General features: G+C 44.2%; 8 protein-coding genes across 11 annotated transcripts; 1 reads left to right on the top strand and 7 right to left on the bottom strand.

Annotated features, from left to right (window-relative positions):
• Nucleotides 1–812: 812 nt before the first annotated feature.
• Nucleotides 813–30,203, bottom strand: flt1 (fms related receptor tyrosine kinase 1). Its single transcript, XM_080514713.1, has 30 exons — nt 30,007–30,203; nt 27,450–27,546; nt 26,581–26,786; nt 24,824–24,948; nt 20,717–20,876; nt 20,454–20,590; nt 19,953–20,124; nt 19,665–19,782; nt 19,346–19,515; nt 19,079–19,226; nt 12,621–12,744; nt 12,118–12,226; nt 10,422–10,730; nt 8,771–8,917; nt 8,552–8,683; nt 7,424–7,530; nt 6,747–6,882; nt 6,058–6,162; nt 5,602–5,715; nt 5,293–5,381; nt 4,755–4,833; nt 4,549–4,646; nt 4,327–4,449; nt 4,038–4,149; nt 3,829–3,928; nt 2,987–3,092; nt 2,678–2,775; nt 2,433–2,502; nt 2,223–2,314; nt 813–2,111 (listed from the first exon to the last, which is right to left on the bottom strand). The coding sequence occupies exons 1-30, from the start codon at nt 30,059–30,061 to the stop codon at nt 1,943–1,945; spliced, it is 3,807 nt and encodes a 1,268-aa protein (XP_080370839.1). The 5' UTR covers nt 30,062–30,203; the 3' UTR covers nt 813–1,942.
• Nucleotides 30,204–32,503: 2,300 nt separating this feature from the next.
• Nucleotides 32,504–39,640, bottom strand: LOC308143805 (suppressor of tumorigenicity 14 protein homolog; the record flags this gene model as incomplete). The annotated part of the gene is made up of 19 exons (XM_080514727.1): nt 32,504–32,671; nt 32,798–32,934; nt 33,485–33,756; nt 33,829–34,012; nt 34,117–34,236; nt 34,344–34,457; nt 34,538–34,648; nt 34,924–35,028; nt 35,107–35,240; nt 35,405–35,514; nt 35,669–35,766; nt 35,890–36,032; nt 36,143–36,362; nt 36,909–37,004; nt 37,187–37,380; nt 37,494–37,561; nt 38,633–38,757; nt 38,856–39,042; nt 39,560–39,640. 19 exons carry the CDS (start codon nt 39,638–39,640, stop codon nt 32,504–32,506), a joined length of 2,667 nt encoding a protein of 888 aa, XP_080370853.1.
• A 640-nt stretch (nt 39,641–40,280) lies between these two features.
• Nucleotides 40,281–47,887, bottom strand: tmprss7 (transmembrane serine protease 7; the record flags this gene model as incomplete). The annotated part of the gene is made up of 18 exons (XM_080515423.1): nt 40,281–40,442; nt 40,555–40,691; nt 41,561–41,829; nt 42,794–42,986; nt 43,721–43,837; nt 43,918–44,025; nt 44,256–44,363; nt 44,553–44,689; nt 44,823–44,929; nt 45,037–45,149; nt 45,352–45,476; nt 45,588–45,816; nt 45,913–45,948; nt 46,035–46,228; nt 46,332–46,399; nt 46,486–46,616; nt 46,933–47,140; nt 47,816–47,887. 18 exons carry the CDS (start codon nt 47,885–47,887, stop codon nt 40,281–40,283), a joined length of 2,514 nt encoding a protein of 837 aa, XP_080371549.1.
• Nucleotides 47,888–48,486: 599 nt separating this feature from the next.
• On the bottom strand, nt 48,487–62,741 carry spata13 (spermatogenesis associated 13; the record flags this gene model as incomplete). Its single annotated transcript, XM_080515273.1, has 17 exons — nt 48,487–49,058; nt 49,163–49,237; nt 49,361–49,736; nt 49,863–49,992; nt 50,155–50,387; nt 50,496–50,675; nt 50,927–51,106; nt 51,750–51,929; nt 52,307–52,434; nt 52,675–52,819; nt 53,263–53,560; nt 53,701–53,802; nt 54,176–54,217; nt 54,444–54,497; nt 55,488–57,001; nt 61,718–61,829; nt 62,680–62,741. The coding sequence occupies 17 exons, from the start codon at nt 62,739–62,741 to the stop codon at nt 48,877–48,879; spliced, it is 3,993 nt and encodes a 1,330-aa protein (XP_080371399.1). The 3' UTR covers nt 48,487–48,876.
• Nucleotides 62,742–64,646: 1,905 nt separating this feature from the next.
• c1qtnf9 (C1q and TNF related 9) lies at nt 64,647–65,934 on the bottom strand (the record flags this gene model as incomplete). The annotated part of the gene is made up of 3 exons (XM_080515442.1): nt 64,647–65,416; nt 65,580–65,642; nt 65,748–65,934. 3 exons carry the CDS (start codon nt 65,932–65,934, stop codon nt 64,647–64,649), a joined length of 1,020 nt encoding a protein of 339 aa, XP_080371568.1.
• A 2,068-nt stretch (nt 65,935–68,002) lies between these two features.
• On the bottom strand, nt 68,003–69,739 carry tagln3b (transgelin 3b; the record flags this gene model as incomplete). The annotated part of the gene is made up of 4 exons (XM_080515443.1): nt 68,003–68,144; nt 68,231–68,333; nt 68,464–68,638; nt 69,560–69,739. 4 exons carry the CDS (start codon nt 69,737–69,739, stop codon nt 68,003–68,005), a joined length of 600 nt encoding a protein of 199 aa, XP_080371569.1.
• Nucleotides 69,740–72,394: 2,655 nt separating this feature from the next.
• Nucleotides 72,395–75,726, bottom strand: abhd10b (abhydrolase domain containing 10, depalmitoylase b). Of its 2 annotated transcripts, none has more exons than XM_080514651.1 (5): nt 75,630–75,726; nt 75,092–75,281; nt 74,063–74,174; nt 73,428–73,565; nt 72,395–73,315 (listed from the first exon to the last, which is right to left on the bottom strand). In XM_080514651.1, exons 1-5 carry the CDS (start codon nt 75,721–75,723, stop codon nt 72,974–72,976), a joined length of 876 nt encoding a protein of 291 aa, XP_080370777.1. In that variant the 5' UTR covers nt 75,724–75,726; the 3' UTR covers nt 72,395–72,973. The 2 variants fall into 2 exon arrangements, with proteins under 2 accessions (XP_080370777.1, XP_080370778.1); XM_080514652.1 differs by having other exon boundaries at nt 75,092–75,278.
• A 1,161-nt stretch (nt 75,727–76,887) lies between these two features.
• Nucleotides 76,888–85,842, top strand: ythdf3 (YTH N6-methyladenosine RNA binding protein F3). 3 transcript variants are annotated; one of them, XM_080514902.1, is made up of 5 exons: nt 76,888–76,999; nt 77,817–77,841; nt 78,058–78,137; nt 79,583–81,241; nt 84,826–85,842. In XM_080514902.1, exons 1-5 carry the CDS (start codon nt 76,997–76,999, stop codon nt 84,847–84,849), a joined length of 1,791 nt encoding a protein of 596 aa, XP_080371028.1. In that variant the 5' UTR covers nt 76,888–76,996; the 3' UTR covers nt 84,850–85,842. The 3 variants fall into 3 exon arrangements, with proteins under 3 accessions (XP_080371028.1, XP_080371027.1, XP_080371029.1); XM_080514901.1 differs by having other exon boundaries at nt 76,966–77,387; XM_080514903.1 differs by lacking the exons at nt 76,888–76,999; nt 77,817–77,841 and adding an exon at nt 77,902–77,942.
• Nucleotides 85,843–121,896: the final 36,054 nt, after the last annotated feature.

The following is a 121,896-nucleotide window of genomic DNA, read 5'->3' as shown; positions in this document are numbered from 1 at the left end:
GTGAAAGACATGCTTGTTGCAACGTGACAATATTGACATGGCAGTAAACAAAAAACAATAAGCTGGCTGTTCAATTAGTGGGCTGGCAGCATGAATATTTTAAATGAATTCACTATTTGTAGTTTGTAAATTCAAATACAACAGTTACAAATTTGATTAGAATTTCTTAATCCTGCATTTTACCTCATCTTAGAATATTCAAGCAGCAACCAGTCATTTGGGTTCTAATGTCATTTAATTATGTTTTTTAGATGTAAAAGTGGCAAAAATAAGAATTTGTGAAAAAAATAAATAGATTAATGATTTAAAAACAGACTGAATAACCCATGATTACATGTAGTTAAAAGCTCAGTTAACGTTCAGGAAAAAATTGGATTAAATTGAATGTTAAATCGAAGTGATATAAAGCTCCAGGTTTCAGGTTCAAGTAGATTAGTGTCCTGGATTCAGATGTGTGTATCTGTGCTCAAACAACTGAGATGGAGGTTAAAAATATGAATAAACAACAATCAATTAACTGAAAATTCTAATGAAGTGATGCAAAGTTCAATGCTGAACCTATTAAGACTCCATAAGGTAGATTTGTGAAATATCGTCGCACAATTACAATAAATTAGTTCTTAAACGTGTTATGGTTGTATTGAAGAATGTATCATTCTGTGTATGTGCCTGAGGCTTTGTTACCGATGATGAACCTACATTAAAATAATATATGAAATAGAATACTTCAAACCGCTTCTCTCCACACATTAGGCGTTTATATAAGCAGTGATGGCAGATATGGTTTTATTCAGTTCATTTTTCATCCCATATTTGACAAACTGGAGACTTAATACATCATAATCATTTTAACTTGCAGATACTCACACAATTATTCTTTGATAATCAATCATTTGAATTGTTACTTAAGAATAACTGTAAATCTTTAGGATGGTTGAAACTGGATCCATATATGTGGATTTTTTTTTCTTCTAATGTGATTGGATTATGAATGAAAGTAAAACAAAACAATAAACATTCATGCAATAGTTTTTTTTAAAACATCTCATTGTTTTAAAATAACATTTTAACTGTTATAACATAAAATCAAACCAAGGGAAGTAGATCATTGCAACAAATTGAAAATGGCACAAAACGTCTAGAAATTCACAAATTTGGGAATACTTAATACAGATTAGATACAACTACAGTACTTACGTTTTGAATCCAGTGAAACTCATGGTATCAACCTTCACAGTGTTTCATAGAGGTACTGATTCAATTTTGGGTTTAATATTAATGACTCCAATTGAAGGTTCATTTACTACTCGCTACTACCTAAATTTCATTCACAATGTTGAATTTAAGCCTTTTCATGACGTAACTACAGAATTATGATGAACACATTCAGTCTGATTGTAATATAATACAGTCGATATAATATAACATCTATTTTTTTCCAGCATATAGTGGCCGTGTAAGAGGAACAGTAATGTAGTACAGCGGCGCTCCTCTTCACAAAGCTCTGAGTATGAGGTACCAATACAAGAAGCTCTAATAGTTAAAGGCTGGTGAGTATAAAGTATCTGCACAGCTGCAGGGGTGAAGTACTGTCAGGTAAAACGTTTAGCTGCTCTCAGAAGGCGCCACGTGGAGAAAAGCTGATATGACTCTTCATAGCTGTGAGGAAGCTTTGTTGTGCAACAGCATGTGATTTTGCAAAATAAGTGTAAATTGTGTACAATCAAAGTAACTTGTTTGTAAAACAGAAAGAAAAAAACAAAACTACTTGGAAGGTCGGGACCCCTGCGCGAACAGAAGGCGATATTGTGATGAGGTAGAGTATGCAAACAGCAAAGGTGCACAAGCGAAGTACGTTTCGAATGCCGATGAGCGGGAAAATCTAGAATAATAAACACCCTGGTATAGAGCTGTCAGAGAGTCGTTGGACAATAGAGAAACGCTAAAGGGATGGATAGAGGAAGGCGGAGTTGTAGTCTGGCGGGGGGGATCCGCCCTCGTCAGACTCCCAGTCGCACGGCGTGATGGCGGGCTGGTCGTCATGGAGACCCGCGATGTCTCTGCACTGGAAGGACATCTGGCTCTCTCCACACTTGGTAAAGGGAAAAAACCTGCACAAAAGACACGACTTGGTTTTTAAACGCGAGTCCGCGCTGATGATTCCCGAGCGAGTTCCACGATCTCGACAGAACAGGGCTTGATTTTTCACACGAAGTCACCACCTGCTGAGTTTTCTGCTCTTGGGGCTGCTGGTCCTCGTTATGCGCTTGAGCTCCTCCGACAGCAAGATCATCCCACTGTCACTCTGCTCATCCTAAAACACAGAATTCAATCATGCATCCTGGGTTTCTCCAATAATAGTTGTGTCTTTTAAAAAAAAATGTATTTGCTTTGTGGGTGTCTGCAAAGTAGCAGGAAAGGTGCTTTCTCACGTCAGGGCTGTCTGGATCCTCACTGGGCAACTCTTCAAAAGTCTGAAGTGTGGCCATACCCCTCATGTAACTGGAAAGATCCGTTTCACAATCAAACCACCTCTTTAAAACTTCTCAGTTTGCTCAACCTGTTTCCTGATATTTGTTGGTTTCAGTTGCACCAGACAGCTGTCTCCCATCTCTCTCCTTTCACTTTTCATATTTCTCTGCAAATTTCACAATTTACTCCTCTTTTATTTCCTCACCTTAAATTCGTGACCGCCAGCGGGTTTTCTTTGTAGGCCTCGCCGCGACCGCAGTCTCCGCTCGGCGAAGTTCCCAGAGGAATGTAATCTTTTCCGTCCTGCCGATTGAGAAACGACAAACCCTGAGCCACATCATCGATCGAGCCCGGATGCTCCTATTGCAACAGAATGAACAACCAGACGCATGCAGAAATAAAACCCATGAGTAAAGAGTGATTTGGCCTCGTTCATCTCCCCATCAAACGTTCCCCCAAGACACGTGCGTTTCGTTTGGCCTTGTGAAGAACCCCGAACGGCGAAGCCTCTGACCTGCTGCACCCTCGCCTGGAGCAGGTCTCCAAGTGTCTCCACCAAGTTGGCGAAGGTGGGCCGATCCGCGGGAACCGCCTCCCAACACGCCAGCATCGTGCTGTAGCTGAATGCAAAATGCAAAATACACGGCTGTGAGCCACCGTCAAGAAAACACAAACTTTGTGTGACAAATAATCTATGAAATTGAAACACATAATTGAATTACCCTGCAAAATTTTGAAATAAAAGGTGTGTATTATATAGACGTGTACTCTTTGGAGTCGTGGAATCGGAACTGTAATTTGTAATCACGAAATGTCAGTGATGATCTCTATCCATGCGTCTTATGTATAAAACCTCGTCCAACTTCACCCCAGCTCACTGTGGAGGCAGGCTACACCCTGGAGAGGTGTAGCACAGCGAGAGAGAGAGTGGCATGTACCGCAGGTGTTGACCCGCATTCGGAGCTTGAGAAAACTCAATGCAGAAAGATCCCACAGTCCGATATTCTTGCTGTGATCTCGGAGCGTCAAACCACTGACAGAAAGGAAGTGACCACTGCCACTGAACTCTGGAGGCGCCACCTTATCTGTTCACCCACAACGCTCCACTTCGGGGCCGTCGTCACGCTCTGAGACCTTCAAACCAAGTCCTCCGTGCCTTCATAGACACAAAGACCCATCCCTGTCTGGATCCCAGCAATCTGGTTTACTCTCTTTATAAATACGTTCTCTGAGATATCTATTTCAACGACATGTGTATTGTACTCTCGGCACCGTCCCAGAGTCTGCTGAATTCTTTCCAGCTCCTCAAACAGAATTTCCTGAACGTCCAACACTCGCGAGAGGCTATGGACCCACATCTCCGGCGTGCAGTATTCTGGCGCTCCCATCCTCGTTCCCTCCTTCAGTCGGTGGCAGAACTCCTCGTCAATGTGGAGACCCGGGTATGGAGACGCTCCTGGCAGGAAAACCGTTAACCGTTGTTAATATGTGCTTAAGCTTTCCCGGCGGTGCGTCTCGTTTACGTCGAGGAGATCTACGTGGGGGTAAAAAAAAAACCCTCGTACCCAAAGAGAAGATCTCCCACAGCAGGATGCCGTACGACCACACGTCGCTCTGGGCGGTGAACAGCTTGTCGAAGATGGACTCAGGAGACATCCACTTGAGAGGGAGACGGGCCTGGCAGCCAATCAGAGCACAGCATGACATTGTGGTTATAAAACATTTTCATCAATGAGTGGACAGCGGACTAGTTTTTAATTGTTTCCACAAACAGTCCATTTGTTTTGGTTTGACTGCATTACTCCAGAGCTGTCATCTCGACGTTGAAGTATTAACTTCTTATGAATTACTCACATCTCCTTTGCGGACGTAGTCGGGGTCTTTGTAGATGTCTCTGGCCAGGCCAAAGTCGCAGATCTTCACCACGTTATTGTCTGACAGCAGGACGTTTCTTGCGGCCAGATCTCTGTGAATACACTAACGCCGACACAAACAAACAGACAAATTGTCACACAATGTTTAACAAACCTTTGCATGCACCCACAAAGAGTCGCACAGAAGAAGTATTGGAGAAACCTTGCGGGAGGCGAGGAACTCCATCCCCCGCGCCACCTGAAAGCTGAAAGAAATGAGATCCTCGGGGAAAAGTGGGGAGTTGGAGGAGGACTGGGGTTCTGGAGGGAAAGAGAGAGGGGATGTGGGGATTTGAAAGAGCAGATGAGTTATCCACGGTCGTAGAAAAAAACATGCGCCAAAGTCTCAAGTCTTGCTGAGGATGTCACCTTTCTTGTCTTGAGCGTCAAACTCAGCCCCGATGTTGGGAACACGTCCTGGCACTCTGTGTCGTCCTTCACCTGGCTGCTATGGGGAGAAATTATGTAACTGTGGTCAAATATTGTATAAGTGACATTTGAAACACTCAAACATCTGGAGGGCCGGGGAGAATGGGCGAACGCGCCCCGTTAAAACGCAGGATTTTGGTGATCAAGTTACTTGATTTATGAGTCACGGTGAGTAATAAACATAGTGCCGAGAAGAGAAAACAACAACGCAATTTTCAGTAATGCGCAAACTTCTGGAGAAAATTAGGAAGTATAACATCCTGCTCATGAACAGATAACACCTCCGAGCTCAAACAGATTGCAGAAGTGAGTTTTGAGAGTAGGATTTTGTAAGCGTGTGTGCGGCACAAACAGGTTGAGAGTGTTGTACCAGCAATGACATGTGTGAAGTGCCTTTGCACGCCAAGGGGCCACTTCTTGCGGGGGGGGGGGGGGACTATCACAGCACCATCTCTGACGGTTTGCGAGATGAACTCACCCGATTGTGTACAAACACTTCTCGCTTGTTCTTCAAGAACGTGGAGAGGTTTCCATGGTGACAGTACTCCACAATGACCATCAGCGGCCCTGTGCACACGGAGGACAGGCAACCAAAAAGAATAAATACTTCTTATACACGCAACATGTCCAAGTGGACGATTCAAAGGTGCAAATACTATTGACACACGCACGCACGCACGCACGCACGCACACACACACGCACGCACGCACGCACGCACACACACACACACACACACACACACACACACACACACACACACACACACACACACACACACACACACACCTCCAGGCTGGGTGCAGGCCCCCAGGAGGTTCACTACATTCAGGTGGTTTCCAATGTGGTTGAGGATCTTCAGTTCAGTCATAAGAGCCTTGTGTTCACTGCTTGTAGCGTCCTCTAGTGGATACGAGTGAGACAGCGGGTCAAACGACAATATCACTGGAGATTCAAATCAGCTACTTCTGCACACACACGATTGTTGAGATATTGGTATTATTCATTATTTTGTATTGATTTTCATGATCTAAGGTCAGCTCTAACCCTATCTGATGAGAAGACTGATATATTCAAGAGTTTTGACATAAATCTCTGATATATATTGACTTTGCATGTGAAAAAAATGAACTTTGCATTGTTTTCCAATGTCTTGATTGTGACATGCACCGGAATAAAAATGTGGTTTTTAGTAAAATACCAGATATAATAAAGGACCAAAGATGTTTTTTTTTTTTTTTTTACCTTTCAGCATCTTTACAGCGACAGTCCTGCAGCCACTGGTGTTGTTGATCCCAAAAGCACAGGCCTGGACCACTTTACCAAAAGCCCCACGGCCCAGAGGTTTCCCTGTGTGTGTGTGTGTGTGTGTGTGTGTGTGTGTGTGTGTGTGTGTGTGTGTGTGTGTGTGTGTGTGTGTGTGTGTGTGTGTGTGTGTGTGTGTGTGTGTGTGTGAGAGTGAGAGAGTGAGAGAGAGAGAGAGAGAGATACAGATTTAATGACACGGAAACAGGAGGTGTGTTTTTGTGTCTAATTGAAACAATTCTCTTAATTATTTATTCTCATCCATCCCAGATGTGAGACGCTGATAACAGACGACCCCACCAACTCGAATGGAGACCCACCCTGATGATAGTGAGAGCTGATTAGTTCCAGTAAACACCACTTACACAGACCAACGCTGGACTTGATTAGCTCTGCACAGACAACGCAGACACAAAGTCTGATTAATGGAATGAGAGTCACTCCCAATAATAACCTGATAAGGCCTATGAGAAAAATCCTTGTATCGGTTACATGATCTTAAAAAAACCTCCCTTCTCGCCCACAGCCTTCCCAAAATCTCCCTCGTCTGGTTCTCAGATGAATATCATACATAACTCTGTGATTTTTTATTTTCTTTTTAATCTCGTTGATTGATTAAAGGAGGATACCTAATTTAAGGTGCTCACGAGGAAACTCCCATTGACTGGGGTCATATTGTAGTCTGTCGCACTGCTCCTGCACCAGCCCCTCTCCTCGGTCCATGATGATTGGAAGGTACTCTGGTTTGGTGTTGGAGCGGTTGGACTGTGGGGAAAAACACAGGATGTTGCCGGATGAATGAGTGAAATTTGATTAGTCAGCTGCAACCACAACAAACGACATGTAAATAGTTCAAAATAAAAAGGCGACAGGAAACATAAAATGCTCAAAGTTAGATGCACTAATTAGGTTAAAAAAAATTTAAATAAAGCAGTAACCATATTATTACCAATGATACGTGGAGAAATCAATACGGAACACATATTTTAGAGGCACATTGCATTGAATGTTATATAATAACATTCCCAAAGTCGAATCTCAATTAATCTCAAGTGTCAAAGGAGTTTTGAGTTGTTTTTAATTGCATGCAGACTCAATATCAGACTTTTGTTTTTCTCCAAAAACAAAACAAATTCTGTTTGCCCTAAAGCCATTCATGTGGTTTGTGTATACACTCAAACACAATAAAGTATTGACAACTTGCGTTTAAAGCAAACGTCAGGATGATGATGATAACTGAGGTGACAAAGTATGAACGAGTGTAAGGAGACGAGACATTTGTTTCTCTTTCCTCTTTCCCCCTCACCTGCTTCAGTTTTCGTATAAACAGCGTGAGCAGGAGCCAGAAGAGCGTGGCCACCACACAGGTACAGGTGAGAGTCGGGATTTCCAGAAATGAGGAGTCTGAGGCACCTGGAAACACAAACACACTCACAATAAGGAGTGATGACGTCTAATTGTAGAACTTTAATAGAATAAAATTCTAAATCCAAAGTATTTGACCTCCGTGGGAACCTTGGGAAGAGAAACCAGAGATGATTAGTGAGGATAATTGCTTGATGTTTTGATCTTCTCTCCAAACGGGGGCACTGTGTTTTCACCACAAACACCACCATCCACCCTCCACCCTCCACCCTCCACCCTCCACATTTAAATCCTCCGTTTATTTGTTCTTGTCCTTCTTAATGGGACAGTGAAGGAGTGCACAGCTCACAACAGCGCAGAGCGTCTCTGAGATGCAGGCTGGACCCTTCCGGAGGAAATAAAAACGGGAGACGGCTTCCTTCCTCACACGCACTCACTCACACACACACACACACACACACACACACACACACACACACACACACACACACACACACACACACACACACACACACACACACACACACACACACACACACACACACACACACACACACACACACACACACACAGCTGCTGTCAGACCTGGTCTGATTAGGAAGTGAATCCGACATTATTGCATGTGTGTATGTGCATGTATAGGTGCGTGCGTGCGTGCGTGTGTGTGTGTGTGTGTGTGTGCGTGTGTGTGTGTGTGTGTGTGTGTGTGTGTGTGTGTGTGTGTGTGTGTGTGTGTGTGTGTGTGTGTGTGTGTGTAAATAGGGGAAACTGAACAAAAGGCCGTGTGCATTTAAAAGTACTTTGATCAATGTTTATTTCACTATTGATAAACAGAAGTTCATCATCGTCCATTAATAGAAGTGACACAGCCCCACCTTTGTGAATGAGCCCTCCACGCCGCATGAAGAACAACGTGACACATTGTGCTATACGTCTGTACACCCAGACTATTTACGGAACCGAGAACAATGAACATTTTGGACATGGTCATATATGGAGGTGCCCTGACTTCTGGTCCGAGGGAACAGCCAGTCAAAGAATGGGAGGTTTGAACAAAACAGGTACTCACTGTTGACCCATATATGTGCTGAGCTTTCAGCAGACCCTCTCTCATTGGTGGCCTGGCAGGTGTACAGACCCTGGTCCTCCACTGTGATCCTGTCAATATGAAGCGTCCCATCAACTGCAGACATGACGATACCTAAAGAAGGTGGGGAATCATTTGTTAGATAGGTTACAACCAGTGTCCATGTATTCAGCGTGGTTTTTTGTTTGGCTGTCTTTTTACCTGAGCCCTGCAGCAGAGCACGTTCATCTTTGTACCATGTGACGGTCGGGGTCGGAACGCCCTGAGACGGACAGCTGAGGGTCACGGAGCTGCTCACATTGACGGTGCAGTCGGTCAGGTTATGAATGAGCACCGGAGGCTCGAGGACTGAGGGGACAAACATAAACACACAGTGGGAGCATTAGTATGTTGGTAACTTTTGAATTACGCACTGTTCAAATCATCCACGAAATAGTTCCAATTGTTTTTCTTATCGTTGAACAAATAGCGGATTCGCCAGGTTTTCAACTTCAAACGGTTGCATGTTGTGACTAAAATACTGACAATAAGTGACGGCGAGTCAAAGTTTCAAATGAACAGACAGGAGAATCAATAGTTATTTATACAACGCATAATAATATTAATGGTTTCCGAGCTAAAACAATAAATGGATCTCACATCTTTCATTCACCAAATTACCGTAAAAAAAAACTACCAGTTGACTCATTCACTGCACCACAGTCTGAGTTACTTAAAGTCAAAAATAGATTTGTGATGAAGTGAAACAGTAGCTATTTTTTCCCACACTTTGTTGGACCCGTGCCACTGCTGGACAATAACTGTGCACTGGTGGTGACACAAGTGTAGCAGAGTGGCCTTGGTTTCAACCTGTGAGTCAGCTGACGTTTCGGGTCCTCCTGGGCCTCATACTCACACTCAGCAGGCCGGTGACACAAAGCCATTTCCAAGAAGCTTTAACAATGTCTTATTGCATCATGTGTCATTGCCCTATGAGGGAACTGCACGACTTGGAAAACAATTTCTCATGGACCAAAATGACTCCACACTGCGGATTGATGACCCTGGGCAGATGATTTTTCTGCCTCTGCATTGAGGTTTCCTTGGTTTCTCTTTGTGGTCACCCTGTCTCTCTAGTAATTCCCTTGTGGAGGTCCTGTGGGAGGAAGTTTGACGCGTTGAGCCCTGATTGTATAGAGCCCAGCAGTTAAAGACGCGGAGAAAAGTCACTTAACCGCAGCGGCTGATTGTTGTTTCCCCTATCTTCCTCCTGGACAACAATTGATGATTGTCCACGAGGGCCGGGGTCTGACAGTGTCTGATTGGCTGATTGTTCCTGCAGCCCTGCACAGGGGCCTGTAAATGTGGCATTGTGGGAAATGCCATTGTGTGCTCTTCCTCCAGACGAGAGCTCATTCCCACGTGAAAGAGGTGCATAGCTGCAGAGCAGGAGCAAAGATAGGGTGGGGCCCCAGGAAACTGAGGGGACCCAATTCCCAAGCAGCAAAACCTCTGTGAGAGAAGGCCGGGGGGGTGTTTGTTTGTATGCACAATACAAGTACACAAAAAACATGAAGAGACTGCAGATTTAGACAAGAAACATGGTCGACTGATAGAAAATAATACTACTCAGCTGAAAAAATACATTTTAGTTGTGTCAGGCTTTTCAGGGGTTTTCATTCACAACAACCTGTTATAACTAACCTGGTTTGAGAATTGCAGATATATTGATATGTCTACATTTGTCACTAAACCTTCTTCATACAACTACAACGTGGGTAAATTCACGTGCTTCGAAAAACGTTAGGGTGGAATTGAGTAGGTGGTCTTAAAATGGTAAAATAAATGTAATAAATGCATGAATGTTACTCACTTGTAACCACCACCTGCGTGTCCAGGTGTGTCTCCTGCCCTGTGACGAGGTGGTGGGCGGAGCATCTGTACGTTCCCGAGTCTCCGGCTGTCAGGTTGCCGAGTACCAGGACCAGAGAGTTGGAAAACTCCCCAAACACGAGCTGCTGAATATTCAGCACAGGGCGGAGGGATCGGACGCCCCCCGCGCCGCCCGCCCGTTGCCACGACAACGCTTTGTACAGGTACTTGTTTGCCGAACAGGTGAGGCGCAGGTCTCCGCCCTCTCTGGCCTCCTCCCACTGGGCCACGCCGAAGCCCCCTGGGACGTCTGCGGGAACACCGGGGGAGGTGACGAGACGGATTAACAGGGAGGGAGACGCATGGAGGCAAAGGAAATGTGAACAAAATACAACCCTTCACGGGTCTCCTGCCTGAGATGAATGAGCCGTCTAAGTTTCTCGACGTGCGAGTCTGGATCCTGAGTGGTGTCTGAAACGCGGAGAAGTGATCCCCACAATCCTCCATTTCTGTATAACCTTTGATGACAATGCTGAATGGCTATTGTGGGTTAAAGCAGCTAGTGGAATACAGTGAAAAGCGTTTTTTTTTATTTACTTTAGCCATTTGAAACTTCCCGTGGAAACGGCTTGAGAGTTTCCTGATGGCAGATAGTGTTTATCTTTCCCAAACACCCCAAGGCCTCCCGAAATAAAGCGGACCTGCCAGTCCAAGGAAGTGCACTGCACAGAGAAGTGGAACGATAAGGGTCCAGGTTCCTGTTTCGCTGTTGCTCATACGCCAACGCCACCGCACACATACATACACATGGAACACGTTGAGGGGAAGAAAAGAAAAAAGTCCAACCTGGATCACCGGTGGCAAAATCTAACTTTACATCACAACACACCACACTGTCGTGCACGTACACTGCTTTGTCCTGCCAGACGCCTTGACCAGTGTCTGTTACTCTGTTACTCTGTTACTCCACTAACAATACCACGTTTTCACTGTTTGGATGTGTCGTGCAGCACGTTGTTTGAAATCTACGTGCAGATATTTCTCTTTCCTTCTCTTTTGCTTTCACGACACATTTTACAATAAAAACATCCAGTTACAACCTGTCTTTAAAAACTCATCTATCTATCTATCTATCTATCTATCTATCTATCTATCTATCTATCTATCTATCTATCTATCTATCTATCTATCTATCTATCTATTTCCCCTCTCGGGATTAATACAGTGCTATCAATTTTACATACGCCGTAAGAAAAAGACTTTGAGTGTGACTTTCCCCAAAAACAGAATGGCAAATATGTTTGGAATAAACATACTTAAAAAACACCTGTCTTTCTATTTCATGCACCGTTCACCACGCCACTACTTCAAGATCATATTTCTGAACGGGTTAATACTATCTGTGAAAACCTCACGGGGTGCAGAAGGTTCAAACTCCCACCTTGTAAAATACCCATGATTTGACTCAGGTCTCCGGCACCTTTCTGTGTGGAGGTTATATTTTTTTCATTTCTGTGCGTGCATTGATTTCCTACACATATATTCCACTTTATTCCAACTGTCCCCAAAAGCATGCATGCAGGCTAAATGGAGACTGCTTCTCTGTCGAGGATTGGTACCAGCGACCTGAGTCAGATAGGAGTGTTTTCAAGATGGATGGATGAGTGACGCCTTTGAGTCAAGTCGTTGTGGATCACCTGTGATGTAGAAGGGAATGTCGAGCTGGTCGGTGCCCACACAGTTGGAGGCGATGCAGCGATACACTCCAGACACAAAGGCCTCTGCCACAGTCAGGACTCCCACTGTCTATGGAAAGCACACACATCCGCATGAACAAACCCACGCTCAGGTTATTATGAAAAAAAAAAAAAGAAGAAGAAAAAAAACAAAACCCCACACACTTATTAGGCTCGTGCTCGCTATCTTTGTCGACGATCGCAGATTTTTCCATGGGCTCACTGAGAGGGACAATAGAGGTTTCTGAGCCAGATTTCTAACCCGCTATATGGTCAGGTCATTCAAATGGCACATAACAATTAGGTCTGTCTTTAAAAAAAAAAAAATAGCTATGCAAACTCATTTCCATTGGTAATCAGTGTGCTGATTTTTTTTTTCTTCCCCCACCAACATGTTTAAAAAAAAAAAAAAAAAAAACCCCTACAAATCCATTTATTTTTAACTCATCATTAAATTCTGATACCTTTTTCTTCCCCTGGAGCACTTCCTCTCTGTGAGTAACACTCAGGATGTGGTTGTATGTAGGCGTGGGAGGAAGAGTCTCTGTCATGGGGCTCCACAGTGAGGAGGACGCTGGACACACACACCTTGGAGGAGGAGGAGGAGGAGGAGGAGGAGGAGGAGGAGGAGAGGGAGGACAGAGACAGGGACTCAGCTGTGTTGACACAAGTCATTTTATGTTGCATCCAGGTGTGTGAGTGGTTTTCTCAGCTGTGCTCAGCAGGAGGGCGGCCGAGGGAAGACCAGGGAAACGCCTTCATCTTCGCCGCGTGATGCATCATCGGAATTCACATAATCATCATCATCACCATACCATTTTAATCAGTCACATAATGTCCTCTTTCCCGGACCTGGAAGCTGACAATAGTGGATCTTTGGAGCGCTACGTAATGCGGGATTGTTCACTTGCGAAGGATGCAGAGGTGGTATAGTCATCCTGCGGATTAGTTTCCTTCCATTCTTAACAAAGCATCCCACATTTTCAAGACGAGTTCCTGCCCTTTAAAGCACTCTCACAAGCCCAAACCCACAGATAAACTAATGCCGCACAGCTGTGGGAAGCAGGAGCTTGTGCAAGATGCTTCGCGGTTCCGTAATGCACCTCCCCAGATGGCGAGAATTTCGGACACCGCACAATCTGTGGTGTGGTTCTGCAACACTGTTGCGTGGTTTGGTTTTCAACGGGAAAGATCTGAACGGAGAAAAGAACGTTTCCACTATACGATGCGAGTATGCTCACTGCTGCTCCTAAAAGTTAACTAATAGTTAATTATAAAGGTGATGGCAGCGTGTGCAAAACATTTGTTTGTCATCTAATGCAACTTTGGAGCGTGTCTTTTGAGGTTCCGATTTAAATTTGCACTTGAATAATTGTTTTAGAGTATATTCATTATTGAATCCACACAATCATCACCATGCAATTTGTGCAATACCTTTTTCTTGTTAAATCTTTTTTTTTTTCAACTGGCTGGGCATTGTGCTGTATTAGTACTGTATACAGTGTGACCGTCTACTGAGATGCTGTGACATTGTAGTTTCTCTCGCGTGGGACCAATAAAGGTTTGTCTTGTCTTGTCCTACCTTAAAGGTTTTGCTGGTTTAATCTGTGCGACAGACAATTTAGTCACCAACTGCACGTTGCCAGCTGCCAGACAGATGCCACACAAGTACGAGAAGAACATGCAAATACCTTGCAGAAAGGATCTTTTGCTCTCCGTAAAGCTCGGACAGGATATTAATATATATCTATGAAAAGGTGTTGCTGTGTTATATGCTTGTGTATTTGAGCTCAACCATTGAATCGGCCACATTTCCAGAATATATCAATATTTTTTTTACAGTGTAGATAATATAAAATCATAAATATTTGGGGTACGACAAGAAAAAAGTTGATGAAAAATATCAAAAACAGCTAAGTGAGTGTCAACACAAACAAATATATCATTTTATGTCACAAATTGAGAACCATAAGGTTGACACTACTGTGGGCTAACCTGAATGCTTCTGATGACAATTTGTTATATTAAAGAGAATTTGTTACATTAAAGAACCAATGAGCTATTTATTAAAAATGTTTATTGTTGAAACTTTGGATGGCTGCAAAAACAACCCCAAAAAACCCATTCAGCAGTTGACGCTGCTGTCAAAGGTAATGTAAGTAACAGGCTAATGAAACTGGCCATAGGGGCTACTGTATTCACATTGACTGGTTTGTCAGGGTGCAGTCGGTCAGCTGGGATCAGCTCCACCACCCTACAACTTATTAGACAACGCTGTATACAAAATGGAGGGATACATTTAGTTTGATAAGCTATAAATACTCGATAACGTTCAAATATTTTAAATGACGTGCCTCAAAACACTATCAGCTGAGAATGAATCCTATCAGTAAAATAAAGCGTCTTTATTTAGACATCATTCATCGTCCTCAATGTAAACGATCATTTCCACTGTTTATTGATCCCTCTGCCTGTTTATGGATATGTCACTGCCCCTCCGCTCTCTGCGCTCTGTCTCTGTCTGCATCCTCGCCGTCATGAGATCCTCCCTGAGTTTGGTTTCTCTCTGCTCCCTGATTGCTCTTCCTCTTGGCATCGAGATAGTGTGCAAATGACCCACCCTGTGCATGACACCACACACCCTGCCTGACACACACACACACACACACACACACACACACACACACACACACACACACACACACACACACACACACACACACACACACACACACACACACACACACACACACACACACACACACACACACACACACACACACAGCTCCACATAAAGCATCAGACGCACCAGCCAGCGCTCCCACGCTTCCCAGGAAAAGCTTTCTCACTCAAAGTTTCTCTCTCTCTCTCACACACACACACACACACACACACACACACACACACACACACACACACACACACACACACACACACACACACACACACACACACACACACACACACACACACACACACACACACACACACACACACAAATGCAATTAGTAGGATGGAGGCGTAGACATAAATGTTAGTTGCACACATAAATTGAACACATCCATGCATACACAGACACACATCCACATTCACATCAGTGTGTGCCTGCCATCAGGGTGAGCCGCAGATGTCTGGAAATATGTCTGAACTTTTGCGAGTTGCGCATCAGTGGGGGGGTTGGGGGGGGGGTCACCTCCTGCCTTTTCTTCCTGTCTTGTTTTGTAGCCTGGAATACAACGTTTATGGCTGTTCCTGTCTCAACCCCGAAATAACCACAGAGCAAATAAACCAATACACAAATATAAGCAAAGTTTAATGCAAAAACACAAACAACCGATATAACATCTCAATGCATCTTAACAGATTCATACAAAGCTGGCAAATATTGTCATTTGTCATATGTAAGTTAGTTGTATAAAATTATTAAATATTAGATTCATATATTACTCATAGAACATCTGTATACAAGGACTGAATCACATCGGCAGACACCTGTACACACACGCACACGCACGCACGAACACACACACACGCACGCACGCACGCACGCACACACACACACATGCACACACGCACGCACGCACACACACACACAGACGTGGCGCTTACTCAAACACTTATGACACGCTTTCACTTAAAATGGTTTGTAGTATCACACATACAATTAGATATGAACTTGAAATACAAAGACAACAGGCTTGTTATGGAGATATCGTTTGACATACAAAGAAGACATTTTGACATGGGACGACAGTGGACGACGAAGGAGAGTCTCTGGTCTCGCAGACTTCCTACATGGCAGGTGTCTGCAGACCGTCAGTCTTTTAATAGAGAACTGAAGGCATCCCATGGTGAAGAACACAAAAGTCGTCCTCTCTTCTGTTTCATCCGTCCAAGGTAAGCTCGTGTGACCTTCTACCGGTGGCTAAGCTTAACAGAAACTCACAGCTTTATGTGGATGTCAGGATCAGATCAGGGATTGGGACAGCACAGTCCATGCACCCATTATAGTACCACATAGGACACACAAAACAAGCAAAGCAGCTCCAGAAATGTGGCAGGTGGAAGGATGGAATTGCACTTCTTCTGGCTCAAAATGTCCGTGAAACGTTGAAAGCAAGAAACCACAGGATAGCCTGGTGACGGGGCGGACATGAATTGGGAGAATCAAGTAAATAAATAAATAATCAGCAAAGCAAGTGTCCTTAAATCCTCAGTAGTTGCATATTTAACTCCTGGTTTCCTGTATTTCCTGGACGTCACTGCTCAGCAGTGTTGCAAGTTTCTGTCCTCGCTTTCCAGTTTAGCAAGCACAGGATCATCACTTAGGTTCTGTGGCAATGTCACTGAGGCGTCTGGCTGCTGTGGAGAGGCCCTGATGAGTATGGAGTGGTGGTGGGGCTCCAGGGTCAGAGGGATGCGGAGTCGAGGTGGAGGACGCTGGGTCGGGGTGGAGGGCAGAGCTGGTGAGGGAAGGGGTTTTGGAGAGGTATGTGTACGGGGGGCAGCGGAGTTGTGGGGGGGGGGGGGGGGGGGGAGGGGAGGGGGGGGGCGTGGGTAGTGCTCTCAAGAATAGATCAAGCTCTTGAGGAAGCGGACTGTGCCACGTTTGAAGACGAAGGGACAATCACGCCGCTGGGAAGCGTCTCGCGTCGGAGAGGAAGCCAAACAACGAGAGGAAAAGCGCTCTGATTTTCGCACAGGAAGCCCACTGCGCCTCCTGCACGGGCCAGATAAGAGCGCCGCGGTTCCCAGGGCCAGACCCAGGAGTGGACCCAGGACCCAGGCGCAAGGCTCCCCGATCAGCCCGGCCCGGCCTGGTCCACTGCCCCTGGGCCTCCTCCGGCATGGCGTCAGGCTCGAGGTGCAGCCGGGCTGCAAAGAACAAGGGGCCTCATGAGGATCCAACCAAAACTACCAGTCTAAAGATACACATGTGGAACCAGAACAGAGTTTTTCACAAGGGCCATAAATCAGGCAGTTAAGAGGCCAAATGCAATCTGATGGAATGTTTCTGCCCAATTAAACTTTATTTAATTGGCTTGACATTTGTTCTGCAATTAAATACAGGCAATTTGACCATGGAACTCATATTAACCCGACAAGCATCAATGAACTCATTTTGGATTTGATGAAGTGTCTCATTTGCTTTCACAGATTGCATTTAACCTCTTACTGCAAAACAAAGTGAAAACGTTCTCATACGTTTGTTTCATTTCTACATTAGCGCAATACACAACCTTACATTCATTATTTTACTCTCAGTCTTTTGTCTGAAAAGTGAAAATAAGCCCCCTGCTACATGTATGCATTTCTGCATGATGGAAACACCATCACTCAATCCAGACAGTCTTCCAGTGAAGATAACGGTGCTTGTGTACATTACCAAGTTTACTTTGGATATTTGGCAAGGACGAATGGATGAGGGGATGAAAGGCCCCCGTGGCACGGCGCCTGGCGAGAGCACCGGGGTCAAGGTTCAAGTACACTGATGGAGTCTGTGCGTCTCAAAGGAGGGATTGAGCATGGGCGGTGGCCGTAGCGCTCTCAGGTAATACTTAACCTCGCTGACTCCGTCGAGAGGAACACAATAAGTGTCTGGCCTCCACAAAATGACTCAATCAATACGTCTTGCCAAGTGCTTGCACAAAGTCGGGGCGCCCCGTGTGTGTGTGTGTGTGTGTGTGTGTGTGTGTGTGTGTGTGTGTGTGTGTGTGTGTGTCTGTGTGTGTGTGTGTGTGTGTGTGTGTGTGTGTGTGTTTGAGTCGGCTCAATGACGACTGTCCCCGAGCATCACTGGGCTGGGCCATTTCTCATGAGAACTCTTTATATAGAGTGTGTGTCAGATATAAGAAAAAGCATCACAGGATACAGTGTGCAATCACAATAATAAACAGGCCTCTCGCCCCGCGTCCTGAACGGGAAATTCATTAAATCATAGCGTTTGATTTAGAAACCAACAATTTGTGACTGAGAGCACGGAACTGGCCTCTATTGAAGTGTGTTTTCTTTATCTGTCCTTTCAAGTCTGAACTGTGTCTGTGAATGTGTGTGCACACACACACACATGCACACACGCGCACACGCGCACGCACACACACACACACACACACACACACACACACACACACACACACACACACACACACACACACACACACACACACACACACACGACATAAATGTACAAGCTTAAAACAAATGTATGCAAAAGGACATACGGACAGTCAGAGACAAACCAATATACAAACGCAGGCATGAGAACACACACACACACACACACACACACACACACACACACACACACACACACACACACACACACACACACACACACACACACACACACACACACACACACACACACACACACACACACACAAACAAACACACACACATATTCACACATTCCCGCACATGAAAGGCCCCTAAAGGCCTCTGCTCTGGTTACGAGACGGAAGCACTGTCTGAACACATGCTGAAATAGACAAAACATGTCTCGTTTTTCATAATCTCACACACACACACACATACACACACACACGCATGCATGCACACATGCACGCATGCACGCCATCAAATAATAAACATCATTATTTGTACTGTGTGTCTGGATGTAACTCATTATTATGTTTAGCTTCTGCTGTCCAGTTGTATTTATCCAACATTTTTATCATATTTATACATTGTAATTTGAGTTATGACCAATTGACTTTATTCCATTACATAATAACAACAATAATAATTATTATTATTATAAGAATAAGAATTATCTTCAAAGTTCAGTATTTTCCCTGAATTGAGTCGGTAGGACTGATATCTATGAAACTCAGAGATACAAAATACCAATTAAACTGTGGTACGCTCGAAGGGGCGACAAAATCATGCACATATTTTCTGCAGGCTCCCCTGCGCTACTCACAGGCCTTTGGACGGGCAGGGATGCCAGAGCCACTCGATGTGTGGAGGAGGGACCCCGTGAGATGTGCAGTGCAGGGCTCGCCGGCTCCCCCGTGGCACTGAGCCCGGGTCCTGCAACGACACCGCTTTCTCGCCTATCTGAGGGCTCACTGTGAGGAGAGAAGCAGACAATGCACAGCAACTCAGAGTAAATCTTAGTCACTGCCGGAGGGAGAGAGTCAGGGCTCAAATTAACTGTTACGTGAAGAATGTATTCACTGGCTCTCACCATTGACCACGAGTGTGAGAGTGAGATTTTGGTAAAGTCCGTGTTCTTGGATTCGTACAAGTACAGTGTATTTCCCGGCATCCTCCTCTGCAACATCCCGAATGATCAAGGAACTTCCATCAATGTGGTATCTTGAGCATCGCTGTGCTGCAACCATGCCATCCTTCAACCTGTCAATGAAATCAATGTTATGGATATGAGAGGTTTCCTAAACTCTCAGCAACGGGATGAATACCAGTATAAATAAGAGTTTTAAAGAAGGCAGTAATTTGGAATTAGAGGTCAGTTCAGGAGGACAGACAAGTTTATCTTCTCTTACCAGATGACTTCAGGTGCGGGGAACGCTCGTAGTTTGGGTGTGAGTCTGTAGGATTTCTGTCCGGCTTGCACCACCATCAGAGATCCATTCCTGGGCTTCAGGCGAATAAACGGACGGTCTGAAATGAACATAACACAAGTGATGAACATTCATTCATTCACCACCAAGTGATTCAGCGCTGGCGAGGAAGAGGAAGCGTGGTTGAAGAAAACGTCAAAGTGAAACCTCAAACTAAAGGGGGGGAGTGACCATGGCTTAAATTTGCTGGATTCTCACCGGCATACTCACCATAAACTGTAACAGTGACTTTCTGCTGTTTGCTCTGATTACCGCTGGTGACACGACATGTGTAAAGACCTCGATCTGAGCGCTGGAGTTTCGGGATGGTCAGAATATTGTAGAACAACATGTGTGTTTGGTGTCTCAGGAGCCTTTTAGAAGTGAAGGCGGCATTGTTATTCTGAGGGTTGAGAGAAAGTATACAACAACGTTAGCCCTTCCTTGGAGCCACAGAGAGATACAACATAGTTACACATGGTGACTGTATTTCACTTAAGCATGATTTTGATAGAATATTTACTGTAAAAGAGAAAGTCATCCACCAAATGTGATTCGCCTGACCTGAAATATAATGCTAAAGAGGCTTTGAGGTGCTATTTTTGACGATTGCATGTGCATGTCGCTGTTCACTGCCTCGCCTCACGGTGAGAATATCCCCAGTTCTGTTCACCTCTGGAGAAATCAGAGGGCATTTTTCATCGGAAACCCGCGTGTGTCTCTGGCTCTGACCTTTCCAGGGTAGTCCCAGCTGATGTTGACGCGAGTGTTCAGCTCGGCGGTGGCGGTGCAGTTCAGGACCAGTCGCTCTCCCTTCAGGGCCTGCACGGGTCCACTGCTGTTCAGATACACCTCTGTGATGTTACTCACTGCGGCAAGCGAGAGAGGAAATACAGGAAATATGCGTCGCAAGCTGTGAGTGACATTACACAGGAACGCCTGGCTCCATGCTTATGTGTGACTTATACGGGCGCTGCAGAGGAACCGATGCTGACCTGGTCTGTGCACAAAGTAGATACGTGACTTGACGCCTTCGGCGACGGTCTGGCATTGAAAGAGGCCGATGTAATACAAGGTGGGAGTTCGGACGGTGAAGCCTTTCTTGCTGCTCCAGATAATGTTTCTCTGGTCCGGACTGAAGCCGGGGTTGGGGAACTGTGGAAGAAGCAAGAGAAGACAACACCCATGACATATTTCACTGTAACAGAGTCATTTCGAAAGTGAAATGGTGGTGTCCAAACTCTTTCGGTTGGATTGAGTTCATTAGAAGCGTATAAAGTCTGGTGAGGTCTGGCCGGAGTTAAGACACAAGAAATAGCTCTGATAAACAAAACTGCAGAGCGTCGCGGATAGAGTTTATAAAGCTAAATCAAACTTTAGATATGCCCAGCGAACGCGTCACAGTTTCGTTGAAAACAGTTTGAAAATTTTGGATACTTAAATTTAGATATCTGGTATGTTCCAGACAGTTCTGGATTAATGGGATGCTCCTCCTTAAGTGAAAAGAAGATATTTGTAATAGCAAACTTAAAGAAAAAAAAGAAAACACTCCGACTAAAAACCTGAAAAGTGAGTCATAGACGCAGCAACAGATTTCAGGTTGAAATAATAAGCTACTGGAAAAATTCTATCTGTCATTAATTTTATGATATTAATCAGTCACTCGTGTGTTTCTGGCTAAGGTTGAGGCTTGTAACTGTTTATTATTCACAACAGTTACAAGAGTGTACATAATGTTATGTCACACAACATTTAAGTATGGTTTTGCCCAACACGCAATGACTCTGCATGCACGACAGAATGACCAAGCATCTCTGATAAATATAGAACATTAGATAATAATTAAGTGCCAGTGATGGTTATCAGTCAAGAAAATATGAACTTAAAAACACAAGTTTAGTTTTCTCCTTCTTTCATCGGCTGGTGAAGATGAATGAACCCAAAAAACACAAGTCCAAGTCCAATCACTTTATGGGCAAACTTCTACATCAATAATGAAGTTCCAGAATTGAAATGAGGCCCCAAAAATAATCATTTTCTTACTTTACCACCACAAGGTGAATATATGCAAAAATACACACTTGTCGTCATTTTGAGCATTTCCTTCTGTTTGTTATTCAGAAGTCTGTCAGATTTGAGGCTTCATTAAAGTCTCTACAGATTTGAGGGGATCCATCACCCCCCCCCCCCCCCCCCCCCCTATTGGTTTTATAATCCTTGGCTACTTTGTCACGGACACTTGTGTAACTGCTAAACTTTTGTTTTCTTGGAGGCAGCAACAAGGAAATGTTTACTCGAAGGTTTGTGACACAGTGGAAGCCTCCCACCCTCTCTCAGGGGAACAGGTAGACGCCCCCCCCCTACCACCATCACACACATATACCCCCCCCTCTCCTGCACTCCCACCATGAACCGGCTGATACCCTCCCTCCCCTCCCAGAGTGAGGTGACCCTCTAAGACGCCACTGAGGTCTTCCTCCTCCCTCTTCAGTCCTGTAAAGCAGATTCTTCTAACTGCTTCCTCTTCCTGATGTCGCTGCTGCTCCTTGTGAGTAGTTTCCATGCCCTCTGTGCCCCCCCACCCCCCTATCTTCTAACTGTCGAGAAGGTGGCGAGAAAACAGGCGGAGCTGAGGAGTCGGAGGCGTCAGGATGTGAGAAATGTGACTCAAGTCCATCTTCTTGCATCCTGTTACTACAGGATAGAGACATTCTGACTGGAAACGCAGCTCGACTCCGTCACGGCGGGCCGCTGGGACCCCACGCTCACTTTCATGGCAAAGGAGAGAAAGCGGGGCCTCCTGGGTACTGTTCCCGTCCAAGAGGGGTCACACTGGAGACCTCAGCTAAGTACAAAGTCCTTCCAGGAAAAAAACACTCCAGAGGCTGCGGCACAGAGCAGATTCCCGGTTCAGTGCAGGGAGATGAAGGAAGAGCAGGAGAGCCATTTTTAGAATAATTACCTTCATGGTTCCAAGGCACTCGCAAAGACAAAAACATGTGTGTGTGTGTGTGAGGTTGTGACATATTCCACATTCAGTCCAACACACCTCGCCCAAACAAAACTTCCGCAATTGTGCTAAATATTGTCAGCAGTTACGGTAACATCGCAACACATGTAAAGAGTAATTCACTAGTGGCTTTTATTAGACGATGGACACCTTCGCAATCACTGAAGTGTAAGTAAACTTTCTACTCACTAAAGTTTGACGTTTGTGAAAACAGCAGTCGAGATACAGTCTCTCTGTTCTGCTCGCCGAGCCGACTGTGAGCTTCAGCATCAGCGACAACTGTTGTTATTAATTAAATGAGGAACTAATTAATAGAAACTAAGCATCTTATTAATCCTGAACAAACAACATAAATATGAAATAGATCCTGCACTGTATTAACATTATTAAGCAGTAATTTGGTTCCCTATAGAAAAGATATTTGCATACTGGTAGTTTATATCAAGTGTTAAAATTCAGCTTTTTTTTCTTCTCATTTCCAATTCAAGACTGCATTTTCTGTAAGAAGCACCAAAATTCACATTATTGAGCATCTTCATTCCACCATGTGAAGTAACTTCAGTGAAACCGAATGAGTGGATCCATCATTAGTCTGACAGCTTTGCTCATTTGTGTCAGAACAGCTGTGGTCTCACTATTTAGAGAAAGTAAACTGAAGTCGACAAACAGAACTAATGCAAGGGCTTGTTTCTTTAGTAGAAGCAGCGGAGCAGCATCTAATGAATTAACTCTACTGATTTTAATAGAAGTAACTGTAGTCAATTACACACCATCGGTATCATCTGCCTCTCAAAATGTCTTCGACTTTCATATTTCCCGCAGGAGAATTGTATTGATTCCAATGAGCCGACAAGAGTCGGAACGTTTTCTCAAAAAGATATGACATTCCCATTATCTTTCTATTGGATAACCCAGTCATGTAAAATGAAAATTACACCAATAACTCAATTGACAGACTGAATAGGGCAGGACTGTGTTTGGCTCCATTGCCTCACAAGAACAAGGTCTGAGTTTAATTCTGGTGACCTGGGATCTCTGGGTATTTCAGACTAACCAGGCCCGTTAGGTTAATGCCAAAGTCATTATTTATTTCATTTTAGCCTCTGCTGTCTTTATTTGTATGTGTGTATGTGACACTTGACTAAAATTGTTTAGTGTCGCTTAGCCTTTACACGCAAACACAAAATAAATGAGTATAATTTTGAAAAAAAAAAAAGCGCCACAGTTTTAAGCAGCACTCTGTCAGTATTCTTCCGCTGCAATGTCTCAGTGAGAAGCAGCTTTTTATATTGAACTGTGGCCTTCGTGTTGTTGGTTTGACGCACAAGCTGTCACAGGAGTGACGGGCACTCTTAATGAAAGAAAACAGACTTTTCTTTGATCTCGGCCAACGGTAGCTGCCTCTGCTTCCTACACCAGGCTTGGACAGCTGTTTAAAGAATCACCCGCATGAAGTTGGCAGCCGTTACTTCTACTCGGCGAGGTGGAGGGCAAGATGTGGGAAGTCCTGCTGGCCCGGGGCCAACAGGGCACTTCGGCCCCATGTCCTGTCTCCAGGGGTACCAAACAGTGCCAAACAGCGGCCCTCCTTTGAATGGAAAAAGTGAGTAATGAAAGTGGCCCCCGGTGTGTTTTTGCGGCGGACCTTAACGTCAACAGTTTTGTCTAATTCGGCAGCCAAAAACACGCGCGCGGCAGCGAGGCGTCAAGTGAGTGCGGCGAGCCCCGCCGAATGCTCTCTTCTCTGTGCTTGGTAACTCGGTGCACTTTCCCTCCCTCACTCAGCACTCAAGTGCCAACACTCACAAACACATCCGCGCGCACACTTTCACACATATCCGCAGACGGACACAAACAAACGGACACACACGCCACGGAGTAATGGCTGCCAAGATAAGAACTGTTGCAGCAAACGATCTGGACAGAGAGAAACAACTGGACAGTCCATGGCGTGAATAGCCGAGGAAATCAACGCTGGTGTGACAAAAACGGAAAGACGCGGGTGTGTGGATACTGTGACGACCAGCCGCGGCTTTGAAACACACGTCAACTAGTAACACGCTGGATACGTTGGATTGTTTCATGCACTGACCTTGACCAGTGTGGTGGTGATGTTGGGGTGGGTGACCCGGCAGGGGATGACCAGCGGCTCCTTTTCCTTCATGTACAACACACCCGGGCTCATATCTGGAGGCTCCACAAATGGCTGCTGGCTGTCTGAAACCCAAACACTGCGGTCAGGGACATGCATGACAATAAGCGTGTGAAATATATTTATATCAACAAGGACTCTGGCTTTGAAAAAAAAAAAAAATGTATACACTGATATAACCTATAAAAACAAGTGATGCCAGGTGCAAGTAAACATGAGCATGAAATTTTGATTTTCCAAAAAATTGCAAAAGTGGTTTTCAAAATGTGTCTTTACGAAAAACCCTTAGATTTGTTGCGACAACTTTCATTAAGATTAACAACAGATTGCAATCAATACACAGAGTGCAAGGGACCGACGTTGTTTGATTTTAGGAGGTTGTGAGAAAATGTATATAAAGAAAACAATTAGCCTCCTTCTCACACACGCGCAGGCACGCAATCGATCTTAGTGGTCATCTCAACAACAAATGAAAACAGCACGCACACACACACACACACCCATTGAGTGAATACCCATTCAGCAGATGACTGCCTCCGCAGTCAACAATAAACACACAGATTGTTTAGAAGCATTCAAACGAGCTTCTCTGTGTTTTCTCCGCTCAGCTCGTCGACTGTAATGGTCCTATGCCATTCAAAGGTGTGGGTGTTGCTCACTGTATTGTTTGTTACCATAGGGTGTTATTCAAGAAAAGCAAATCTCTGAACATTCGAACAAAAGTACCCTAAGGACTAGTAGACTCAAGGCTTCCTTCTCTTGCTTTGATTTCTTTATCGAGGACTCGGGGAGGGAAGCTGCGTCTGAGCTGAGCTGCAGGCCGAGCGTGATGCTTAATGGACATGGTGACCCGAGCGATTGATGGCCCCCAAGGGTCCTGTTGGCCAAACAGTAGCGAGCCCTGTGACCCTGGCGTCCAGCCCAGCTCTGTGCCCCGGACAGCTCAGACTGAGCAGCGCCACCCTGCAGGACGGGGAGGAGAGGGTGGGGCAGACATCGAGCCTCCTCTGCCCCTGGACACCACTGGGCCATCGGCCTTCATCTTATCCCCCTAGGTTCCCCTCTCTCTCTCTCTCTCACACACACACACACACACACACACACACACACACACACACACACACACACACACACACACACACACACACACACACACACACACCTCCCTGCCGCCACCTTGTAGAGACACAGCGACATCCCCTCCCCTTTGACTCGTCCCCCTCCTCCCCCAAGCACAGGATGCTTCAAGCAAGGCTGAGCAGAGCAGATAAGGCTGATGCCCTGGGAAACGCTGCCCGGGCCTGAGCCTTTCAGCAGCTGGGCTATTCCTGGCCGTGAGGTAGCACGTAAACGAAAGTTTAAAAAAAAAAAAAGAAGGGGGATTTAAATATAGACAGCAAAGAGGTAGGCCTGAGATGAGAAAGGAGAGGCAGGGGAGGAGGAGGAGGGTGGAACTGTGCCAGAGTCATCCAGGAGGATGTGTTGTTGGGACAAACAGTGTTTAGATATAAATGGCTCTCTGGCATTGGTCTGTATTTAGCACCCACTGCATCCTGTTTAAGCTCAGGGTATAAACAATAAGTATCATGGAGTGAAGGAGCAACAAACTACACAGTCGGTTGGCTATAAAAGGGATAATATAAGTACGGGGATAGAAAATATCCAGGTGAGTCTTGGAATTCAGGTTGGCGTTGTACCTGTGACATATACGTAGACGGATGCCTGTTTCTCGGTCCTGTGTCGGTATCGGCATCGGAAGAGGCCGGTGTGCTGGGCCTGGCTGCGGCTGATCGTCACGCGGCTGCAGTACTGCTGGCTTGTTCTTCCACAGCGAGAGTCCTCCACTCGCACCTGATCTTTGGATAAGCCTGCCGGGAACGCCCAGGTCAGCTCCCAGCGACCTCTGGTCAACAGGCAGAGATGTGTATGTGGGGGGGGGGGGGGGGGGGGGTTAGAAAACACTCGCCAGTCTTATTGTGTATTCACATTCAGGTTACATCACAGAAATGGCATGTCTTTTATTAATGGATAAATTGTTCTAATAATACATGAAGGTGGACAACAAGATGAAGTGTTTCAGTCTAAACATGCAAGGTCGACCTTTTATCATCACTCTTTGGGGTATTTTTAATTGTACAGGTGACAGTTTCCTTGTTTGTCTTTAAAGTATGCAACGTTTGGAGGAATGTCGCTGTGGTTGGATATAACCCATTACTTACGATTTGTCACGGTCATTTAAGAAATCATCCTCATGCAATTTTGTCAAATATTTCACATATAACCACAGAGAAGAGTTGCAAACTGTGATTTTGTAGAATATGTGATAAGAACACTTCTTCTTCGTGTTTAAATAGAAAAATCTATAAATAGACGCTCCATTGGTTAGATGTTAAAAACAAACTAATTATTAAATCAGTGATGCTGACTATTTCAACAATGTTGTGGTGTTCAGGGTTACAGTGTGGGTTTTTGTTGTTTGTTTTTTGTTTTTTTGTGTGGAAATGTCCTCTTCCTTGTGCCACCTGAGCTCCACCCTGCGGTTGAGATCGGTCTACCTGAAACTCACCTGCAGCTCAGCAGGAGAGTCTGGTCGGCGTCCAGGATGAGCTGGCGAGCTTTCACGTCCAGGATGGGGACGCTGAACCTCCCCTTCTGACCTTTTTCTGCAGGATTCAGGGAGAGGTTATAACAAAAAAATAGAAAAGAAGAAAGAAGAGCTGCAGCAACTTCCCAACATCTTTTTATGTGACTGAGTGAACCGAAATATGAATATATGAAGTTATTTAACAGTAAATGTGATCTGTGATGGAGCAGAGTGGGATCATGCTTAGATTTCACACAGTTTGATGTATTTCTCTCTTTTTTTTATGCATTTGGAAAGTGTGCATACCTATTGAGACTCTGGTCTGCTCTGTGGCAAAAAGGCTGAGATATTCTATTGTTTGAATGATTATTGGAGAAGTAGCCATTGAATCAGATCAGCACAAGAACACTTATCGAGGAAATCCTGGAAGACCAAACACTTTACAGCCCAGGAATAATTTCTATGCTTCCTGTCAGGTAATCCAAAATAACTCAACTAAAATCTGACTCTTAAGTGACTGCAGAACTGGTCTCCACCTCCCAAGCACGTCCTCCATCCAGGCCAAAGTATCTGTGACCCCCCCCTCTCTCCTCCTCACATCTTCTCGCTCATACCACTCGACAACTCGTGTGGAAATGCGTAAGCAGTGTCCCTCTTGTTTATCAAATAAAGGCAGTTCTCCACTTAATCGCTGAGGTTTATTAATGAGAGATGGAGAAGTTTGTCTGTCCACCCTTCCTTCCTCACAACAACAGCGGAAACATCATTCAGGGAAGTCCGTCCCTTCACTGAGGCTGCCCACAGAACACACAACAAAATCAGCCCCACAGACAACCTGCAGCACTTTGAGGAATGGCATTTAGTGAATTTATCACCTAAATCCATTATTACCTTTCATTGTTAGTATCATTGTTCCCAGTGGATGCCCCATTCAGTCGGTCTGGTATTACTCAGCCTGTAAGCACTTCCGATACTATTTCCTAGGATTTCACAGTGAGTGAGAAGATCACAGACATGCACATGGCAGCTTGGGGAGGCCAAGAAAAGGAAGTGAAGAATCTCTTTTTAACAAGCTGTTTAAACACGGGTTGAGTTAGCACAATTTCCCTACAGTGCAAAGTAGATGAAAAGTTCACTATTTAAAATTACAGCCAATTCAAACAAAGTGAAATAACTTCAGAGTTGTACAGTATGTCCTTAGACATTTCAATTAGAAATGAAAACCCCGGTATTTCACTGACACAGCAAAAAAAAAAACATCAAACAAAATTAAAATGTGCCAGAGATAAAGAATAATATAATCTTTTTTAGCGGCCGCTTTAGGTTTACTATGTTCCCATTTTGAGAAACTCATTTTGGTGCAACTCATCAAAAGTTTTAATAGATGGAGATGATTTCAAAAGATCACATTAGATTATTGCTGCTTTATGTGACCACATACCCGTTTTAAAATGTATCTTTTCTTTGTAAAAATCTAAATATTCGTTTTTGTATATTTTCTGGAAGAAGAAAAAATATCCTGGAGATTTCATTTTCATTTTCACCAGACTACAAATACATGGGTTGCGTTGTAGCCTTCATTTGAGGGTGACATGGTATATTCCTCAGATAAAATAGATTACATGTATGATCATTGTTTTAGAAACAACCAGAAAAAGCTTTTCAGGTCAAAGTTCGAGTGAAAGATGAATAAAAAGAGAATTCCATTATTATTATCATTAATGTACTCCAAAAAAAACTCTATTAATTTTTGACAAATTAAATACATTTGCATGTTAATTTATGACTCCAGCGCTGGATAAATAACGAATGATAGAAACAGTGTTGCCTAAATACAATCTTGCTCTCAGACTTCATCATGCAGCAACAAATGATTTAATTACGTAAAGAAAAATGATGCACAAAGCTTGAAGTTTAGTTGGGATGTTAACAGCTGCTAGTTATTACATTTGCAAAGAAAAATAGCGTGTAAATGTGTCTCTTTTTTATGGCAATTCAACCCGTTGGGGCAGCCCGCATAGAAAAACCTCGGCAGATATTTTCCTTCCTTCGTCTATATCAAAACTTCCATTTGACAAACTCATCAGTCTCAGGAAACAACGCCCTGCGTGTGTCCACTCAACCGGGGCCAAGGCGCACAAGGAGCCGGGCCACAGAGGTCTCCTTTATCCAAACAAGAGTCCCCGCTGGAAGCCGCTTATCTGCCTCAAAAGCACGACGCTCCAAGAGGTTTACAAGCTGATCACAGCCACACTAAATAACCAAGAGGGTGAATAAATGAAGTGGTGGGACATTCATAGTCACACGTGTGCGAGTATTGCTTTCTCCAGTTTTCACTCGAAAAAGTGCCTGACCTACTAATTCAGGGTAAATAAAAAAAAAAGAAAAAAAAAAAAGATATATGTCAAAATACCAGGCTCATGAAATAATTTTTTTAAAACACAGTTGAATTAATTCTACAAGTTGTAAATAATTCAATTATTGAAGTTAATCTCCCGGCAGGTATTTCTGCACCCTGCAGAGAAATGTGCTGGCTCACCTTTTGCAAGAACTCCATAAAATCCACAAAGCAGGCAGATGAGGACAAAATTCATGGTGTCTCGTGTCTCCGTCGCGGCTTTCAAAGTGAAACCATGAAAGAAATGTTACTCCTGGTGCCGTTTCTTTTCTCTCTGGAGAAGACGCGGCGACTTGTTGCGCTCTGGACTGAACAGCCACTGGATGGAGTCGGATGGTTTCCTGAGGTTTGGCTGCGGGAGATCGCGCAAACAGGGCGACACGACTGAACTTCAGTGGAACTTTTTTTTTTTCCCCATCGTTTTGGAGAGTGTCGCGGATTTATAGAGTTCCCACAGTGCAACCACCGGATGGCGGGTTTCCGTTACGTCCTCCGACACACCCAAGGTGCGTAAGAGCGCTCCCTCGCCATTCCATCCGACCAGTAAATGATACCGTTTCTGTTAAAGCAAATACTTTTCAAACCACCATTTACATTGAAATAATGATTTTGTTGACGGTAAAGCAAATTAAAATGTGAGTCTAATTAGCGCCAGAGAGCAATTACGCACGGTGGCATGTGAGACAGGACGCACGAGGTTCCCCTCGGCGCTCAGATAATGTACAGTACATTGTTGTACACGGGTTGATCAGCACGTAGGCTAATCAGGCGGTGTCTTAATGAACACCATGAGAGGTACTCACATTTTGAACCTGGCACAACATGCTCCTGTGCAACAATGTCTCCTCAACAGAAACGGGTAATCCCATCCATATGGCAGGAAACTCCAAACTGTGCAGATGTGTGGTGTTTTAAGTAAATACACAAATATGTACACACCAGTAAGTTTACTCTTAATAACTATTACATACCGCAAAATGCAATAAATGCATACAAGCACCTCAATGAGCTTTGTTGGGGGGGAAAGAAAAATCACACATAAACACAAAGGCTATTGCATTGGTAGTAGTGTCTTTAATATAAAGGCAAATAATATGATGCTATTTAACGCTGATGGAATTATCTCAAATTCTTTGGGCGTAAAGTGCATCGTTCCTTCAGTTTTAGCACATACAATGGTACAGACTGGCCACTGGGTGGTGATGTGGGCTCAATCGGCACAGAGAAATGGCAAAAGGCTCAACAGACCTAATGGTACTCTTCTCCCTCGTGGAAGTCACTTTTGATTCTTACACACCAGCATCAGTTGAATGACGTTATTAATGGGATCCTATTATGCAAAATGCAGTACAAAGGGGGGGAGGGGGGTGGTAAAGATAAATTAAATCACAGTAAGTCTGAACTGGACCTTCTATTGAGGAGATATTTCACTTTTCTATAATTACAGCATATATTCAACATAATAAGACTATGACTCTGATAAACTTGTGATATACAAATACACATACATACATATACAGTACAAAAACAACTCGGAAATCCATTAAATGAGTTGCGAACACATACAGTAGTATACAGTACACAGGAGGGTGTTGTTGAGGCCAAAATTAAATGCGAGTGTATGTGGGCAAGTGTTGGGAGAGAACTCTTTCCATATGGATCTAATGACTGTTACTTGTCAAAAGACAGGATGAAGTATAATAGACAAGGCATGATGGTCTGCGTTTACATCTACAGACTCATTTGACCATTTTGTGAGGCTGAAAGTCTGCAGATTAAAGCAGTTGTGAATGTTACATGATAGACTTCAACAATCTTTACAGTATATGGCAAGAAATGTATATTGTATCAAGCCATATGTAACTGTAGAGTGAACAAAAGTCTGGTAAATTACTAAAATTGTACTTTTAAAATGACCACAAAAAAAAACAGTCCACAAAAAGTGTGAAAGTGTTTGAAATAAGTATCGTCATGTTCATATCAGGTTTTCATCTGGTTGAATGTTCGAGGGGAGTAAATTAATCTATCCTTTTTTTTTTTCAGCTTACGATATTTTATGAAACAGAACATTTTGAGCAGCATTTCCAGCCAGATTATTGAATTAATTCAGAGATTAATGTAAATCTCAGCACAAGTGGAAAAAAAACATTCAGAAACTCGAAATATGTTGGAATAGGAGTTATAAAAAAAATTATGATAAATAAACACTATAATGATATTTTGGTAGAATTTGTACATGCCAATTTTTTCCCACTTAAATACAAAAGCAGAATATTGTGTTATAAGAATGTCACATCATTATGTCGTTGCTGTGTATTACTGGTCCGGTGTTAATGCCTTCATGCACAAACCCAGAAGCAAACTGACGTCATACACCGTGTAAAAGTCTATGATTTGGTATCATACCAACATTTTGTTGTGATGTGCAGATTGTTTGCCAGCGGGCGAGTCGTTGGCCCCGCTGGTCTGTCGCCTCCACAAAACTGACTCAGTGTGCGGTCAAGCCGTCACGAACGCGACCTGAAGACGGAGCTCATGTGTGAAACCTCCATTCCTGTGTGTTCACTGAGTCACTTTGTTCGTGTGTGTGTGTGTGTGTGTGTGTGTGTGTGTGTGTGTGTGTGTGTGTGACACCCGGTCACACCTGTCCTTTGGTCTGCTGACGGATCCAGTCAGTGAATTTCACCACCTGTGTATAAACGCCGGGCCGGTTCTGCCTGGCGCAGCCCTCGCCCCAGCTCACGATTCCCGCCAGGAACCAGCGTTTGCCACGCTCGAGACACACCAGCGGGCCTCCCGAGTCGCCCTGAGGTGAAAAATAAACACTGTGATTCTGGGCACGTGCAGTGCTTCCCTGAAGAACGTATCTGTGCGTCGTGTGACTGAACGCGATGTCCTTTGGCATCAAACTGGCGTACTCCCAGATACTCACCTGGCAGGCGTCAATCCCTCCCTGCAGGTTTCCAGCACACAGCATCCTGGGAGTGACGGCGTCGTCATACAGCTTGTTGCAGGTGTTCCGGTTGATGATCTTCACCGAAGCTTCTTGTAGGCGAGATGCCAGTTCGCCTGTGTGCGACATAAACATCCAGAGAGTTTGTCAGCGTGTAGACGTCTGAGGTCTGTTCAAAATAACATTCAAGTTCAATTGAGTGGACAATATGGCAAAAAAAACCCACAACAAAATTAATTAAGATATTTCTTCCATCAGCATATTTATATTAAACACGAAAACAAAAAAATCCAAAGTGTTCCTACTACCTTCAGACAGAAATTTCTTGTCATTTCCAATTTCCTTTTTTTTCCCATTCTATTATTTCTATAGTGCGTTTTGAGATTTAGACCCATTTGCCACCCATTTGTTTTGCTTTCCTGAACTGGACACTGGTCACACACACTCTCATTCGCGCCTCGGACAATGTTAGACTGACCAATAAACCGCCGATGCATGTTTTCGAGCTGTTTGGAGGAATCAAGGGGCCGTAGAGTGGTGCAGTGGTTCAGTGGTTGTGGTTTGAATCTTGGCTCGGCTTTCCTGCATTGAGTTCTCCCCGGGTACTCTGGTTTCCTCCCACAGACGTGTTATAAACGCCGGTAGAAAGAGCTCAGCAGAGCTTACCATCCTCCATGAGAACGCCCCATCCTGTGACGAAGCAGCTGGTCCCGGAGCTGAACGCGTGCGAGGCGGCGGGGACGCACACGGGCTGCACCACGTCGTTGAAGAAGACGGGCGTGCTGAGCTCCAGGAGGGCGATGTCGTAGTCCGAGGTGAACTGGTCGTACTGCGGGTGGAGAAGGATCCGTCGGATCAGTCTGGTGGACGCCCCGTGGTTCCCGGTGGTCATCACGCGCATTCCCAAGTAGGCCCGCCACGCACGAGCGTCTGAGTATCTGGCGGACACACTGGCGCATAAATACAGACACGCTGATTTAACGCACGGACGCTTTGACCGCGTTTCTCACTTGATGGCGTCCGAGTCCTGGAAGCAGTGGGCCGCCGAGATGAGCCAGCGGCTGGAGACCAGCGTGGCGCCGCACACGTGGCCGTAGCGATCCATCTGGAGGCTGACCTGCCACGGCCACGAGCCCGCCACGGCGTCGGACCCGCCCACGATCTTCGTCCGCTTCCTGGGCCTGGTGCCACATCCTGGAAGCCAAAAGAGAGAAGGCCGGAAAATCTGTTCAGACGGTGAGAGGTGTGTTGTGCGGCGGTTTGGGCAGAATTGTGAGGGCCGGTGGGTGAGTACGCACCACAGCGCAGTTCGTCAGAGCCGTCGAAGCAATCTTTCAATCCATCGCACTCGGGGTTAGTCTTACTTACACACTTTCCGTTGGCACATTTGTACGAGGACACAGAGCAGCCTTTAAAATCTGTTGAGAAAAAAAAAACATAATTAGAAAGATACAATCTCGTGGTGTTCAATGATATACTCATCTATAGTTTATAGGCGTAGAACTGTGAAATTCTAAATGCTCACACGATCTGGTACAGTTGAGCTCATCACTGCGGTCTTTGCAGTCGACAACGCCGTCACACACCGACGACTTTGACAAACAAACCTTGTTGGGACAGACGTGGTAACATTTACCGCCTGAAAGCCGAAGCAGAGCACAAAGAACACACATTAAAAAACAAAGTGACACGCCAATGCGTGTCACCACGGCGACTCACCACAGGTTCCCTCCTCGCTGCTGTCGGCGCAGGCGCTCTGGCCGGGACACTGGCTGCTTTGGGGTTTACACTGGCCGTTTCCACACAACGCCTCCCCCGGCCTGCAGGACGCTGCACCATTCACCACCGACACGCGCAAACAGCAATGTATGAGTCCAGCGTTTTGTCTATTTTGTCATTTTGGGTGGAGTATTTTAAGTGTGGCTGAAGGTGGCACATCTGACATCTGCTCGTGTGTGGATTTCAAATGTTTTATCAGTTCGTCCAGCCTTTCCTCCACAATTTCAAAAGAAAAAAGTAAATTGCTGACGGACTGGTCACCTGTCTGGAGCGTACCTTGTTTCTGACCCAAGGGGTTAAAAGGACCTTAAGCGAACACGACTTACAGCATTTGGCCTCGTCACGTCCGTCCGAGCAATCCTTCATTCCATCGCACACCTTCCTCAGAGGGATACAGCGGCCATCGCCACAACGAAACTGACGAGGGCAAGCTGATGATAAACAGGGATTTAGACACAAGGGATAAACGAGACAAGCTGAGAGGAGTAAAAGCTTCGGATATGACTTACTCCCCTCTGGAGAAAACGCTCGGTACAACAAGTAGAAGCCCTTGCTGGTGAGAGATTCGTCAGAGTGGAAGTGGAGAGAGAGAGGAGAGGAGTAGACTCGCTTCTTGCTGCTGTCTGAGACTGGATTACACAGTCTACATATGAAGAAAGACAAAAAAAAGTCATTAAATGTCTTAATGCACTCTCAGACTTTGAGATAAAACACTTTGGAGGCCGAAGAGAGCGAATGTGAATTTTTACAGTATCGATTAAGAGAAGGCTTCAAACAGTTGCTGATGGGACGGGTTTCTCCACTCACTTCACCCCACCGATGTCCAGCCAGTCTTTCTCACAGCCGTCTGACGACGGGGAATCCTGGATGTCAATCGTCACAATCGTCATGGAGATTAGGTATCCTGGCAACGGCACCTGATAACGTAAACAGGGACAACAAAAGAAGGAGGAAGCGCTGGAATGTGGACCACAAAGGGATGATTCATTCACATTGACTGTCCGCCTACTCCTTCTTCTTTTAGCACACTCGGATTACAAATGTGTGTACAAACACCCTCACATTGCTCACCCTGAGTGTCCAAGTGCAGTCTATATTGGGGGGGTAGTAAGACGGGTAGTACGGCGAGGAAATAGACCCATTCCAGGAGGATATTGACCCTCCACAACCTGCAGAGGGAGATATTTACATACAGGGAACAAAGCGACATCGCCAAAACGTCATGCTGCATGTACATATGCTGATCAACTAAAAGATCACCACTGAGGTGGTTACAGAAACAGTATTTGGACCTGCTTTTGGGATGGCCTGGAAGTAAGCCTTGAAGATTGCTCCATCCCGTTGTCTGCTGAAGGAGAAGGTGACCAACATAACATTTCCAGATGATGTCAGCTTCATGACGGGAGAAGAGCCTGAAACAGGCAGCCCACACCACCTGAAACACGCATCGACAGCCATCTGCATTACGAACGAAATTCGACTTTCGCTACACTCACAATCGTTACGGCTCCCTAAAATTGAGTCGCACCAATGAGAGGTACTCACCTGGCGATGATCTTATTTTGTAAAGGGAGCAGGAAGTCGTAGGCAGAGAGCTTGTGGGCGCTGCAGCTTCCCGGCGTGGCACCGTGCAGGGTGAGTACGACCAATCGAACCACGTGACCTGACGGAACGCGGAGCCGCCACTGGTAGTACGGCTTCTTGGGACTCACGAGGCTCAGGGTGCGGTTGTTCCCATATTTGGCATAGAGGTCAAAGGACATTGCTACGGATGGGAAACCATTTTAAATGACAAAGAGACATCACATTGGACCTGAACGCAAAAAAAACAACCCATATCAGCACTATGGTGAAGGTGGTGATTCCAGTGGTGCTGCCCCACGTGTTGTTGATTATACCCATGGAATGTCATCCTTTCTAACCTTGCACACATTTTACATTCGGCAATATGATTTGTCGGCCATAACCAACACAAATTCACGCCAGTTTCAAGGTTTTATTGGCTCCTCTCTGAAAGAAGGTGGCACCATTGTGCAAAAAGAAGGAGCTCCAAATGAAGTAAGAACCAAAGCTGCTCAGGATTTGTAGAGAATATACCAAGCCTGTGCAATACAATTTGTTTGTGGGTTAATGCATTGACTTGAACTTTGAGAGCTTCACACAACATTTTTAACAGCTGCATCACACTTTTATCTTCAACTTTTTTGTCGCCGTTTGTTTTGGGAGAATTTGCACATCGGTTTCTTCGTAGGTATTCTATTTTTAATTCGTTCCAACGGATGGTGCAAATAGCAGAAGAGAATTTTCTCACCTTGGAAGCCAAGCTGCCATTTTCCACTCTGGATACTATTTGGATTTTTACTTTTGTCAGATTTTTCGTCTGACTCAAAGTCATCGGGGTCCAAACCTGCACCCAGACAGAAACAGGAACACACTTCATCACCGCTGCACATTGGCTAACGAATCACAAAAACCCTATAATACAAAAACACTTTTTGTTTTTACATCTTATTTGAAGTACAAAGGTATGTTAAAACCTTGTAATTAAAACCCTTAGTAATTGCATGCAAATGACAAGGAGAGTCTCACCCAGTAGATGGAGCATGTCGTCGTCCTGCTCCATGTAGTAGCGCTGCTCATTGCGGCTGTCCCGCTGCACTTTGTTGCTGCCCGGTAGCCTGCGCTGCAGCCTCTCCGGGCTGGACGTCTGAATCACCTTGGCAACGTCAAGCGGGGCGGAGAATTTACTCCAGTAGAAGACATTGAGCCCCGCTGCTCCTTCACTGCCACACAAAAGGGTTTCACAAGGTTGCTATTCTGCAGCGGGGACATGATGTACAGTGTACCGCTGAGTGGTTTCTGGTTGTCGGTTGGTGGTTCTGTGGGTGACGCATACCTGAAGGCAGTTATTCCTGAGCGCAGGTAGTAAGAGCTCCACGGAGGGGACTCGTAGAGTTCTGAGAACTGTTATTAAAAGATGAAGATGGGAAAACTGCAGGCAGGACGTCACAGAAGTTTAATTGAGGTCACATTTCCCATTTCCATGACACTAACACACCTGGTTGAACATGTAGCCTGAACTCAACAAAAGCACTGTTCCTGTGTGTGTGCGTGTGTGCGTGAGTATGTTGAACTTGAGCAGCACAGAGCGCCATTGTGTCTACCTGCCGGCTCTATAAAGGTAGGACCCTGGGTGGTATGGGCTCCTGGCCTTAAGTTCACCTGCTCTTTAATGAACAGATGGCCAAAAGATACTATGACCACTTAACAAGGCTCCCAACTCGCCCTCACAACCGCTTACAGGAACATTACACGATGTTACTGCCGAGCGTTGGGAATTCCCACCTATTGCTCACCTTTGTCAGCTGAAGACGCTGCAGTTTAAATACAGTCTATTGATACAAACATCTGAAAACGGCCTCCAGTATCTCTGCCCGCCTCCTGGTCCTTCTGTCGTCCGGCTTGCCCTACTGCCCAGCCTCTCTCTCTTAACCTGGGCATCAAACAGAGGTTCCCCTACTCTCTGTAGTCTGCGGCGCACAGAGTGGCTGATTGTGCGAAAGCTACACAGACAATGTTTTTATTGAAGGACTGCTCTTCCTCTCACTCTTGCTGCCTGGGCTTAGCCGGGCTCACAAATGCCTGGCTTGTCCTCAGTCTTGAAAGGGCCCCGTCCCCGGGGGTCTCGGGAACTCACACACACACTGTGCCCAGCTCCTGTTTCAGCTTTACATTTAACACCACCACCGAGAGATAGAAATGGGGGCAGAAGAGAGGAAAGTTGTGTACAGAAAGGAGGAGGATGAAGTAGATAAGAAGGAAACCTTGATAAATAAGAATGGACAAGAGTCAGGAGAAGGAGGGCAGTGTTGTTTTGAAAGCACGGCATGAAAACACCGGTGACCTGCCGGAGTGAAGCACATCGAAGTTAGAGCTGCAAGATCGGCTTCAGTCTGGTGCAGGAAGGTCAGGGAGCTCTCCGAAGTGTCACCCGGCGGGAGAAGCAGTGACAGACAGGTCCACCTTCCCACTTACATAATGGTTGAGAGCCTGAGCCTGCAGGCGGAACTGTGGGGAGGTGGAGTCAGTCAGCTCTGAGGAGAAGCTCAGGTTCGGGAACTCCACGCTGCCTCCGAGGAGGAACACTGTGCAGGGCGGTGCTGAGGAGGGACAGGCAGACATCGTAGACAAGTGCCTAAAAAAAATTACATTACAGGGGTTTTCTGAATCTGGAAACACCAAGCAGGTGTGTACTCACATGTTAGGTGGTGGAGACTCAGTGCAATGGCAGCAGCTAAGGGAAAGAGAGGCAGGAAACCTAACATCCACCTCCTCCAGGAGCCACAGACTGGAGCGCGCACCTTCTCCACCCTCGGCTCAGCCTGGTCCTGAGGCTTCGTGGGGGGGCTCAGTGACTGGGCGGGCTCCTTTAACTCCCCCTCTCCCTTTCAGAAACAAGCACATCTCTGAAATATCATACTGGCTTTTTTTTAATGTCTTGTATCATTAAATGTATTCCTAGAGGATCAGTAGAGAAAAGTCAATGTCAGACTGGACGGACAGTGATTTGCTGAGAGTAACGGTGACTGCATTGCCGTTGAAAGGATCTCCTGAAACATTTAAGGAGTTGGCAGGATTCCCCCGGGGAAGCAGACACAGTGTGGCTGGAGGGGTCTACTTTCCCACGGCCTGGCTCTGCGGTGTCAGCACTCAATCAAGCGACTTCAGCCCGACACGGACATTCATGAGAAACAGACCGACGCGCCCCTAGAGACGGAGTTTACTGTTAAAATGAAGCCTTGCTATCAGAGTTTGACCTCCCTTTTCTGTGACAAGGACCTCCAGCGAGTAAACATCGAGAACGGCAGTGTCGACTCCTCTAAGAACCGTTCACTGACAGAAAGGACGGCTCGACTCCTTTCGTCTATTACGCGCAGAGAAAGGCGCACGGTGATGGCTTACCTGTGCGGCGCAGGAGCCGGAGCGCCCATGGCCGGAGACGCAGTACACTTCGCAAGTTTTACTTTTGGGGAGAGTCCACATAGCACTGTCCCGTTTAGCTCCGGAGAGGCGATATGCAACAATACCTTAGGCATAGGAACGATGGAGAGAGAGAGGAAACCCCCCCTGGCTGTCACTTCCTTTGGAAAAAGAAAAAAAAAAAAGAAGAAGAAGAAAAGAAAAAGAAAAAAAGCGCAGAAATCCGACCTGAGTGGCTCGGATGCGGCGAGCATTCACCGCCTCCCGTCCACCTGAACTGGACGGCAGGTGTCACACGGAGCCCCAGAATGCAGTGCGTGGGACAATGAGGCCACTATGAAAGGCTACAATCCGCACAATCATCCGTGCGACAGATATTGTGGTGGGCAAACTGTCTCGTTGTGTAGGTAGGAGTTAAACTCGGAGGGACAAAAGAGTGTTTGAGGGCATCGTGTGCGAGGTATTACGAACCTGCTGTGCCCTTGGAAGCTCCACTGTCGTGAGACAACATGTAATTTACCAATTCTACACTCTGATGGGAAAAAAATGCAACGTAGAATTTATGCTACCCAATGACATATTTATATTATATCAGCAAAGCATGAAAGAGACACACAGTACAATGTTTTTAATTGTGCTTTTCTTTTTATTATTTGCTCAGTGCAACTGAATAATCTGCAGGAAGTGGGTGGATTTCATCATGTCAGCTGATATGGTTGTAGATCCAAGAGGTGAACTTGTTGACCTTTGTGTAAACTCCCGGCAGGTTTGGTCTGCCGCAACCAGACCCCCAGCTGACGATCCCAATGAGGAACCAGCGACCCCCACCTGGGGCCTGACAGGACAGAGGCCCCCCTGAATCCCCCTGAGACACGAAGTGCATGCAGAAACCAGTGGCGAAGATGAGTTAGGAATCGGTCGTTGCAGACGACATAATGCATGTGACTGTACGTGCATGCATTCAGACTGGAGCTCACCCTACAGGCATCCTGCTCTCCCGATGGGACGCCAGCACACAGCATACGTGATGAGACGGGGCCGTACCGCTTCTTACACTCAGACTGGCTCATTATGGACACCTCGGCTTTCTGTAGCACCGAGGGCAACACCTTGTCTGCAGAGACACATGGTGCATATACATCATGCTGCTGAAGGACCTTTATGTAAAGACATTGAAAGAAATTTGCAGGGATGGAAAGCATTGTGAGAAATTGTTCTTCATGCAACAGAACTGCAGCACGATGAGAAAAGATGTAGAAAATGGACATTAAGTGGAGAAGACATGAAATCGCTTTTATGATCAGGGATTTAAATGTTTTGTGTTTTTTGTTGTTATTATTACAGTGTAATCTCAAATTCCACAAGAAATCTACAGCAAATATAACCAACAGGAAAAATAAAAAAATATCTGCAGTGAAGTTCTAATTTTGAAGATGTTGAGGCGTTTCTGTTTATTTCTTTTAGAAGCGCATTACATCAGTGAAGCAAAAAACCAAATACCAACCTTTTCAAGAAGTGTGATCAAAAATGGTTGCTGATGCTTCAGTGAGAATATGCTGGGTTTTCGTTCTGGTGTTTTAGGGTCTCCTTGTGCATTAAAAAATGTTTTGTTTTTTAACTTCTAGTCCACCAGCTTGTTCCCACAGTCCAACAACATGTTATTGAACTCAGAACTTTCAAATAGTCTGTTTGTGTGAATGTGACTAAGCTCAAAGGGCCGGAAAAATTGATAAAGCAGGAAGATGCACGCATACATAACTGATGGAGCAGCACAATGTATCCTACGCTACAGTCCCCCGCTAAAATAAGAGTGTGCGGGAAGTGTATTGTGCTGATGTTGATTTACATCAGATTTTAAGTATTGCAATGATGCAGAGTTTGAAGTGCATTGCTTTTGCCAGGAAAGAGGCAATAAAAAGTAAATTCCCCAGAATTCATGGCAATGTCATTTCTCACATTTTTCAATACACTTCTGAAGTTTACCTTCTTCAGACCGGTACCCCCACCCAGTGACCCAGCAGCGGTGGCTGTCAGTGACGGCGTGGGAGGAAGGCGGCAGGCACACGGGATGGACCAGCGGGCCGAGCGACGGAGGCCAGGGCTTCTTCAGCTGCAGCAGGGCGATGTCGTAATCAAACGTGTGAGCGTTGTAATACTCGTGCGCCACAATCCGCTGGATCTCTGCCACGTGTTTGGCACTGCCCTGCGTCAGCATGCCAAGATGAGCTCTCCAAAAACGCGGGTCAGAGAGCCTGCAGAGGCATAAGTCATTTGGACAAAGCACGCATCTTATATAAATGTTCACATCACTGGAAACGTGGAGTATTGTGGGTACTTGTACTTGAATTCAGATTTTGTTTTTTCTTTCAAAATATGCTATTTTACTTAAGTGCGTCATAAGAATGAGAACTATGAGACACCACATTTTGAATTAATATTCAAACTTGTTGATAGTTATTTTCTTTAAGCTAATAAGTTAATTGTTTTAACAGAGTTGAACTTGTAAAGTTGCTCTTTTATCTAGTGATTTGTTCATCATTGTGTCATTTCTCTGTACCCAATTAGTCAGCTGAGAAATGTGCCTTGAGCATAGATACGTCTTTACATGTCAAATAAGTTTCCACCCATTCCTGAGAAAAGGACTTTTACTTTCACTTGTATTCAAGTAACTCAAGAAACCTATTTGTAACTGAGGACAAGGTTGATTTCTCTTTCCACCTCTTTTTGATCCCTGAAACTGACGTGTTAATTTCTCACATGTTGCAGTCTGTTGTGAGGTCTTTGAATTTGAATTGCACTATTTAATTCTGCTCATATATTTTGCTTTTTATTAATTCTACAGAACTTCCAAGATTTGTTAAAAAAAAAAAAAAAAAAAGTATCATTGTTTCTGGGACAATGACAATAAATCCAATAAATTGTATTCAAGCTATCTAAAATCTGTAAAGTGATACACAGGCTTTGAAGTTAATGTAATAAATGATCCATGACCTGATAAGTTATAAAACTATATAATTATTTATCACCTCTCACATGGTTCCTTTATAATAATGCCACCATGTTGACTGTGTTTACGCAAATTTAGAATCTGTTTATTTTTTTGTCACTAATAAACTATGAATACTTCGTAAGCATTACTTTGGGCCAATAAAGAATTTTGCTTTACTAAACTCTCTAACAATGTCCACATTCAAGAATTCAAAAGCCAATCCAAACCTCTCCTTGCTGAAGCAGTGGGCAGCTGAGATGAGCCAATCAGAGGAGAGGACTGATGCCCCACAGTACATGTTCCCAGTAAAATGGAGGCTGACTTGCCAAGGCCACTCCCCCTCCGCAGAGTTAACTCCACCTACAATACGATGGAGGTCCGAAGGGGAACCCAGCCTCAAGGCGGAGGGACGACCACAAGCTGAAGAAAACCGAGGAATTAATTTAAATGTCACCTTTTTTTTGTCTTCATGTTAAAAGAGCAAACACTCTTATGTGTGTCATGTGATTACCAATATAATGTCATAACCAGTTAAAAAAAAAAAAATCTGTTTTATGCACACTGTTCCTTATCATACAATACGAGTTTGTGATATTACACCGACCCTAGCCACATGCTGACACAGTGATTCATCTCCACGGCTTTCTGCTCCGCTGCCAGCTTATTAAAAAAGTTTGAGCTTTGATGTGTGTGTAGCCGCCGGTGTCAGCGAGCGATCAAAGCCGGGCCTGTTCCCATCACCTTCAGACCCCATAATCACAAACTGGCCTGAAAAACAGAGCCGTGGTCGGCGCCAGGCTGCAGGTCCGCAGAATTAGAGCCGAGCGGATCGTGATGACAATTTTCTCAGATGAAGGAGATGTTCGAAAAGTAGCAGTCTTCCTGGCAGCACGCAGAGTCGCCGAGTGTGTGCACTGCATTTGTTTTGGTGAAGTTGCAAAAACGACACGTCTTTACCCGTGCGAATAACACGCAGTCATGACACTTGATGCGTCAGTTCACGCAAGAGGATCAGGCACCTGTGGAAATGCTAAAAATGTGGAACAAACGGCATTCTCACAGAGTCGAAACCCTCTGGGAGGAATATTGGATCCTCTGAACCCGCAAGACATTCTCCTCTAATGACGATTTAACACTCTGCTATGACCGCTCACCGCAGTCCGACTCGTCGCTGCGGTCCTGGCAGTCGTAGACGCCGTCACACCGCGCGTTCTTCTTCCGGATGCAGACGCCGCTGCTGCACCGGTACCTGATCGCAGAGCAGGTCGTTTCTGATGGGAACACACCGCTGCCGTCACAGGTCGCCACGTAAAGCGGACACATTTCACAGTCGGAGGCCGGAAGCGCATACCTCCGGTGCAGTTCAATTCATCCACCCCGTCGGCGCAGTCCTGTTCTCCGTTGCAGACAAACAAAGGGTGCACGGGAGTGTTGCCGCCGCAGTTCATCGTGGGCCTCGCTGTGAAGACATGCGTCATTTCCCCCCCCCCCAACGCGTGGCCGATCCCTCTCGAGGAAGCAATTAAGTACACGCTGACATGCGGGTTTTACTACAGTGTTATGTGTAAACAATCGCTCAACTCTGCCATTTGAAAGAGGCGGGGGAGTCGGGCCTCTGTAATTAAAATGTCACTCGCATACCATTCTCTTGAACAACAAGGTGTGATGTAACTTGTCAAACAAACTCACAGCAGAGGACCTCGTCGCTCTCGTCGTGGCAGTCGTCCAGGCCGTCGCAGCGTCGGCTCTTTTCCACGCACAGTCCTGTGTTGCATAAGAAATGGCTCTCTGGACATGCTGGTGGGAACAAGAAGCAGGAGGGGAGACAGCAAGACATTCTGTGTAAAAGTTCAAAAACAAAACAAACTACATATTTTAAAAGTGTTTTTGAGGTGATTGGCTGAAAGACAACAAACTGAGATTTCACTGGTTTAAAATCCGGTGACAATGGATGACAGTCACGCCAAAACGAAACCACTCTCTTACGTTGGCTGATATCGTAGCTGCTGTAAGATGCTTGGAAAGGCTGAGCTGAGTTACGCGAGCTGCAACGGAACTCCACCTCTGAACTGTGCTCGGCAATCCGAAACACTGTGGGGTGTCCCACATAGCTGCCACAGAAACTGGGGACGGAGAGCAACGATCAAAATCCACACATGACGCTCAAATGAGAAGCGAAAAAAAAAAAAGACTTTGTTCTTGGATAATGCAGGCATGGTTTGACAATCCCTGGTTTTAGAAATCAAATGCACATACATGTTTTCATTGACCTTCCACCAGCCGTGGACGCAGCCCTTCATGTCCTTTGGCTTCAGTACGTAGTTGTGGAAATGCAGTGCAACTCCTAAAGCAGAGGTTGGAGTCTGTTGTAAAATAACAGAACACACCGTCAGAAAAAAAAAAAAAAAAAAGCATAAATGATGTACAAATATTAGTGTGTTTGGTGTCTACAATCCATCTCGACTTGTACCTCAAATCTCCAGTTACAGAAGCACTGTGGGGGCAGAAGGCTGGGGTAGAAGGGGCTGTAGATTTGCCCTGAGATGCCAGGCTCGAACCGGGTCTCAATTTGAGACATACAGACTTAGAGAGGCAGAGATAAACAGAGAAGGGTTCAATGATGGCTCTCCTTTCAGCTAGTGCACTTTGTATGTCACATATAAAGTGCCTCATAATCAAAACTCTCGAGAGTACTCGGTGAAAGGCTGATACGTCTTTCGAGAAGCTGACGAAATACACCGAGACGTCTTGTTGGGTGAGGTCAAAGTGGAACTATGTGTCATACTTTCCTCGGCGACAGCCTCGAAGTGTCCCTTGAAGCTCTTGTTGCCATTAGTCATTCTGAAGAACAGCAGCATGACATTGGATGTGGAGACCATGGAGAAAGAGGTGGACACTGGCTCACACAGCCTGCGGCACACAGAAGTCAAGACTTTATGTCAAAATAGTCACAGCGGCTGAAACCTTCAGTCTTTGCGCAAAGTCATGAAGCTTCAGACGGTGAGTTTGGCTGCGGCTCACCTGTGCAGAATGCGCCCTCTCATGGGCAGCAGAGCGTCGTACACAGTCAGTCCATCGTTCACACAGTCACTGGGCTCAATGACTAATGAAGTGATGGTGAGGCGGATCAGGGAGCCGGGGACCGCCGTGAGCTTCACGTGGCAATTCACGCCACCCCATGACGAGTAGATGTTTAAAGGCACCCTTGCCCCAGGGAGGTTGGCATGCATCTTATCGACACATTGAGATCCTGAAAGGAAAGGAAATAGTTCACATATGAGTTAAATATGCCATAAAGTGTACATTTAACTCATTTAAGTTGTTGTTGTTGTTTTTTTTGGCATACCTGCTGCATTTGATGTGTAATCTGACCGCTGGACGCCTGCAAGAGGGTGGGAAGGTCGGTTTCTCCAAATGCACACAGTGATGACACACACATTGGACATATATTCTAACACCCAAACATACCATTAATGAGGATGGAGTCTATATCCACTGGAAGACCAAACAGGTAGCCGACAGAGGACCTGTTCTTCAGACTGGTGTGGACTGAGTCTCTTAAAATGGCCCCGATACACTCTTCGCACATGACTGGGCTCTTCAGGCGAGGGACCACGAAGATCATCCAGAAATGCACCAACACACCCCCCTTATTGTTGTTACTTGAGGAGGAAAAAAATGTATGTTTGTCACAACTTAACAGTAACATTAAAGGGAGGACATGATGTGAGAAAGGAGGCACTGGAACAAGGCTTACTCAGATACCTGAGGTCTGAAATGACTGCTTGCTTGTAGAGTCGAGCCACCGAGGACACCTTGTACACGCTGCTCACCTACGAGACGCCGACAATTAACGGCACACTGGAGTAAAGGAGCGCAAACCCACATGTGTAAACGGCGTGGATACGCGAGCACATACCACGTGTTGGATTTTGTTTGCCATAGATACGAACTCGTGGGACTCTTCGTGACGGTACTCTGGGATGAACTCCACGTTGGCAACACGGAGCATCCCAGCAAAATATACTCCGGTGTTACTCTCCCTGCGAACTGAGGACATCAAGTCACATATTTCACCGCGGTGCCATTTATCAGACATCGAGACATTCAATCACTGACTTGTTAGACACAATGAGATGTCTTTGACATTTGATGAATACAAATAAGAAAGTAAAAGGTGAGGTCAAATTCACATTTTGTGTTTGTACTAAGTGACCCTTTCTATGCATGTTTTATAACTTGCTAATCAAGTACAATTACACAGGTGATTATATAAATCAAAATTCCCATCCCATGCAATCATGATTGCTCTAGGAAGGTACGATATTTTTTTGTAAGATTAGTACGTAATAACGCTTTCACTTACATATAAAAACCCACAGGAGCGACCACACGATCACCACCACTACAAACACCACGGCCGTGATGATGACGGCCAAGTGTGGGACGTTCAGCAGATGGGCCACCAGCCTCTTGAGTCCTTTGGGCCTCCGCCTGGTCTTCCTGTACAGCCTGCGCAGCTTGGCGTGCAGAGTGTGGTCCACGGTGGCCACCTCCACCGACACGTCCACAACCTACGACCGTGGAGGTGGACCATGCAACGCGTAAAGCAAAGCGTCAAGACGGAAGCAGTCGCTTTGACTTGCCCTTTGAGGCCCACGTCTAATTGGGTTGGTGTTAATGGTGCCGACATAATGTGTCGAGAGCAACCAAGTGTCTCAGGATAATGTAAATGTCAAAGTACATTGGAGCCTCACGATTCAATCTTAGGAGAAAAGGGCACATGAGGATCACAAGGTTAAATTACCAGAGAAATATTGTGAGTATAAACCCAACAATCTCTCTGTCATCACTGCAGCATGACCCACATTGTAATGCAAGTGAATGATAAACACGTTAAATGCAATTCAAGCAATTTCTTAACTACATGGCTCAGCATCAGTGTGGCTTCATATTTTGATGGGGAATATCTAAAAAGCAACAAGTCCATTAAGATGCAACATTGAGCTCTCATTGAGTTACCCGACGTATATGTATTATTCATGCAGTGTCATCCCATACTGTGCAGCTGGCATTCAATCCTTCATGAGTTCGCAGAGTATAGATTCCCACAGGGGAAAAAAAACAAAACAAAACAAAAGCTCAATGTTTCACCTGGGAAATAACAAACCACAGGTATAACTTTATCGTCACGGTTCCCGGGTTTAATCTGGATAAACATTCTCAGGTTGAAAACATATTTTACTTACGCTGGCAATATCTTGTCGAGATGCATCATCACCTCCACTTGTCGGCTTGTCCTCCTCCAGCTGTGTGCTCATGACACAGGCTCCCCCTTCAAGCCGCTATCATCTAATTCCTGTTTTTCCCTTTCCCGGGTCCATTCTCTCCGGTCGCCGGAACAAAAAATGGTCTCCTAACGAGCAGCAGCGGAGCCGCTCGCCACACGGTTTTGGATCCCACAGCCGACAGACGTCTGAAACCAGATCCTTCAGCACAGACGAGTGGAGGAGAAACGAGGGGCTCTCTGATGGTTATGCACCTCCTCCACCTCAGTGGCTAAGGTTTCATTCATATCCACCCATTGTCATATCCACCCATTGCTGCCTTCTTTAAACACACAGGAGCTCGTAACTGAAGCCTATCTTTATGGTGGGGGGAAAGAAAAAAACCAAAACAAAACCCCAAAAGGATAGCTGCATAAGCAAACACAAAATTCTGGTAAGCAACAGCATTGTCGTTTGTACAAGAGTTTTATTTACAGTGTTAACAGTGTTGATGAATATGCAAGTTATTTTATCCTCTGGCTGTTTTGTGCTCAGAGCTGACCCTCGCAGCAAAAAAAAAAAAAAAAAAGGTTCCAGCCTTTGTGACACACACTAAAACCATGTTTTTCAACAAAAAACAACAAAAAGAATACACTCAATTGGTGTCACAATTAAAACTTAAAAATATTTGAGCCAGAATTAAAACAGACAAAAGATGGGCATCCTTTGAGTAAGCAGCATTTAAAAAAAACACCAACGAAACAGACAGTCAGTATTTTAACACTTTTGTTGTGCCAGTTTTGTCTTGTAGGCACTGAATTTCGGCATGCTCAACGACGACAAAAAAAAAACAAACAAAAACAACACATTGTGAGTTGATATAATGAATGATACACGAGGCACATTCACAGACATGAAAACACACACAAACAAAAACAAAAACCTAAAGTGTTCTTTGAGACGTCGGGACGGTTTGGATAAGCTCTGAACATGCAGAGAATGAAAAAAAAAAAAAAAAAAAGGAAGGAAAAGGAAGCAAAGGCTCATTTCCTGAAGAAGGCGTTCCGGGTGATGCTGTACAGCAGGTGGTAAGGCTTTCGCTTTGGAGGCTCGGCCAGCGAAAAGACCTGCTGCTGAGGCACGCTGGTTGGGATGGTGATGTGACGCTGGTGGAGCGGGTGAAGGTTTTGGTGGTGTGGCGGAACGGAGCCGGCGTAACCGACGGCTACAATGTGGAAAGAAAAGAAAAAAAATAATGTGGAAATTAGTACAATTGAAAAAACAAAAACAAATGGCAGGACAACAGCATGAAGACAAATGTTTACTTACTTTTGATCTTCCCCTGTTTGGCCCTTCTGGCATTAGCAATGGCCTGTTTTCTTTGCTCTTCACTGATATCGATTCCTGCCAAGAGACACAAGAATGCACCTTCAGGTCAAAAACCTTTTCAGAGCAACGTCCCTTTATTTGACATCTATCCACAGTAGCCGTTCGTATTCGGAGAGAAAGGAATTTCGTGGGACTCACCCATCTCCTGGTCCTCTTTCACCCTGTGCCTCTCTTTGGCGAAGGCTTGGAGCCACTGCTGCTTGTCCTGGGCCTTCCTGCAGCACAACACGCACATGAACTCCAGCGTGGCGGCGTGGCGCAGACGCAGGGCGTTCCTCAGGGTGATGCCCAGGTCCGCGTCCCGCCCGTCGGGCACGTCCACCACCTCGGTCAGGTCCATATCCAGCCTCCCGCGGCAGTGGAGCAAGTCTCTTCGCAGGACGTCTTTCTTGCAGTAGATCAGCTGGTGGTCGAACAGGAAGAAGCTGCGCTGCTGCATTTTCCCTTGGCGGACGACGCGAGTCAGCTCCCCCGAGTGGATCAGCTCTGAGCTGCGCTCCAGGACATCGGGCCCCTACGATAGAGTGTTTACAAAGACTTCATGTCGTGCATTTGACCACTTCAGCAGCCCTTTACATGTGGATGACATAAGCCTAAAGCCACGATCTAATCTAATAAGCCGACTGGACGTCTCGCTCACCTCCCAGTGCAGGATGGACACCTGCCAGTGAGCGATGGTGTCGATGCTCTCAAGTCGTCTCTTCCTCTCATTTATCAAGCTGGCCACATTCTTCATGGCCTCATGTGCTTGACTCACGCCGCTGTGATCACTGCAATAAATTAAATACAAAATCCACTGAAGAGCATTCTCGATTTACAGGAACACACTGAACTCTGAAAGGTGCGATTGCAGACGTGAGAAGGAATAAAATTAACAACTAGCAGAAGAAGTACATGTGGTAGGGATCAAGGTGGTATCTGTCTTGAAGTACCTGTGGTCTTTGGGGGTGTACTTCAGCAGCTCCCCCAGCTGCAGGGGGTATTTACAGATCTTCTGGACAGGCGTGAGTAAGAAACCAGCGATGGAAATGTCAATCATCTGCTGGAGAAGCCGGCAGGCCTCAAAGAAATGTTTATATTTCCCCATCTTCATGAGGCGCTGCAGCTCTGCGCAGGCTACAGGATGAGTATTACAGTATTCAGAGTAGATGGAGAAACCCTCTCCCTTTGGGAAAACAAAGAAAAACAATGATTTAGTCCTCGTTCAGAGCTACAGAATTAGTCAGACTGAAAATAATGCGATGAAGTGGAATCTTGGGAGGTGATTGATTACCTGCAGGAGAAAACAGGAGCCTATTTCACTGAGGTGTGGTTGGTCTTTGTTGTACTTCTTCTCCAGGTCTTTAAGAAACTGTCGTTGAAATCTGTAGATGTCTTCGATGTTGCTGAAAATGGTCTTCAGCTGCACGTCAGTGAACATGTCGGGGTGTTTCCGGCACTGGCGGATGTAGCCCTGAAACATGCAGACATTTTTTTTTTTATACAACTTTTACACCTGCAGTACAAATGGATACCATTTTAAACACTGGCCAACAGGTGGTGCTGCACAAAGGAGTGAAATATTTTAAAACAACAGGACTTTATGATGCAAATTGGTCCAAAACCAGATTAGAAATGCAACGGATGCTGATCCGAAATGTGGCTTCCGTTATGAAATTAAAAACAATCTTCAAATTAAAAGGTTAAATCAGAAGCAGACAATACCTCACAGATGTCTTTCAGGTGTTTGATATAGACGCGTTCGGTGTCCATTATTTCCTGGATCACGTTGGTTCTCATCTGTTCTCTGTGCCGCGTGCTGTGCGTGTCTCTGGGAGAGGGATCCTCCTGGTCGGCCACGCTCTCCACGCTCTCGGCACTCGAGTCCTCCTGGTTCACGCGGACCTGGAACAAAACCACCGCATGCGAGGAGAACCCGTGAGCGAACGCTACACGGACAATTATTAAAAGAAAAGAGGCTAAAGTTGTGCTTTATATGAATACATTAAAATGTCAAGGAATTCATAGAACGGATCAGAATGTCACACTGTAATAAACAGACAATTAAAAAAAAAACCTGGTATCTGTTATGTCTGGGAAATGCGGTTCCTGATGCATTTTATTGACATACAGTAACTTTTAAAATCTCAACACGAAACAAAATATTTAAACAGGAAAATAGTAAGTGCCTTTATGACAAAGGACTCTTTTGTTTGGGTGAGTCGGACCAACCCCACATTGTTTCAGTAAGCCAAACTAGTTTCTGTTGAACAGATTTGATTCAGCAGAGCAAACACAAAGCGTGGGACCTGCTTGTCAATCAAATCGCCTCGCTATGGTTACGAGAGCCTTTCTAATTAAGATTCAACCGCCAATCAGCTCTTATCGCCACAGAAACCAGCTGAGAGCCTGCAGTTTGAGTCCTCCCCGCCACACAGAGCCGAGGGCTGCTGGGGTTTTGTCTGGAGCGAAGCCAGCTGAAGAGTCTTTTCTGTGCTGCTTGGAGAGCAAACATGTGTCGGACACGCGGGTCAGGAAGTCCACTTACCCTCACAAAGCTGGAGGGGAACCAGGCCTCCCTGTCAGCCCCTTTGCCCCACCACCAGTCCTTATGCGAGGCCTCCAGCACCCGGATTACATCCCCGGCCTTGAAGGCCAGCTCCTGCTCCTCCATGGTCACATGGTCCCAGAGGGCTTCGGCGCACACTGTGTGGCCGCAGCTTATCCACTGCAGAGCACACACACACACACACACACACACACACACACACACACACACACACACACACACACACACACACACACACACACACACACACACACACACACACACACACACACACACACACACACACACACACACACACACACACACACACACACACACACACACACACACACACACAAGATAAAGATACAATTACATGGGGGCTAAGCCTATGCCAAACATGTAAGATTATGTCTAGACTTGTGGACACTGCAGTGGTTGTCTGTTCAGCTGAACTGTAGCGTGTGTGTTTGTGTGTTGCATGATGAGGTTGATGCAGATGTTCGGAGACGTTTGCGAGTGTCACAACGTGACGGCGTTGCCGTCCTCCGCCTCACCTCGTTCAGCAGGGAGAGCTCCACCCCTGGCTGGAGGTAGGTGTCGGTGAGCTCCTCGAAGCTGCCCCCCTCCTCCTCCTCCTCGCTCACGCTGTCATCAAGTGTTGCCGAGCACTCAGAAACTCCATCTGCATCACACACACACACACACACACACACATACCGATTACAAAATGGATTGGAGGGTGAAAAGTGATAAACAATCCAGAAAACGGGGGGGGGTGGGGGGGGGGGGAATGGAAGGACATCAACACCTGGCAGGATCTCAACATTTTCTCTCAACAAATTTATTGACATTCCTCTAACTCCGGTTTTCCCAGAGGACAATTTGAGATCTCCTGTGACACACAAACAATCTCAGTTCTCACCGCTGAGCACTCTGTGGAGCTTGCGCCGCCCTACGCGGTCTAGACCGATGGGGGTGCTTTGGGAAAAAGTGGAGGGGCGAAACCTTGCAGACACGGCTCTGTAGGGGGGCACCTGGTGGGAGGGAATCGGCGGTCGCGACAGAGGCTGCAGACAGGACGAGAAGGAAAAATCCTGGGATTTAGAGCTTACTTTCACCCAGACTCATTGCAGCCACAGTAACAGAGATGTCTGAGTGCAACTTTGTACTGCTCCCCATTTTCCCTGAAAGTTTCTGCAGTTTTGAGTTTTGAAGTATTGTAAAATAGGATCAGAATGAAGTTTTTCCTTCAGGGAAAAAAAAGGGTGGAGACAAACGTCATTTCCTAAAAACAACTCTGCTCACTGCGAAGGTTATGGTTAGGTTCAAGTTCACGTGATAAAACATGGAAGTTCGCAGAGTTCGACTGTGAAAGCTAATGGCCTCCACTATCATTTCAATGACTTATGGCTGGAAAAACAAGTGGGAAAAAAAAAAATCACATTAGCTCACTCGTTCCTGAAGGAAACATTTTAAAAACACAGAAGAAAGTTTGTGAGTAAAAGCTTACGGAGGGAAGGCGATCCTCCTTCAGCTCAGCTTCAGGAGAGAACAGATCCACGGCTCCAATCACTGAAATGGGCCTCTGCCTCCAGCTCTGAGCGTCTCCATTAACGCTGCAGCCTTCGGGGCTGTCTCCGTCTCGGTAAACACCGTCACCACTGCAGTCTTTATGCAGCGGGGCAGTTCCTGTCCTGTCCTCGGCATGAAGCTCTGGCACTTCCTCTGGGATGGAATGCTTCCTGGAGATCAGCTGTCCGTAGTCGGAGATGGGTCGGGGTTTGGGCCGCCCGCTCCTTCGTCTGGGCCTGACAGACGAGGGTTCCGCGGAAGCGGTTGCACTCGGTGACGCTGGAGACTCGGAGAGGCTTGTCGGGGAGACGGGCGGCGTGCCGCCGGTGGCTGGCAAGTCCTGATCTGTCTGTGGTTCTTGTTGGCTGGATGTTACCTGGGAATCAAAGGAAGAAGTTCAAACTGAGCAACAGCAGTGATGCCGACTCTCCTCTGCTCAAGCGGAGATGCAGGACACAACGTCTGCAGGCAGGAACATCTGTTAATGAGAAACGGAGCAAAACGGCACAAGTCATAAAAGATAAACGTGGGAGCAGCTGTCTCGACTGAACCAGTGGACTCTGCAGATCTCTAGAATTTAACTTATGATTCTGATCAAACGCTCAAAAACCGCGTGAGAAAATCCAGCTGACACATTCTGCACAAAATCAACATAATCAAACTTTACGCCCATCAAATTCAAAACAAGGTCTGCAAACACAAATGTTCCAAAAATTAACTGCTAAATGTTCGCCATTCTGTGAGAAAGTCAGCGGAAATTTAAAAAAAAAGTCCAATCATTGGTTGATGGGAAATGTCTGAACTTTTTGGGACAGTAATTATCATAGTCAGTCAGAGAAACCAAGCCTCACCTCGTGCTTTTCCCGATCCGGGTCCGGACCTCGGCAAATGCACTGAAAAGGCACACAGTGGCCTAGCACCATAGTGATCCGAACACAAAGCAACGACGACTGGCCCGTGGTCCCGAGGCCAAGTCCCTCTCTTTCTCCGAGGGCAGTAAAAGCCACTTGCTTTCGGAAGTGAATAAATCCACTTTTCCCATTTATCTTTGACGGAAAAATTCCACCCTGGGAACAGAACGCATTGCCACTAATACTATGTTTTTATGGCGGCGTCTACTTGGAGGTGCTGTAAGCCGTGCTCGGCCCGGCGTTCCTGCTGGACTTTGATCTCCTGCATCCGGAGGGAAGGGGGGGGGGCAGTGAGGGCTGCACTCAGCCGTAGCCTCCCACCCTCCCACTGCAAGGAGGCCATGGAGCCATTTTGCGCAAGGGCGACTAATCATAAACAAAGCCTAATCATTAACTCTCTATGCTCCTTCAGTGCCTGGAAGCAGAGAACAGCTGTCCTGAGCATGTGACGCTGCGACAGGAGAAGATGGAAATAAAACACAGCTGACAGGAATATGAGGGACAATCAATATTGGGCTGGCAGTTCTATTTACAAATCTGAACTCTGGACTTGGGACTACGTGGTGCTCAGTTTTTTTTCGGCGTACGTGCGTCAAACCGACAAGTCACAGAAGCGGTTATCTCGAAAGACCTGAATCATGCCAGATTCAAAGATCACCTCAAACTAAAAAGGTGTCATATTTCATTTCCTAAGGCAAAGGTCAAAGTCATTCAGGTGCGTGCATCCCACAACGAACATGTTGTTCTCTACGATAAGAGAGTCAGTCTGACCTCTGGCAATGCTTTGTTCCTCTCAGAATTTAGATTTTTCTTTTTTTACCCATGTGTATCAATCAGGTCATTAAACTGCTGACCTGCTGTTTTCAAGCCCTAGTAGTCTTTTTGTAGTTTTCTTTAGTTCTTTAGCAGAACAGCATATTATACATCAGTGAGCAGTGAAGACTTTTATTAACAACCACTTGTGGTTCGAAGCAGGAATGGAGACGGTAACAATGACAACAGATCACCAGCCTTGGAAATTACAGGTTATGCAGTAACATGCTACCGCACTGTGATGCCAACACTTTTGGCTTCGGCATGCAGCTGCACCCGATTGCAGCCGATTACTCATCAAAACAAAGTTGCAACCACTGAAGTGTCTGTGAGCTTGTTGCCTCGTTGCACAAAACTGCAGCTGACGACATGGGGTGATATACCACAACGCATTTGATTTCTCTTCGCGTGCGTCTTTAATAATACAACGGCGCGTCACCTCACCTTGTTTGGCACGGAGCCGCCGTCAGTCTCCTCCGGCTGCTGCGAAGACCCTCTTCGGCCGAGGGGGGATGAAGCACATTCTACCATCTGTTTGTAATCACTTGGTCTGGCTCCAGCCGGCGGCTCACAATCAGCAGAGATACCAGGTGAAACCTGCTCCGCCGCCTCTGGGGACTCGGCGTTAAAGGAGCTGATGAAGACCTGGTGGTGAACCGGAGGGGTGTGTTCAACAAGCACGACCTGGGCCGCGGCGGATGACGACGGTCGCCGTTGTCGTTCGTTGGTCTGCAGGCAAGGCAGGCGGCGGGAGTAGTCGTCATGGAGACGGCTGAGGGGCGACATGGGAGACGGGGCGGTGGAGCTCGGGGAGGGACTTCGCTTGCGTCTGACAGTCAGGTCGGTCATGCTATTGACAAGTTTCAGCATCGGCCTCTTGTTCTTATCCGAGCTCTTCCTGTGCGTGCCGGCGTTGCCCAAGAAGTCCACCGAGGAGGCGCTGGCGGTTCTCTGGATGGTTGATGTCCCATTTGATGTGCTGGGCCTCTGGGGGTCTGACGGTGAGGAGGCCGGGGCCGGAGGTGGTGCTTTGCGTCTAAAAGGTGACCTAAACATATGAAGGTTCTCCGAACTCTTGCTCAGTCTGGTCAGCACCGTCACATTTTCATTCATCTGCTCCGTTTGGACATTCACTTTTGATGCACGATCCGAATTCTGCGGATCGTCATTTGGGTTGCATCGCGTTTGTTTCACATTTCTAGTGTCATATAAACTGATGCGCCCAGCTCCGTACGCTCTCCTGATACTCCGGGAGAATCGAGAGCTGCGCGTGAGACCTTCTCCTTCATTTTCCTCGTCCAAGTCTTCAGGATCCGAGCCGTACTGGCTCATCATCGCCAACATGTCACTGGTAAACTTATCATTAGAAACACTATATCCTTCTTCGTTATTTAAATAATTGCCTCCATCGGGGTCAGTATTGTTCACAAATGTGCCATTAGCCATTTCCTGATTGGATTGAGAGACGTGGTCTCCGTCGTGATTCGCTGCCTCGCGACTCTGAATGCCCTGAAGTACAGACGACCGAAGCTTTTTGAAAGAGTCCACAACGCCCAACCCCGGAAGTCCCGGCCAGGACTGCGGGCCGCCGCCGCCGCCATCGTTAGTCAAAACAGGACCGTCGGTGGCGGTGATCGGGCCCTTCCTCGAATTAGAAAAAAGCCTCATTATTTTTGAGGAGTAAGGCTTCGTTTCCGGCTGACTTATAACGGGTTTGGTCCAGGCAGAGGAGTTGATGCCGTTCAGTCTGCTCTCATCGGGGCCGGCGCTTATCGGCTGTACCTGCGCTCCACATCCGGACAGCAGATACGGCACAGAGCCCCTGTCAGCGTGGCCCTGGAAAGGATACATATCACTGAGGGGTCTGCTCCGCATCAGTGGGTCGGCTTTTGAGTTGTGAAGACAAGGGAGGGGGTCTTCACTTGTAGACAAGACCCCGTGCTTCGGCTCCTCCTGAAAAACAAACAAGAGCTTCATTTACTGACCTCTAAAGAATGAACGATAAAACAAAAGGTTTAGGCAAAAAATTATTTTGATATACTTTCAAAATCCAACAATGATTCCATTGGGACTAGAAAGCAACTACCAACAATTGAGTTTTTCCAACGCAGGGTCTGGAAAGTGAGAATTGAAGGAAGAGGGGGAGACGCAGGTTGACACAAAGAACGAGAACCCCTCAGTGTCAAACGAGTTCAGAGGAGCCGTTTCATTGAGAATCCCGCGAGTATTTATCTTGGTGCTGTATTTCAATGTCCAGGGAGAGCGGAGGCCCTGACTGGGGTGACGGTGGTGCTGCTCCGCTCAGCTTTGTGTATGTGTGTGTGTGTGTGTGTGTGTGTGTGTGTGTGTGTGTGTGTGTGTGTGTGTGTGTGTGTGTGTGTGTGTGTGTCAGACCAGTGGCTAATGCAGCTGGGCTTTGAAGTGGGTTTTTGTGAGGGTGACTAAGCAATGAAACTTGCTAATCCTTTGTGATTGATGCAATAAATTGCCTAGTTTTCCTCCAGATTAGGCAGGTGACGGCGAGGGGGGGTAGTGTGGTCTTCAAATCAGTGACATTTTGTCAGTTAAAACACATTAGCATAAAATGACTCAGTAACTGACTAACATATCGTCATATACACACTTTCCTGTGAAGGAATTCACGATTTGTTTTCAAAACCGTTACCCCTTTGTATCAACATGTAGAGTTCGGTGCATATTTTCCAGGGAAAAAAAAAAAAAAAAGACATGTGAGAACTTGACACACACACACGCACACACACACGCACACGCACACGCACACGCACACGCACACGCACACGCACACGCACACGCACACGCGCACGCGCACGCGCCGTGGTGGACAACATTACAGTTTTTATTAAAAGTATACTTATTTATGCATTAAACAAAGTGAAAAAAAAATTTTCCTTCAAGATTAAAAAGATTTTTGCATTTTTTTATAGATTACTGTGTATCAAACAAAACTGCTACACAGGTTTTAAATTAAACCAAATGTTGTATATAATAATATGGATACGACAATGAGGAAGAGACATGGTCATAATGATAACTTGATGGTGTGGGGGAAATTTTTTTCAATTAAAGGGTAAATAAGTGTAATCACAACTTTCACCCTCTCTTAATCACTGTCATTTACAGGCAGCATTCAGTAATTTTGTTACTAAGCAGTACATTCAATAATAATTTAAACCGGCTTAGAACTCAGAGTGCAATAGAAAAAAAAAATCTTTGAATCAGATTATCATTTCTACTGCACGAGGTTGCGCAAACAATATTTCAGCGAATTCTTTATGATGTAAAATGCGATTAAATCGGCAGCTTTCTGTCTGGAGCGTCGTCTCCAGTTTTCACTGTGCACACATGCACGGAGACGCAGGGGATCCTGGAACGCTCCCATGTTCCCAACAGGCGCGCTTTCTCAGTCGACCTCTTTGTGGAATCTGCTGTCACTTCAAGCAGCTTGCTCCATCAGGCCGAAGACTTATGTAAACACAGAGCCACCGCTGCCAAGCACCGCTGCTGACAGACAGTAAACACCCCCTCGTGAACAATGTGCCGCTTTCAAAGCCACGCTGAATTGTCTCCTTGTACTTTCTCCTCCACGGCCAGGGAGGAATCGCTTTCTACAGCAAAAAAAACCTAGATCCATAAATCTGAAAAAGTCGTAAGATATTAAAAGGGATCTGCAGCTCGTTTTGGGCTCGGGCTTCCTTTTGGAATCCTGACGTTTGTCCTGTGAGCCGCTCCGCCACCTGTCTGCTCCTTCAGCACCTTCATGCCGTCACCCTGCAGTTAGGTACCAACTGTCACCGGACAGTTGGCATTGACTAATACTTGGCAGCACCTCCAGTGAGAGCCAAGCCGACACAGGTGGCTACTGTTTCCCCTCCCCGAGTGACAACACTAGATTTAAGACTAAACCGTCGACAAGCAAGACCCTTTTATATTTAGGGATTCGACAGTACGTCAACCTCAATATAAAACTATTTCTTCCCATCAACAGTTTCACGAATAAATACTAAAATTGCAACTTGTGAAACACAAAAAGGCAACAGTCAGACAGAAATGTGTCATTAGTCAGTACTGAAGTAACTGAACTTCACAGCAAAATGATCAAGAGTTTGATTGTTACAATCATTTAGTCTTGAGGACATTCTACTTTTAGTAAATACTTTTAAGATTTAGCGTGACTGATGAGCAATAATGTAACTTTATGGCATGACTTTCAGTCCAGAATCTTTCTTAAATCAATTGGAACATGAAATAAAATGAATGGAGGAAGTCAGCAAATAATCAATGGTCAGACAAAAATAACTTTAATAGAGCTTTACTCTATTAAACACAAAAGGTTTTAATTAGTCCCACTACATAAAAGTCATCTAATCTTCATATTTAAAATTCAGTCCAAGCAGATTAAAGACTGAGTGAATATATCCAGGTCCAGTGTAACATCCAGGCAAAGAGTACTTACGTATGTCTCAATAACAATCTCTACCGTCTGTGAATGCACATCGCTGAACTTTCCCATATCATCTCTGTTCCACCTGCGTACCGGCACCACTGCTGCTCTCCCGCTTCCTCTCGCTAATCTGGGGATGGGAGCGGCGCGCTGGGGCCCAGGCCAGAGTTAATTAAGAGCTCAGGGAGGAACAACCCCCCCACCTCCCCACACACTCAAACACACACACACACACCAGCCAGCTGGAGCCAGCTTGAGATGAGACTCCCAAAGACAAGAATGAACATGCATCCTGAGCCATAAACATGTACACTACTACCAAAACAAAGAAATGCAGCGAGCTAAAATGCACACGTGATTGATTAGCAGGGCATCATCTCACCAAGCATCTCGGCTGTGGCCTTGTTCACTCAGGCGTGTGCGGATGGATCCGGGGAGGAAAGCATCTAAATGAGTCCAGTCGTGAGGTTATGAATGGTGAAAAATACACTGCGATAAGAGACATCCTGCCATTGGTTCACCTCTGCAGAGGTATGCCCTGCCAGAGGCAAGGATGACAGTCTTTAGGTCAAAATTAATTCAAGATTAAACTGAAAGAGCACCAGACGGATTTTTTTTTTTTTTTTTTAAATCACTGGAACTTTACATTTTCAAATGTCCTTGTCTGAGTGTTTAGAGCAATCTTTATGTCGTAATAAAACAATTTTTTTTTTATTCTTGTTCTTGTCTTGCTCTGTTTACCTCCATAAGTCTTGATCTGTAATAATGAGGTTAATAATAATGATCACATCTGATATAACCCCAGAAACATCAATTCATGAGTGCATATCTACATAATGCATTCACACTGGGGAAACGGCCTCAAAACAAACTGATGGGAAATATATGATTTCAAGAAGATCAGTAAGGAATAATAACGTGAAACCAAGTGATCACAATGCCGTGCAGGTCCGCTTATATTGTCCAGTGAATTAAAATCGTATAATCTCATGACGTCAGGCATGAACAAGTCAGGAACTTTCTGCACTTTGGCTGCAGCAGCAGTGATGATTTCAGCCTGCAGATATATGCCCTGCCAGAGGCAAGGATCACAGTCATTAGGTCAAAATGAATTCAAGAATAAACTAAAAGAGCACCAGACTGATTTATTAATTTTTTTTAATCATGGGAACTTTAACATTTAGAATTTTCCTTGTCTGACTTAAGACAGACGCAACCACCCTGGAGCAAGAAATTCAATATTCTTAGAGCTGTCACTTTACCAGTTTTTGTTTTTCATTTGTTTTTCATTCATCTCGAGGTATTTGAAGTCCTGTAACTGGAGCACTGCAGCGGTTCAAAGAACAGCTTGACTGATTAGTCAAATCAGCGTGGCTCGCTGGGATTGTGCGATACCTAAGCTGAACATATGTTGAGCGAAAGAGAAACGTTCACTGCACTCTCGTCTCCAAAGTACACAAGTTCATACTTGTGGTTGCACAATTGCCTCGCAATGTCAAGCGAGACTTCACAAAATAATGGCATTGATGTAGGAGTACAGACCGAAATGTTTTCGTGTTGACCCTTGTTGGCTGACCTGAGAGTCTGCCTGAGATCAGAGGTGTCAAGCTGCATGGAAATCTACCGCGTGAGGAGCCCGTTGTGTCGTGTAGACGCGGGAGTGCGTATAGCCGATTCCTCTTCCATTCCAGTAATAATCTGATTAGTGGGGCTTTACCAGTCTGTGTGCGGGACTGGTTTCATCCACACATGATAGCCTAATCAGGGAGATCGCTCGGCTTTCCAGAGCCAACTGACTGACACCCAAAGCCTGTAAACAGCCCACCAGGGCATAACTGCAGGAGGCAACTTGGCATTTTGTACAATTTTCAGTTGAATAAAGAAAAGAGGAATGAAAGCCAATCATTATTCAGTCACTCATTTCTTTGTGGTCATGTTAAACTCACACAACAACAACAGCCCAGAGGTGTGAACAAAATATAATATAATATTGAAAAACACACCTCATTCAATCAAGAAACGGTGACGGCACAAGGTTAACCTTGGATGAATGTATTAATATAGGTCTGTGACCTAATTTTTGATCTGACGGGAGGAAGGAGAATGGGGAAACACCACGCCCCTCTCTGTATAGTGGAGCATGGGAAGCACAGATGGAGGCCAAACCAGGGAGTGTCGCCACTCTCCACAGACTGCCACATACTCACCTGATCTGCTTGAAGACCGTCATAGAGGCAAGACGAGCAGAAATCGAATACCACACAGTGCACGGGGACAAAAGCGCCACTAAGCCTCCCTGTCAACCGCGAGTGGTGCAACCTGACAGCAAGTGCCACAACAAGCACACATTCAAAACCCAGGAAATCTCAGCAAGAAATGCAAAAACTAACAAAACACAAGTGTTGGATTTTAGACTTTGTGTCTCCTGATACTTTAATTACTATTGTGCCTGAAAGGGAAATCAATGTGGTCTACAATTATACTGCTTAGCCCTGCTGTAAAAATCACTGTTTTGGGAGACTATTGGACTCTGACCTGGGGACGACTATAAGGAAACTATAAAACTTTGATGCCGGCTTTTACTTCCAACAGAAAAGTCGATGTGGGACGTCAAGAAAATGAGTTAATCAAAGTGAGGGTAAACTACAAAGAGAAGAGCAACTCAGAGTACAAGCAAAGGCTGAAGCTACAGCTGAAAACAGAGAGGATCGTGCTCACATTGACTAGTTTCTAAGCTTGTAAAGTACTCCTGGGCCAACCTCCTTATTTATTTCTGCATTAATTAACTTTCTTCGGCCATCCAAGTCTTTGTAGTAGTTCCTCCTCCTTCGCCCCCTCCTCCTCCTCCTCCACCAGCTGCCTGCAGAGCCTGGCATCTCCCACATCACTATAACAACCAGGGGGCTGTAATGCTCGACAATAACCCCCCTCGGTACCGTCGAACCAGCGACACAAGGGGGGGGGGGGGGGGGGGGTTGAATCACTGCTGCTGGAAGTCGACCCCACGGCCAGTGTGAATAATTTAGATGTGGATTGAATCCGTGCACGAACCAACTGACACTCCAGCTCACCTCGTCCATCGTCGCGGATGTTGTTGTTTTTTTTCTCCTCCCCAACCCTCACATCGGCAGATGTTTGTTGTTATAGTTATCCATGGCGTTGGTGGAACCGTTTGCGTGACCCGCTGCGGCTCGCCGCCTCGCCGCCGTCGTCGTCCTCTCGCAGAAACATGTCGCGCACAAGCGGAAGAGTGCGACTGCCAAGTGTTGACTAGTTACCCCGCAACATCCCGAGACAAATGGCCCCCCCTGACTTCTCCTCACACTCGGCTAGCGACTAGCGACTCCAGCTAGCTGCACCGTAAACTTAGGGAGTTGCGCAAGCTCCGCGGTTTCTAATTTCACTTTCGCGAACCGGCAAAACCCGTCGGTAGACACACGACGTCCAAGCGAACACTGACTCATGCGGTATCTCCCGGCGTGACTTCACAAACTTTCAGAACTTGTGTGTAAATTGCAGTTTTGAGGGTCTCTCGTTGAAGGGCTGAGCCGCCGAGCATCATTAATGCACTTGTTGCAGTGTTTGGGGGGGAAGGGGCGGGGCTTCTGGAGGAGACCGGCGTGGTTGATTGGCTGACCGCGTCGTCACCACTCCGCCAGCAGCCAATCACAGTCCTTCGGATAAACTCGCAACCGCGAAGCCGCGCCCCTAAAGCGAGCGCTCCTCACTGGAGGAGGAAAAATAGCAAACAATGCTGCACCTTACTCCTTCCTGCGTGTCTGAGAAGACAAGAAAAGACTGGGCCTTCCAGTTGGTGCTGCACCGTCTGCTTCCTGTCAAGTCAGTGGATCATGACGAGACAATCAATGTGACTGAAGCTTGAACCCAACCTCAAATACCACTGGCACGCTGAATGAACGCAAAAAATCCAAACAAGGAAACGCACGCGCGTGCGTGTGTGTGTTTTATTTAGATGTACTTTTTAATTTTCCATTGTTGTATTTATATTATATAATTGCATGTTCATTCTCTGTAAATGACTTAGTATATATTCTTCATATGCTACTTCGGCATTAGTATGTGTTTAAATTACTTTCAATGGTCCCCTTACAATGTTCTCTTCCAACATCTGCTATCAAATACAAATGCTTCACTGGTAGAAAACAATAACAGCACCAGTATAACATTTCGAATCGTCAAAGTGTCCTGATTATTTCATTTTTACAGTGGGAAAACAAAACATAAAATACAGAAATGTCCAGAAATACAATGATAGATAATTTTACAGTTAATGACACCTCGCTACAACTCACGACAATAAGTGGACCACGCCAGGTGGCTAATCAGAATCCAGGGGGGCCCTATTAAGCTTCTCTCCTGATTATTTGCTCAGAATGCGAGGCATTGGAAGTAATTCTAATAACTTACTAATACATTTCAAGTCATACTGTGGATTCATGTGAAAACTGCAAAGTGTACCCAAGGTGCAAAATAAATTTGCATTATACGTTATGTTCAATATTAGCTTTTTTGTTTTTGTGCTTTTAGGTCCATAATAAGGAAAATACCAGCGAAATAACAACCTCCTGTATGTCTTGTCTATTGTGAAACATCAAGGTTCTTCAGTCAAATGAAGTCACATAAAAAAGGCAACCACACTGGACGTCAAACAATATGAAAGAAATAAACCGCATCAGACCTTATTAAAGAGAAATGTGGTGGTGATCACATCAAACAGATTATCTGTATATGTTTTCTGCACCATTCTCTTCTTTCACAGATACTTTTGCTGAAGGGTAAAATGTGTGTACTTTAGTCATATCATGGAAAACTCCCTTAGGAGCCTTTTGTTTGCTTTGCATACAAAAACTTAAATCGTATTTTAAATACACTTGACATGCAAGCATAGTAAAGTGTGTTTTCTTCTGAATTAGCCCAGAAAGGAGCTGGAGTGTATTTAATTTTAAAATGTGTAGTACATTAATGACTGTATGAAGCTACTTTTTTTTTTTTATTTATCATTACAACATATATTATACATTTATATAAAGCTCAGTAAAATGATAATCAACTTTTTGATTACAGTTGTATAAATCGGTTGCTTGTACTTCCAACAATTATAAAGCAATGTCTCGATCAAGTTCCAAAAATGAGGAAGCCAGAGAACGTGGTGTCATCATCTTCATCAGCAAAGAGCCCGTTGAACAGCTCCCCTCCAGCCACCTGCAGCCACACCTTATCTCCCACATCCAGGTGCAGCACAGCGCCACCTGCTGCCTGGTCCTCGCTGCTCTGGTAGTTGTCCATGGTGTGGATGATTTTCACGCCGTTCTTCACCAGAGCCACTTTGACGTTTCTTGAAAAGACCGTGATGTGGTAGGTGAAGAAGTACGCGCCTGCCGCGGCACAGGTGAACCTCCCCGTCTGCGGATCGAAGTGACTCTGCTCGTTGTAAATGATCTTGTCAAATCGGATCGGCGCGTTCGCTGCTGGGAGTTTGGTTTGTGTGGTGAGTCCCACAGAAAAAGCACTTTTATAAATGACCGCCGCATCCCCCTTGTCACCCTGATCTCCCTTCTCACCCCGAGTCCCTCGTTCCCCGCGATAGCCAATATTTCCTTTGTGACCCGGAACACCGATTTCCCCCTTGGGGCCTGGTCTGCCGGGGGGTCCCAGTGGGCCCTGGATGCCTCTGTCGCCTCTGAGGCCAACTTCCCCTTTTTCACCCTGTGGTCCGATGGGCCCAACATCTCCTTTAGGTCCTTGGGGCCCGGATAGCCCAAGATCCCCCTGACTTCCTTTCAGGCCAACGGGACCTTGTACGCCTTGGGGCCCCATTTTCCCAGGAGGCCCCCGCTCTCCATTATCACCTCTTTTCCCTTTGAGCCCTGCTGGGCCAATTGCACCTGGAAAAGACAGGCTCACAATAAAATGTTGTGCCTCTTTGTACAAATACAAAGTTTACACATATTCAAGAATGATATCGAACACATCAACAATTGTATTAAAATATTGATAAATAAATGCATGGACTAACAGAAGTGCTTTCAATTTTCTGATAATACATACCAAACTCCCCTTTCTGTCCTTTCTGGCCATTATTGCCTGGTGTTCCAGCAGAGCCAACGTCACCTGGTTTGGAAATTCAGACAAAATGATGAAGTCAAATAACTAAAATATGTTAAACTGTGATAAAAGAGTCTTTTCCAAGCGGAAAGCTTTCTTTAATACACTTACCCGGATCTCCTTTGTCTCCTCTCAGTCCATCTCGTCCGTCTCTGCCAGGTGAACCGTTATGTCCAGGGTCCCCTGGTATTCCAGGGTATCCACAAACACAGCCTTTACTTAGTGCTTCTGATTCTGCATCACATCTGACCACCAACAGAAGAAGTGGCAGAGAGACCCGGGAAGTAATCTGCAGCATTATAATTGCCCAAACAAACAAAAAAAAAAAAAAAGAAAAGAAAAGAAACTAATAACCTTCAAATAAAAAAATTAATAAAAAAACACCCAAAAAACTTCAGAATCCAACAAGTTCTCGCTTTGGCATAGTTATCATAATTACTGCATGTTTGAAAACTCATATGCAACAACACTTTAAAAAAAAGAGGAATAGGACTTTGACCCAAGAAAACATAGGCTACATGAGAAACTTGGAAAAGAGCGACCTCAGACCTCCCCAAAGCCATTCCATTGGTCTGAGGTGTTTTTTTTTGGTTTACTTATTAAGTCTTTCCCTCAGTTAAACATCACCTGTACACCTTCTGATGTCTCTCTGGTCGCTCTGAGGCTAATAATAAGCTCACACTGAGAACACGAGTCAAGGAAAATAGAGCAAAGTCTCACTCGCTTTTGGTACAATGTAATATATCCCGTCAGGCAAATACTGTGTACTGACATGTGACACATTCCTGGGGAAAGTATGACATTTTTAATAGTGAACCGTTAAAAAAAAAAAGTTTCGGTTGATTTAAACGTCAGACGTTTTTCACTGGTTGACATTTGAAAGCTAAAATGTTAATTTGGGTATTTTAAAAAGCACCAATTAGGATGGAAAATGGCACAATAAACTGGATCATGGTCAAAAAAAATGTCAGCCTTTGTGCTCCAAAACCCAGCGTAACCTCAAGAGAGGCCCGAAAAAGCTTCTGCTTATCTTAATGCCTTGGTGATAAGACTGCCTCAGATGTTTTCTAGCTGCTAGGTGCGTTACCCATGGCCGACGAGAGGATGTTGGTCGATGAATGCCTAGAATCTGGGAAAGAAAGAAAGAAAGTACGAAAGTACTTTTTGCATACCAAAGGGGGGGAAAAGCACAAAATATCGGACTCAGTCACTCAGCAAGGTAAAAGCTCGCTGACACACAGGCTTGAATCAGAAACCAGCGTCCCAATAGTGATGTTGTGCTGCTGACACTTTATTAGATTGTGTGCAGTGAGAGGAGAAGGAGGGGATGGGCACAAGGGAGGAGCTGGAACATAAAACCAAGATAAGGAAAATAACACCCCCACATTCTAAGCAGAGAGTGTACTCCCCAGACGTACCCGGCGAAATTACATTGAACACAGACTGACAGCAGGCATCTTTTCTCATATTTTATTTTGTTGTTTTCGTAGTTCTTCTTACAAGCTTCCAGATATAAATGTATTTTAAAAAAATATAAACAAAACACACACAAAAAGTGTACATTCACCAGAAACTGAGACTTCACCGTTATACATGTTGGCGGCTGCACATTCTTGCTTGTTGCAAACGAACAGGACACAACATGGACACGCGTGTTATCGAGCAAACTGATAAAGGCATGGCTCAGAATGAATGACACCATATCAACACGTTAAAACCCAGCAGTCTTCGTCCTGACCCGTAACCAGGCACAGCAGAGGGTTGATTTGGTTACAGAGAATACCGCAACGAGTCTTCAGTCAAAATAGCAGAAATACTGTCAGTCATTCAGCTCCACTCATTCAAATACTAAAAATACCAAAGGGTACCAGAGCATCCTAAAGCAGTGACCGGAATAAATATAAATAAATAATCATGTAAATTAAAATACATTGCATACAGCATGCTCAAATTAGAGGCTTACAGTAGTCCAGTGTGGATGACACTGATGGATTGCATTGGTTGGATATCTTAATAAAAAAAGTTGTTATGAGGTGGATCTTTAATGACTTAGATCCACATTAGGTGGATATTTGCACGCGAATGTTGGAAATCAGTTAACGATACTAAGATAGGCAGAAGCATGTGACGAAAGGTAGGGAGAGGACTTGATGGAGGAGGGGTTACAGCATTTGACATCATTTTTAAAAGTGATGGAGGAAACGCTCTGACTAGCAAAAGCAGCAATTTCAGGGGGGGGGGGGGGGGGTTGAGGTTAACATGGCAGGTGCTACAACGCTTAGGAAAGGTTTCAGGGCTACGACATCCGTGGTATTAGTAGAAAATACAGTCTGGAAGCGTGGGAACGGGTCAGCCGGTGGGTGGTTCTACATAATCTGACGGTGCATACCGTAGCCCGTCATACCGGCTTGGGAGGCCCCGCGGTTGCTGCCCATCTGCAGGCCGATCAAACTCTGCCCTTGGCGCAGCTGCTCCTCGGAGAAGTCTCGTCGATAACCCTGGGCTTTCCTGCAACGCATACAAGCAAGACATTCAGTAACCCAAGCAGAGAACTGCGTGCGTGTTCTCCTGTTTGCGGCAACGTTTTCGTGTACCTGTGGAACCAGTCTCTGTCGCCGCGGTATTGCCCATCGTCCTTTGTTACGGCGACACTCCCCAGAGCCATGAGGGTCCTTTGCACTGCCGCCATGTCCTTTCCTAAGGAAACGGGAGGATTATAATGTAGTGATATTAAGCTCCAGCTTAGCATTGTTGAAACTACTCTGACAAAATATGTATAAACGGAAAACTGTAAGTGGCTACTGTTGTTTGTACAGCCGCTATTTACCTTCCCAGAGGTCCACAGTTTGAAAGATGTCAGTGGTCGTGACTCCGTAAGCCTCCGCCGCCTGCAGGAACTGAGAGATCTTCTCCATTTGTTTAAAGGCCATCTGGGTCTCAGGGATCTTTTTGATGGGCTCTTTTCCTCTTGGATGAAGGCTGTTGATGAGTCTACAGAGAGTCTGAGACGAAAAGGTCAGATTAAAAAAATTCCCAAATATTTTTTGGACTGAGATGTTCGTATCCGAAGCCATTCCACTCCTCCCTTTTACATTTATTAACTACCAGTGGTAATGCTTGCGAAAAGGAGAATGCAGATGTATTTGAATTGAACCGGTGAACGCTGAGAGTTTCTGTTCATTGGCAAAATATTGAATTGACTTTGGCAAACCAAGTGCAACGCGTCGCATATTGCTTTCTTGTTACTTAAGATAATTGTTGCCGTAAAAACTGATGTGTCTGATGTATTTTTCGAGGGATTTTCTTTCCCGGGAGTCAGCTCAAGTGTCAAGCAGAAAGACCGTGCAGCACAAGTATATGCTATAATTAAATAGTTAATTACGTTTAGGGCTAAGCGGTCACAAAATGAAGAGAAGGAGTTTCCCATCTGAGGAATTACTCAGCACAAAGATCTCCCGAGCAATAACCACGACAGGAATTTAAAATGCTCTTTTCACTGCAACGCTTACACAGAAAGCTTCTGTCTGTTATCGGGGAACAACATCTTCAGCACTTTGACATTTTAATGTCGTTGAAAATCTTGTTGAAAATGTCATTTTCTTTGTTAATGGTTACTCATAAAACACAACTGCATTTGTGTTTGTTTTCTATACTTTGTCAGTGCTCATAATGTGTCTCAGCATTGTTAGGTGACTGTGAGTTAACTGGCACCACATAAATAGAACAGCATTGAAAGGATACATTAATTGATCATCAGAGCAATATTATAATAGTTCACTTAAAGCTTTCCAAAATAATGGGGCACATAAATCCGGCTGGTTATTTTGGCCTTTTGCATTTTATATGTGACAGAGCTATTATGTTGAATCTTCAATAATTCATTAACGGCCCCTATTTTAGGCAGGCCACATGCAGCCACTTACTGTCCCATCCATCAGCCATTTCTGGAAGTTCTGCTTCCCTGGCTGTGGTTTCTCCAGGTTGCCTCCGCACTGCGCGACTATCCAGTCCACCAACCGCTGCTCCAGGTCCGCGTCGTACTTCTGCTCGATCTTCTCCTGCACCTCGCGGCTCAGTCCGTAGCTGGGCCCTCGGTTCGCCATGGCCAGTCTCCAAACGGTCAACTTCCCTGTGCGTAACGTAGATTTTCCCTGGAGAGAAATGTACACATCGGGTTAAAGCATGGCCATAAATCACCCAGCTGAAGTGTTCCAACATTATACTTATTGATTATAAAATACCCATAGAATATATCTACTCTGAGATGATGGTTTTGTTTATTTTATTGGCCAAAATGAAACGGTGCATTGTGAGTGAACCATCTTGGTGCGCATAGAGCAGCACCTGCCTCTTCCAAAGCTCAGATGCATCTGGAGGCAGGGAAGGGTGTGGTCCCCTGGCTGCTGTCCCGAACGGGGATGACCCCTCCCGTTGCTACAGTAACAATCAAGCCCGCTTCCGGCGCCCTGAGTGCAGGATGCTGCTGGGATGCTCGTGTCCATGTATGACCTCCAGCAGACGCTCAATATGAACCAAATCAATTCAAAACATGCATTTGCCCAGAGTTATCACGCTGGGCACGATCGTGCATTCGTGCAACAGCGGCACACACTTCGCTATTTTTAGCCCGCAATATGCTTTAATTAAATTACGTCAGTCCCTCTGACGCATACGCAAGGTTTGTGTCAGTTATTGGATTTGTCCTCGCTGCGTCTCTGAGTTTATAAAACAGAGATGTTGTAGTCAATCCTGCCATCTACTACCACGATACACTTTCGGCAACATTATATGGACGTTAGAATATAAAAAAACCCACAAAAAAACCCCAAAACCAAAAAAAAATAAAACATAGACTAAACAAAACTAAAGCTGAGTGTGTAGCACGGTACAGCATGTCTTGCCTTGGGCGTGATGTCCTGCAACACACGTCACGCGCTCAAAAACACACAAAAAGACGCACTTACTTGAGCGGAGAGCGGTCAGCGCCGTGTCACTGCGTTAATTCCGCTGAGCTGAGCAGGTTGAGGATGCTGGGCAGCGGAAGCATCCATGAAACGCAGCACAAACGCCTGCCAGGGCCAGACTGGCTCTACACTTGGTCCGGGAGGGGCGACCCGATGTGTTTTTATACGCCAGTTCGTCCGGGAGGGGTCCCCAGAGGCGCACCGCGCTGCTGAATGCGCGACGTGACTCCGCGTCCCGGGGCGCAGTGAGAACTGGAGTGCAGCATCAGCTTTATGCAGCACGAAGTCAACGCTCACAAAAGCAAAGCCGCCGTTGTTGGTGTCACAGCAATGCAAGGCTTTCAGCTGACTTTCTGCGTCGTACAGTGGATGAAACTGGGATTTTTTTCTTTGCCCCCTTCGGCCCCCTCCAACTTTAATACCATTGCGCATAGTTTTGTCTCATTTCAAGTTGTACATTTTTTTTTTTCATATGATGGACTTCCTAATATTTTTCACAATATTTTAATGTCAAGCTGGGACATTAAATTGTATACAGTCAGCTGGTATTTTAATGAATTATTTTAATGAATCTTTCTAACAATGCTGCTATCCATTCATGTCACATACACTCACATTCACACAGACAACTGAGCTACATGTTTGTTTGTTTTTTCATTACAGGATGCAACTAGAATAGATGTGAAAAAACAAACAAACAAACAAGCATAACAACTGGTCTGGTCCACAATATTCTCAATATCAGGTGAGCTCAAAAACTGTGTGGCTGTCTCTCTCTCAGCTGATTTCCTTCATGATGATTTTTCATGATAACATAAAAATATATATATATACAAATGCTGGGATCAGGCCTCCCCTCGTCCCTGAAATTTTTCCTGGAGCTCTGCCTCTGTCACAAAGTCTCAATTTCTCTCCATGCGAAAAGAATATTTATTAACTTTATTCCAGTTTTGACAATTTCATACATTTTGTGGCTCCAGAAAAAAAACGTATTTGGTGGAAGGGGACAAAGTCAATCATAAAGGTCTGTGGTTTTGATTTGAAAACTTTGACCAAGCAAGACAAAACTAAACATGGGATTTCCACATTCAAATATCGGTTGTCTTTATAAGACAAGTTTTAAACAGATGGTCTCCAGCTGCACTACAGCTTTGTCCATTGTGCACAATGACATCCACGCCCCAACCGTTATTAAATCACCGCTTCTTACGGGAGATAAAAGCTTTGGCGTAGCGAGAGTCGTGCTCTGCTTTATCCTACGCAGCACAACATGCTCTCTTCTCGGCAAACAAACAAGCAGCCAAATAAAACCCATCCATGTGGGCTGCCGCACATGGCATCTGACTTTAGCTTAGACATTTAACATGACTGACGACGTCGCTCGCCCCGGAGTTAAAAGGTCACCTCGGCAGTTAAGTGGATCCGACAGAGAGAAGTGGTTGGTTTCGCCTCATTGAGCCCAGTGCGGCTGGTGGCCAATTACATGTTAATAATCAACAGTCCGGCCGCTCCATTCAGCGGGCCTCTCCCCCGGCTAAAGGCCAACAGGTACGGGGAGTCATGTAACAGAATGTTCTGCTAACAAAAATAAACCTCGGATGGCTGCGGCCAACAATTCAACTGTGTGGAACCGCAAATTGAAGCGTCTAAAATCACATTTGCAATTTGAAAATTGTAACTTTCTAGCATATGTTGAGGTATCGGCTCCCTAATTTCTCAATCTTCATATATTTGTGTAGTAATGATTGAAATCTCGCTTCATGTCTAATGACACTTAAGCCTTGTGTACTGTAGTATTAGTATTAAGAAAGTAAATCCTCCCTTTGAAGCTGCTGGCGTGTTTCAAAGATCCAACTAATATAAAGCTCTCCGAGTGTATGTACTGTGTGTGTGCAGTTTCACAAATTACAGACCTGCACGCTAGTGTGCAGAGGTTTTATTGGCCAAAACAGGTGAAAAGTGATTAAAAAGGCACAGGGAAACTATGTTCCTAACTAAAGATGGAAGGAAAACAAAACAGTTTTTTTGCGCAATGACAGAGGCAACAGCAACAATAACAGACCTAAGAGCAGCTGACCAACAGAAAGCTCTATACAATAAACTGGAGCACAGATAAATGCGACCTGAAGAGATATGGGAACAGCTAAAAGGAGAGCTCCCTCTCAGTGAAGTTTGCACAGTAGTGGGATGCTGACATGATGGCGGTGACAGATGGAAGTTCAGAGAGGAAAACTGGAAAAAAAGGTCATATTTGGTGGAGAAACATGCCGTTGTTTGGTAACTTCCTCGAGGGTCGACTTTCCTGTTCATAGTCATTCTCCTTTTCCTTCTTAAATCTTGGGAACATCTCGAGCGCCTTCCTTCTTCCGTCCCTTAGACCATGGTGGTCAGCTTGTCTATGAGGTCGTCGATGGTGTAGACCATGAGCTTGATGTCGTCCTTGTCGGACATGCGGTGCTGGCCGTGTCGCCGCAGGATGACGTCCACGTCGGGGCTGAGGACGCGCTCCGCGACCTGCATGGAGATGTGCCAGGGGACGTCCTCGTCTTTGAGGCCGTGGATGAGTCGCACGGGGCAGGTGATGGGGATGGGACTTTGGAGCACACAGTGATTTTCCGCCTCGCGCAGGAAGTCCATGCTAAACTTGTAGAGGCCTTCTTCTGAGTGTTTGGTGGGCACCGTCCACTCGCCTTTCTCCTCCAAGTCTTTACGTGTCTGACGTTTAAAACATGAACGAGATCCAAGTCAGAAAATGTACAAACCACCCCCCCCCCCCCCCCCACACACACAAACAAACGAAACATTTGTCGATATCATAAACACCCACCTCTATTGGGAGGGAGTTGAACGACGTGACAATGTGATCTGCAGCAGTGGAGATGCCCACCAGTGCAGCCGTCTTCTCTTGTCGGGCAATAGCTGCCAGCAGCATGAGCCAACCCCCTATACTGGAGCCCACCATTATCTACAAGCAAACACACACATGTCAACTGGAAATCAAATAATTTGCGTCAAGAAAATCTCATCAAAAATCATCCTTCACATGACACAGCAGATTCAAACGCTGTAATGAAGCAGTGGAGTCCCAAAGAGAGCAGATATGTAATGACACAGTGCCACCTTGTGGAGAAACCATGAAATAAGTGGAAACCATTAAAAAACAAACAAACAATACAAGTGTTTTGCTTCTGCTGGATTTTTCCAATTATTGATTATATAATAAACATATTTTCATGCTGTGAAAACCACGAAATTGTGCAAAATAGAGAAAGTGCCATTTTGACTATCCAGCTTGATCTTTGCCGAAAGAAAAGCTAAGCAGAACAACATAAATCGCAACGTCGTCAGTCTTCCCTCAAAGGTACCACACCTGGGCGCTTTGGTTTCACCTCCGAAAACAAGTTTGCTCTGCGAACCTTGACGATAGTATACATGTACCGAGAAACCCAAAGAAATATTTACCTGTGGCCCTTCTACTAATTCATCCAGCACAAAGAGGACGTCTTTTTTCCACACACCAATAGTTCCTTCTGCAAACACTCCCTCTGAAGCCCCGTGTCCCGTGTAGTCAAACCTGCAGACAGCGCCGATTAAAACAAACACTGCAGGTATCACAAGGTGAAGCAATCAAACATCTTTAAAAACAAAATAAGAAAAGTTATGATCATTTGTGAAAAAGTCCAAGTAAAAATGGTAAAGCTTGAAATTGTGCCAAGTGTTTTTAGATTCTGAAATGAGCCACTGATTTATACAACAGCTTTATTTATACAACTATAACAGAAAATAGTGGATATCTTAGGTGTTTAGATCTAGAATTTAATACAGAGAGCTTTTCCAGGTCTGTTGAAACAAAGATCGTTTTTGAGTTCAGAACATTTTAAAGATCTATATCAGCTATTGACCTTCATGTGTGGGGATTGAATGGTATCACTGTGTGCGTGTGTGTGTGTCTTCTCCAAGTCTGGTGATTCATCTTCTCAACCAAACTGAATAATATATTAACATGAATATTTCTGAAAATCGATAATAATGCCATTTTAAACCAATATATCCCCATATTGTTGTTATTGCCATCATTATTATTATTGCATAGCTATTATATCCACAGCAGATCACTTGCTTCAAGGCATATATAAAAACAATGACACTATACAAACCTATAATCATAGCAATATATTATAACAATACTAAATTCTATTTGGTGTAATGGCTGTGTGTGCTACCTTTTAATTGCTGCTTCTTTTTTTTAGATGCCATTTCATTGTTATCCGTGGCACTAATGGTCAACACATTTATCAGAAAGTATACACATTTCTTGCTGCAATATTATCACATATTTCAGAGAGGCTGTGTAACTCACTGGCCTTGATTGTGTTTAATGCCATGTAAAAGTAGTATTTTGGGTTGCATTTGGTGAAAGAGGTGGTTTGGATGAACAATCCCTGCAAAAGCGTAGATGATATGATGAAGTGCTTCGTTTGGATGACTTACCTGAGGTACGAGTGTCCCAGTGACCTACAAAACTCCTCCAGCGCCTCAGCTTTCTGCCCGTTCATATTGGAGCCGTACCCGGGGAGGAACAGCACGCCTGGGCTCTTCCCCTTCACTCGTCTGTAGGCCAGCTTCGGGAGGTCTGGTCGCGAGGCGTACTGAACAGTCGATTTGTGCCTCCTCTCTCCTGCTGGACACCATGTTCAGTGTTGGTCAGTGTACAGGGAGACGCCAGATCACAAGAACAAGACGCATCGAGGTAATGCCACATGGTTACTGGGCGATGAGCGTGAACAGATTTTCACACAGATGCTGAAATATTTGTTTTAATTTACAGATATGTTTTAAGCTAATTAAGGGCTAAACCAGATCATTAAAAAAAACAATTAACGCAGGAGCGCAAACGTTTAAGTCGTAATTTTTTTTAGGACGTCAGTCTGTGTGGGGCCACACCCCCTCTGGCACCTCGAAACACACTCATACCGAAAATAAAAGCGACATTAAACAAATAATATCCAAAGCGGAGACTCTGACATACCTTCCAGTCGCTTCGAAGACAAAGCTGCGAGCCCTCCATTACTTAAAATGTGTGAAAGTCCTCTGCGACAGGACCTCAGTGCGACGGCAGCCATACTGCTCCGGGACCACTGGCGAAATCTCGCGAGATTTGGCATCAGCAACTCTCGCGGATTTATGGAGTGTGGCTGAGCCACAACTACTACCTGAAATTACACGTTTTCATGAAAAGCGCCTACAATATTCTGAAGGTGCTGGTGCACAGATACGACGCAGACCAGACAATGGGGGGTAATACACAAATCTGACATTTGATAGTGTATTGCTGAGGCACAGAATATGTGTCATGAGTCAGAGATGGTCAGCTTTAAGCAGAGGCCCTTAAAAAACAATAATTACTACCAGAGGGCTTAATTAAAACGGATTGACAAGAGTTGTGTGGCCAATTTTACCCCCATTCAATCAAAAGGCATGCGATTTGATAGCTCTCACCTTAAAATGCTTTTGGTTTTAGTTTATTAAATGATGACTGCAATTGACATTAGGTCAAAATGTGGACAACTGACCTTGTTCCTTAGATCACCATTTATGGACAGTATCAGATGCCATATGTGGCCTGCAGGCCCTTAGTTGATTATGCCTGTTGTTGATTATTTCTTTTGCATGAATCTAAATGCATACAATTATTTGTAGTACTGCTACGTGTTGGTGTTTTATCTATCTATCTATCTATCTATCTATCTATCTATCTATGCATTTTTTTTTACTTCTTGTTTTCATAAAGCACCATGTAACTTTATTTTGAAGTGCTATTTATGTTCTTGTTATCAGTTATGTCATATCGATTTTATTTTCTAGTAGCTCGGATAACCAGCAACCCATGAAGAATGCAAATAAAAATCCCCGAGTAGCACAAATATCTTGAAACGATATGTAGCCATCTTGTGCATCTGTTGTTTATTTTCCAGGATTTAGATTTTTCAACATCCTTCATTTGTGCCTATATTTTGGGACATCCATGCACCTTTCGTTCTTGCTATGTGTAATAATAATAAAAATAATAATAATAATACGTGTGTAAACGCACTTTGCTCCTTCAGATGCAAGTTTGGTCCTTTGTCCGTGTTGTGCGGCTGGGATGAGCCAAGAGGAAGGAGAGGAGAGGAGGACATTATTGTGCTGCTGGCTGCGCGAAGGAGGCTAAATGTGTGCAGTGCGGGAAGTTGCTGCGTGTTTTGTGCGGGTGTCATGTGAAGTGTCACTTCGTAACATGACTCAGAGCGTCACAGGCGGAAGGTCACGGAGCAGCAGAACAGAACGGAAGCGGGAGTAAAAAAAAAAAAAAAGAAAAAAAAAGAAAGAAGAGAAGCCTATCCGCCATTGTGGAATATGGTGAGGGATATTCCTGTAAAGACACAAGTCACTTTCAAGACTGACTGACCAAACACCGTCTGTGGTCGCGGATCGGACGCGTTGAGGTTGACGCCTCGTGCGCAGACACGAGCGAAGTCGCTGTTTTTTTTTGTTTTTTTTAATATTATTATTATTCTTAGTGAGAGGATCCGAGCGGCGGGTTCGAGCACGGCAGGAATACGTCGCCTTGTAAACGTTAACGGTGTGATCGGACAGAAACGAGCCAGGAAAGCGCTGAAGTGCTGAGAGTGAGAGAGAGAGGGAGCGAGAGAGAGAGCGAGAGAGGGAGGGGGGGAAGCCGTGGACAGTCTCACAAACAGCGATCCGTTTCGGTTCCTGGAGGATGTCTGCGACCGCAATCGATCAGGTTCGTGTTACCCAGCCGAACAGAACCGAGTCGAGCCGCGACGACGGGAAACTTTGCCCTCCCCCCCGCCACGAAGAGTGTGATTCGTGTGTTTTGGGATCAAACAGGCTCCAAAGTGTTTGATGTGTGATAGCTATTAGCCGCCATGGAGGCCGGCCGTACTACCAACCAACTCTAGCTGGAGCCGGTTTCCAATGCGGCAGCGTTTACTGGATGTCAGAGCGCTTGACATATCCGGTCAATAACACCGAGGAGCCGGTATAAACGTTCACATCCGGCCCGGCGGTTACTCCAGTCGACTGTCACTCGCCATCGCGTTGGGATCTACAGCCTGTTCTGTGTCTGTGTGTTTCTCCTTCCCTGTCGTGATCTGATAACAGTCTCCTCTCTTTCTACCCCCCCCCCCCCCCCCCTTGCCCATTATTCCAGAGACCTAAAGGACAAGGAAATAAAGGTAAGGTCTTCAACTGCGGTGAAGTCATCCCTGTTTGGCATTGCAGGCTTTTTTTTCCTTTTTTTTTTTTTAAACTTGAAATTAGCATCCATGCTATCGAGGTATTTACTCACAGTGCTTTCACGTTGCAGCTCGTTTGTGATTTCACCCAGCACATTTACACAGTCAGTTTGTATCCCCACATGTGATCCATTAACGTCCCCTCTCTGTTCTCAGTGCAAAACGGATCAATGCATCAAAAGGATGGTGTGAATGATGATGATTTTGAGCCTTATCTAAGCGGCCAAACAAATCAGGTAACATGTGTGTGACCAGAAAGTGAATGTACCTAGAAAACATAACTAAAAACACCTACCGAAAAAAGCCTGTACGCAATTTTTAGGAGTAGCTTATGTGTTTCTTACAACATCCTGCAGTGTATCAAAGTATAATGTCAAACACGTTCAGGGGCCACACGCTGCCCAATTTCATCTTGAGAGGGTCAGACTGATTAAAATAGTGCCATATTAACCTTTACTTTTAAACTTTAAATGTTTCCTTTGTTGTGGCACAGGGTGTATATGACTGATGAAAATGTCTATATTTTTGCCAAAACCAAACAATTACTATCAGAAACTTCTGCAATATCAAAATGAAGCCAATTTAATGATCCCTCCTGATGGAAAATAAAGTGAATTGTCCCCCCAAAATCCTCTCCTGTTACATTATGCATGCTTTTACAAACTCACTCTTACAACGTGGCTTTGAGGCGGCTCGCTTTCATGTCATCATCATCGATATATCAGGTTGTTGTTTAAAATAATCAGTATTTTATTTAGTGTTTTTACAATTTCTCTGGTAGTTTGGCAGGGCGGATTGCAGGCCAGCTTTGGCCCACAGGCTCATGTTTGACACCCCTGATCTATGGGATTACTTGTTTCACTTCTAGCTCTAGACAGAACTGAAATTGTGACCCTCGTCAGTTATGTAAGACTTTTTTGACTGCTATCTAAACCTAAAGACCAACAGATGAGATATGCTTTTAAAACTGAACACGCCTGCCATGTTGCAAGTTTTGTGTTTGCACAGGTATACTTGCAGACGGGCATTTACGCTGTCTCATAAGCCAAAAAGCAGTGCACTGTGAATACCATGTTGATTCAGCCTAAAATAATCACACGGTTAAATCAAATGTACATATTACACACTCAAAGGCTGCCATGTTGGCACTGGGGTACATTAGGGAGGTGTAGATGTTGAAGAGTCTTGCAATAGACCTCACAATACAGATGGAGTTACTGTTGATACACCAAAGAATGAGTACCAGTTGAGACACTAATGTTTATTAAAGAAATGAAAGCCAGAAGATATCTTTGTGGAGAATGATGTGAAAAAAGCTGATATTTCTGGTAAGGGCCTCAAGCCCAAGTTAAGAGGATACTTATTTTATGAAATAAGTGCAATAATATGTAGTAGTACACAATCATGGAAAAACAAAGTCACACATTCAATCTATTTGTATGAATTCAAGTTTATTGTTTAATGTACAGAAGAATTTCCTTTTGCGAGAAATCATGTTTCATTGCACAGTGAAATTCTTTCTCTGCTGTCCACAGAGAATGCCAACAGTAAAATAGCATATAAAAGAGCAAGTAAAGACAACAACAACCAAGCAATTTGTTTAGTTTGCATTGTATTTGTCAAGTAGTTATTTTGTGGTAATGTTTAACATGTCATATGTTTGTCTTTCTGTGCCCTATAGAATAACAGCTATCCACCAATGTCTGACCCCTACATGCCCAGCTACTATGCTCCATCTATTGGTTTCCCCTACTCTCTGGGAGAGGCTGCGTGGTCCACAGGAGGAGACCCCCCAATGTCCTACCTTACAACTTATGGACAGATGAGCAATGGCGAGCCGCACTTCATCCCTGACGGAGTTTTTAGCCAGCCAGGTGCTCTGGGAAACACACCTCCCTTCCTGGGCCAGCATGGCTTTAACTTTTTCCCTGGTAATGCAGACTTTTCCACCTGGGGTACCAGTGTCTCTCAGGGTCAGACCACGCAGAGCTCGGTCTATAGTAACAGCTACGGGTATGCTCCTAGCTCATTGGGTCGGGCCATTACGGATGGACAGGGGGGTTTTGGAAGTGACACTCAGCTCAGCAAGGTTCCAGTCCTAAATAGCATCGAACAAGGTATGGCGGGGCTAAAGCTGGGTACAGATATGGTGGCTGCTGTCACCAAAACGGTCGGCTCACCCTTAGGAGGCACAGCAGGAATGAGCAGCATGGCGACCAATAACCTCCCTCCGTCTGTCAGCTCGTCAGTACCCAAGCCTGCTTCCTGGGCAGCCATTGCCAAGAAGCCAGCGAAGCCACAGCCCAAGGTCAAGCCTAAAGCCAATATCGGGATCGGGGGAGGCCTCGCCATTCCCCCACCCCCCATAAAGCACAATATGAACATTGGTACTTGGGACGATAAAGGTTCTCTGAACAAGCCCCCAATAGCTCAGACTATGATGCCTCACCAAACCCTGGTGCAGCAACCTCTCTTGGCTCAGCCTCAACCCTTGCTGCAGAGCCCTTTACCCCCTCCGCCTCAACACCAGCCCCAGCACCAACACCAGCCGTTCCATCTCCAGTCTCTACAGTCACCCCAACATCCCCAGGCTCTTGCCCCTGGCCCACCACACCTGCACCTTACCTCCCAACATGGCCCCCCGCAGCACCTTCATCAGCACCAACCCCATCAGCCTGGTCCACCCCCCACCCGTTGGGTGGCTCCTAGGAACCGGGGTGAGGGCTTTGGTCTCGGGGGTGGACTCCCAATGAGTGCTTCTCCTTGTTCTGGAGAGGTGCACCCCGTGCTGGAGAAACTCCGTGCCCTCAACAACTACAACCCCAAAGACTTTGACTGGAACTTGAAAAATGGACGTGTTTTCATTATCAAGAGCTACTCAGAAGATGACATTCACCGCTCAATCAAGTATTCTATCTGGTGCAGTACAGAACATGGCAACAAGCGCCTGGACGGCGCCTATCGCTCGATGGGCAACAAGGGACCCCTGTACCTGTTGTTCAGTGTCAATGGCAGCGGGCACTTCTGCGGTGTGGCCGAGATGCGCTCACCAGTGGACTACAATGCCTATGCAGGTGTCTGGTCTCAGGACAAGTGGAAGGGCAAGTTTGAGGTGAAGTGGGTTTACATCAAAGACGTGCCCAACAACCAGCTGCGTCACATCAGACTGGAGAACAATGACAACAAGCCAGTGACTAACTCCAGGGACACTCAGGAAGTGCCTCTGGAGAAGGCCAAACAAGTGCTTAAAGTTATCGCCACTTACAAGCATACCACCTCAATCTTTGACGACTTTGCACATTATGAGAAACGTCAGGAAGAAGAGGAGTCTCTGAGAAAGGTGAGATAAATACACATAAGCGCCTCGTTCTCTGCAAATGCCTTGTTTGTATGCATGAGGGAGTTCAATTAAGGCGCTTTTCCACTAGTACTTACTCAGCCCTACTCGACTCAACTTGCCTTGATTCTACTTGACTTGCCATTACAATATAGTACCGCCACAGCGTGGGCTGGGCCATTGGCGCATTTCCCCGTCGTGCACAAGTAGTCACCTCCAATATGATGCGGGGCGAACATGCATTAGATATCGGCTCAAATAACGAGTTAAATAAATAGTATATATTTTTGTATATTTATTAATAATATTAAATGTGGGTTGTTACGATTGCGTTTCACTGTCCTGCGTTTGGGTTTAAAAAAACTTGTGGGGTGAATGAGTGTCGTCATCTGTGTCGTCATGTGCCAGACAATCGGCGGCCTGCTGTCTGCCGACCTCGCGTTGTTGACTCGTCTCGGCTCGCTTGGAACCCGGGTCGAGCGGGTACCACGAAAGTACCTGGTTTAGCGGGGACTGACACGTAGTGGAAAAGAGTCAAGTCAGGCTGAGTAGGAATTAGTGGAAAAGCCTCACTAAGTTAGCCTCTCTTGGAAATAAAGACTAACTTTCACTGAGTCACTGCTGCAGGCTATTGTCAGACTGTAATCAGCTGATCTTATTCCACCTACTTCGAGGGAGTAACATCTTATAACTGAATGAACAGTGCGCAGTAAACGGAAGTTCTCAGAGGCCTGGCAGCAGATTTGACATTCCACCATTATTCGCGAGCAGGCTCGGTAAACTTGGATTTTTCATCAGCCATCTTGCGCCGCTTGGATTGTGATGATCTGCGCGAGTGGAGTCAGACACATAGAGGTTTCCTGAAATAGTCCACATTCCTGGCATTCCTGCTCTCAGACAAAGGCAGATGTACGCTCTGATCTCCCTTTGAACACCAAGCCCCTGTGCTCTAAACAGGCTCCTCATGCTTTATTAGCCTTTAACAACATAAGCCGGCGGCCTACAAACTGGCTGCCTCGCCGCGGTTTGTGTTGGATATTCCAGTGTTGATTTAGAAAAACAAAAAACAAAACATTTTCACAGCAAATTTCAATTTAAAATGCACGTCTGCAAAAAGCACGCTCAGTGTACGCCTTTCAAAGAGAGGGAACTCGGCCTATGTTGCAATAATAACAGGGGCGTACCACAAATGTTTAGCGTAAGGAGTGAAAACAGGGAGGCGACTGCTGTGGAAAAACAGCCGCTGAAAAGCAAACAACATGGTACCGCTGAGATCATTCTGCTGCATCCCTTCTTAGATTCACCAGTATGCTAATCTAATTGCGTCAAGAGCGCCCTGATGACCCACTCCCTCCTTTTCTCCAACTCCCCCCCTCTCTCTTGCTGGTGCTCCATTGATGCTGTATTGACTCCTCGCTGCTGACCTTGTTAATATGCAGCGGGTTACTCTCTCATAAATATTTCAAGTCAATGTTTTCAGGCATCTGAAAACAACCTGTCAGTAGAAAGCCAGCTTCACCCTGTGCCGTGCAGCCGTTGCGCTGCGCCGCTTTTGTAGCCCTGACCTCCTACATGACAGGAGCGGCTCTGCTGAGGCCTCGCCCTCCTTCGCGTGGCAAGGTTAATTGTTGTCTATTGTTTGGCCTGTCCTTCTTGAACTTTGAGCTTCGAGAGGTGTGAAACCAGCACAGCTACCTGCACAAAAACACCCTTCTAAAATGTATTTTTTTTTTTTTAAAGGATAACTTTCCAACTAAATCTTATTACAGGATTTTAGTAGCATAACTAATTGGGTCATTAATACATAATAGGTTCCTCCTTCTTTCCTCGGGAAATATACTGAAGCTCAGTCTGTTAGAATAAATGAAATTTTGCTGTACTATAAGCAGTTGAATGATAATAATCAGGATTTTTTATGACATAAAAGACATAATTACCATTTCAGGCTGGGGACTTTGTTGGGGGGGGCAAATTTGATTAGCAATAAAATGACGTGATTATTTCAGTTCTGACTTGCATTTAAGGTTGTATTTCATTTTAAGTGATATAACCTCCATCCTCGCACAATTGTCAGTCAGGTGTCTAAATTGCGTGAAGACTTCTGTCGACTTATGGCAAACTGCCCTCAACAACGGGGAACCTTTACATTTAGTTGATGCTCGGATGCATGAAAATGCATGAAAGCCCCCATTTCTGTTCCCCCGTTAAAAGGATCTGATGAAATTCTGTCCACAAATCAGAATAACAGGGTCCAGATTCAGGATTTAACAACGTTATTCATCCCTGGGGCGTTACTGGCGTTTAGTGGAAAAGAGAAAAGAAAGTAACTGAAACATTCAGTTGTTGTAATTACTCTTGCTTGTATCAACGACTAAACCGTGTATTTAATACATACTGACTGTGGTTTCATCCCAGTATAAACATGGCTGTGTATTTGGTCAGTGCATACCTCAGTTCTTTCTTTTAAATGCTTTTAGTGTGCTTGTCTTCCACCAGATACTCTCTCGCTTGCTGTTTTACCTATTTTAGCCCTAAACAGTGAACACAATCTTATTCAAGCAATCATATCTCAAGTCTTCGTCAAAATACAAATTAGTCAGAAAGTATGAAATGTTAGCAATTTTTTCAGGCTACATGATTATTGTTTTTTTTGCGCACTCATCATCCATCCCACTTCTATACTTCTCGACTTTTGTTCTCTGGTTCAGAAACCAATAGTTAAATAAAGAGAAAGTCAAACTGCAGCAATAGTTTCTGGATGAAGCTGGATTTTCAAAATGAAAGATGACAGAATGTAGATAAAAACACTTTGGGTTTTTAACTTTTTTTTGGTGGATTTGGTGAATAATCAGATCCAATTTTTATTTTTCCTTGGTTAACACCGAGCAGTAAATTTTACTGTATGCTGCCTTTATTCTTTCAGTACTTTTATGAAGTTTCCAATCCCTTGACAAATGGTACAGATGAAATCGAGTCTTATGCTTATCAGATCTTTAACAAGTAGTTTCACTGCAATAGAAGTGCTCTCAGAGGCTCGAAATGCCCCCTGTCTCCATTTATCAGATGTCATTTTATTACCAAAGTCTGTGCTGTAATTTAACATTTCCCACGTTAGACTTAAAGAATACATATTCATGTGCATAGAAATGTCATCCTGAGGTTTGCGGACTTGTATCAACCAAGATGGAAATCGATAAAATAACTAATTAAATCTCTTCTAAGAACTCAACCCAACGTTGATTGCCTTCCAGACTGCACTATCATAACAACCGTGTAATCAGGAATCTTTAAATACAAGTGTAGGATTTAAATGGCCACACGTGTCACATTTCTCCGGCGATTTTAGATTTCCTTGCTGTGCCCTTGAGTGTAAACCCAACTCCGCTGCACGGAGCAGTGCGCCTTCATCTCTTGACGCCATTGAATGTATTCGGCTTTAATATACAATTATCCCCCGAACGAGAAGCGGGAGAGCATGTCTGATGATGCACTTTCAGCTGCTATTTATGCCTTGTTTCTCTCCCCCGTTGCTCCTCTGCTGTCACCATTCACTGACGATCTCTTTTTGTTTTTGTTTCTCTTGCTAGGAGCGCAGTAGAAATAAACAGTAACCTTCAAGCAAGCTCTCCGCTAGAACTGCAACACTAATGACGTAGGACCTTAAATAAAATTTGCCTAACCACAAGGAGGAAAACGGCTCTCACAATCTTTCCCGCTGAAGACGACAATGTATCTGAACACTTGGAACATGACAATAGATGGACTCATCTGTATCCGTTGACTGGTGAATCAGACTTTGTGTTCCTGTCTCACGAGAGAGAAAAAAAGAGCATAATCCACTTTGGGAAGAAAAAAAAAAAAAACTGTCTTTAAAGCACTTTCAGCCCCTCTAAACAGCCTCTACCAATAACTCTTAACGCTGTTCTTCTTTAATTTTGTTTGTGAGCGACTAACTGACTAACCAGAGTAGTCGAAAGATTTTACTGAGCTTATTTGTAATTTTTGTAATGCCTCAAATGTTTGGGATATCAGTGTACTACATTAGGCCCTGCAAAGAGTGACAAGGTGTGTATAAATTAATCTCATATTTGAATCTGTATTCGGCTGTCTGATGCTCAGCTGTGAACGAATTGACAGGTGGGTTGAAATAATTGGGAAACGGGACACAATAATGCCAATCACAAGCTGTATCCTCCCTTTACCTGTTCCCTTCCGTTCGGCATCTATTTCTGTGTACCAAACGATTATATAATTATGCAGCAGGCTGGCAAGCGCCAGCCAGTGCACATCTTTGGTTTGTTTTTGTTTCTGTTCTCTCTTGTGATTCTGTCATTCTGAAGTGCATTTGTCTGAGGAGAAACCTGCTGCTCTGATGTTGATGTACTCTCCCGTACCTCAGGCTCAATCAGACTGTCTGTCCTCCACAACTTTTTTGCATTTTTGGGAGCGTCTCTGCGTCAACAACCCCCCTCCCCCACTTGACTTGACAGAGATCCTCGTAAAAAGGCAAGACATCAACTGCAAGGATGTGACAGTTTTCTCTTCTAGGTAACTCACTAGCTAAAATAAAATTACTCATGTTTAGCGCAAACGATGCTGTGGTGTGTTTACTTGTTTACCCAAAAAATGTGTCTCCACAAAGTCTGACCTTATTATGTGTGATTTCTCTGTGTTAAATCTTCCACATTAAATCAGCTACTGATGAGATGAAGTTGTGTGCCGCAGAATTCTCCCTCTTCAATTTATGCATAACAGAGGAGCATAAATTCCCATTTCATGCCATTTGAGCTCATTAATGACAAGCAGAGTGAAGTACACCAGTGCCAAAAGGGCACGTCTAATCATAATTTGAATAAAAAAAAGATGTGCGACAAATAAGAGAATGACATCAGTAAATGTACCTGCCTCAAGATGGTTAGAAACCATTGCTGAATATAAAAGCAGACACTGAAACACGTGCTCTCCTACAGTTTGTGTGGCATTAATGTACTTTAGCTATCTAGATGGCTCTCAGTCTCAAAAGGCTTTTTCACATGTAAACAAACACCAATAATCACAGAGCAAGACGCCCACCTTCTGCTGGAAGCAAAATGGGGGGTTTAGTGTCTTGCTCAAGGGCACTTTCAACGAGGCAGAAACGGGGACCGGATCGGCAGCCGTGCGACGGGAAGAAGACCTGCTTGACCAGCAGAGCCGTGGACAACGTGTGCTTACTACACAATCGACACTGGACAACTGCAATTTAAGAATTATTTCACAAAAACGAGTCAAAATCTGCCCCAGATTAAACACGCACTGAAATACTTGTGATATTCTTTCATCCAGGTTTTAAGCTTTGAAAGATTAATGAAACGGTCATATAGGAGTCCCAAGTATCAACATGTCACAAAATGAAGGTTAAAGAAACGTGTTGCAACGTGAGACCTCAGACAAATAGTACCAAAGCTTCGATTGGGAAGACCACAACTGTGAGAAATTGAAGAAAACTATTTGCACAATAAGCAGTTAAAGCTCGCTCTACCCACAACAATATTTTATGTTTCGATCCTTCATTACATTACTATATTTACATTCACCATTTATTTTACTTTTTTTTATACAGGGCTTGTAATTTGAGTGTTTTAAGCATATCTGTATTTAAACTTGAGTGAACTGCTAAATACTTTCTGAGACGCTGACTGTAAATCTCTATAAAAAGCCAGTCTGATGTGATGGACGTCACTCACAGCAACACAAACATGAAGGTGGATGTGAGTGAGGTCGGGGGACAAAAGGGAACATTCATGCACGGTTTCTGCACAGGGCGAAGAGGACGTACTTGACGATGCCGTGTTAGAATGGTGTTGAAATTCAGGGACATTCTCGTAATGACATTATTCTCATGGCTGCAACAAATCTGACCTTGGATTTCCATCTGTGGGATGAACTTAAGATGTCACAGTTCATGTCCTGCAGTGGTAGAAGGTCATCAATGTTTTATTTCAATTAAAAGTAGAAAAATACACTAAAAACCAGAATTTCTAAAGTGAAATCATAGGCTCTATTATGCATCGGAGTAAATCTGAGGATAACATTGAACAGTATAGTTAAATATTGCATCAAGGTAGACAGAGGCTAAAATATGTTACACCTGTTAAAAAAAAGGAACAACGACATCAAGCATATTTGCATTTAATGGAAACTGTTGTCAAAATAATTTCTGATATTAGCTTTGCAGTGTTTACAAAAAAAAAGAAAAAAAAGCTATGTTTTGTTATTTAGCTATAATGGGATACATAATGAGATTGAAACATAGGAAACCCGAAAATAATCCCAGAGACATTTCTTTAATCCAAACACTGTTGTAAAAAGAGCACCGATTCTGCAAATGTAACTGGTTGAAGACGATCTTGGGCTGCAGGATGGTGTCGGTTTTTTGCCACTCTCACCTCACAGTGAGAATGTCCCTGGTTCAGGTGTCATTAAGGTCCTTTTCTGTGTGGATTATATGTTCTCCCCCATTTAAGTGCAGCTACTCAGGCTTCCTTCATGTCTCAGTGAGTGTGACTGTCTGTTTCACTGTGTTTCCCCTCTGATGAACCGGTGACCGGTAAAGACCCTGCTTCTACTCTGAATATGACAAAGTGGTGGGGAAGATGGAATGAATGATCATAATCTGCACACGTTTCATCCAGCTATTTCGTCAGTGCGCCCACTAGAGTGCGCCATCACACCAGGTTTTTTCAAAGGCTCCACTCCAACCCTGAGAAATGCTACAAAGCGGCAAAGCCCTCTTTCTTCTCAAGCTCCTCCAACTCCTACAGACACAATTATACCAGGATGAGAAGCACTTGTTGTGCTTCCACAGCTTTTTGGAGCAATTAATGCCGGCTCACCAAGCTGTGCAGTGAGAGGTGGAGAGGAGAGGGAAAAAAAAAAAGAGAAGAGGATGTGAGCGGGGAGTGAGAAAAATCCCCCTTTATATTTGTCAAGGAGGAAGAAAGAGCTGTAATTATAACATTGGAGGCTTTGGGATTGCAACTTCTCCTCCTCTGTGTGTTAATTTGTGCATCCATCGGGTTTTCGCAGGCAGCCTTTGTAAAAGACCACACTCTCTCTGCCCCCATTTGTCTGTGAGCACAACAGACAAACTGAGGAGGAAACCCACTGTTTATTGCTACTTGTGTGCAATGGTGCTGAGATGCACAAATTCTCAAATATGCAAAGCACTGATTTAATTAGAGGCTTCTGATTCACCTCATTCAATGGGCTGATGGGAAGTGCAGCAAAAATAAATAAATAACACACTGCCCTTTTTTGTCATTTGGAGTAGTGCATGCTGCAACTGCTTTTAAATTATTAGAATTAAACAAGAAAATACAAGCACTGCAGGCCTACTCCGTCTTTCATTCAATAGCTTGTCATGTTGCTCTTGCCACTTTGGAATCAAAGTTACTGCTTAATGACTTTAACGTCACCGTGCACTTAATTTGCCTCAATCCACAGAGGCCAAAGCTGTTCCAAGAAAGTGTCAAGCAAAGTTTTTTTTTTCTTTCTTTTTTTCTTTTCCCCCCAGACCATCGAAATGTCCTTCTGGAGCGGGAATCTGTTGAGTGAAGATGAGAGAGCGGAGGAGCATCTTCTGCTTCGCGAGCTGAAATGCCTTTGAAGTCTCAGTCACACTGAAGACTCATCAACACATGGCTCAAGGCAAGGTTAGGGTGAGTCTCAGGGTTGGCACTTTCTCAATGTTTTGAAGGTTTTCACACTGTGGGCCATGGCACGTCACTCAGTAAGTCCTCGCAGAGCATTAGTCCTATTGATGGCTATGTTATCTGACATGTGGTTGATCAGAGGAAATCACTCTTCATGCATGTGCTGCTGGTAAAAAGGTGGGTCGACATCAGCGCATCGACAATGACGAATGCAACAGAATGGACGGACGAGTCCTATATTCAGCTCTATATTGAAGTTTCAAGGTTTTACTCAGAAAGTGAAATAATCAGCAGTTTTATTTCCCCATTTGAAAAAAAAAAAAAAGTTTGGTTATGACTGACAGTGATGTCAAAGTATTCTTCCTGGCCTTTTCTAAGGTGTCTCTGTTGCTATGGCGATGTCATTATCTGTGAACTGAAAGTAGAAGCTGGGCATTTTGTGGGACACAATGATATGATGTGGATCTAAGCTGAAAAGACTTGATTGTTCTGCATACAATGAAAGAGGAAAATGAGTGAGTCACAATCTAATAACTGCCTCGATCATTTTTGTAATTCTGCTAATGCAGGTTTTGAACAGGGCAAATTATCATCAGAAATTACATTTTGATTCAAATAGTTCTGATCTGTTGTATTCAATATTGCCTTTCAGGTCTTTTTGTGACCGCGTCTTTACTTAAGGACGAGAGTAAAGGTAGGTTCAAAGAGAAGATACATGCACTGCCTTTGGGTGGTGGTGTTATTATCTCCCTCACCCACAGGGAGGCACCATCCTTTAGACAGGAACAGATTTATCCATGCTGCCACTTCCACAAAGCCCAGCTCTCAGGATTTGTGCCTCTCATCCACAAATGTGTTGACATATGTTACTTCTCTTGGCGTATTCACAGTTTGACACCAGAGAAATCTTTTGTGATTCAATAGACCCTTCGAAAGGACACTTTTTTTTGTCTTGACCTAGAAAAGGAAAGCACAGAGAGAACTGATAGCATTAAAAACGATTGGATTCCATTTTAGGTGAACGAGTTCCAGTGCTCTGGTATTGTGCATGCTGGCTCAGTCTCACATAGCTTACTGAACCATAGAGCTCAACCACGGGTAACAAAATTAGTTTCACTTGTACTTTTTCCTGCCTAAGAAGTCAGGAAGTCCGTTGTGAAAGAGGTCTATAGGAAGCTTGCAGCTGTGCGTGATGTGGAAACTTAAATCCTGCATTGCATGTACAATGAATAGCACTTTTCCCAAGTGCATGAGGTGTCTTGTACTTGGTAGCTGCACTTGTAAAATAAAAAGTAGTGACATATTTATACACTGAATTTAAAAATATTTCTAATCAGATAAGCATATGCTATTATTAGACATATATTGTCATAAAAAAACAGCAGGTACAGGCTCTTTGACACATAGATTTCTTTATAATCTATAAAGGGCGCTGACAAGCAAAGGAATTGTGAATCCAACAGTTATGAACAGTGTTCTTACATATAGTGTTGCATGTAAACACAAGAATAGCTGGACAGCAACGACACATCTTAATGAGTTTAGAATAAAGATGCACTGCAATGGTTTAAGATAGAAGATGGATGATAAGTGGATGGATTCATGGTGGATGAGCATCCATGGATGGAGGCACAGGAGAGGAAATGGCCAAAACTGAAGCTGCTATAGTAACTCAACTCAATGGAATTTTGCCTTTTAAGATTTTAGGGTGAGAGACAAAGAAACTTAAATCCTGCATTGCATGTAAAATGATTACGTATCTTCACAGTGACAAAAATACAAAAACTAGACTCTGGCTGTTTATGGATGAGCAGCAAATTGATTTTTTTTTGACAACTGACAATTATCTTAAGAAATGTTGGCATACACAGCTGCTAACAAACTCTTAACCTGAATCGAGTGAGAAGTAGTAGTTAATCTTCTCTGCGCTTTCATTTCAAGTTCTACCAAAACTGTGAGATTTATTTATCTTAATGTGCAATTATTGCTCTGCACCGTGCTCATCGCTCATGTGAATGTATTATTTGTAAGTGTACCTCAGTGCAAATGAAGAAGAAACAGTGTTATAAAGAGCTTATTGTTGTGCGTGTTTTGTTCATACGTCTGACTGAGTGCATTGTAAATAGGACACAATGTGCTGTACATACTGTGGAGTGTATTGTACATAGATCACTATTTCAGAGGTTTTTTTCTTCTTCTGATAATTGCTGTTGTGTGGAAACAGGCAGTGAAAATAATAGCATTCGTTGAATCCAGTTTAATCCAATTCAGGCGGTGCAATTCAGTCCATTGCACTAAAATTAATTCAATTCAATTTCAAGTCAATTTAGCTCAATATGATCAAATGTATTATCGCATGAAAACTTAACTTTTGTATCTTTAATGTTGTTCTGGATTTTGTAATAATGCGACGAGCAATTGAAAACTGAAAGCCAAAGCTGAATAAGTATACGCATGCAGCTTGTAGACTTGTTATGGTGTCGTCTTCCAGGATGACAGTGGATATTATACAATGAATTCTTAGAGTACTACATTATGTCACATGCAAACAATTAATCGGAAAAGTTCAAAGTGAACTATCGGAGCGCCCCTTCATCTTCTTTATCCATTTGATAGTTGTAAAGTGCTTTGAGCGGATCCCAGTAGACTGTGGGTAAAGAAAGAACAAGAACTGGACAGGTTACCAGTCCAGAAAATACAGACTTAACTAGAATACAAATGTATGGGATGATGCACTGTATATGTATCTACTTTGTGTATGTGAACTCTATGTGTACTCTAAAGATACATACAATTTACACCCTGCTGTATTACTGACTATTACTGAATTTAATAACAAATTTGATTGAACATGTCATATTGCTGCTGTTATAATTTCTGTTTTAGATTTATAATCCATAAAAATCAAAGTGCCCAAAAATCAGGTGGAACCAAGTTTTCTGTGTTAATCTGATTTATGAATCTATTCAGACTCTACTCTGAATAATGCAATGTGTTTCAGTCAGCAACCTCGAAGAGCACTCTTCACAACTCTGTATTTGTTGGGCAAATGAAATGTTTATGTAATGCATATAGGCAGGTTTCAAAGCAACAGGGAATAATTCAAGGCCATTAATCTTTAAATGTTTCCCAGCAACAATCAAGTCTATCAGTGTTAATGCAGCTCCTTCGAGAGAAAAATTCTTTGGTTGAGTGTCTGTGGTATAGTTGTGGAAAGTACTCAGTGTAAAAACCTTTGCTTTTATATCTGGATGTAAAGAACATGTTCTATTTTCTATAATGTACGGAATTATTGTGCTTTGTGGTGACTAACTACGGTGAGTGCAACTGGCTGATAAAAGATGAAGACAGGCACATAAGAGTTCAAACAGAAGGAAGAATAGTGTGCACATACAGATTCCAAAGGTTTCTCTTATCTAACATCATCATGGCATATCTGGCCATGGTCATTCATTTTACAGCAGGCCATACATGGTCTTGCTTCTGCCCCGAGGTTCCAGGTTATTGTCGATACACTCTTTCAAACTTAAACGATCCACACTATATTAATCCTCTGCAATTACCCATCCTATTTCTACGATGGCCATAGTAGACCAGCCGGCTGTGGGAATCAAACCAGCGGGCATCAGATCACACCAGCTTCGCCACCGTCTACGCCGCCGCTGCTGCTCACAAGTCATTGACAAGTAAAAACAGCTTTAAAAGGAAAAGTGGCCAGGGGACAGATGGGTAAAGAGAACGCGAGAAAAGAATATACTGAGAACTTCTGCTGCAGTTTTCATGCACTAATGTCCTGTATGTTTTGCTGGTGTTTGAGGACACATGAATTGAGCCACACCGGGCCTCATAAATATTTCATCTACGCAGCAGATTGAGTGAAACCTATGAAGTGGAGGAATGTGAAGAAGCCTGGGATGCGAAGGTTTGCAACCACATATACACCTCATACTATGCTCCTGTGCTGGGCGGATGGTGACTGTGGACTGTGTGTCACAAGCTGTGGGCAGGCTGCTTATTGAATTCAAAGGTTGGAATATGTCCTGTGCGAAGACGGCGCGTTCAAACTGGGGTTTTTGCATTGCAGGGGGTACTGCAGAATGGAATGGTCTGAAATGTAATGCATTTGAAATGAAATGAAAAGGTACCAAGGAATGAAATATGACATGCTGGCCGCTGAAGCCTGGGGTCAGGGGAGCCCCCCCAGCCGGGACTGTACACACACACACACACACACACACACACAAATATATATATATATATATGCATGTGTGAAAGAGAGAGAGAGAGAGCGAGAGAGAGAGAGAGAGAGAGAGAGAGAGAGAGAGAGAGAGAGAGAGAGAGAGAGAGAGAGAGAGAGAGAGAGAGAGAGAGAGAGAGAGAGAGAGAGAGAGAGAGAGAGTGTAGTTTGACTGTGTAATGTGATGCAGGCTGTCTTTGCTCCTGTGACTTCTTCCGCCCTCTGGTTCAGGCCTGATGGAGATTAAGGGCCATTAAAGGCTCTCTGCTTCATGTGCAGTTTCTATTGATCACATCGACTCAACCCACTGTAGCCAATGATCCGATTACAAGTGTTGTATCCCCCCCCCCCGTTCTTATCCCCTCCCCCTCTCTTTTTTTTCTCTCTCCTCCTTGGCCCTTCCTTCTCTTCCTCCATTTTCGCCCACCCTTCGAGGTGGTTGTTCTGCCTCTGCTGATGTCAGCACTGGGGCATGCCCAGAAGGCCCCGAGCCCCACTAAGCGAGCCTCTGAATATTTGCTTACGCGTCCGTCTGTATTTTTGTCTTTTGGCCTCGGTGCCCACTTTATGCATCTTACCCATCCGTTGCTTCTGAGCTCTCACCACCTCCAGTCATCTGCACACACAGGAGTGTTGTGATTAACCTTATTTCTACTTGAGAGAGATGGAGGGAATGTGGAGTGAGGAGCTAAATGAGTTCAGACAGTCTGAGAAGGCATCAGCACCCCCACCCCCTCCCATTGCTTGCATGGTCAAATGGCCCCGGGGGAGCTCTCAGTGAGACCACACGGGTTATTAGTACTGACAGGAGCTCACGGAAATCTTCTTAGTTTGTACTGTACAGGAAGTGTCCCACTATGCTACTAAGTCGGGGGGGGGGGGGGGGGAATCCCCCGAGAACAGGATGCTTACTCCCTCTCAGAAACTTATCTTAACCTTACAAGACCTGAGGACAAACCCCTCTTTGTATGATTGCTTGCAGTGTTCAGAGCTAGATTTTCAGTTATTCCAAATTTTCACGTGGTTCAAATCTACTAGTGCATTTTAGTGGTTGTTCGTCTTTGAAGTGATGGCAATCAGAAGCCACCAGGCCTTGTAGGCTAGTAAAAGCACAAATATCATAACACTGTACATCTGTAATGTTCTGCACTGTGTCTGTACTTTACCAGAGAATCAAAATGTTCTTTATTTTTTTACTTTGCCTTACTACATGTTGACACAGATATCTGCAAATTTGAGTCGTCCTATTTACAAAACAGGCTTTGTGCTCATTTTGTTTTTTCAGCACCGATTCCAGATGACGCATTTGGTTTTAAATCATTACATTCCCTCTCAACATTAAGTGTGAGGTAAATATATACAGATGTAATGACGTACAACACAGCAGAGGCCCTCAATGTGTATATTTTAGTGCATTTCATTGACACCAAGCATGAAAAGATATAACCTGTGTTAAATTTGACGAGATAAGACTTGAGAAATAAAAACGTCAAAGGCCTATGAATTTGCATGCTCACATTTCAATACTTAAAAGCAACTTGGACTGAGTATACTTCTGCTATCACAAGTGTTATTCCTTTTCTGCATAAAACATGCATTTCATTTGTTTATCCTTCTTCTTAAATGAATGTTGTGTTTACATTTGCCACCTCTATTCTGGACCAGAAATAAGCCAACAAGTGTTATATTGATCACATTCCCCAGACAGTTTGTCCATTTAAGATATTTGACTTACTTGAATTTCATTGACAACACCAAGTAATCATATTGGATCTTAATGATAAACCTGCATGAACCTGTGCAGTATACTTCTTTTTTTGTGTGAAACTTAAAGAAAGACATCCACTCCAAACATATGAAAACTTGTAAGTTGATGCTTAAACTACTGTGACGGTGATCTGCAATAAATTAGGATATTGACGTTACTCTGAGCATCACGGCAGGTTAACATCAGCAATTATTTTAGAACCGAGTTAAATCTGAGTGCTGTGTCACCGAGCTGCTTGCATCGGTGTCGACTTACCAGTTACTACTCCGCCAAGAAAAGTTGTAAAAAGGAAACTTTACTCCAAACATACTTTGAGTCTAAAGTTGTAGCTTTGCATGATGTTCGTATTCGACTGTTTTACATGTTGGTCATCAAGACTGTGTCTTTGGAGATCATTTGAATGACATTTCAAGTGTCTTTTTGATGAAGACTGACTGACGCTCTCCACACACTAGAGACGAGTTGGAGTCCATGTTAAATACTGTAATGCACATTGTTATGCTTTTAGAGTAAAGTCATAAGCCGTGACAGAACTGGGTCTAATGTGGCAGTCATAGGAGTTGTTCTTCTGTCCTGGTTCTATCAATCAGCGGCAGCAGTGCGGGATTCACGGGACCCAAAACAATTCAATAACAATACAGAGAGAATAACTGAAACCACATCAAGTCTACTTGGGAAGATTCACTCACAACAAAGCCAAACAGGCAGCATTGCTCTTACAAGGAAGAATATGCATTTTAATAAAAGTAAGGCTCTATCTATTGAAAGAATTTATTTTATTTTATTTTTTTTGAGATTCTCATTATATGGATGCCTTTCTTTGTTATATAGTAAAATCCTTGGGGCCAAATCAGGGCCAGAGCTGGAAAATGAATAAAGGGAAGATCTATTATATCCAGGAGCAACAGAGCCTTAAGAATAGGACCACACGGCTGGGTGGGAGGCTTGTAAACAGCTTTACTCCCTGGATGAAAGGCCCACTGTGATGTGTGTCCAAGGAGAGAACATGAGAGCGCAACATTGTAATGTGATAGTCAGACCCCTGAGAGTAAAAATAAATAAATAAATACATAACTAAAAATAATATCGGAGTGAATGAAGCTGATTTTCATCTATTTACACCTCTTAAGAAGCGACATACCCCCCCGTCTCTAAAAAGCATGGAAATCACCGAATATAAACTCGACTTGAGTGTTTATCTGGGCTTTGATACTGGAACGAGCCTGGGTAAAGGCACTGACCTTCGCCGCTACTGCAATTACATCATAGGGCAACTCCTGCTGTCATGCATATTAACGCAGGTTCTGGAGGCATCACGCACACCTTTGATTGCTTGAGATCTGAGCACTCAATTGCATGACAAGAGTATCTGGACACAAAATGTATGTAACGTTTCTCTGCTTGAGGAGAGATATAGACCACGAGCGAGAGCAGATCAAAGGTGCGCACACTTTTTTTCTTCTCTGCAGGGGAATGAGAGAGATACTGTGTTTGTGTGGAGAAAAAAAAAAAAAGCATGAAAATGAGCTCCCATGTGTAGTCAGTCTCAAAAACATGTAACTGATTTGGTGGTAAACCAAAGCCAAAGGGTAATCTCAACCCTCCGCTAGTGATGTCTGTTCAATTACATTTGTGATGGGGTTGTTAAGATTTAAGCACGCCGAAACTTTTTATTCTCAAGGACTGAAATACATCATATGCGATAGACTACCGACCTGTCCAGGGTTTTAACCTGCCGTCTCTCATGCAGTCGTTTCTTCTGCACTGCAGGCCTATGACATGTTTGTCAGACCAAAAACATGCATTTAAGGTTAACTGGTTGCCTTGTGACTACAAAATGTCTCATAAGTATGAATGTGCGAGGGCTTGCCGGTCTCTCCTTATTGGCACTGTGGTGCCGGCGACCTGTTCAGCATGCACTGTGTGCTCATCCACAGTTCGCTGGGTAGCAGAGTCTCGCAACCACAGTGGTCTGGAAGATGGATGGATTAATATTTGGCCTTATTTCCCTTACCGTGCATTGACATGGTATTAATATAGTGGCCCGTGCTGCCAGTAGAGGGCCTCATTGCTATAACATAATACTCCAAAGAAGGTTGGTTCCATTTTCTAGAAGCCTGACTAAAAAGCCTGAGCAGAGACAATGCTGATTCAGTGTCTCTGAATTCTCTAAATGAATTTGATACTCGATCCAACGGTTCAACACGGATTTATCTTGTAAATCCAGTATTTCGTTGAATGTCTATAGATTTAGAAGGCTGATTTTTTTTTTAGTGACTGAGGGGGGTACAGATCCTTGTATAATTTTGCTCGACATTACTTAACTGAGCTCCATGATACTTATCGTAAATAGTTCTTTATTCATGTGAAGCAAAGCCAATCTCATTCACGTCTTGCATTAAAAGGCCTAAAGCAGTGATAACTTCTCAGAGCTGTGCTCACCAGGGAATTACTGGCATGTGAATGGGCTCCATTTGCTGCTGCTGCAATGATCATGTCATCTAAACCTGAAAAAAAAAATTCCGAGCAGTGTTTCGAGGGTGTGGGTAAGATAAGAAGGTACCGGAGATATGTTTCAAGCTCAAAACCGAAACATACTGACATTATGATGCGAAGTATCAGGGACTTCTGATAGTTGCACCAGTATTCGCTCATATTAAATCTCCATAATGAGTAAATTAGTGTGTCTTCCATCTGTGGCATTGCAAACTTACAGTCGCACATGCTGACTATATTCACAAACCCCTGCTGGGTGTGTTGGTAGGGAATAAACATACACAGATTATTTCACACGCACTATAGCAGTTACAGTACAATGCACAAAAGGGTGCGATATAGCCTGCATATACACTGTAATTCACACAATCACTGCTGTGAAAATGTTGGCACTGGGAACATCTAATTTATAGTGCGAAATTGAACCAAAAAAAAAAAAAACAGAAGCAGGGATAGGTCTTTCTAGCTGTGCTATGTGACTCCATACACCACCCACCTCCCCTGCTCTCGTCTCTCCCTTACTGCTGCCCTCCCGCCATGGTTGCATTTCTCCTTGTGTCACAGGGTGCACTGTAACATATATCACAGTTTCACTGAGCATTCATCATTGATTTATCATGCTTCTTGCTCCATGTGAGGAGACAGAAAATACCGGCATATGATTGGTGTCAAGTGAGCTTGTCAGATTAAAAAAAAAAAAAAAAGAAAAAGAAAAAAAAATCTCTTTAGATAATGAGAAGATTCTCTTGAGGATCTGTCAAATGAAGACAAAAAAAACAAACATCTCAATTGAGGCACTGTGGCCTAGATTCATGTCAGATGATTTTCTTGGCAAAGAGTGAAAGAATTTGCAGCCTATACTTTCTAAAAAAAAAATCCACGTGCATTATCTTTTATTGGTTGTAAGTAAAACGATCAGCTATGTGCCTCCAGTGATTAAAAGAAAATGCACAGCACAGTAGTTTAATTCTAAGATGAAGAAACAGATTGTTAAACATAAATTTAAATGAACATGCAGGCAGCTTAAAGGAGGCTGCGAGTAATTGCCGAAAAATTACAACCCATAATTATGGTCCCAGTCATTAACACTTTATCTGGTTGGACTCCAACAATCCATATTGCCATTTAAATTGCAAGCCTCTCTGCAAAAATACATTTTTAAAATAATCAACATCTTCATGTATTTCTATATGTGTGTGTATTAATAAATGTGCAGGATAGACAAATGTATAGATAGAGGGCTTGGTAATGTACGCACGCACGCACGCACGCACGCACGCACGCACGCACGCACGCACGCACGCACACATTTACATATCATCTGCAGCCATCTGCTCTAAATGATAGGTAATTAACTCAGGCCCGTCTTTGTCTCTTTGGCTGGTCGGCTGACATATAGGAGCTCTTCAGCAGAATATATGTGAACCAAGGACTTCAAAAGATTGAAAGGACAGAAGAAGAAGGAGAAGAAGGAGGAGGAGGAGGAGGAGGAGGGGGAGAAAGAGGACTGCATGATGTTGTGAATGATGCTGCACAAACCCACAGAAGCAGCATATAGAACCATTATGGTGATGGGAGGAAAAAAAAAAAACCTGGAGCTCATGGAACAAGGACATGTTGGGTCAGAGAGGCCGTGCACACACACACACACACACACACACACACACACACACACACACACACACACACACACACACACACACACACACACACACACACACACACACACACACACACACACACACACACACACACACACACACACACACACACAGGCTGTGTGTGTGGTGTGCGCTCAACCTTCCGCGCAGCTCACCTCCAGTTTTCAGATCAAGGTCAGTCTATATTGAACCAGATTCTTTGCACTGTGTAGGTTGAAATACAGCGGGGCTGGAGTTAATATTGGCACCGCCTTGTTTATCCGAAGCGCCACAAACTTTCCTATTTAAAAACATGTACCTCGCAATGTGTTATGAAAACGCAAGGACAAAGCATATTTTCTTCAGAAGGCATACAACAGGAACCGATACGGACATGTTCCTGTTAAAAACAAACGTCATATTAAAAAAAGTACTGCTGCCAGTATGTGAAAGATAAAAACCAGTACCATTTTGAATACTGTTACATACAAGACTTTCTTCAGCTGACTGTCCTCTGGTGCTGTTTAAGCAGCCACATTCCTTTGTTAATTCAAATCCTTCTTTTCCACGCCGTGTCTGCTCCTTCCAGTCACCCCAGTATCCAGGCCCGTCTTTTTTCCAGCAGTATGGGTCTATAATTAGCCAGGTATCTCCTTTAGTAATGACGAGTGGAAGAGCGGCCCTGCATCTTACCAGCAAGGGGTGGAGGAGTCAGAGCAGCGGCAGCAGCAGTGTGCAAGCCCCGTTTCTCATCAAACGGGATAATTAGGCTGTGCATGGCGATGTGATTCCAGGTAAGAGGTGACACGGAGCACGGGAGAGGAATTCTGTCTACACGTTCAGCTCTTTTTCTCATACAGTGTACAGTGAGTGGGGGGGGGGGGTTAACAAGTTATGTGAGACAAGGGCAGCAGTAAAGAACATGAAATCACAAGGCTCTGATGCAGCTACATCTATCCATCTATCTATCTATCTATCTATCTATCTATCTATCTATCTATCTATCTATCTATCTATCTATCTATCTATCTATCTATCTATCTATCTATCTATCTATCTATCTATCTATCTATCTATCTATCTATCTATCTATCTATCTATCTATCCATCCATCCATCCATCCATCCATCCATCCATCCATCCATCCATCCATCCATCCATCCATCCATCCATCCATCCATCCATCCATATATATATATATATGAGAGCGAGAGAGCGAGAGAGAGAGAGGGAGAGAGAGAGAGAGAGAGAGACAGTACGAAGAATAAAATTAATAGAAAGCATTTAACGTCTGTGAAATGGGTAATATTTAAAGATAGGATTCTCACATTTATATAAAAAAAAAAAAGAAGAGGTGGACTGTATGGGAAACAAGAACGCTTCACCTCGACAGCTCAATGCACTTAAGAGACGTCTTCACTGTATCGAGAATAGGATGTATAGAGTGTGGTGCTGTATGGAGACGCTGAGAGATGACCTGGTGCAGTTATTCCCCGGTGGTGTGAGATTCACTTTGATATAGGAAAGAAGGCAGGCTCAGAGAGAGAGAGAGGAGAGAGAGAGAGAGGAGAGAGAGAGAGAGAGAGAGAGAGAGAGAGAGAGAGAGAGAGAGAGAGAGAGAGAGAGAGAGAGAGAGAGAGAGAGAGAGAGAGAGAGAGGAGAGAGAGAGAGAGAGAGGAGAGAGAGAGAGAGAGAGAGAGAGAGAGAGAGAGAGAACATAATCAAGATGATGATGATGGTGATGTGGATGATAATCTCATCTAATGGTGAAGGCACATAATTGAAATGTCTCTTCATCTGTGTTGTGTGCCATGTCACCCATTTCCTTGTGCCCTATGTACATCTATACTGTTCCATCCCAAAAGAAAGTAAAATCAAGATGGAGACAACAGCCTCACCGCTGTATACGTCCCACATTTGCAGTCAGCATCGCTCTGTATCCGCAGCGTTCCTCCCCAGACACCCGCCCTGATATGTCTGCACTGGTCAGCGGGATACAAACACACTAATGCACCATTTCAGCAAACAAACAAACAAGTGCTGCCGTAGTAATTGCAGTGATTAGGAGATAAGGGCTGCGAGCAAACCACACTTTATAGAGGAAGCCCCCCTATGTGACCTTTCACCAGGGCTGCAGAAGCCGGCGCTGCAGCCTGGTGTTTCCAGAGGCGTGCGACAGCGACGCGTCGATCCAGAGGACAGGTCACCGACGTTGAAAATATGGAGACGCCGAAGCCTCCGCAGACCCTCAACCCACAAAACAAACGCCTTGAGCCTGTCTTCAAAAGGTATTTCCAAGCAACAGCCTGAAACTGATATTTTCACAGCAACGGTCTCAGGCCAGATATTTTTAAGACTCTCAGCAGAGGGTGGTTCGCACTTTCCACATGACTGCTATCAACCCCCCCCCCCCCCCCCCCCCAAAATTATTTTTCATAAATCATGTCTGACTCTTTATAAAGCCTCTTGGCTTGGATTTTTTTTCACACAACTCCCACGATCCTCCCTTTTGTAAACAATTTAGTTTACACAATGCCTGCTGGAAAAATATATCGTAGCTTTTCGGAGTTGTACTGTTGGACCTCTGCATGGATTTCTCTGGTTGTGCTCAGCAATAAGAAGCAAAATCCAGCACGGCTAACAACCTTTTAATTGTCTGATTGAATTTGCATAGGATTAATGCTTCACACTGGTGTGTATAGATAATATGTAAAAAATTATTTGAGCTTCTTAACTCTGAAAAACGGTTAAACCCCTTCTACAAAGCAACACTGTGGAGGAAATTGAAGAAATTATCATTCTGAGCTCACTGCCACTGCTTCTCACAATTTCTTAGATAATATTAGGTTGTTTGTGTTTCACTCTGTCTAGGTCTTCATTTCACCTCACTGTTAATACAGGGTGCAATCGTTTAAAATTGAAATTCTTCTTTTTTAGTTGTGGCATTTATTTGGACGAGGCCAAATTTGACTTTTCTTTAACGATATTTTCCACAAGGCAAACTCATAAAGCGTGGATTGATTTGCTTATGTGGCTGAAACATAAACTGCGTACTTTGTGTAATCACTGTTGTGTCTTTAAATCCTTCGAAGTTAAATGAATGATGTTTTGATTAAGTTTGTGTAATAATCAAAATTAGTTGTTGAGAGATTCTCTGCTATGCACCGGAAACACAAACTTAAAGCTTTACAGTGAGGGAGAAAAAAAAATCCATGGAGAAAGGTCATAGGTAAGATAAAGCTGAACAGAAACTTAAAGCACGGCGCCTTCCAGCATTGAGACGAGGTTTATTTGACCCGACATCATCTAATGTGGCCTAATGTACTAAAATCAGCGACAACTTAATGCCGACAGCATTTTGAGCCAGACTTGGTTGCATGCAGTGAAGACAAAGGAAAAAAGTCAAACGTTTATGCTCGCCCTGTTTTTCACAGCAATGTCACGGCTGGTAAAACTGGCTTAGTCACACAACCGAGCTGAAGGTGTTAGAGGAAAATCATTGGTTGGATTGCAGCGTAAGGTCCTCTGGGTGAGGTAAACACAGTTTGCTATACATTCTGCCCAGGAATGGTACAAAAAGACTCGAGAGAGGAGAGGAAAAAACGCGTGCATTAAACACCAGAACAAAAGCAGTTAAAAATCAGACCCAATGAAGCCTTATTAGAAGCTTTTCCCCAGTTTGTGTATTTCTATACAGATGAGAAGTGGCATGAGGTATGTTATGGGTTGTGGTGTGATTCATTCAAAAGGTATCTCATCTTTTAGCCCATGTGACCTCCATACGCTTCAGCTCTCTCACACACACACGCACGCACGCACGCACGCACGCACGCACACACACACACACACACACACACACACACACACACACACACGCACACACACACACACACACACACACGCTCCCCCAACTCTCAGCCTATGAAATGTACATCACACCTCCGATCTGAGGGAATCTCACCCAAATCCTTCCCTTGAATTATTGAGAGGACCAAGCCAGCGTGACTCTGATTATCCTGCAATCAATATGCCCTGCCTCTCCTCCTATAACATCAATGCCTCTGAGGATCGATCCAGCCAATCAGAGAGGCGCTGCAGCTCGAAATGCAGAGTGTATTGTTCTGCATTGTTTACACTGACACCACTCGGCGTGTATAATAGGTGTGTTTACGCTCAGGACAGACGTGATTGCTGATTGAGTGAGAAGCTCCTGTGTGTTTTTGATGTCTGGTATGTGTCACAGTTAATGCCACCTGCTTGTTGCTTTTGTGTTGTTAGCAGGACAATTGGGTTCTGCGGAGATATTTCTTTTGGGGCGCCACATTGTGCGTTCAGTTTGTCTTTGCTTTATCTGTGTATGTGTGATAGATGCACCACGAAGAGATACAAGAATGTGAGGGGAAAATGTGCCAACATATATATATATATATATATATTATATATATATATATATATATATATATATATATATATATATATATATATATATATTATATATATATGCATGAGAGACTTCTAGTGATTTTCTTTTACAATGTGCAGAAGGAATATAAACACATGCCTATAACCCTGCAGTTATACAATGCACACACACACACACACACACACACACACACCACACACACACACACACACACACACACACACACACACACACAACACACACACACACACACACACACCACACACACACACACACACACACACACACACACACACACACTCCCCCGGCCCATATAATGAATGCAGGAGGCGCTGCTCTGTTATTTGCGAGATGGAACAGTTCATGTGTGATTGTTATCCGTCTGTGTTAAAAAGCTTTCGTGTTCCTCCTGAAGATGCTGTCAAGCCCAAGGACCTTTAAACACATGTTCGTCGCTCAATCTGCACTGATAATTGCGATATTACATGGACTACCGGGAACGTGCTTCACACACACAGAAAAAAAAAAAAGCCCTCATACGACTGCAGTATGCTTTCCATAGTGCAGCACTTCTCAGTGTGACATACGTGCAGACACAGAGGAACAGACTTCATTGGGTCAATTGGGTCACATCATTTGCCAACAAACAGTGGAGTTCTGACCAAACACACAAATACCTACAGTGGAGCTCGCACACAGATCTCCTGCTGCACCCCATCCACACACAGGGACTCTGCAGAGGGATGGATGTATCAGCTGGGGCCAGATGATGGCAGTCTTCTCTCTATGCCGGGCTGCTGGATGCCCCACTGTGTGCTCTGACTGCATGATGCAGCTGGCCTCATTTTAATGATTTAATCACTTGAGGTCCGCCGCCACACATTTTAGAGGCTTGACTGAATTTATCCTCGTTGATAGAGATCAGTGCCCTCAGCCCTGGACGTTGCCAGACCTACAGTAGAGGGAGAGACCTTGCCGACTGACATGATTGGATACAGCTCTTCGCTCTGATTTTACTTTTGATCCCGCCGCTCTGACTCTGGCCCTGGGGACAGATGAGTGGAATGGAGCAGCAGAGATAGAGCAGAATGCCACGCACTCTTTCTATCTCACTGGTTAGCCTTTTATACAGATGCAGGTCGAAAATGAGCACTGTTAAAATGTAGCCTCGTGTTCTGTCTTATTAATATCGGGGATTTTTGTCATGTTCTACACAACATGCTCCACTCATTCCTTTTAGGAATCGAACAAGCATTAAAACAGATTATTGCAACTTGAAATGCTAATTTCTTTGCACTGGTAAACTTAATCGTGATTCTGCCCGTTTGAATTGGCAGCAGAGAGGCCCACACTTCATGTGTACAAGTATGAGCCAGTGTTAATACAAAAGCAGAGATAAACAAAAATGCAACGTCACATGTAACTGCCAAGCAATTAGACACCATATGAAAAAGTCTGTTTTTGTAGCTGAGGTAGGTAGACACATACACGTGTGTTAAGTATTCCTGTTCAATAGCAGGGTGCAGCGAGGTGGAGGGGGTGGATGAAATGATACAAGTGTAACCTCTATAGAGGAGGTTCAGGAACCTGCACGGTGCAACCGCGTTACATAGGATCTGACAACCCACATACATAAACACAACCAACGAGAGGTCAGCTTCAAAATATCTCTTTTAACATGTGCACCCTACTCATTGTCAAAAACACACTGCGAGAACGGGGGCGCGCGCGCACACACACACACTCACACACACACACACACACACACACACACACACACACACACACACACACACACACACACACACACACACACACACACACACACACACACACACACACACACACACACACACACACACACACACACACACACACACACACACACACACACACACACGAACAGCTCTCCATGTGTGATCAGTCATAATGCCGCAAAGCCAATGATTCCTGCCAGACGTCCCCTCCATGTGACTGGGCATGCTCAGTTGATTCCCTCTGTTGACCTAAAGCATGATGCAGTATTGATTAGCAGGCTCGCAGTGTGTGTGTGTGTGTGTGTGTGTGTGTGTGTGTGTGTGTGTGTGTGTGTGTGTGTGTGTGTGTGTGTGTGTGTGTGTGTGTGTGTGTGTGTGTGTGTGTGTTTGAGTGCGTGTCTGTAATAATGCGTTCGGGTAGCCACAGGGGGCATGGCGGGGCTGTAGCAGCATGGCGGCAGAGGGCATTGCTGCGTGCCAAGGTCAGATGAAGGACGGCGGCGAGTGCTGCAGAATCAGAGCTGGGAGCGCAAGCCTGCCTGCCTGCCTTGCCTTGCCTGCGCGAGGGCCGCGCTGCAGAGGGAGAGCAGAAAATAGCACAGCTGAGGGAGACAGAGAGACAGGGCACATAAATAAAGGGGCAAAGATTTCAGTGTTCTCTTCATACTCCGTCACTTTTGCTTCACAGGTACCACGCTGTGACGAGCCACCGCGAATTTGTGTCGCCTGGAAGCTTTTCAGCGGCGACCCAACAAGAGGTGGGATACGGAGGCAGGGAGCATCAAGGCCACGAGTCAAACCACAAATAAACAGCGAGGAGTTTGTGTAACAAGCTTATGATACGTCGCAGGACGACGTTAGACTTAGTTACACCCAGTTACTTGATACATGAGTGATCAGTATTGTGTGTGCAGGTGCTTTCATGTGTTCGCTTTACACAGAAAAGGTTCGCACGTGCTGATAAATATGAATAGTCTACGTCCTGCGTTCAAAACTCTTTAAAGTCAAGAGACTATATTTGGTCATTGGTGGATCTGTTTGTGTTTTCTTCTCAATAAACAAAAGCAAATTGAGGAAAATAGTGACATTTAGCAAAAAATAGACCTTCTACTTGTAGTAGTTCTAATATGGCATACTTGCTGTAACTACAGAATCTCCTATTCTCAGTTAGTGAAAGTGGGTGATGCAATTATCTTTAAAAAAAAAAAAAGAAAGATGGGCGAGATCACATATTGCAGATAGCAGCACTCAATGTATAGACAACCTTTCAGATGGGCTAAAGCCCCTTTAAATAATATTACAACAAGAAAAAAGGTAAATTCTTTGCTGCTTTGCAAGAGATTTGATTGTATGGTTGCACGTAACAGTGTATCTTCATACTGATTTCAGTGTATTATATATCATTCATCAATTTATGGTTCCAACCAGAGAAATATAGTACTCCAAATAAAACTTCAATCCCACTCATAATTCACAAATTATAGTGCAAATATTTTATTGCTATATCATTACTCTATTTGTTTTAACACCAAAACTGTATTTTATTATAGGAGACTGACGTATCAGCATGTAATTTCCCATAAAAACACGGGGATGAGTTATAAAATGTCAGAAAATGTAAATACATATTATTAGTACTTTGAAACTATAATATAGTAAATACCTCCCTCCATTCCCTGCCATGGCTTGTGTACAACTAAAATGTATGATTAAATACGTTTGAAAAATTGTTGAAATTAAAATATAATCTGAATCAACATTTTAACTCATTTAAGGCAAGTTTATATATAACAAATGCGGCCACACATCACACTCTAGACTCCCAAACTTTTTCTCAGTTATGTCTCTATTTTTTTCTTTTTGTACAGTGTCATCTATCATGGGAAATTTGAGCCGTATTGTGTAATTAAAAGATCAATAACTCTATAATAGTGAGGGATGTGTCCACCTCTAAACTCCAGCTACCGTGACTGATTGAGATCTGTTGTCTCAGACGCGTGGACCAGACTCGTGTCCTCTGTGGCCCTGAGATACAAAAAAGAAAAATTCCAAGGACAGTCAGCAGAAAGCTGCATGAAAGAGACGCCTGGGAGCTGCAAGCTGTGCCAACTTTTCAAAAAGTTGACTGAGAAACACAAACAGTTATTATGCAGAATGTCAGATATGTTTTCAATTTGATTAATTTAATGACTTCCCCCCCCATTCGGATAAAAACGGGTGTAATTGGAAACACAGTTCATTCTAATAAAATGATTTCAGAATATATATGGGCACTATACAGAACATTGACATCATAAAAAAATGACTTGAAAGAGTTCTAATAACTAATATACAATGTGTGGATACAGAGAACCGCTAACTATAACTATACTTGCACATAGACGCGCCATATGTTCACTGCTTGTGAGCTTAGTGACATATAAATGGAACTAAATCACTTTGAATGGAAGGGTCTGTCACAAAGTCAAATTACATCTGGTAAAGTTTACATATTCCACTACTGCTGGAGTAATGAGAGGCCGCTCCTCGACAGGTGTGTGGGTGTTACGGTGCGTGCCGAGGCAGGCTGTGGTCGTCACAAAGTGATTTTCTAAAGCGGCTGTTAAAAGGCAATGGTGGGGTAGTTTTGAAAATGCCAGCGGCCATTTCTTATCTCACATCACAACAATTAAAACTGTCTGGAAGGTAAAGTACAATGAATCAAAAGTAGGCATGCGGGTTTCCATAGTAACGTGTATAATTATGGTAATTAGACCATTGTGAGCAATCTAGTCTGTCCAAATTAAGTAAATATGCAGGGAGACCTAAACGTGTTCCGTCGGGAAAACGTAGAAACAACAGTGTTCTTGACATTAAAAGCGAAATGAAAACTTTTGGCCCCTTCAGGCACCGTGACATTTATTAGAGTATAAGAAAGGAGCTCTTGTCGTCCCTAATGACTCTAAAACAGGAGGGAGAATACAGTCAGGGGGGTAATTATAACAAACATTACTCACTATTTGCATGTGTAGGACACAGTGTTTGATACAAACAGAAGACTGCATATGAGAGTCTACATTTTATGTGATGCTTCATTATCATATATTGCTGGAATTTAGACTTATAGAAGAGCTCTTTCAAGCAAATTCAACAGATAAAGACTCCTTTGTAACACTGAAGTGACAGTATTCGTTACGTATTTCCACGCCTTTTGTTTTTATCAAGGTGCTATGAAACACACTGTAATGTGTCACTGATGTTACACTGTACAGTTTCACATCCTTTCAATGCAATATGTTTCTGCTGTGTCACATTTACTATCTCCTGTGTGGTTCACAGGGAGAATATACTTTAATTCTTCTGCATCTTTGTGAGATAAACATCCCCAGTCCCACCCGGTGGGGCACCGGGTTACGTTTTGATTTTGAAACTTCAGGACCAGGTTCAAACCCCAGCTGAGGCAGTAAATGCATCTGGCATCCAACGAGCCAATTCCACAGTATAAGTTGCAGTAACTGTGACAGCTGAGTGGACATTTTTTATGACACAGCCACTTTTCTGTAACGCTTTCTTTCATTTCTTTTTAAAGTGTACTATAAACTTGCCAAACAGGATGATTTATCCTATTTCCCATAAAATGTAAGCTCATGTTTCACATTTCCGAAAATGAAAACAATAAAAATGAGAACAATTGTGCCAAAAAAAATTATTTTTTTTAAATCTCTAAACTGTGCTAAAACTGTATAATACTGTAGTTCCTTTTTCCTCTCTTGATTCGTCATGTTGTGACCCCTGAGCATCCTTAAGTCTTTGCAGGAGTTATCATCATCGTTGATAACGACTCAGGGGCTAAACTTAACTGTTTTTAAAAAGCGAAAGCTGACAAACATGGTACAAATCATAAAAAAAAAACAAAAAAACTTTGCACACAGGGCCACAGGTTAGTGTTTATGCTTTCAGCTTACAGTGAGAAAATCCCTGGTTCAAGTCCAGACGGGGGCTTTGCTGTTCTCTGTGTGCACGAGTGGGTTTTCCCCATGTACTCTCATTTCATCCCACAATCCACCAAACCTCTGCATGAGGTTCACTGGTGACCCTAAATTGCCCATGTACACACATATGATTGTGTGCAATTGTGAGTTTTCCCCGTGATGGACTGGGGGACGGATACGTCTTATACTTTACAGGTTGTGTACATTCTACCGCCGCATCATTTCTTCGTTTCTTTGCAGCTAAAGGAAAAAAAAAAATCACGCCAACGCGATTCAAATAAATGTGTCGACACAATCAATGCAAAGCTTACCCTGAGCGTTAGCAACTCTTTTGAAGATTTATGTTGCTCTTTGGAAAGTGAAGCTCTGAAAAAAAAAAAGAAAGTCAAAGGTCGGCGGTATAGCGTCATGGAGAGGCGTTGCCTGTCACGCTCACCCTGTGTGCCCTGACCTTGGTGGGGGGGGGGGGGGGGGGGGGGCAGCATGTAAAGATTAACCTCCGACTTAACATCCCACCGAGGGCTCTGCCTCCAGAATTACAGTAGCTTCAATGTATGGCTGCGCAGGCAGCGTGCAAACACTCGGCATCTTAAAACAAACTCTGGCCACTTTGAATGTTTTTGATTCATGGTGATATAATCAGAAGTGTTGATGTCATTTTTTTCCCCCTATGTTTGCCACAGCTGTCAAACTCCCCTCCACTCCCACAACTAATCATATTGATTCCCCTTCATCATATATCTTCAATGTAAATTGTCCACTGCGACTTCTCAATTGATTGAGTCAGATAATGAGAGAAATGTTAGCATGGCAAGCGCAATGCCATTGATTTGTGAAGTGATAGATAAAAAGCATTTATCATTTTGGAGCACTAGTGATAATTAATTGATATTGATTGCAGCGAGCCGTGAATGCTGATACGGAGTGAGAGGACGCCACGATCCGGCGTTCTCATGTACAGAGCGTCCTCAGATGTGTAATACCCTACTTGGCGACGTTCAAGAAGCAAAGGAGATAGAGACGCAGATATCTTGTGTAATTGAAAGGTATTACCATAATGCACTCCACCTTGTGTATCATTCATATTCAAATGGTCAGGTTTAAGCTGAAAATAGTCCCCAGCCCTCAGCCTTGATTGCAGATTGAGAGTCAGAGAATGGCAACCACTGGTCCAAATTATACATGTGAAGAGACGGGATGAGGACTTCTCTTTTGTCTCCACCTGGACGTCCGTGCCAATTTAAACACCAACTTATTAAGTTCAATATTTGATGTTTCCAGTGTTGCCGTTAAGAGGGTTACGAGATCCACTTGTGCTTTTTTTTCCTTGTGTCAAAATGGAGATTCCAATATGAGCCAAACTCCTCTATTATCCGCGGAGGCACGGCACTAACTGGGCAAGTCATTTCAATATTGGGAAGGCAGAATTTTCAAGAACAGCCATTAGCTTCATTGAAGTTGAGAGAATAATGCAGCTCTTGGGGTAGGAAGGCTTCCATTTTAGAGGGGAGACATGTCATGATCCACATATAAGAGCTTCACTGGGCTAGTTCAGAGGAAAGCCCTTTCTCTTCGTTGCAACCGGTGACAGAGAAAGAGACCCAAACTCTTCTGAGCCGAGGCAGCAGCACCTTTTTTTTTTTTCCCGCAGAGATTCTGCTGATGGCATGGATTAAAGAGGCTCTGTAATTTCCCTATGATTGTCACTTCCCGGACTCGCAAGGCAAGGGAATAAAAGACTGTTGAATAATTCTCATGAGTCTCTGGAGCCAAATGTGGCCACGCAAAGGGGATGTCAACTTTGTGATCCACAGGAGCCCAGACACACCTCTCGGTTATATTTATTTCACGGGGAAATATCAAGAAGCTCGACCTTTGCTCTGGCTGACCCTTTTCGCACCGCAATCACACTCTGCAAAGCAGTCTGTAATTACAAGCACCGTGTTCCTATTCATCAGTGGACACAGTGAAAATGCTGGTGAATAAATCCGACTTCTTTCCGTAAGGCAAGACTGAAAGTAAAGTGCTAATTTCATCTTCAATTAAATACCAATAAAAGGTCAGTCTCAGAAAAAAAAAAAAAAAAAGTATTGTTTGTGGAGTCCACGAGGAATGAAATAAAGTTAAATTGCTCAGAGGATCATTTACAATTCTTAAAGCCCATTTATGGTATTTATGTCAAAGTTAACCCTTTCAGCCCGCCGTCTCACCGATGTCGGGATTTGATACGCATGTTCCTCGCCACCATAAGTCAAAGAACGTTTATGATTTCAAATTTTCAAAAACAGAACACAAAGGAAGAGATCTTTGTGCTCATATACCAAAATAATTGCAGACATTTTCAACTGCGAACACTCATTGGTGACATAAGCTACACACTGCCATCAATGGCCGACAGTAAAATTAGAGAAGCCTCACTCACACTTCACATATTGAAAGTCGAAGTCATCATGAAAAAAGTATAAGCATTTATTCATTGCACTTTCTTTAAAAAAAAATTTTTTTTACAATCCCACATCAACAAAATCAAAAGAAACAGTGTGAGCTCCCCGCGAAGGGTTTCCAGTGGTTAGCTGTCATAAATAGTCGCAGTAAAACAAATCTGCTCGTCTGGCTTTGCACGAGTTCGTCCCACAAAATGCACAATGAAAAAACGCACAGACCTAAAGCAACATATCAGTTTGTGTGCTGTTTGTTTACAAAATGTGGCAAGTTGAGAAAATAAAAGGGAGACGTTATAGCTGTGAGTCTGGTGGCAGAGTCGTTAATGCCAATCATGCCTCCCCCCCTGCAAAACTACATTATTCATCATGTACTTCATAAGTTAAACAATTGAAAAATTGTGCTACTGAGACAGACACTGTATTTTAAAAAGAAAAACGTTTGCATAGAAAACGCATGCTTTACTCTCACTTGGAGATTTATTTTCTACATTTTGAGTTACACTAATGGACCGAAATATGAGCTGCATTAATCTACTTCTCTAACTTTTGACACAATGTGAATATTTCCCCAAAATGTTCAAACTCCTCCTTTAGGCAAATTTTCCCCCTTTATTGCATTTTAAATATTTCATTGTTTTTCTTTTTTAAGCTCAGCAGCTGAAGGACAAAAAAAAGAGGAGATCTAATTGAGATTTAGCAATTCGTTCTGACTGAAAAGTCTCTCAATTAAGGCCAATGATACAAGAGGGAATGAAAGCAGTTTCACTCTGTGACATTTTCCATTTTCAAGAACAGACTCATTGATTTCTTTTGGAGGACTGGAATAAAAATGTTTGCAAGGAATATTACAGGTCGACAACGATCAAATCTGTGGGACAAAAAAGCTGCTCATGCAGTTGAGATTTTTGGGATGTAAAATCTGGGTAAATAAGAGTGAAACCGAAGGCAAATGGGTGAAAAACCTCCGATATCAAAGGGAATAAAAGGAGCTCAAAACACAGACGGAAGATTAAGGAGAGAAAAAAATAGAGATGATGAGAGGGAAATATGGACAGCGATGCTGAAGTTTCTTCCCATGCCTTTGTGTGATGCACTGAAATTCATTATCCTCTCTTTTCTTTCCCACAGCAAAGCTCTTTTCCCAGCATTCACGATTCCCCCCCCCCCCCCCCCCCCCCCCCCCCCTGCCCATTTTAAACCTCCATTGTTTCTTATTACACTGCAAGACATTGCTGCATAGATGTGGTGCGCTTCTTTTGCACGCCGGCAGGAAAAAAGAAAAGAAAAAGGTAAACACCTCAGTTTGCTTTCTTTGCTCTTTTTCATCCTTCCCAGTTTTTTTTGTTTTTTTTCCCTTCCCGCCTTTGATTCGAGCTCCTGTAGTGACCAAAAGATTTGAAGAAGCGGCGCAGCACAGCGCGGTGGAGCAGGCGTTCGCTGCAGCTAAATATACACTGTTACACTCATCTCTTGTTATATTTTTAATGGCTCCAGTGCACTCGTGTTGCAAAGTCTCTCCAGGCCAGATTCTTTCTCTTCCCCTCTCCTCTACGGCCCTTATCCCCCTTGCCGCGGGGCATTCACAGGCCTGCCCAAAGAAATCAACCCCGCATCACTGGAGACACGCAGACACCCCCCTTATCACTGCTAAAATAAACTGCTCACCTTCTCCCTGTATTGTTGGCCAATCAGTCTCGCTTTCAGGTGGATGGGTTGCATCTCTCGTGCTCCCAAGGTTTCGCCCCCCCTTGGGTTATTTGAAATCAACAGAAACGAAATGGCAGCGAACGTGCCAATGGCAGAAACTGCTGAAAATTGTGTTTTCATCTCAGCCCGCACTACTTTGATCAGCAATGCATTTGAAATGTATCGGACGGGTACGTATGAATAAGGAGGCGCGCCACGGTGCCAAAGACACGCAGACGAGTGCGGCGGGTTTTGTCCCCCGTTGGTGTCCTGTGCTGAACTCCATTACACGAAGCACCGTACAGCTGTTTCAAAATGGCTGCCTCCGTGTTTTCTGTTTATCTGGTGTCAGAGGGCTGAGCAAGGGAAGAAACTGCGTGCTCTTGTGGATACATACAGATTAGGATTAGAGCGCGGGTTGCAGCGTTGGAGCCTTTGTCATTAGTAGGCAGTTTTAATCAGGGTCTGTCCCAAGGCTCCGCCGCCTGCCTCTCAGGAGCCCTGCGGTCCTCAGAGAGCAGGAGAGGCAGAAAGAACGAGGCAGGGGAACAAACTGAACGAAGAGTGTAAAAGATGGAAGACGGGCAATGCACGCTGGAGAGGAAAAAAAGAAGCAGAAGGAAAAAAGAAGGCCCCATAATATCATTGGGAATAGTGTGGGGGAGGCAGCACACGAGGAGTGCGGGTGTGATTTTGCATCTACGTGCTCTATACACTCTGTCAAAGGCAAAATGGCTGCTGGATGTGCCGTGCTCTTCATTATGCTTCATCTATGTGCTATTGATTTTGCTCCGGCGTGGTGTCTGTGTATTATTTGAATGTTAGGATGTCAGTGTTGGTAATCAGGGGCTCTATTAAAAGGCAAGCGGCGCGCCGGCCACTGCAAGAAAACCCGGGCAGGCGGATGAATTATTAAGGAGAGGATGAGGTGGTGGGACGTTTCCACCATCGCCCTCGCGAATGTCATCCCACTCAGCCGGGAGACACACAGGCACAGGCTGGTTTGACAAAAATCGACAGTGACTTCCTCCTCCCCCACCCGGAACCGGTTTGATCCTGATTGCAGACACTGCAGCTGGCAATTTCCAGAATAATCTGCAGCTCCAGTCCTGCCTGCCCTGCCCCCCACAGATCCGCCAGCTCTTTTCCCACCCCCACCCTGCCTTGTGCCCCGGCATCCTCCACGGCCCTCCAGCAGCATCGATAATATGGACAGGAGCAGAGGCCTTTGATTTGCTGAATCAGAGGATCTCATCTCACCACCCCTGAGTGTGTGAACATGTAGATGAGAGAGGGAGACAGGGTGAATACGTGCAAGCTAATAGCTGCTTATAAAAATCAATGCAGCTGCAGTTTAAAAAAAAAAAAAAATAGAACTCCCGTTTTCATACAAATCTCAATATTTTTTCTCTAATTTATGAAGCTAACAGATTGTGAACAACAAAGACAATACACATGAATACATGATCATTTACTGATTGATGAACACAAGCACTACATTATAATACCATGCACGGATATGGATACCCCAGAAACCTGAAAAAGCCTAATTCTGCTTTTGTCACCTCTATTGTTTACTATCCAAAGTCCTCATATATATCCGTGTCTTTAAATGTTTATGATTTCATTGCGTAGTCGCAAACAATTACAGCATCTCCAACAGCCATGTTTGTTTTCATGACATTAATCTCGAGCAGCGTCGGCGTTAAAAGACTGATTGGGACGTCACTGACAGTCAAAAGCTTGATTTTGAATGGAAATGATGTTTGTTGTCTCACTGAATGCAAGAATAAAATACAGCCTACAACTTTTTGATGACATCAAGAGATTATTTTCTGTCATTCACTGACGCCACCCCTTTAATCGCACCCACACGCAGATGATAGTTTTTCCTTTCTCAGTCAGGTTTATTAATACAGCATTTCTTCGCAAAACATGACTGAAACACTGAGCCTCTGTGAATTTATCTAATCATAAGTTGTCTGACACAAAGTGTTGGTATTTACAGTGTCGGGTGTTTAGTTTGTTTGTAAATCCTGTTGAATGATGCCATAATTATCAAAGAGTTTATTCATGATATGTTGCGCTGAACTAACAGCTAAGTACTAATGTCATCTATAGTTTTTATCAAACTATCATGAAATGCATGTGCCAATGTTACAATAAGTCATTTTAAAAAGTAAGAAATGTGTCCCAGAGGTAACTGCATGTTCAACATTATTATACATATTCATATAATTGCATTTTATTTTTCATAATGAAACAGAACAAAACATATTTTAAGTCAACGTGAGATCTCAATATAATTTACTTAAGCACACATGCACTGAACAAATGTATTCAAGTAATTAAAGGTAAACATTGACATTAATCATGGCTTATCTATGTGGGTTTTCTCTTCAGCAACAACATTCTTCTTGCGTCACCCCTTCATTTTGTAAACCATCAGTTTGTCCCTGCAGTCAAGACTGACATCGGGGTTTTAATAATGGGGTACGAATATGGAACAATGGCCAGATTTCATACAGTATCCTCACAGGCACCTCTGACACAGTGACAGAGCACGTCAACGTTGGGTTGACGAGGACGAGTCACTATTTCCCCCAGAAATGGAGAGTAATTTTCTCTCTATTTGAGATACTAGGTCCCAGCACAGATAGACATAATAAGATGTAAATTGGCTGAGGGCTGATATAGGGGAGGGTTGCCTCACTTGCAGAAACATGAACAGCAATTAACCATGGGTGAGATGAGTGTGCATTGTCTCCGTGGATGTGAGCTCAAGCTGCCCCACCAACCACGACATTATCATCAGAAAAAACGCCAAAAAAAAAACCATGACCAGGGCGAGTCCAGACTGAAGCCACTGACGCTTCTTCACTGTCAAAACTGATGCTTGGTGTGTTGTTATTTAGCGCTCATAGCTGGCTTTTCTAAAGCAATCATTTTGCCCAAACAATAATTTAAAATTTACATCTCCGGCATACAATTATGAAGGCTTAAAGGGACACTTTACTTTAAATTCAGATGTGATATTTTCCATGCATTAGCAGCAGCTCCAGAAAGAAACAATTCCGCCGACCACTGAATTACTGTCGGTCTAGTAAATGACAAGACACACATGCAAATGCCAGTATAATTCATGAATGGTATTCACAGTATCCCACTCAGTACTGACAAGTTCAAGGCTTCGCATTGTTTGTGTCTACTGGGCATCTAACCTAAAATTTGTCATGTTTGCAAAATCCGCCGCAGACTTAATGGCACTTGGTGGAGTCAATTGCCTCTTTGTACAAACTACATCACACAAAAAAAAGAAAAGAAAGACACAGCGGGAAAGAAAATAAAGGTTTGTGTAAAAAAAGGGTGTGTAGACATGCACAAGTGTGTTAAGTGTTTGTATGTTTACTTTCCTCTCCTTGTTCCGGGTGTAATTGGCGGCAGGCCTTGCAGGGCCATTGTTGAACTGTGTGGCCTGTCACTAACTGTGGCTCCCCATTACCACCGTAAGAGCGCAGTGCACTCGCAGCAACTCGGGCAGACATCCAGAGGAACATTTCTTCCTCAAACAGAAAGGAAATAAATCCCCCCCCAACATAAAAAGCACTGGTCTGTAATGGAGGCCAGACAAAAGTTCATGGCGATCAAAAACACTGTTCATTTAATTTCCTCATCTAGTGGACTGAATAAGCAAACTTCCGTTGAACTTATGTAACATCTCTGGTGAATTGAAGCTGCACTGAGGCCATGTAAGTGTGGGGAATTCAATGAGTGAGTCACGTCTGAGTGTAGTGGCTCTTTAATACTCGAGGCTGTGAGCAGTGGCACAGCAATACCGCAACGCCAGTCAACAAAACAGCCAACCTCTCCATGGACAGCAAAATGTCAGGTGAAATACAACTGTGCATTACATTTGTTTGTTTTTTTTATTGTTTGTTTGCTTGGAATTTGAAGCCAGGAATCCCTCAATTTTGTAATCCATTACCCTTTTGTCTGATGATTATTTAGTCATTCTGTTGTAACTGATATTCAGATAACAAATAGCTGGACTCAAACCGATTGTTGTTTGCCATCCAATCAATGCAGAAATCCATCAACTGTCAGTCTGATGACAGATTTTGAAAGAAACTAATAAATAGGTGAATTGATGTTGGATAATAGCCAATGTTTGGGGACTTCAGCCAACTTGTTCTTTTTCTCTCTCTTTTTTTTTGTAATCACTGAATCTTTCCATAGCTCGCTTAAAATCAGTCCACTTTCCAAGTTCAAACAGTTCACAGCCGCCCCAAACTACACTTACATGACAACTGAATCAACAAATCATTGCATCGGTGCGGCTTAAAAGTAAACATGTACACATTTGTGCTCAACTGAGTTTTAAGTTTTTAATGTCGTACGAACACACCCAGATGAAGATATTGATGGTCAAGCGACTCCTGCACGTATAGTATGTACTTAGTCCTGGCTCTGTGTATTTCAAACGGAAGCTCGCTATTTTCTGTAGTAGTCAGATTTCAGCAGTAATACAGCGAAGCTGAGAGAGTGTCGCCACCTACTGTCATGGAGGCGACATGATTTTAACATGTATACCAGACAATCAGACAAATGTACGCTTTAGTCTGAGATGTTGTTTTGTGTGTAGGTGCATTAATTGTTCTGCACTTGTTCGTACACGGAAACAGAAAAATGCAGGGGGGAAAAAGGCTTGAGAGATCAGTTCAAACTTATGGTGGAAAGCTGCTGGAGGACAAGCTTTCTTGAAGGTGTTCAACCATTTTGACAAACATTTCTGTGAAGCATTCTGACCAGAGCAAACAAGGCTATAAGCATTAAAGTGGATTAATATATCTGATTTAAAAAAAGGCATGGAATCATAGCTTGGAATTCAAAATTGGGTACATTAATTTTGTAATTTTTTTTAATGATGATACATAGATTCATGTATTTCATTAACACCAGTCACATTATCTTTCTTTGTGATGATATGCAGTATGCGCCATAGGATACGGCGAATATGTTTTGGTGGGAAACACATTCACCGTATGTGCGAGTGAAAATTGAGGAAATTAGTCACATCTAATTGAGCGGACCGATATTCAAAGGGAATCGTTGACAAGTTGCTCATAGGGTTGGCCATCTACTGTAAAAATCCACAAGTTCATTAATAGCCATCTGTGTATTATAATGAGAATATTTAACCTTTAATTTATTACCTGATCAATTTGAGATTTGTTTCAGACTGATGCACTTCAGACACATGATAATTTCGACATGGGAGGGTGCAGGGGAAAATCACCTATGAATAAATGGCATCAAAAAGCTCTGCTCTTTGAGCTCTCATTGGGCCCCGGGATTTTTTATTCATATCATGCGCAGAACCTTCACTACCTGTCCAAAGTTCAAGTTCAGCTGTTTGATGTTGGCTCTGTGTCCCTGGTGTGTGCGCATGTGTGTTTGTGTGCGGTTGGAGTGTGTGTGTGTGTGTGTGTGTGTGTGTGTCTCTGATGTGACAGTATGTGTGTGTACACTAGCTATGTAATTTAGTCCTTGTAAATTTATAATTTGGTTAGTCCAACTGCTCTGAGAGTCTCCTGGAACCCTGCCAATCTCATGCAGTGTGTGTGTGTGTGTGTGTGTGTGTGTGTGTGTGTGTGTGTGTGTGTGTGTGTGTGTGTGTGTGAGCCGTGTGTGAATTCTCCGGCGTCCGCTCTGCTCCGAGCCCCGGACGTTCACCCACAGCCTGCACGCCTCTTCATCCTCATGGCTCCTCACGATGACACGCCACAACCTTCAAGCCCCAAGGTCGCAACTTAACGGCGATCCCGTGCCTGCAGCATGACAGCTCCCTTTTTCTGCAACCAAAGTAGCCCGTCCCTGCCTCTGGTGTGACAGTGTGATGCGCCATCTGTATCTGTGGGCTCTACAGTAATGTAATTGCAGCTCTTTTGAGTATCTGTGCAGGGCTGCGGTGGAGCGCTAACCTAGATGGATGTCGAGCGACTCGCAGCGCTCTGCTCAGGTAATCAGCTGGAATGCTGGCACGGGCAGAACAACACCTGCTGCTGAGGGGAGTAGCCGGCGCTAATTGTGGGAGAGTGATGGGGACCCAGCCACTGCAGACTCCACCAACAGTTCAGCCTAATGCAATTAGCTGCCATGTTCTCCTCCAGCAGAATTGCATTAGGTTTATTTATTTATTTTTTTACATTTAATTTAGCCCGCGCAAAATGAAACGGTATCAGAGAAGAGAGATAATGAGAGCAAACTGATATTGAAATCTGCACTGTGTTGGGAGGCTATTAATGAGACAATGAAACACTGCAGCTGACAACATGGTATACTGTGGTAAAACACTTTAATAGTGTCATTAGGAAGAGCTTTCTTTGTGTTATTGCTGCAAGCCTACAAGGTTGCAGGGAAAGCTTATATTCCCTTCTGTCCTCTGCTTCCCAAGGCTTCCTCTGTCTCAGCGCTCCTTGCTTTCCCCATATTGACTGAATATTGATCACCAACTGTTTTTTTTTCTACATGGTATTGACGGCTAAATCCATCTGTTGGAGTGCATGTTTATGAGGGCTTGCTATTGATCCTTCTAAATGGCCACTTCCTCCTCTCTTATTCAGTGTAGTGCACCTCCAATTAATGAATGGTATTATTATATCATAAACACAAATATTTATATTTTATTATTCATTAAAGACATGGCAGTTTTACTTGGTTGTCTGCCTTGTATTTAACTCCATATCAAAGGGAAATGTGTGCTTGACTGCCGTGTGGCTGTGGAGGTGATAGCAGGGTCTTGGCCCTATTAGAGAGAGTATCTTCCAGGCTCCAGTGAAAGCAGTGCAGAGAGAGACACAAGCTTCTGCAGTGTGACTTTGCTCCTCTACCCATGCTTTGATTCATTATTCAGCACCCGAGAAGTCGTCCTGCAATCCCACAGCAGCAGAGAGGCATGCGTGCCTACAAGCACACACACACACGCTCGCACACAGCAAAGACGTGCAATAAAAGATAAACGCCTGTATCGATAAACAGTAAATGTGAAGGCAAATATATTTGATGAGACATAGAAATTTGGAAATCATTGCGATTGCTGAGTATTTGAAGCATTAATGGACACACACACGCACGCACACACACACATAAACACACACACACACACACTGCCCCCTTCTGTTGGCTCTACTGGCCTGCATGGTGTACAGAAATGTTTTTCCTAATGACTCCGTAATGACAGCGACTTATGTCCTTACCATAGTTGATTTGTTTCCTGGGTTTTAAGAGTAGATTATTTCCATGGTACAGACTTAGCGTAAGCTGTTCAGAAACCACAAGCACTGCACTTCAGCCCCGGTTTGGGATTTTAGCCAGGTCTAATCAGATTAAAGCACTGCCCCCCCCCCCTCTCCTTTTTGAAACAACATGCCACACTGCTCTCTCAGTCCTGCTACATGAGCCCGAAGAAGCGAGCCAAAAACAAATTGCTTTTAGTGGAGGCTGACAAGTAGTTGTGTAGAGAAAATAAAAGGTTGTTTGGAGCAGATTAATTCTCCTTCACAGGCGAGCCCGGCTGCAAGGCTGCCACGTGCATTCTTCCCTCAGTGACAGGGAGAAGAGAGCTTCTTTTGGTTATTCTCAGACAGGAGGAGCTCATTGTTAGAGACTTACCCTGGCAGGAGGAAGGACTATGTGAACAGATAAAAGCTAAATAAACTAGCCACATCCATATCTAATATAGAATAAAGGTATGCTGCTGCCGTGGTTAATTCAGACCAACTCAAGTTGGTATTATCCTCATCCATTTGAAGACAGCCATGTTTGATCAAACAGCCCACTATATATTCAGAATCATCTCCAAACTCCTCCAGTAAACACAGTCCAACTAATAACAATGCTTGATGTTCTCATTCGATCTCATATCAGCTGCTGTTCTGCAAACCCTGTTGAGCAAATATAATTTCAGAGACATTCTGTTCTCATTAGTTTCGCAGCCGTGTTACAAATAGCGGAGAAACAGCTGTGGCGATGTATTTCTACTGGATAATATTACATCATGCCTCTGGACAGAAGTGGTTATGTTCTTGGCCATGGTTTACAGGAGTGGAGTCCTGACTTCTAACCTGTGAAGGGTTCTCGCTGGCCTGACCTGGATCCTTCAGCATGAATTAAGTGAACAATGGAAGAGCTGGCTGAATGATGGCTCCACGCGCCTTTGTGCCTCTGTTACAAAACCACTCCTAAAAGGGCGGCCTAGATGACACACTCTCCAGAAATCGATCACATTTACTCAGCCCCAGGGCCTTCCAAAAGCTGGATTTAACGCAAGAAAAAAAAAAAAAAAGAAGCAAAATGGCAAAAGGAGAATGAAATGAAATCCCCCTTTGCATTTGAAAACAGAATGGAACAAAAGTGAGAAAAGGGTAGGTGCAGAGAAATGCCTTGGTCCAGGTCTACTTTGCAGACTCTGATGCGCACTCACGCGGTAAATTTCATCAGCAGTCGCCCTATTGATTTTTAACCCTGGAAATATAAGAGCAGG

This window comes from Blennius ocellaris, assembly GCF_963422515.1.
Source record: "Blennius ocellaris genome assembly, chromosome: 19".
In the NCBI taxonomy this organism is placed as follows: domain Eukaryota; kingdom Metazoa; phylum Chordata; class Actinopteri; order Blenniiformes; family Blenniidae; genus Blennius; species Blennius ocellaris.
Note: the sequence above shows the minus strand (reverse complement) of the source record. Positions and strands in the feature narration are given on the sequence as shown.

Excerpts from the sequence above, each read along its gene's own strand:
- flt1 (XM_080514713.1), bottom strand. The coding sequence starts at position 30,061 with ATGAATTTTGTCCTCATCTGCCTGCTTTGTGGATTTTATGGAGTTCTT. Across the intron at positions 20,877-24,823 it reads TCACCACCACACTGGTCAAG|TTCCCCAACCCCGGCTTCAG; the intron begins GTCAGTGCATGA and ends CTTCTTCCACAG. Across the intron at positions 8,684-8,770 it reads TGCTCTGCTGCAGGGCTCAG|GTATCGTCATGTCTGCAGTT; the intron begins GTAAAAAGACAG and ends CACCTTCTTTAG.
- abhd10b (XM_080514651.1), bottom strand. The coding sequence starts at position 75,723 with ATGGCTGCCGTCGCACTGAGGTCCTGTCGCAGAGGACTTTCACACATT. Across the intron at positions 75,282-75,629 it reads GTCTTCGAAGCGACTGGAAG|CAGGAGAGAGGAGGCACAAA; the intron begins GTATGTCAGAGT and ends CATGGTGTCCAG. Across the intron at positions 73,566-74,062 it reads AATTAGTAGAAGGGCCACAG|ATAATGGTGGGCTCCAGTAT; the intron begins GTAAATATTTCT and ends GTTTGCTTGTAG.
- ythdf3 (XM_080514901.1), top strand. The coding sequence starts at position 77,364 with ATGTCTGCGACCGCAATCGATCAG. Across the intron at positions 77,388-77,816 it reads CTGCGACCGCAATCGATCAG|AGACCTAAAGGACAAGGAAA; the intron begins GTTCGTGTTACC and ends CCATTATTCCAG. Across the intron at positions 77,842-78,057 it reads TAAAGGACAAGGAAATAAAG|TGCAAAACGGATCAATGCAT; the intron begins GTAAGGTCTTCA and ends CTCTGTTCTCAG.